We start from the raw sequence: 113,155 nt of genomic DNA on the forward strand, positions 1-113,155 counted from the left end.
ATCCCAGGGTCCCAGTCTAGCGAAGGGGTTGTTGTCCCTCCCCCTAGCCCTGTGTCACGCATGTCTCAGAACAACAGTTCACCTTCTCCTAACCCAGATACTATTGCCACGGAGATTGTGAGTCAGATGGGGGATGTGATCCAGCTGGTTGGTCAGAGGGTAGCGCAGAGTATCTTAACCCAGCTCAGCCCGTCTGCTAGTACCCCTTTACCTGCACCTACTGCCACATCTTTCCATGCTAGGTCGTCTACATCTGCTGTTGATGCTGCGCCTGTGCAGTTTGTGTCCCACAGGAAGCTTAAGGACACCACCATGCTTCAGAGGGGATGGTTCTGATCTCATTTCTGTGAGAGAGTGGGAGGATCTGATGAGAGCCTTTATAAAGCTGGGGAGTCTGAGATCTGAAGAACAAGCTGAAGAGATCCTTGTTCATTTGAGAGGCAAGGCTAAGGATGTGGTCCAGGTTGGCATTAGAAACAGTGTCGTAGATGTCACACGTGATATCTATGGAATCTATGGCTATCTATGGAATCCTGAGGAGACACTTTGACTCTGCTCAGTGCTCACCTCTTCCACTGGCAGACTTCTACACCACTCTCCCAGAGAAAGGTGAAAGTGCATTTGATTACTGGCTTAGGCTGCACCGTGCTGTTGATCTTGCTGTTGAGCGCCTGAAGGAACGAGGACAGGCATTGGGTAGCCCCAGCACTGAGGTCACCCGAATGTTCATCAAAAACTGTCCCTCTCCTGAGCTTGCCATGATCTTTAGATCAAAGACAATTGATAAATGGACGGCCCACGAGGTCCAGGAAATCCTATGTGAGTCCCAATCTGGAGGAACGTTGAATTCAAGCAGCATGACAACTGGGAGAGTTGCAATGAATGCACTGCAGATATCAGCAGCATTGCCTGCCCAGCCAACAGAGAAACACATTCAGCCACAGTCGACAGATTCAACTACTTTGGAGCGGCTCATAGGCATGCTTGAGAAGGTTCTTCTGCAAGGATCCTTTCAGCCTGGTTTGACCACGCGGCCTAATTCCAGACGTTCCAGGATTGAGGGCCTACATGATAAACCCTGCTCCGTCTGTCATGATATGTCTCACACAGCTTTTATGCACTGCCGAAATCACAAACTCTGTTTTCTGTGCCACTCACCTGACCACGCCAGGCGTGCTTGTCCTAGATCCTCGTCGTCTTCTGTCCCTCAACGGTCGGAAAACTAGTTGATCCACATTTGAGGGAGGAAGGTGTGGATCATCTGAGTGACTCTCCCATCTGCGACAGTGATGACCTGGAATCCATGTATGAATCTCTGTGTTCTGCTTCGCCACCTGGTATGACAGTTGTCTTCCAAATGACGCAAAGAATTAAGAAATCTGACAGTTTGTTTTACACAACTGTGGGAACTGTGGGTGGAGTTTCACTGAGAGCCATGATCGACAGTGGCTCTATGTTGTGCTCTATTAGTGAGGCTGCTGCTACGCGGCTTTTACAGTCCTGCCCTGATCTGAAGATCGAACCAGCTAATGACATTGTTGTTGTTGGTGCTGGGGGTCACCAGTTCCAACCAAAAGCAGTTTGTGATTTGGAAGTGACTATTTATGGTTTCAAGCTGCTCATCCCCATGCTGGTTATTCCAGGCCAAAGTGATGACATGATTATTGGCAGTAACGCTATTAAGTCGTTGATTCATGTGATGAAGAATACGGATGAGTATTGGAGGCTTCTATCTATTTCAGGTGATGTCACCAATGATGACTGTAGCCAGTTTTTATCCATGCTTTCCAATGTTGAGCGTTGGGGGAGGGGGGGGGGGGGGGGGGGGGGTGCCTGATAAAATTGGCACAGTGAAGTTGAGACAGCGTGTTACACTGGAACCTCTTCAGGAACACCTTGTGTGGGGTAAATTACCTCCCTCTTCACCTCTATCAGCAGGCTGCACTGTTATTGTTGAGCCTACACAGTCAAGATGTAGACCCAGAGACATCCTGGTTGGCCGTTCCGTCTCATCACTGTGGGGTGACAAATGGGTTCCCCTCAAGCTGATTAACCCCAGCAACAAGTGTGTGACTCTGAGGAAGAACTGTAAAATCGCTGATGTCTACCCTTGTATCGCAGTTGAAGAGCTGTCTCCTCCTGAAAAGATCATGGCTAACAGCCACTCTTTTGAACAGGGTTCTGTGCCCATAAGGTCTGTTGAACAAAGGAAGGAACTCTTGCACAGACTAGGACTACAAGACTTGGACTTAGACAGTTGTGAGGTGTCTGACAGATGGAAAGATCAGCTTCTGCAGCTTGTGGAAAAGTATGAGTCTATCTTTTCTAAGGATAAAATGGACTGTGGAGAAGCTACCGATTTTGTCCACAAAATACACCTTGTGGATGAGAGGCCTTTTCGTTTGCCTTATCGCAGAGTACCGCCGAGTCAGTATGAGAAGCTGAGAACTGCTCTGAATGAGATGGAAGAAAGGGACATAATCCGGAAGTCAAACAGTGAGTATGCATCGCCGCTGGTCTTGGTGTGGAAGAAGGATGGCAGCCTGCGCATTTGCACTGATTTCAGATGGCTCAATGCAAAGACTGCTAAAGACGCGCACCCGCTGCCACACCAAGCCGATGCCCTGGCTGCTCTCAGTGGAAATGTTTTCTTTTCAACAATGGATTTGACCTCTGGACTTTACAATGTGCCTCTCTACGAGCCTCACAAGAAATACACAGCATTCTCCTCACCCTTTGGTCTCCATGAGTACAACCGGATGCCTCAGGGCCTGTCGAACAGTCCGGCGACCTTCATGCGAATGATGATGTCGATCTTTGGTGACGAGAATTTCAGCAGCTTGCTTTGTTACTTGGACGACTTGATGGTGTTTGCGCCTGACGAGGTGACCGCCCTTCAACGTCTTGAGATGGTCTTCTCTCGGTTGAGGAGTCACAACCTTAAGCTGGCCCCTAAGAAATGCCATCTTCTTAAGAGGTCAGTTAAATTTCTTGGACATGTCATTTGTGCGGATGGTGTGAGAACTGATCCAGACAAGGTTAACACCATTACCAACATTAGGGAGGAACAGCTTATTGAGAGCGATGGTGTGACTCCCTCCCAGAAGAAGATCCGGTCCTTCTTAGGAATGATCCTTTATTACCAACATTTCATTCCTGATTGTTCTGCGAAGACCAAGCCCCTGTTCAGGTTACTTTCGGGACGACAGGCAATTCCCCATGGGAGGAAAGGAAAGAAGCCCAGGAAGCAACCCTCTGCCAAACCATCTCTGACACCAAGTGACTGGACATCAGCGTGTCGCACATCATTTCAAATGCTCAAGATGGAACTGGCTAATGTTGTCACCCTGGCTCATCCCAACTTTAATGAGCCTTTCATCCTTGCAGTTGATGCCTCCTTTGATGGCATCGGGGCAGTACTCTCACAAGTTTCTCCCGGCGAGACAGTGGCTCGACCTGTTGCCTTTGCCAGCAAGACATTGTCACGGTCTCAGATGAACTACCCAGCGCACAGACTAGAGTTCTTGGCGCTTAAATGGGCCATGTGTGACAAGTTCAGCCACTGGCTAAAAGGAAGGCACTTCACGGCTTGGACAGACAATAATCCCCTGTCCTACATCTTGACAAAGCCACGTTTAGATGCTTGCGAGCAGAGATGGGTGGCGAAGCTCGCGGCGTATGATTTTGATCTAAAGTATGTGCCAGGGGTTAAAAATACAGTGGCTGATGCTTTGAGCCGTGAGCGATTTGTCGAGTCATGTATTGGTCATCGTTTGCTGAAAGAGCCTTATGTTGCTCTACTAGATGAGGTCAATGGGGTTGTGAGAGGTACTGTGCAGGATGCTTTTCGGCTGACTAACAATTGCCACATTGTTCAGGACACAGAGCCAGACTCACCAGACTCTGTTTCTGAGTGTGACCATCAGAGCGAGAGGGGTTTGATCGATGCTGATGAGGTGTCAGCTGTGCTGAGTGCGCAGTGTGACCATGGTTTGACCAATGTCAACCCACCTTTATCACAGCTTCCTGAGGAGGACCCTGTCGTTCCTCTCCCACAAAGCCAGCTCTCAAGTCTTCAACAACATGATCAGGCAATAAACAGAGTCCTTTTCTATGTGCGAAGAAAAAGGAAGGCTACTGGGCGAGAAGCAGCTTCAGAACCAGGTGGCGTTGCTGGGCTTCTCAGGCAGTGGAAGAAGCTTAAAGTACAGAACGGCATCCTGTACAGGGTGATAAAGTATCACCGCTTGAGCAAGAAGATTTTCCAGTTTGTTGTTCCTGATAGCCTGAAGGTTCAAGTCCTCCTCAGCCTTCATGATAATGCAGGCCATCAGGGCCAGGCACGGACACTTTCCCTCGCCCGTGAGAGGTTTTTCTGGGTCGGGATGGAGAAAGACATAACCAACCATGTTCGACAGTGTGAGAGATGTGTGGTTGGAAAAACACCTGAACCTCATGCTTGTGCACCACTGGAAAACATCCAGACGTCAGAGCCGATGGAACTAGTGTGCATAGACTTTTGGAACGCTGAGCTCAGTGAAAATAAGAAGGTGGATGTTCTGGTCGTAACTGACCATTTCTCCAAATTGGCACATGCTTTCCCCTGTCGAAACCAGTCTGCAAAACATGTAGCGCGCAGGTTGTGGGATGATTTCTTTTGTGTTTATGGCTTTCCTAAGAGGATTCATTCGGATCAGGGGTCAAATTTTGAAAGCAGACTGTTGAAGGACCTCTTAGAGATGGCAGGTGTGCAGAAATCGCATACTACGCCATACCATCCTATGGGCAATGGGGTCACTGAACGGTTCAACAGGACACTTGGATATATGCTGAGGACTCTCCCTCCAACAGCCAAGGCTAGGTGGCCTCAGATGTTACGCACTCTCACGTTCTACTACAATTGCACAGTGCATGAGACGACTGGTTTGGCCCCCTTTTATGTCATGTTTGGGTGAGTTCCACGCCTTCCTGTTGACATAATGTTCCAACATGTGCTGCAAAATGATGATGTGATCAGCCACCATGAGTTTGTCTCACGGTTGCGGAAAGACCTGTTTGATGCCTCACAGATTGCCCAGAACCATGCTTTTCATGAGCAAGCGCGCCATGCCAGACTCTACAACCGTAAAGTCAAAGGCTCACCTCTGGCTGTAGGTGATAGAGTGTTGTTGGCCAATCGTGGTGAAAGGGGAAAAAGAAAGTTAGCCGACAAGTGGAATCCCGCGCCTTATGATGTTGTGTCAGTTAGGTCTGGGATCAATGTGCACAGGATAAGAGAGAGCCATACAGGCAAGGAAAAAGTTGTACACAGAAACCTCCTTCTACCTGTTAACTTCCTGGGCTTAGGTGTGGAGGGGAGCCCGGCCTCCCTTGTTGACTTGGGCAGAGGGAATCCGAATAATGGAGATGACCAAGGGTCTGTGAAGTCAACACAGATAGATCATTATGACAGGACACTGGACTGGCTACTGAAAGCGCCGGAGATACAGGGTCTCGCTGATGATGAGCCGGTGGCAGTTGAAGGTTCCCTCAACGTGAGACGCCATTCTCTCTGCGATGTGGACCCCAGGAGTGGTTCTATTACAACGGAGGACCCACCCCCTGAAGTTAACGCTGAAGTGTTTGAAAACTCCATTAGTGAGTCCCCCTTGCCTGCTCCCGTGATCAGTGATGCTGCTCTCCATCAAAGCTCTGAACCTGTTGCCGTGGCTCCTGTAGCTCCCATAGCTGATGTTGACCTAGATGTTGCTATTTGCACACAGCCTCAGAGTATTCAGGCGGGCTTGGATGGGCTAGCTACCACTAGGTATGGGAGGAGTGTTAGGCCTCCCAAGAGACTGATTTGTGAGATGGCGGCGCAGAAAGTTGAGGAAACTTCTTCTGTTTCAGGGTCAGTTTTTGCATTTCTGACTAGTATGTTTTAGATTTAAGGGAATTAACTTGGTTTCATGTATCTTTTGACCTATTTTTTTTGTGGTCCAGGATGTGATTTTGGGGTAATATTTTGTGTGCTCTTATATGTGATGTTAAGGAGGTGTAGATGGCATCTTCTCTAGTCTGTTGAAGGTATTGGGCTTGGTACCACCCAATGTGTCTTGACACTTTTATATAAAAGGATTCTGTATCGACAACAATTACTATTATTGTATTGATTTCACCCTAAAGCACCTGCTGTTCATAGTTTCTTTTGTTTCTGGCCCTTGATACTCCTTGAACTGACTTGGAGTTTAACAGAATTTAAGGAGGGTGTATGTAACGATGTAAAAGAATGAATATGGTTTTGTTGTTGTTAAATTCCTGTTAAACTTGGGATCTCAACCATGGGTTTATTTTGAAACTTTTATTTTGAAAATCCGCAGCGGAAGTCTGCTACTGGTAAACGGGTTTTATCTAAGCTTATCCGTTAGTAGCAATGAAGCTTTTGCTGTGGTAAGTTCTTCCTCAGTCCGCCCTGACTGAACATGAGTTTAAAACATATTTGAAAATCCTCTTTGAGGTTAACATGACAGTGCATTAACAGCATGAACTGCCCATACAGTAGCATCTGAGTAGATTTCAGTTTTATGATCTTGTTTTGCAATTAATGGGTTAGACGGTAGGAAAAATGGACACGCTGAGCTAGCGGCTAACAGCTAGAGGAGACTGTTGTGTCTAATAATTTGAAACTTCTCTTGATAGTTTGGGCGGAATCCTGTTGCTGGAAACCCATGGTTATTCATGCCCCATGTTATTGCAGGTATGTGTATTTTGAAACATGTATTTGATTGAGCTGCAGGCTAATTCTGTTTAAGAAATACTGCTTATTAAGTTTTGCCCAGTAGATGGCAGCATTGTTCCATTTACTATTGTACATGAAAGGAAATTTTGGCTTTGGTCTGGAAGTTTATTTATATTCACATGAATGTGCATTTAAGTGAATTAATTTCTCTTTTTTTTACCTAAACCACAATGCAGTAATATTTTTATTTTATTTTCCGTCATAAGTTTTGTGGCCATTTTATTTTTCAATCAATATTTGTTTTTTTATTTATTTTAAGAAAACTGAGAGTTCCACTAGACGATCATTAGCTTATCCGTTAGTAGCAATGAAGCTTTTGCTGTGTTTGGGCGGAATCCTGTTACTGGAAACCCATGGTTATTCATGTCCCATGCTATTGCAGAGACCCGCAAAAAGGGGAATAAACCACGCCTGAGCTCTACCCATCTCGGGTCCAGAGAGTTTTACTCATACAGCACCGGACATAGAGACTGAGGGGGGTTACAGTTGGCAACCAATGTTAAGGCGCATTACCGCCCCCTGGCTCACAGCTCAGTGGACATTTAGATGAGAAAATATATATTTGACACATTTAAGGAAAATACTAGTAAAATAAAAATAAACAAAATAAATGTTTATTAAGCAATTTTGATATGAAATTGCTTAATTTTAGAAATGTTTTTGCTCTATAAAATAGTTGTTTTCTTTTAGAATCACTCATCTTAGCAGTAGGATATACATGAAAAGAGAAACAAATTAAGTTTGAGTGAAAATGTACACTTCTTGCACTCTCTGGTCAACTGACTCAGTGAATCAAATGACTCAAAAAACCCGATTCACTTTGGTGAGTGACTCATTAAAACTTGATTCAGTAAAAAGAATCAAATTTACCATCACTAATATTAACATTACCTCTGAAGTTACAGAGGTTTTATTAGAGACACGGCTAAGCGTTTTGCATTTTGCATAATTTTAAAAAGTTCAAATTTGTTCAGAAGCCTATTGAACGGCAGAAATTAGTTTTTTTTTCAGAAGTAAGTAAAAGGAAAAAAAACAGCGGCCGACAGCGCTGTAAACAACGGTAGACTTGTGCGTAACAAGCAAGCGAATAATGCAGAAAACAGATTTTTAGATGGGAAACTGTTCTTGAAGTATACCAAAAGAGAGAGAGAGAGAGAGCTGTGCATGAAGTGTGATTTTATCGTGGTGGAAGCAAAACAGCAAAAGTAAGAGGGAATTCATGACGATATTTATGTTAAGTGTAGTATGGATCTTCTTTTGCAGCTGGTTTGGTCAATATTGTTTGGAGAGAGATAAAACTAACAGCTTTAGAATCAGCGCAAAAAGAGCGTAAACACAAAGCGCGGACCCACCGAAACATCAGAATCAGTGAGCTGCCGGCTTTCAGCCCCGACCGTGTCGGCGCCGTCAGGTGAGAGAGGCGACATCTCACTGATTCTGATCCGTCGGTGGGTCCACGCTTTGTGTTTACGTCTTTGTGCAGAATCCGTGTACCTGCTCTCATTTACTGTTTTAGCTGTTTAGTGGTTGTTGAAATTTTGAGGTTTAACCTGAGATTCTGGCGTTTTGGGCAAAATTAATTTATATTAAAAAAATCGATTCAGGATTTTAATGAATCGATATCACATTATCCAAGCCAGAATCGATTTTAATTGATAAATCGATTATCAAAACCCACCCCTAATTTTGACCAATGAATTTAATACATCAGTGTCCAATGTAGTGGTTTATGTGTAAGTACACCATCAACACTGACACTAGTGATGTGTCGGTCGCGAACGAAACAGCTCTTAGAGCCGACTCCTTGAAGTGAACGACACGAGCTGGCTCATTATTGGGAGCCGTGGGGATTTTTTTCTTTCTCTCACCCTCTCTCTCGCACTTTTTTTCCACTTCACTCTGCACGCAAGCATTGTGCTTTGCGCTGGGAAGAGGGGGGAGGGGCAGTAGTTACACTCGCAGTAGCACAGGAACAGAGCAGGAGGGAAAGAGAGAAAGAGAGCCAGGGGCAACACATTAGAAAGGTATAGTAGTCATCCACAACTATTTTTGGTTGCGGATGATAAAGGATTCAGAAAGTTTATTCATGCAGGCCCATATGACAGAGAATGTGCATCTTCTTTTTGTTTTGCATATTTTAATTTATATTTAATTGTGTTGTGGTTTGCAGTGTTTTGTGTTGTTTCACTTTAAATTTGTTTAAAAGGAAAAAGCTGAAAATTTAAATAGTTAAAAGTTTAAATGTAAATAGTTGGTTTTTGTATTATATATTTTATTTATTATATTTTATGTGGAGTGAATAAATAAAAGTATATTTACGGTGGCCCCTAGAGACAAAGCACGTACAAACTCCAAAGCACGTACAAACTCCGAAACACAACGGAAGTGCTTCAGGATGCTATGGGCAGTGTTGAGCTTTTTTTACCTAGTGGCTACACAAGCCAGGAAGTACCAACGGCCGGATTTGGTGTGTGGTAGTAACAGGTAAATGAACTTTTTTTTTAATTATTTGAATATATATGAGTGTTTGTGTATAAATACACAAATAATACACATATGCTTTCAATTGTGTAATTTAAGTGATCTAGGTAGCTCTGTTTTGGAAGTTCACTTAATGCTAGCAATGTGTTTTGGAGTTTGTACGTGCTTTGTCTCTAAGGGCCACCGTATATATTTATATATAAACATATTAAAAAAAACATGTTTTTTTATATTAGTAATTCCTTTTGTGCATAATTTTATACTGTTGTTGATAATAAATTAATTAAAGCAACAAAACAACCTGAAGAGCCGGTTGGGAGCCGAAAGACCCGGGTCCTTTTAGTGACCTGAGCCAAAAGAGCTGGTTCTCTAAAAAGAGCTGGAATTCCTATCACTATTTCCTGGGACCCGCCCTTGGGCTAGCTGCTCCCTTATCTCGGAGCTTATCGGAGCTTCCTCCTGTCCGCCTCCCCCGGAGCAGGGTGTTTCTCCCAGTCCTTTTGGTATTCATGATATTTGGTTACTGGGTCGTCTTTTTTAATGGGGGAGGTGATTGTCGCGGGCTTGATAATTGACGTCCCTTTGGGACTTGCAGTTGTTTTTTTGGCTGCTGCTCCTGAGTCTTTGCTGGTTTCTTTGCTGCTGTCCATTTTTCCTCGGAGGCGAGAGCTTAGTGGAATCCACTTTTTGACTTTCATATATAATAAAATACTATTGTATTTTCTTGTGACTATGGTTATATTATTCCCTCAGTTTGTAGTGTTATTTTTAGTTTTATTTCTCTTTTGTTCCAGAGCTTTTCGGGAATGGTGAGCTTGATTCAATTACAAGCATGTTTAGATTGATTGATTGATTGATAATACTTTATTTATTCCAAAGGAAATAAAATAAAAGGCTAGCAGACAATCCGGCACCGGATTGACACCAAGGGGGTGACTGTACGAGATGGACAGACAGTGACACTGGGCAGGACATTACCACTAGTGATCTGCGAATCATGAATGATTCGTTCAGTACTCGAGAATCACTTTACTGACTCGTGAATCATGATTCACAAGCCCAACTGACTCATTCACTGACTCATCCCTGTTGCTGTTAGCAAAGTAATTTCATTAGTAGAAATATATCTAGCTTATAATTAAAATTGTGGGGGAAAAAACAACAGCCAGTTTCTTAACAGAAACATTTCTTCTCTGAACTGGAAGAAAAAACCCTGAGCAGAAAGCTCACACCAAGACAATAGCTCCTCAGTTCACAGTACCATCACTCTGCTAACATGCTAACAGCACATTTGGTTTACTCACCTCCTCCCTTCCTGTGCGTAATCGTAGCATAAACGAATCACTCAGGACTCACTCACCCCCTCCCTTCCTGTGCTGAATCGTAGCATAAACGAATCACTCACTCACTCACCCCCTCCCTCCTGGCTCACAGCTTCTTCTTCTTAGTTGGCAACCAATGTTAAGGCGCATTACTGCCCACAGCTCAGTGGACATTTACATGAGAAAATATATATTTGACACATTTGAGGAAAATACTAATAAAATAAAATTAAAATTTTTTGCTGTATAAAAATTGTTGTTTTTCTTTTTCAATCACTCATCTTAGCAGTAGGATATACATGAAAAGAGAAACAAATTAAGTTTGAGTGAAAATTTACATTTTTTGCACTCTCTGGGCAACTGACTCAGTGACTGAAAGGACTCAAAAAACACGATTAATTTTGGTGAGTGACTCATTCAAACTCGATTCAGTAAAAAGAATCAAATTTACCATCACTAATTACCACAGCAGGAAGGTAATTTTGCAATATAATGACCAAGACTCATGCTCTTAGCATTAAGTACAGATGTGTGACCTTATAAAGTTCTGTCACTAAGAGTTACATGCCAAGATCAATAGTCTACTGTCAGCACCTGTCCAACTTAGCTGACATGTCTGAAACTAGACAAAAAATTATTCTGGAACATCCATCCGCAGAGCACTAATTTGATCTACCTTATCTGGGGTTTTATCTTTACAATTTAATGTAAATGAGATGTTATTGAGATGTTACTAAGTATCAATTCTCAACTAGGTATGAACCTAGGAAAAGGTTCAGATGAGGTGCACTGTGATTATTTGTAAGGAGTTAAAATAATCTATTTATTTAGGAATGAAAATGGCAGGGGCTCACCGAACGTCACAACCCCATATCCAGTGATGGGAAAGCCATTACTTTTTTCAGTAATTAGTAATCTAACGCAGTGGTTCCCAAACTTTTTTTGCTAGGCCCCCCTTTGTTTTACATGAAAAATCTTCGATTTCTATGATTACTCATAAACACAAAGATGTATTAACTATTTTGGTGTCTCTTTTGGAGTGACAGCAGTGTTGACTATACCCTTGTCTCTCCTCTCACAATGACCTGCTTGCTTATGTCTGCTGAATCTGCCCTTCAGAGACCAATGACTGATTTTTATGTTGCACAACACTGATTTGTCTTATCGAAAATGTAATTTAATGCATTCTTTCAGTTTCACCAATAATTACAAAGTCAAATTGTCTTCATGTATCTTTATCAGAACACTGTGGCTTACCACAAATGAAAAGATTGTTGTGGTAACAAAGTCCTGGTAAAGTGCACCGATTTGTCAACATTAAAGCTCACAAAACTGCAGGAAAATCACTTTGTTGGAGGAGTGTTTTGTGTGTGGGGGTGTTTGTTATTGCTGGCAAAAGAGGACAGAAAGTAGAGTTTGCTCTTTAAATATTAAAAATATTTACACAGCAGTGCTGTCCTTGTTTGAGTTTAAAAGGCAGTTTCAGCTGCCTTGATTGCACTCTGGTAGGAGGCATAATGGAGAGAAGTGTGGTGCAAATCACTCTCTTTGGACTGCTGCTGTCTTTGGCCTCCACACTGCCAAACAAGGTAAGATCATAATACTTAAAAAGGGCCACAGAACCACTTCAAGAATCCAAAATCTAAAAAAATGTGTGTGTGTGCGTGTTTGCATTACGGATGTTGAGGAGGCAAAAATAAAAGGTTAAAATCTTTAGCTAGCTAATATACAGTAAGATCGCATAATGTCTTGTGAATTGAAGGAATTTCGATCAATCTCTGTTTGCATATTTACTTTATTCTTGCTCTGGGTCGAAGTCAAAAGGAAATTTGAGCAAACTTTAATAGTTAAAGCTTGGTATTGATAACGGTAATGGTAAGTTCTAAGTTAAGGTTAAAAATGCCAAGTCCCATTAAGTAAATATTTATTGTCTATTCTTTTTTTAACTTAAATATTGTAATATTATTCTGACTTTGGAAACTTCTGTTTTCCAGTCGGTCTGGGAAATCAACTCTTTAGGGAAAGAATGTAATAGTTAAAACTAGAGGAAAAATAAAAAGAATGGGGTGTTACTGCAGTTAAACCAATTAGATTTCACTGATGTCATCCACCAACACATTGTTTTTCAAATACATCTGACCTTTGGTCAACCAATAAGATCACCCAAGCCAGTTTTTTAAAAATGTGCCTCCTGTGTTTGCTCAGGATGACTGGGACATCTACAGCTTTCACATCAACTCCACAGTGACCAGTCGTTATGCCACCACTGTCATCACAAGCCGTGTGGCCAATCGTATGAACGAGTCAAAGGAAATTGAATTCCATGTTCGGATTCCCAAGAATGCCTTCATCAGTAAATTTCGAATGTGTGTGAAGTTAAAATAATGTGTAACCATCCAGAGACATTTGCAAATAAAGAATTCTACAGTGAAAAACAAATTACAGGATACTCAATAGTGTGTATTTACACCAGGGCTTCTCTTGGTCCTCCAGGTTTATCGATGGCCAAGTTTATGATGGTGTTGTGAAAGCTAAGGAGCAAGCTCAGCAACAGTACTCTGAAGCTGTGTCCCGTGGTGAAAGTGCTGGACTTGTCAGGTATTTGAGTTCAGTCATAACTTGACATAAAAAACAATTCTCAGAACAAGTTTTTTGGGGGGATCCATGGGCCAAAGGGTGAAAGTCCTACAGGACCAACCGGGACAAAGCCAAAGTGCACCACAAACCTCCTGGATACCACCATCACAGGCAGGGTGTTTGAAACAAGGGTTTGGGGAGATGTCCCCTCTTCCCACTCAGTGTTGAGTTGGGTTGGTGTGTTGTGGAGTGTGAGTGTACTGGATGAATATGACCATGTGAAAACTATAGTGTTAATAAACATTGGTGTAGCTAATTACACTCATGAACAGAGGAATCATTGCGCAGAACAGCCAGCAAAGCCACATGAATGGCCTCACTCTTTGTAACCTATGCGATCCATGACCCCCTCCCTATGTATGTGAAGGACATGTTGTATGACAGAGTGGGGAAGAGTGAGGGCTGGGAGAGGTAAGACTGGGTGGTAGAGGACTACCCCCAGAAGGTTTTGGGGGTTTTTTGTTCTGTTTTTTTAATGTTCTCATTTTAGCAATAACCTGCTGTGACATTCTATTTAAGGAAATGATTATTGTTTCTGCTATAGTTCTGTAGGAAGGACTCTGGAGGAATTTAAGACCTCTGTAACTGTGGCTGCTCACAAAAAGGTCACTTTTGAACTCACATATGAGGAATTAATGAAACGAACACGTGGCAAGTACGAGCTGCAAATTCATGCTCGACCCATGCAGCCTGTCAGTGACTTCAAGGTGACTGTCTTATTGCTATCTGTTCAGTGATTGTTTAGGGGAACAATGCCGAGGTAAGCCATGACTAGATCTTATATTTACTGTACTTAATACCAGGTGGATGTGCACATTCACGAGGAAGCTGGCATCAGTTTCATCGATGTGAAAGGAGGCCTGAGCACCAAAGCCCTCGCTAATGCCATCACTAAAACACACACAGATAAAGAGGTACCGTATATTGGAATTTTCAGCTTTGTAAAGCATTAAGTGAACCTAAGTCCTGCCACAACAGACAATAAAATAGATACTATCAGGATAGGATGGTAGGTTGTAGGATGCCTTTGAAAATCAGGAAGAGGAAGCGAGGGAAGGAAGAGGCAAGGATTAAATGGTGGAAGCTACACAGAAATGTACAAATACACAAGTTATCCATGTCATGTGTACATGACAGTTTCTTATCACGTCAGTCCACATTCAATACGAAATAAGAAATTCAAATAAGAAATTAAAAAAGAAATAAGTGTTTCACAAACTTGTTGATTTTTCTTTTTCTTTTTTTTTTATTTGTGTATACAACAACAAACCATATTAGCTGACAATGGTTTTCTCAAGTGTTCCTGAGCTCATGCAGGGATTGCTACTACAAAGTCTCGTCTATTTTAGATGTGGTGCCAACTGAATGGACAATGATAAAATATTGATTCAAACATTTGGTCCTTGAGTAAAAACATATGTCTCTATATTCTGAATCTTTTAATATATCATATTATAACTGTCTAGTTTCCTAGACAGTCTTTGAGAAAGTGGTGAGACCATCTTTACTGCTGAAATTCCCCGCTTCTCTTTTTATGCCCAGTCAGACCTAAATATTTTTTAGTATAATTAGACTTGTTAGAAAACTGAATTTTAAGCTGCTGGCTTTTATTCTTTAATATGGAGTGTAAGTTGTCTGAAAGTTTTGTTTATATTAAGATCTTACACATTGTGCAGAATATTTTGAAATTGAGCTTGTACATTCTCACCTTTAAGATTAATGCAATCAAAGGTTTGGAAGGAAAGGACACAGTTTTTTTTTATCACGTAAACAGAAATTAAAATCACTGACCTCTCTGTCTCTCATGAGTCTAAAGAATTAAATTCATTCTGTTTCCAGGCGTGGGTGTATTTCTATCCAACAGTTGACCAACAGAAGATGTGTGACAGCTGTAGTGATCAGGGTATGAATGGAGATCTAGTTATTGTTTATGATGTCAACAGGGACAATGGACTAGGACACATCAAGGTAAAACCTGGTCAATTATCAATGTACACACAAAGAGAAAAAGAAATGCTGAATTAATATTATATTTTTCTGCTCCTTAAATTATCTTTTGACCAAAGAACCTTCTTCTCACTGCTCCTTAGAAATCTGACGGATACTTTGTTCATCACTTTGCTCCATCTGATCTTCCTCGAGTGCCAAAAAATGTCGTCTTTGTTATTGATCAGAGTGGCTCAATGCGTGGCAGAAAAATACTCCAGGTAAATTCTTTGAAGGGTCTATATTTGCCCTCCTCCCTGATTTTTGCATCTTTATGACACCAACATGCTTTAGATTTATTTGATTTTAGTATTAGATACTGACAACCTAAGTAAATACGAAATGCTGTTTTTAAATGATGATGAGTTTATTTATTTTGGAAAAAACATTTTCCAAAAGTTTGCAAAGAAAAGCGTCTGGACTTCTTTAAGTTACTTGAAGACGTTTCACCTCTCATCCGAGAAGCTTCTTCAGTTCTAAGGTCAAATGGTGGAGAGTCCCAGATATAAACCTAGTGGGAGTATCCGCCCACAGAGGGACAAAAGGACCCCCTGATGATCCTCTAATCGCCTGAGCCAAGGTGTGAAACTGGGTGTGGGTCCCAATCAGCCAGAGTTTCGGGTGTGTTCATTGTGAAACCTGGCCCCACCTTATCATGCGAATTCCTGAGGTCAGATGGCCCAGGATGTGAGTGGGCGTTAAGGCGTCTGGGAAGGGATCTCAAAACTGGATTATAGATGGCAGAGAATTGGTGTCGTAAACCCCCGCCTCTGTTCAAAGATGGTCGCTCACAGTGCACATAGATGGCTTCTTTCACTCCTCTTTCAAACCATCTGTCCTCTCTGTCCAAAATGTGAACATTGGCATCCTCGAAAGAGTGTCCTTTATCCTTAAGATGCAGATGGACTGCTGAGTCTTGTCCCGGGGGAGGTGGCTCTTCTGTGTTGTGCCATGCGCTTGTGAAGTGGCTGTTTGGTCTCTCCAATGTAGAGGTCTGGGCATTCCTCGCTGCACTGTACAGCATACACCACATTGTTAAGTCTGTGTTTTGGCGTTTTGTCTTTCGGGTGAACCAGTTTGTGTCTGAGCGTGTTGCTGGGTCTGAAATGCACCGGGATGTCATGCTTGGAGAAAACTCTCCTAAGTTTTTCTGATACACCGGCTACATAGGGGATGACAATGTTGTTGCGTCTGTCCTTCTTATCCTCCCTCGCTGGTGTCTGGTCTTCTTTTCTGTGCCTCTTTGCTGACTTTAAGAACGCCCATTTAGGATAGCCGCACATTTTGAGTGCTTCCTTTACATGTGTGTGTTCCTTCTTTTTTCCTTCAGGCTTAGAGGGAACATGTTCTGCCCGGTGGTGTAGGGTCCTAATTACTCCAAGTTTGTGTTCCAAAGGGTGATGGGAGTCAAAGAGGAGGTACTGGTCCGTGTGTGTGGGCTTCCGGTAAACTTCGATGTTGAGTTTGCCGTTCTCTTCAATGTGCACAGCGCAGTCCAGGAAAGGCAAACAGTTGTCCTTTGTGTCTTCCCTGGTGAACTTGATGTTTTTATCCACAGCGTTAATGTGCGCAGTGAAGGAATCCACTTCTTGTGTCTTGATTTTGACCCAGGTGTCGTCCACATATCTGTACCAGTGGCTGGGTACTCTTCCTTTGAAAGAGCCAAGAGCCTTCCTTTCCACTTCCTCCATGTAAAGGTTGGCTACAATAGGTGACACGGGGGAGCCCATGGCACAGCCATGTTTTTGTCTGTAAAAGCCTTCGTTGTATTTGAAATATGTAGTGGTGAGGCAGAGGTCTAACAGTGTGCAAATCTGATCGGGTGTGAAGTTGGTCCTGTCCTCCAAGGAGCTGTCTTCTTGTAGTCGTTTTCTGACAGTCTCCACGGCCTCCGTGGTGGGTATGCAAGTGAAGAGAGAGACTACATCAAAGGACACCATGGTTTCATCTGGATCCAGGGTAAGTTTCTGGACCTTGTCAGTGAAGTCGGTGGAGTTCTTGATGTGGTGTGGGGTGTTCCCCACAAGAGGAGCAAGGATGGTAGCAAGGTGTTTAGCAATGTTATAAGTGGCTGAGTTTATGCTACTGACTATGGGTCTGAGTGGGACAGCTTCCTTGTGGATTTTAAGAAGTCCGTAGATGCAGGGTATGGCATCCCCTGGGTAAAGGCGGTGATATGTAAGGCAGTCAATAATTTTGTCCTTTTCAAAGTCTTGAAGGCACGCTATAACTTTCTTTTTGTAGCTGCTTGTGGGGTCTCGCTTTAAGGCTTCGTAGGTATTGTTGTGACTGAGCGACCATCTTTGAACAGAGGCGGGGGTTTACGACACCAACTCTCTGCCATCTATAATCCAGTTTTGAGATCCCTTCCCAGACGCCTTAACGCCCACTCACATCCTGGGCCATCTGACCTCAGGAATTCGCATGATAAGGTGGGGCCAGGTTTCACAATGAACACACCCGAAACTCTGGCTGATTGGGACCCACACCCAGTTTCACACCTTGGCTCAGGCGATTAGAGGATCATCAGGGGGTCCTTTTGTCCCTCTGTGGGGGGATACTCCCACTAGGTTTATATCTGGGACTCTCCACCATTTGACCTTAGAACTGAAGAAGCTTCTCGGATGAGAGGTGAAACGTCTTCAAGTAACTTAAAGAAGTCCAGACGCTTTTCTTTGCAAGCTCCTTTGACTACGATGACCTGGATGACTGAGAACCTTCACAGACATTTTCCAAAAGTATCGCCTGTTAGGGTACCTGTGTCGTTGTCCCAGTGGTTTGTTTTTACTGTTTTGAGGTTGAGGTTTTTCAATCTTCTCTGAATCATTTAGTTCTTAGTTTAGTATGCTTATGCTCCTGAGTTTACTTAGTATTTCTGGTTTTGGATATCTGTGTGTGTGTGTGTGTGTGTGTTTTCCCTGTACTTCCTGTTTTACTTTGATAGTCTCCTGTTGTTGTGTGTCATGTTCTGTTTTGCTTCTCTCCCGTCTTGTCTGCTTCATTAGTTGCCAGCTGTGTTTCTCAGGTGTTTCCCCTTTGCCCTTTTTCTCTCTCGTATTTAGTGTCTGTGTTTCCCTCTGTTCAGCGTCACATTCTCCCTCCTTTCTTGCCGTGTGTTCAGCCTGCCTGCTTAGTTCATGTTTTTTTCCAGTTTGTTTTGTTATGTTAGATTCCAGCAATTAAATTGGGGTTTGACACAGCATATGAAACCGGCTCTATGTGAAAAAAAATATTTGCACTCTAAAACTAATAATTGGCCTTGGCAGCAAGAAGTACGATCAAGTCTTTGAGATAACTTGCAATGAGTCTTTAACATTGCTGTGGACCATTCTTCTTTGCAGAATTCTTTCAGCCACACTTGAGGGTTTACAACGGTCAGTTTAAGGCCATGCCAAAGCATCTAAAGGGATTTAAGTCCTGACATGAATTGTTTATTTATTTTACTCATTTATTTCTGTTTTCAGTAATTCAGAGGTGGACTTCCTTGTGTGTTTTGGATCACTGCCGTGCAGCATAATTTTAGTATGCTTGAGCTTCAACGCACAAACAGAAAATCTTTTACAGACTGATATATCTCAGTAACTTTGTTTCTCAGGTGTTCTCAAGATTCATTAGTTTAGGGCTTGATGTGTTGTTTGTTGATATTTGTTAGCTTGCTTCACTTTGTCAGACATATTCTGTTTAAGTGGCTTCTTGATTCAATATGTCAGGAAGTAACCAGGCCTGGGTGTGGAAATCACCTTTGCTTGGTTAAGCTTAGTTAATTCATGAACATTTAATTAGGAGGGTGGCAATTACTTTTACACATGGAAACAGATACATATGGTTATATATATTTTTATTTAAATCATGATCATTTAAAAACTGCATTTTGCATTTACTTGGGTCATCTATGCCTAATGTTAAAATTAAATTAATGATCTTTAACATGCAACTGTGACAAATATGGAAAAAATATGAAATCAGGAAAAGGGAAAGCACTTTTTATCAACACTTTTGTGGTGGTTTTTCACTCTATAATTCTAAAACATGCAATATGTTTAAATCACTTTAAAAATGTAACATGTTTTTGCCCAGACTAGGACCGCATTAATCCACATTTTGAATGATCTGGCAGAAGATGATCACTTTGGTCTGATCACTTTTGATGGCAACATTTTGCACTGGAAGCGAGAACTCGTTCAGGCCAACAGCAAAAACCTGGAAAGCGCCAAAAACTTTGCAAGCAATATACAAGCTAGAGGATGTGAGAAGTTGCAGTAAACATATATTTTGGAATATGAACACTTGACAGAAAAATGTCTGGACTGAAACTTTGTTTGCTTGTTGTTGAATTTCAGCCACAGATATAAATGAAGCAGTGTTGCAAGGAGCACGTATGCTGAATGATCATAGCAGAGAAGGTTCAGCATCTATTCTGATACTTCTTACAGATGGAGACCCAACCTCAGGTTATAATAAAGCACACATTTACATAAATGTGCAAGAATATTTCAAGAAATAGGGGATTAGATTAAACACTGTATTTAATTTAGTTATACGTTTTAAGCTTTTTTATCAAGTTTTTTTTTAGCATTATTGAGACTGTTATTTCTGACTCTATCTGGGTATATCTTGTATCTTTTCAGGGGTGACAAACCTGGAGAATATTCAGTCAAATGTAAGACAGGCTATTGCAGGCAAATTCCCACTGTACTGTCTTGGTTTTGGTTTTGATGTTGATTTTAAGTTCCTTGAGAAAATGTCGCTGCAAAATAATGGTGTGGCACGGCGGATATATGAAGACTCTGATGCTGATTTACAGCTGAAGGTAATTTTCCTTATACATTAAATACTCTTATGATGTGATTTAAAAATCGCAGAGGATTGAAAGAAAAAACAAGAATAGTTTGTATAATGTCCACATTGTATATCAACAGGGTTTCTATGAAGAGGTGGCCACACCTCTATTAACAGACGTGACAATGATCTATGTGGGTGGGACCAATCTAACCCAGACTAAGTTCAGCCAGTATTATAATGGTTCTGAGATTGTGGTGGCCGGTGAGATCACAGATAACAATATTGAAACCTTCACCCCTCAAGTTGTGGCCATTTCGGTAAAGATAGATTCACAGGACTCATCAGTTGTCATTTTCTTAAACTGTTTTCCCTGTATCTATACTGACATTACATTGCATTTGAATTGTTACAGAGTAATAGAAGAATAATATTCTCTAATCCAAATGAAACCGTGGAATCCACTGGAACAGTGTCTGATGACCGTATCCAGAGGGTTTGGGCGTACCTCACAGTTAAACAGCTACTAGACAAAGAGTGAGTATGATATATGCCATCTTTCCTCATTTGACTGTTCCTAACAGTTTCCGTTAAACTATTTAATGGTCAAATGTACAATAAAGTTGGGCTTTTAGAAAAGGCCAAAGTTATTTAATAATTTCCCTGAGGTAACATATTTACAGTGATTTCTTTATTTTGACAAGCTTTATACATGTTTCTAAGGAGCAAAGACCCCAGGTTTGATTCTGAGAGGAGTCACAAATCCCTTGGGGTTGTGGCAGGAAGGGCATTTGGCATAAAAAGCTGCATAAAAAGCTGGCTTTTGACTGTAGTGAGACTTAGTTTCTCTTTGAATTAAACCATTTATTAACTAACTAATTAATTATTTTCCTTTTTTCCTTCTTTTATTTGGGTTTTGTTTATACCTCATCTAATTGTATTATTTAGTTCTAATGTCAGCACTTTGTGTCACCTGTGGTTGTTTTTAAAGTGCTTTATAAATAAAGATGATGGTGATGACGATGATGATAAAAAGCTGCCCGATCATAAAATGTGGACCAGCTTGTGAATAAGGGAGTGGCTGAAAGTAGCTAATGGTAAAAGATTCCTAACCTGCTTCTCATGTTGTGTTTCTATTTCATAACACTGATAGCACCTGCCACCATAAATAACTGAGTCACAACTGTATAAGCAAGTTAGAAATCTATCATGAAAACTACCATAAACACAGTTCAGTAAACAAGTCATGACTGAAATGATTCATTACAGAAACAAAACACATTTCAAATTGCATAGCTCTGTTTGAGGCTAACCTGTCTTGAAAATTTGTTTCATATTAGCAGGCAGCCGATGACCTAAAAACCCACATTTTACATTCTATTGAATGTATCAGTAAATTTTTCCGTTGATCTGGAAATGAGGACCAGCTTTAAAAAGAAGTGTGGCACATGAACTCACTGTTGTCACCATTTGTGTGATAATATTACACACAAATTATTGTTTTATCCATTTTTATGATTAGAATCACAAAATCTAATCTAATCTTTCCATTTTCTAAAAATTCCACCTATACAGCAGTACTTTAAAAACACTCAAGATGGGCCAAGGACATGCAGAAGTTATCAAGTGCACATTTAATTCTTTCTTAATGTTCATATTTATTTAATATTTTGTGGCACAGGCTTCAGTTATCGGGACCAGAGAAAGAGAAAGTAAAGAAGGAGGCTTTGGAGCTGTCACTCAAATACAGTTTTGTGACTCCTCTCACATCTATGGTGGTCACAAAGCCTCCAGGAGAGAACACAGATGTGCTTCATAAACCAAAGGAAGGTGAAACACCACAGAGACAGCAGCTCCCTGTAGATCAGTCATTTTCAAGACTACATTTGCTTTCTAGTAGTCGCCTGGGTGGCCGTACATCTGGTGAGTAGACTAACGTCATTGTCACAGTAGCTCATCTGTTAAATCGAACCACACATGCCAGTCTTTGTTCCCCACATTTCTCAGTGATCCTAGGCCGCCCATGGCCCCATCGCTGGTTCACCACTGTTCCTTCCTTGGACCACTATTGATAGATACTAACCAGTGCAGACCGGGAACAGAGGCATCACTATGATTACAAAAATTAAGAAAAGAAACTAAAAGTTCTAAACTTCAAACATCAAAACTCACACATAATAACCACAACTGAGAATATTTATTGAAAGAGGGTTGAAAAAGGGTGAGAGACAGCCAATGTAGACAGTGCATCCGGGCCACACATACTGCAGCTGCTTTAATATGATGTAATTACTGCTTCAGGTTGTACTAACTTAATAACTATAAATACACTATATAAGTAAACCTATACTAACTAATAAACTAGGTACTGTTAGAAAACATGATATGGTGTGTGTTATGAAACGGCTGTGTGCAGGCAGGAAAGGACCCAAAGTGCAGACTCCGGAGACAAACGTAAACTACAAAAAACAGCTTTAATGCTGAACTTAAAAGGATAACAAAACTGAGAATACAAAATAAGTTTACGCAAACAGAACACACAGCAAGATGAGGGTAGATCACGACACGGACAAAGAGAAACACAGGGCTTAAATACACAGAGGTAGCAATCAGGGAATGGGAAACAGGAGGGAAACACAGCTGGGGCAAATCAGGCCTAACAAGACAAAGGCAGCAAAACCAGAGACATTAACATGAGACAAGGACTTTCAAAGTAAAACAGGAAACATAACACAGAGACGCAGACTTGACCCGGGGAGACAGCAACTATGGATAACAGACAGAAAACCAGAACACTAAAACTCTAACAAAACCCACACAGAAAACCTGAACTAAGAATAAACCTATAACCCATAATATAATGAAATAAACAAAATCAAAGAACCAAAAACACAAAACACTGGGTCGACGACCCAGGCACCCTAACAGTGTGATACAGCGGGTCCAGAGATTGTCGTTCAGAGCCATCTATATTGCACATCACACCACATTCAACACAGCTTACAACTCAGCCCCAAACCCCGATTCACTGTGTTTTAACACAGCAGGTGTGATTATGGATGCTGTGCAGGTGCGTCCAGCACCGCAGACCACGCCCCACAACACATGACTAACATAAGCTGTGTCCCAAAATGTCGGCTGCATCCTTCGGAGGACCCGGCCTTCGCGGTCTACGTGGGCCGGGTCCTTCGAAGACCGAGAAGGCCGGAAGTGCGAGGCTGTGAAATGGGACGGTCTAGCCTTCAGATTTGCATTACCGCTGTGTCGGTGGAGTTTAATAAACTCGTCTGTCTGCTCCTTGCTATCTAAAATATAACAGGACACTGGCGTAAATTCTCGACCATCTCACACTTCTGTTTAATCAGTTTTCTGTTTGACGTTTATTCAGCTGTGTGAAAATTCCGGAGGAATTAATAAAGTTAATTATTAATAAAGTTTTATTTAATCTAATAACTTTGATCTCAGCCAAACCGATTTACTCCGGAACAAATAAAACACAGAAAAAGGGTAAAAAATTACATTTTTAAGTTATCAGAGTGACTTATATATCATGTTTAACCTGAGTAGCGAAAGAGCGGGGGTCTGAAAACGATGAAGTCGGGAGTCCGCTGCTCTCGCTGGCTGGAGTGACCATTGAACCCCCCCGGCTAGCTATCGAGTGGGTGGGTAACAGACGTCTCCGAAAACGTCGGCACACTTTTGCAAATATGTGATGTCTTGATAAACCGAGCAGAAATTTGATGTTTACACAGCTACTTTCTCGCCTGAAAATATGTTAAAAGTTTATTTTGTGACCCAGAAAGATTAATAAGACTAATTTTAAAACTCAGTAGCGGCCGCCGTTGTTGGCAGCTGAAATTTGGCTGGGCCGCGCTATGAATTCTGGGATATGGTGGGCCACGAAGGACACACCCGACCCATCCTTCAAATTCGGGGAAATGAAGGACGCATTTGTCAGCCGCATTTGAAGGAGTCGACGAATTGGGACAGCCTTCGTCGCCTGGCTGTGATGTAATCGGCCTTCAAATGCGGCCTCCGAAGGATGCAGCCGACGTTTTGGGACACAGCTATAGACTGTTGTAAGTAAGCTCTATATAAATGGTTATCCAGTCTAGAGCACTAGGAATAATGGGTAAAACACAAACACTGACCTCAACATTGGAGAATACCCAACACCCACTCTAAAAAATGCACAACACAGAAGAACCACCTTGACAGGAAAAGACTTGGCTGTACAAATGGATCTATAGGTCAAAGGTCACTCTGTCGAGGATACCAATGTTCACATTTTGGAAGGAGAAGACAATAGATAATCTGAAAGAGGAATGAAAGCGGCCATTTATGTTCACTGTCAACAACTATCTTTGAACAGAAGGGGTTACTTACGACAATCCAGTTTTGAGATCCCTTTCCAGGCAATTCAACCCTCACTCACATCTTGCGTCAGGTGAGGTTAGATGCCACAATGGTTTAACCCCAAACCTCTAGGTAACATAATTAACTCACATTCCTGAACAGAAAAACAAGTTTAGTTCTTGAAATTTATGACTTCTCTGAGAAGTTCAGTTAATTCAGTCATTTTTTTAAACTAGCTTTTAACAGATTTCTCAAACTCTAGTCTCTATAAGTTCAATGTTCAAGAAACTGAACTACCTTTTAATTCAGTTGTTCTAATGATTAAAAAAGAAAATTAAAAAAATAAAAGAATAATAAAAGTAAGACAAAACCTGTGTGAATAATCTAACAATATACAGTACTGTGAAGCAACTGTTGTTGTAATTTAGCACTATATACATAAAATTGCATTGCAATGAATTGAATTAACACATTTTTACTAAAAAAAACATGTTTGAATCAACCCACATAGCAAAATTGGTATAGCCCGGATCTGGCCCACAAAATGTGCTTACACATGGCCCACATACCGCAAAGGATGACGGCCCTTTGGTGGCCCAGATCTGGTTTGCCAGATGTGGCCCAGACATAGGCCAGCACAAGGCCAGTTGCAGACACACTAGTGGTCCTGTGCTGGCCCATGTGTGGACAACCTCTGGCAAACCAAAGGGCCGTCATTCTTTGCAGTATGTGGGCCATGTGTAAGTTGTGTGCAGCCATGGGCCAGTTGTAGACACACTGCACAGAACAGTTTCAGGTCTGGCCCCAGATGTCGGCCCAATGTGTACCTTAATCAAGCCATGTAATAACGTCCTGGAACATGCAAAACAGTGCAAAAGTAACATGACAAAACTCTGAATGGACTGACTCTTATATAGCACTTTTCTAGTTTCCCAGATTACTCAAAATGCTCCATACAACAGGCCACATTCACCCAATCACACACTTTCTCTAAACTGAGTGCTTCCTCACAAACCTGTCAAACCTGCACTTGAAACATTGGCTACAACATGGCATTTGGCTGCAACATGGCATTTGGGTCTTCTAACTAAAATAGGAAAATAGGAACATGAATAGTGCCATCATTGCCAGAGGTCGCCCACATCTGGTTGACAAACACCCTACCATGACACCGGTCAGTCAGAAGTGCCAGCTTGATGCCGGATCCAGGGAAGACCTGTTTTCTATGAGCCTGGGCCACAGAACCCAAACCACAATCGATGGCATGCCATCACATAGACAGTGCCATCTCTGCCAGGCCTGGCCCATGTCTGGATGACATACGTCCTATCATGCCAGAGGTCGGCCAGCAGTGCCGGCTTGATACCAGATCCGGGCCAGACCTCCTTGCTATGTGGGAACAAGAAAAAGGGACCTTGTGTATTATTTTGGGCCATTCGGCTAGTTAAGTATTATATATAAATCGAAATAAACATGTTTCTTAATTTCATGTTATCAATTTGTGTTTTTGTTGTTTCAGGAATCTCAAGCACACGTACTCGTGGCGTACAAGGTATGATGTGACACATACTGCAGCTGCTTTAATATTATGTAATTGCTGCTTAAGGTTGTTAATGCGTAGTTTACTGGGTTTCCTAACATCTATTCTTCTGATGAAGGATTCACAGCGGTAGAGCTTTTCATTAACATTTTAACTGGAAATTACTGACTTTTTTGCTTAACCTTTCATTTTTAAGATATTATATTACAGAGTGTAAAACGTAAAAATTCAAACGTAAAAGTATCGAATTTTCTGGATCGTTTTGCACGTCCCTACCCCTCAGTCAGTGAGTGAGATGGTAGACAGCGTCGAGGAGCAGAGTGCGAAAACACATAAATATGATTGACACACATAAATAAAGCAGCAACTGGCTGCACTTTAAAGAAGAAGCAGATGACTAACTAACTAAGAGGAGACACTGCAATATCAACCTGCACTGATGAAATACTGTTCGGCTACTGAGTTTGGTTCTGTTTCTGTTATGTGAAAAAAAATTTTTGTAGTGTTTTGTTTTTGTGTTAAATTAAAATGAAAATTTTCATGAAAATATTAAACAAAAGTAAGAATACCTGCTTTTGCAACAGAACACAAAATTAGGCAATTATAAGGCTTCTCATAAAAACAATGAATGCAAAAGGGTTTATAAACACACAAAGCATCCATCTTTGCCAAGTAGGGCTAAAATATGAGGCTATAGATAATAATAAATTAAGACCCGTTTGGGAGCCGTGTCACAAGAGCCAGCTCTCTGAAAAGCTGAACTTCCCATCACTACAAACCTGACACTGAGTTTTGAGATTCAATATAATACGTGTCTTTATTTATTTAAAGCATGGGTTAGTTTCAGGGTGTGTTTATTAAATCAATATGCAACATAAGGATTTTAAATATTGGTGTATGTAATTCTTGTTGTTTAAATGTATTCAACGTCAATACATAAATTTGAATTGCACTGAATTGAATGAAAAACGTGTATGAATTGACAAGAAACAGGGACCTTGTTTATTACTTTATTTTGGCAAGTAATAAATGAACATGTTTCTTAATTTCATGTTATCAATTTGCTTTTGTTTTTGTTATTTCAGGAATCTTAAAAAGAAAAAATATTGGCCGTCAAGGTATGATGTGACAAATATTGCAGCTTTTCTATTATGATGTAACTGCTGCTTAAGTTTGTACAAAATAAATTAACTATCTTAACTATATAAATACAAAAAAATACAATATAATTAAACTTGTACTAACTATTAAACTAGTTACAGGCAGAAAACATGAGTAACATAGACTGTTGTCAGTAAGCTCTATATAAATGGCAGTCCAGTATAGAGCACTAGAAATAATGGGGAAAACACAAGGAAGGATCTGGGAACAAATTGGCAGAATAAACACTAAAGACAGCAGTGCAGCACAACAATGAACAAACATTATCCCAGACACTGAGAGCAATCATTGTAGAATGGAAACACAAGGCTAACACAGCTAAACTTAATCAGGGATAAGACAAGGGAAGTAAAGCTGAATACAAAGCATAATAGACAAAAGACTAAAAGACCAAAAGACTAATAGACAAAAGACTACAAAAATAAAATGGGAACACAAAAAGGCCTAACACAGAAACAATTCAATTCAATTCAATTCAATTCAATTTTATTTATATAGCGCCAAATCACAACAAAAGTCGCCTCAAGGCGCTTCATAGATACAGAGAAAAACCCAACAATCATATGACCCCCTATGAGCAAGCACTTTGGCGACAGTGGGAAGGAAAAACTCCCTTTTAACAGGAAGAAACCTCCGGCAGAACCAGGCTCAGGGAGGGGCGGCCATCTGCTGCGACCGGTTGGGGTGAGAGAAGGAAGACAGGATAAAAGACATGCTGTGGAAGAGAGACAGAGGTTAATAACAGATATGATTCAATGCAGAGAGGTCTATTAATACATAGTGAGTGAGAAAGGTGACTGGAAAGGAAAAACTCAATGCATCATGGGAATCCCCCGGCAGCCTACGTCTATTGCAGCATAACTAAGGGAGGATTCAGGGTCACCTGGTCCAGCCCTAACTATATGCTTTAGCAAAAAGGAAAGTTTTAAGCCTAATCTTAAAAGTAGAGATAGTTTCTGTCTCCCGAATCCAAACTGGAAGCTGGTTCCACAGAAGAGGGGCCTGAAAACTGAAGGCTCTGCCTCCCATTCTACTTTTAAATACTCTAGGAACAACAAGTAGGCCTGCAGAGCGAGAGCGAAGTGCTCTAATAGGGTGATATGGTACTACAAGGTCATTAAGATAAGATGGGGCCTGATTATTTAAGACCTTGTATGTGAGGAGCAGGATTTTGAATTCAATTCTGGATTTAACAGGAAGCCAATGAAGGGAAGCCAAAACAGGAGAAATATGCTCTCTCCTTCTAGTCCCTGTCAGTACTCTTGCTGCAGCATTTTGGATTAGCTGAAGGCTTTTCAGTGAGTTTTTTGGACATCCTGATAATAATGAATTACAGTAGTCCAGCCTGGAAGTAATAAATGCATGAACTAGTTTTTCAGCGTCACTCTGAGACAGGATATTTCTAATTTTAGAGATGTTGCGCAAATGGAAGAAAGCAGTCTTACATATTTGTTTAATATGTGCGTTGAAGGACATGTCCTGGTCAAAAATGACTCCAAGGTTCCTCACAGCGTTACTGGAGGCCAAGGTAATGCCATCCAGAGTATGAATCTGGTTAGATACCATATTTCTAAGATTTTCAGGGCCGAGTACAATAACCTCAGTTTTATCTGAATTAAGAAGCAGAAAGTTAGCGGCCATCCAGGTCTTTATGTCTTTAAGACATTCCTGCAGTTTAACTAATTGGTGTGTGTTATCTGGCTTCATGGACAGATAGAGCTGGGTGTCATCTGCATAGCAGTGAAAATGTATGCTATGTCTTCTAATGATGCTGCCTAAGGGAAGCATGTATAATGTAAACAGAATTGGTCCTAGCACTGAACCCTGTGGAACTCCATAATTAACCTCAGTGGGTGAAGAGGACTCTCCATTTACATGCACAAATTGGAGTCTATTAGATAGATATGATACAAACCACTGCAGTGCAGTACCTGTAATACCTACAGCATGTTCTAATCGCTCTAATAGGATATTATGGTCGACAGTATCGAACGCTGCACTGAGGTCTAGCAGGACAAGCACAGAGATGAGTCCACTGTCAGAGGCCATAAGAAGATCATTTGTAACCTTCACTAAAGCTGTTTCTGTGCTGTGATGAGCTCTGAAACCTGACTGAAACTCTTCAAATAAACCATTCCTCTGCAGATGATCTGTTAGCTGTTTGACAACTACTCTTTCAAGGATTTTTGATATGAAAGGAAGGTTGGAGATTGGCCTATAATTAGCTAAGACTGCTGGGTCTAGAGATGGCTTTTTGAGTAAAGGTTTAACCACAGCCAGCTTGAAGGCCTGTGGTACATAGCCGATTATTAGAGATAGGTTGATCATATTTAAGATCGAAGAATTAATCAATGGCAGGACTTCTTTGAGCAGTTTTGTAGGAATGGGGTCTAAAAGACACGTTGATGGTTTGGAGGAAGTAATTATTGAAGTTAACTCAGAAAGATCAATTGGAGAAAAAGAGTCTAACTTAACATCAATGGTACTAAGAGTAGCTGTAGATAATATTACATCTGTGGGATGATTACTGGTAATTTTTTCTCTAATGATAAAAATTTTATTTGTGAAGAAGTTCATGAAGTCATTACTAGTTAACGTTAAAGGGATGGTTGGCTCAACAGAGCTCTGACTCTTTGTCAGCCTGGCTACAGTGCTGAAGAGAAACCTGGGGTTGTTCTTATTTTCTTCAATCAGTGATGAATAGTAAGATGTTCTGGCTTTGCGGAGGGCTTTCTTATAAAGCAGCAAACTATTTCTCCAGGCTAAATGATGATCCTCTAAATTTGTGACACGCCATTTCCTCTCCAGATTACGAGTCATCTGCTTTAGGGTACGTGTTTGAGAATTATACCACGGAGTCAGGTACTTCTGATTAGAGACCTTAGTTTTCACTGGAGCTACAGTATCCAGAGTCGTACGTAGTGAGGAGGTGAAATTATTAACAAGATAATCAACCTCTGTTGGGGTAGCGTTCAGATAGCTGCTCTGCTCTGTGTTGGTACAGGGCATTGAAGATGATAACAGTGGGTGGATTATATTCTTAAACTTAGTTACAGCGCTTTCAGAAAGACATCTACTTTGATAAAGTCTCCTCTCCACCGCTGTGTAATCAATTATTGTAAATGTAAATGTTATCAGGAAATGATCAGACAGGAGAGGGTTTTCAGGAAACACTGTTAAATGTTCAGTTTCTATGCCATATGTTAAAACAAGATCTAGAGTGTGATTAAAGTGGTGGGTGGGTTCTTTTACATTTTGAGAGAAGCCAATTGAGTCTAATAACAGACTAAATGCCATGTTGAGGCTGTCATTTTTAGCATCTACATGGATGTTAAAATCACCCACAATAATTATTTTATTTGAGCTCAGAACTAGATTAGATATAAAGTCTGAGAAATCAGACAGAAACTCTGTGTAAGGCCCAGGTGGACGATAGATGATAACAAGTAAACAGACTCTTAATGAGAAACATACATTACATAAACATTACATAAAAAAAAAAAACATATCAATTCATATAATATTCTATTTTTATTGTGTTTTTACAAGAAACCATCTTGAATCTACAAGACTTTTTCTTGTAGATTCAAGATGGTTTCTTGTCCTAATTTTTAACTTTATTTTAGTCAGGATTGCTTTGGGTTTATTTATATATAAATATAAATGAATATGTTTCTTAATTTTAATTAATCAATTTGTTCATTATTTTGTTGTTTTATGAGTCATAAGCATTCATGATTTGCAACATTGAGGTATGTTGTGGCACATAATGCAGGTGCTCTATTAAGATATAATTACTACTAAAGTTTGTACTGACTTATTCATTATAAATACACAATAAATAAATGCATACTAACTAATAAACTACATACTGTGAGAAAACATGACTAATATAGAGTGCTGTACTAATGTTGTCAGCAAGTTCTATATAAATGCATGTTCATTTTTTAGACTCATTCCATCTTACATTATCAGATTTTTTATTTTTTTTTTCTGCTCAACCACATCTGATTTTCCCGAAATTGTTATGGTTTAAAATTGGTCTATCTATCTATCTATCTATCTATCTATCTATCTCTCTCTCTCTCTCTCTCTCTCTCTCTATATATATATATATATATATATATATATATATATATATGTGTGTGTGTGTGTGTGTGTGTGTGTGTGTGTTTGTTCTTCTCATGTTTGTGTGGGTTCTCTCTAGGGCTGCCACGATTAGTCGACTAGTCACGATTACGTCGACTATCAAAATCGTTGACGACTGATTTAATAGTCGACGCGTTGTTTGAAGCTTTCGTAAGATCCTAAAAGACGCAGTAGTAGGATTTAAGAGTGTAATAACGGACTGAAACAGAAGATGGCAGCACTGCATGTACAAGGATGTCAGCTGCCGTTAAACTCCGAAGAAGAAGAAGCTGTGTCCCAGAATTCATAGCGCAGCCCAGCTCAGTTTCCAACAATGGCGGCAGCTAGTTAGTTTTAATATTACTCTTATTATTCTTTCTGGGTCACAAAATAAACGTTTAACATATTTTCAGGCGAGAATGTAGCTGTGTAAACCTCAAATATCTGCTCAGTTTATCAAGACACCACATATTTTCAAAAGCGCTGCGATGTTTTCCTAGCTGGGGGCAAGGCGCACTAGAGCCCGTGAGAACACTGGACTCCCGGCAAATCGTTTTCAAACCCACCGCTGTCTTTCGCTACTCAGGTTAAACATATATAAGTCACTTAGATAACTTAAAAATGTTATTGTTTGGCCTTTCTTTTAGTATTTTATTTGTTCCTGAGTAAATCGGTTTGGCTGAGATTAAAGTTATAGTTTTTACACAGCTGAATAAACGTCAAGAAGACAACTGATTATCAGAAGTGTGAGATGCTTGAGAATATACTCCGGTGTCCTGTTATATTTTAGATAGCAAGAAGTTTATTAAACTTCACCGAAACAATCTGCAAATTTCATTAAAATTTAACAAACTATCATCTTGTCTTTATTTTTATTTAGCACATACCTTAAACACTTAAAGTTGTAAGCTAATGATAGTTATATAAGAGCAGATGCATGCTGGTGCAATAAGCTGTACGTTTTACGTCCAATGGATGTATGATCTGATTAGTCGACTAATCGCAAAAATAATCGGTGACTAGTCAACTATCAAAATAATTGTTTGTGGCAGCCCTAGTCCTCTCCAGGTTCCTCCCACAGTCCAAGGACATGCAATTGGCAGGGTTGGATTAACTGATTATTTTAAACTGTCCATAGGTGTGAATGTCAGTGTGAATGGTTGTCTGCCTCTCTGTTTCCCTTTCATAAAACAGCCACCCTTCCACTGGGGCCATTTCTGATCAGGCTTAGAACCTCTAAGGATACTTCTAAATTGAAGACCTTTCAGAATGTTTTTTTTTTTCAGTTTATTAATGGGATAATACTATCGGAGACTATGGTAAATTTTTACAACTACCTGCAAAAGGCTAATGGGGTAGGTTCTCAGTCATCCAGGTCATGGTAGTCTAAGGAGCTTGGAATCTAAGTTAATGGACTTCTTTAAGTTTCTTGAAGATGTTTCACCTCTCATCTGAGAAACATCTTCAGTTCTAGAACCAAATGAGAATTTTCACCAAGCATGACATCCCAGTCCACTTCAGACCCAGCCACACCTCTACATCACAGAATCCAAACAGCCATACTATAAACACATGACATAGAAGAGCCATCTTGACAGGACAAGACTCGGCTGTACAACTGGATCTAAAGGTCAAAGGTCACTCTGTCAAGGATGGCAATGTTCACATTTTGGAAACAGAAGACAGATAATCTGAAAGAGGAGTAAAAGAAGCTATTTATGTCTACTGTGAATGACCATCTTTGAACAGAGGGAGTTACTTACAACACCAACTGTCTGCCACTTACAAACCAGCTTTGAGATCCCTTCCCAGCTCACCCCCTACTTGCATCTAGCGTCAGGTGAAGCAAGGTCCCACAGTGGTTTAACCCAAAAACCTCTTGTGATAATGACCCATGCCTTTTTCACACTTTGGCTCATGTGATGAGTCACATGATTAATAGCCCTCTTAAGGGACCTCCACTAGGGTTTAAATGCAACCAGGAGATGCCGGACTAGAGCAGCGCAGATACTGAAGGACCCGTCCCATCCTGGCAACAAACTGTTCCAACTTCTGCAATCCGGTAGAAGTCAGATTGTCTATTCTTATTTAATTCACGTAATGTACAGAATTCACCTGCTTGCTGCATACATGCTACTACTGCACATTCACCTAATGTATATATTATATATATAATGTCCCTCCCTCCCTCCCCCTTTTTTTTTTCACCACAAGTCGAGGAGCGTGTCAGGTTACATTTCACTGTGTGTTATACTTGTATAACTATGCATGTGACAAATAAAGAACCTTGAATCCTTGAACCTTGAAATACCTGGGACTCTCCACCATTTGATTTTAGAACTGAAGAAGCTACTCAGATGAAATGTCTTCAAGAAACTTAAAGAAGTCCAGTCACTTTTCCTTCCAATTTCTTTAGATCAGCATGACCTGGATGACTGAAAGCCTACACAGACATATTGGGTAGATTGGCAACTGTACAGTACTCTAAAACAATTTTTAAAAGAAAATAACAGATATTAAATTCTTAAATGTTACTCTTTATTTCTAGTCGTGCAAGTGGTCCCCCACAAAATGGAAAAAGGATTTTCTGCTCAAGGTACAGTGCTTAACAAATGTAATAGACCATCACCTGATGCAAGGTTCATGTAACTGCTACCATAAAATTAACAGTATTGGCAACTACCAAAACAAATCTATGTTTATTGGAATAATTAATCCGCTATTTAATTAAAATCATATTGTCAATGCTAAAATATAATCATTAATATTATCCCTGAATTTTCAAATGTACTCTTATAAAAACATACAAAAGTATATAATAAAAACAGATATTTCCTTCTTATATGTTACTGTTTATTTTTAGTCATGCAACAGCACACCCCTAGAGGAGAGAGAGGACATCCTGGACCAGGTGAAGTGCTTAACAAATTTATTAGATCACCCAATGCAAGGTTTATGTAACTGCTGCTTTAGATTAACAGTATTGGTAACTAACAATTTTTTATTTTTATTTTTATTTATTTATTTATTTTTTTTGGGGGGGGGTTGGAATAATTAATCCACCAGTATGTACAAGCTATTTAATCAAAATCATATTGTTAATGCTAAAATATAATCATTAATATTATCCCTGAATTTTCAAATGTACTCTTTTACAAAAACATACAAAAAATAGTATTTCATAAAAACAGATATTTACTTCTTAAATGTTACTGTTTATTTTTAGTCTTGCAACAGCATACCCCCAGAGGAGAGAGAGGAGACCTTGCACCAGGTAAAGTGCTTAACAAATTTATTAGTCCGTCACCCAATGCAAGGTTTATGTAACTGCTGCTTTAGATTAACAGTATTGGTAATTACCCAAAAAACCTGTGTGCACAGTTTTAATGCGTAGTTTTACTGGGTTTCCTAACATCTGTTCTTCTAGTGAAGCATTCAAAGCTTTTATATGAATTTATATGTACTATCAGGTTTTGCATTTGTGGGGTAATAGAATAGAATACAATGCTATTTATTGTCACTGTACACATGCACAATGAGATACAGAGCATCTCCTTCTCAGTGCAGACATGTGGGAAAAGAAGGGGGGTCGGCACCGTTTCGCAGCACCAAATACATATGAACAGTATTCAAAAAACATCAAATGTACAAATATATAATGGGAAAAAAACAAATAGGGTTATACATTTACTGTGTGGGTTATTGCACGTTAATTAAATATTACACAGTAGTGATGGTAGTTGTGTAGTCTGGGTGTAGAGGGTAGTCCTTGGATTGGGAGGTGGTATTGTATTGTCAGTGCATGTGTGAGATCAGCGTGGTTATGGCTTTTGGGAAGAAACTATTTACGCTGCATCTGTAGTGTTTCCCTGAGTGAAGCAGGTTGAACAGGTCAAAACCAGTGTAGGAGCTGCCTTTGATAATGTTTGTCAACAACATTTCTAACAAGTTGAAGTGCAACAATTAGAATTTATGTACAAACTATGTTTACAGACTGACACTGAGTTGTGAGACTCAATATATACGTGTCTTTATTTATTTATTTAAAGCAGTGGTTAGTATCAGGATGTTTTTATAAACTCAATATGCAACATAAAGACTTAAAATATTAGTGTATGTAATTAAATGTATTTACAGTTGTTCTCCCTGATGTCCAACCTGCTGCTGTTCATCGTTCACGTGATACTACTACTCTGGAAGCCACTGATGGTATTGTATTGCCTTGATGTCATTCAGGTTGATAAAAAAAATAATAGTAATTGTTTTGGTTTGGTTTCCTTTGTTTGTTTGCTTTTTTTTGTATTGCAAGTTCCAAACAACCCATGATGTACTCAGATATGCAGCAAATTACATACTTTTTTTCTGGAAGGAAACTCCAAACATGGGCTGTTTTTCAAATCTCTTCATTAACCATAAAACAAAAAGAAAAGCAAACAAAATTGTAAGAATAACATGTTATATAAATCAGGCTCTGCATAGTATGTATGAACAAATGTGTATTTTTTGGATTCTTGGCTCAGGGGTTATAAAGCACATTTTGGGTAAAAAACCTGCGGTAAATATTTAATTTCACTAAAAATGTTCTAACACTGTGTACCTCTGTATCTCTAGTTCCTGTACTCCACAGGTTTTTGCTAAAAGCTGAGAATCAGACTGTTCCACTATGCTTTGATGTCAGTGGACCTGTCCGCCTTAAACTTCTTCACTATCCCAGCAGGGGTCAGTAGTGTTAGCTTTTTCCATCCTAATATTTTTTTCTTTTCAGTGTAATAAAAACTAATATTTTTCTTCCCCATTGTTATTTTCATATGAAAACTCCAGTTTGTGGTATAAGATGAGCATTTCTCTTTTCTTCTAGAACTGTCTGTAAATGGTGAGCTTGATTCAGTTACAAATGGAGGCTTCAGCAGAATTTTCATACACGTCAATGACAGCCAACATGTTGAAATCGACACCAACTGGGTCACTGTACGAGATGGACAGACAGTGACATATTACACTAGTCAGGATCACATTACTGCTGGAAGGTGATGTTGTATTATCATGGTCGAGACTCATGCTCTCAGCTTTAAGCACAGATGTGTGACCTTATTCACCTGTGTTACCAAGGTTTACATGAGAAGACTGTCTCTCTCAGCACCTGTCCAAGTTAGCTGACATCTCTGAGGCTGAAACCCCTAAAAAGTTTGTTTTTTATTTTGTGTTGATTATTGAGCAGATGGGATATGATTTCAGTAAGGGGAGATCATTTGAAAGCACCGGTAAGATTTATAAGTAAAGAGTATGAATTATAAGCTATTTGGTGATTAGACATAGTGTAACAGATCAGAGTCAATGTTAGGAGAGTACATGCGAATGGTGGATGAGGTAAAGCAATTGGAAGAGGTGGGTCACATGAAGGAGTCCGAAAGGCAAAATGATAAGAGGCTGTGAGATTTAAAACACACAGAACAGAGATTAGCTGGCTCAGAAAAGGAAATCGAAAGCAGGAACATGATTGTTTCTCACATGAGTGCATTTGAGTAAAGCCCAAATGCACAAGAATACAGGCAGACGAGTGCATACAGATTTTTACTTTTTATGCTGAGGTAGGCTGCAAGCCATACACTTATATTTATTTACAGACTTAAGTTTACTTATTAGAAACCAAGCCAGCACTGTGTCAGACTGAGGACCTGTCCAGGGTGTACCCCAATTCTCAGGAATAGGCTCCAGCTCCTATCATGGATAAGTGGAAGAAAATGCATTGATGGATGCAAATAATTATTTGTTCAGGCCATAAACTGAAGTACAGAATGAAAATGGCAGGGGCAGACATGAAGTAGAGTTTGTCATGAATTCACTGTCATAAATTCATTTTTACAAAAGATGCTTACATTAAAGTCCCTGTACTTTATGCACTGCACTGCTATTTAATCAGAGCAGGCTAAATTAATCCAAGTAGAATGATCTGTGCAGGTGCTTTATACAGCTTTAAAAAAAAGTTGAGTAACTCCATGTTTTTCCAGTGTGACAGTGATTGTGCGCAACAACGAAATAGACGTTGCCACCGGAGACATGCGAATGGTCATCATAGTTCATGAGAACAATGGTCCAAAATTCCTTTGGCCAGTTTTAAGACAGCGTCCCTCGGACAACAATGCTGAAGGACTTTTAGGTGAGTGAAAAGCTGTGTGTGTATGTGTCCTTGCTGCATTGGTTTTCAATGTTGCTTCACTCTCTCTTTCCAGCTGTAGAGGCTGCAGTTTATGAGGAGGTACAGCAAGCTCCTGTCAGAAAACTAAAGATTAAAAACCAGGAGGCAGACGTTACTGGGTATAATTTCTTTTCTTTTTTGTACTTATGTTTTTGTTTTGCTTTAGAATTCAGCCATTTCTACAAAGATATATGATCTCTTTATTCTTTCTTTTGTAGGGAGATGGTTGTTGACTACAGCTTTGCTTCTCCTGTCACAATGAACTGTTGGCTCACGTCTGCTGACTCTGCCCTGCAGAGACCACTGTCCCAGTTTGTCATTACACAGCTTTAACTGGCAAATATGTTGATTTATTTGAAAAATCTTTCATTTAAAAGGAAAACAAGGCAAAAACATATATTGTGGAAACTTTCTTTCCATCTGTTTCCAACATGTAGAAATATAACTGTAATTGTGCTGGATCTAGTGACAGACAGCATTACCAATTAAAAATAACATATACATAAATCAGGATTTATGATTACCACCATCTGCCATTAACATAGCGTCCAAAATGACACAAATGCAGTTGAGATGACAATAACAGGCATACTTCTACACCTTTATTTTTTAAATTCATTGAAAAATGAAAAAATTAATTTTATAAGTTTAAACTACAGTAATTATATTGTTATAGCTAAATGTTAATCAGCTTTGCTGGCTGATCTGGAAGAGAGTTGGATTATAGAAGGTTTGCTTATAAATAACATCCATCCATTCGCTTCCGCTTATCCTTTTCAGGGTCGCGGGGGGCGCTGGAGCCTATCCCAGCTGTCATTATAAATAACAATTTCAAATATTTCTGAATCCTGGTTAAGTACCAGAACATTGAGAGAGAAAACTTTTTAAAACATTTCTTCTGTTTTGTCTTTTGCCTCAAACTGCAAATGACATGTAACGAGGCTGACTTGATTCAAGGATCTCTGACAAATATAATGCTGTTATTTTTCTTGCATAATTTCATGACTTCCTCAGAACAGTTTATGGAATGGATATCAAGCGAATGAATAAAGAATCCAAACTATTCCCTAACCTTGTTTGCGAGCTCTTCTGTACAACAGCTGTAAGCCCCTCCTGCTGGGGAGGTTGATGTACAAGAAATTCAAAACACATTCGAGCCACCCTTGTTTCTTTGTATTTTCTTTTCAAGGAGAGAGCTAGACTTTCTTGTAAATTTTCAACATTAATAGCAACAGTTCACTGGGTTTTTTGAAGTTTCAAAGTTTTCCTTTGGACATTGGCTCCTTTTTCGCTCATTTATGTCCAGTATTACTTGACTATTTGCAAAGAAATGCTTTTTTTGTTATATTTTATATAGCCACTTAACACTGACCTATTCCTGCATAAGGAGGCACCTAACTCAAACAATGGACCAGTTTAGAAGTCTTAGGAAAATTAAACACAGGTTTAAATGATGAGTACTTCTAATACTGCAACTACTAAAGAAATTGTTATAATTTTTACTGTTATTATTACCTTTTGGTCATTGTTTATAGTTTCCCAAAACATATGTATATATAATGCTCAGGTTTACAGTTTAAAATAAAACTGCATATAAAGAAAACTAAAGTACTAAATGGGAAGGAGTAGTCTTTCATCTTCTTACTTTCAACATATTCTAATATGCCTTATCTTAGCTCCTCCATATTTGATGACAACAGGTTAAAGGACATTTTGCACAAATGACTGAGAGCAAGTTCAGATAAAAAATAAAAAAATTCCCAGCATGCATCTCTGCCACAACTGGTGCCGAAAGGCAGCTATTTTAATCAGTGGAGTGGAACCAAAGTGTAACAAAAAGTTAGACTTTGGTTCACAATAAAGAACCATGACATATATGTTATATAAATACAGCCTAACTCATATAATCTCATCATCATCATCATCATCGTTTATTTGTATAGCACTTTAAGAACACACCAGGCAGACCAAAGTGCTGAACAACACAGATCAAAACAACTACCAAATTAAAAATACCATAAAATCATTACATACAATAAAATAAATAAGAAGGTGTCAGTTTCCTACAGAGTTAAAAGCCAGGGAATAAAAATAGGTTTTCAATCTGGACTTAAAGACCTGCACTGATGACGCTTGTCTAATTTGGAGGGGAAGGTTATTCCAGAGCATCGGAGCCGCAATTGAAAAGGCACGGTCTCCTCTGCATTTCAGCCGCGACTTAGGGACCGACAGCAGCAGCTGCTCAGCTGAACGGAGCGAGCGAGGAGGAACATGTGGCTTCAGCAAATCAGATAAGTAGACAGGAGCCAGACCATTTAAAGATTTAAAAACCAATAAAAGGACTTTAAAACGAACCCTAAATTCAATGGGAAGCCAATGCAAGGAAGCCAGAACCGGAGTGATGTGATCGAATTTCCTACTACCGGTTAAAAATCGCGCCGCCGCATTTTGCACTAACTGCAGGCGTGACAAGGTGCCCGACCCGACCCCTATTAAAAGGGAATTACAATAGTCCAGACGTGAGGTGATAAAAGCATTAATAAGAGTTTCCAAATTGGGTTTAGAAAGGAAAGGCTTAACCTTCGACAGGCGTCTGAGGTGATAAAAAGCTGATTTTACCACCCCATTTACATGACCTTCAAAAGTAAGCGCAGAATCAAGTTTAACACCAAGATTAGTGATTGAACTTTTCAGATGAGAGGTCAAATCACCAAAATCAACATCTGGGGTATCAGTAGAACGATGCGGGCCATATAAAATTACTTCCGTTTTGCGACCATTAAAATTCAAAAAATTATTTGCCATCCATAATTTAATATCGCTAAGACAGTCAAGCAGTGGTTGACATGGGGAGGTATCCAAATGACTAAAAGGTAAGTAAAGCTGACAGTCATCGGCATACAAATGAAATGACACTCCGTGTTTACGAAAAATCGCACCAAGGGGGAGTAAATACAGCGAGAAAAATAATGGCCCAAGGATAGATCCCTGGGGCACACCCCAAAGCAGAGGGGCCACAGAGGAAGCGGCCAGTCCCAGCTTGACACAAAAAGTCCTTTCGGAAAGATATGATTTTATCCATGACAATGCCAAACCAGAAATTCCCACACAGTGGTGTAAGCGGGAGATCAGCAGGTCGTGGTCCACTGTGTCAAATGCAGCTGTCATGTCCAATAACACAAGCACAGCATATTTACCACGATCACTAGCAACAAGAATGTCATTCATAACTTTAACAAGAGCTGTCTCCGTACTGTGAAAGGGCTTAAAACCAGATTGGAAGATTTCAGACAGTTGCGAATCGTTCAAATAATCCAACAGTTGGGTATGTACAATCCTCTCCAAGATCTTGCTTAAAAAGGGAAGCTTGGAGATAGGTCTAAAATTTGACATAGTAGAACTATCAAGGCCAGGTTTCTTAAGTAAGGGGTGTATGACTGCATGTTTAAACCCACTAGGAACTTGACCGGTTAACAGACTAGTATTGATAATTTTCAGGATATAAGGTCCAATGATGGGAAATACTTTTTGGAGAAAACGGGGAGTAACAACATCATTCGGGGAGCCACAGGGCTTAGCATGTAGCACCAACTCCTCTAAGTCGCGCAGAGAAATCGGTGCAAAAGCAGGGAATAGGCTTGAGCAAGGAGGATGCATGGCCGGCTCAACAATAGGTGGAATCAGAGGCCTCAGGCTAGCAATCTTGTCCACAAAAAAGGTAATAAACTTATTGCACATAGCCTCAGAGGACGGCAAAAGGTTGTAACCCTCCAAGTTAAGTACAGAATTAATCGTATTGTATAAAACACGAGGGTTGTGAGAGTTGGCCGAAATAAGTTGAGAAAAGTAGGAGTGTTTATCGGCCTTAACTGCCCTCTGATAAGTTTTCCAACTTATCTTTAGGGCTTCCAGGGAGACATACAATCTGTCTTTTTTCCATTGTCTTTCACATTTCCTACATTGTCTTCTAATAGCTCGGGTACGATCTGTTAACCAAGGACTAGTCTTAGATTTACATTTTCTTAGTCTCAAAGGGGCAACAACATCAAGCACAGATTTACAAGCAAAGTCAAAATACAAAAGTAGGTCATCTGCAGTGGGCAACTCAGGGGCATAAGACATTAATTTGTCAAACAGTATAGAAAACCGTTCGGCAGAATCAGAGCCAAAGGCACGATAACATCGAACAGGTGCAGCCTGATTTGCAAAAGCGTTAGAAGGAGCAATATCAAATAAGATAGGCATATGATCAGAGAATACTGCATCTTCAACCCGTACATTGCAAACAGATAAACCATGAGATAAAACTAAGTCCAGTGTGTGACCACGTTCTTGAGTGGCACCACTAACAGATTGGACAAAATTAAAAGAGTTCACTAAGTCCAGAAAGTCCTTGGCCAGGGGCTTCCCCGGACAGCAAACGTGAATGTTAAAATCACCAAGCAGGAGGATCTGGTCATACCGTGATGCACAATCAGCAAGAAACTCTGAGAACTCTGATAAGAACACCTTGTTATATTTCGGCGGGCGATAAACAATCGCACATAACAACGAAGGCGAGTGGCCCAGTTTACATAAACAGAGTTCAAAACTGGTGTAGCGAGACGAAGGGAAAAGCTGCTTCAAGTCCAAGTGAGCCTTAAAAACAACAGCAAGCCCTCCTCCGCGACCAGAAGCTCTCGGAACATTAAAAAAGGTACAGTCAGCGGGTACTAGTTCAATGAAAGCGCTTAACTCACCGGGAGAAATCCAGGTTTCAGTCAGGAAGAGTAAATCCAGAACACGAGAAAGAAAAAAATCCTTCAATATGAAGGTCTTGTTGGCCACCGACCTGCTATTTATTAGACCCAGCCTGAGAGGAACTGGGTCCAAAACTTCCGAGGCATTAGCAACCAGATCCACCGGTCGAAGATTTTTCTTGTCAACTCCGCGCCAGCGCATATGTCGTAGAGGAGAGAGTTTTGCTGGACCATTTTCGAAAGACCCAACAACAGGAACCAGCCAGGAGTCCACCGGATCCAAGGCACGCAATGGCACCAATAGTCGCGGACAAAAGCGGCGGATGCAGCGGAGCTCATGGGGAAAATGAGAAATCCAGGATTTCAGCTTCACAAGACGACCTCCACGGTTACCCCGTCTCCTGCGTCGCTTCCGCAGATCCGGTGACGGTGGTAGGGAACGCCAGTACGGTGGTATTGGTTCCAGATAGGGAGGAAAAAAGCCTTGGTTGTCATATTCAGGCCGGTCAGACATCCGGATGGATAAACCTATTTCCAATAATGTCTGGCGATCATAGGAAAAAGTACAACACACATGTAACACAAAGTTAACTAAAAACAATAAAACAAAACAAATAAAGGAGAGCGATAGACGGCGTGCCGAACACACAGGCGCCATCTTGCAACATAATCTGTCAACTTTAACTTGAATACTGTGAGCATAAATATTCTGTTTAATGTGTAGAGGCTATTTTATTTGTGTTGTTATGTTATGTTGACTGGAGCCTCCATGTTTTTATAGGGGGAACTGCCCTGGCCTCTCCTCCTTAGAATGTGTGGCCTTATTTAGTTCGTTGGTCACTTATTCACACCTGTCCAAACTGGGTGATGTGTCCAAGACTGACCAAGAAATACAGTGACATATCTAACTCCTAAAGAAAAGTTTAAGCAGTCTCTTCAGTCTTTTTAAACTTTGGTTCTGTTTACTAAGGTTTTTTACTCCGAAACCTAGACTAGAGTTTTCTTTGTTATAAGCTAAGCTATAAAAGAACAATTTATATTAACTGTGAAATAAGTTAAATAACTCAAAGTAAAATGAGGAAAATGTCTTTCCTATGATGGAGTATTAGGCCACATTAAGAAGAAAAATATTATTTATCATTTTGAGAATAAAGTTGAAGTTTCAAGATTAAAGTTGTAATTCTATTTTGAGAAAAAGAAATCTGAATGTTACAGTTGTATCAAGCAAACTGTCATGGCTGCTTTACCCTCTGCAAAACGTCTTGTGTAGTTGGGTTAATGAGATCGTACTTCAGAATCAGTTTTAGTAAGAAGGAGGTTATTTCTTAGCACATAAACAGAGTGTGGAGAGGACTTTAAGGACATTAAAAAGATGGCATAGAAAGTCAGATGGAAAACTGTGGATGAAATTCCAAATGTATTCTCAAAATGATCAATAATATATATTACTAATATATTACTAATGCTCCTTCATACTTTTCTACCTGTTACCAACATTAACAGAAAAAAAGGTTTATATGAATGACTCGTATAAACTCATATTTAATGTCTTGAAAAATATATATATATATCAAGATTTGCAATAATGGTAATTACTCAGTAGAAAATGTGTGGTGCCACTTTACCTTCCAACATTACTCCTTTGCACAGAATTGACAGTAAAAAAGGTATTATTTATATACTTCTTACTGTCTTAGTGCTTTCTACCAAGCATCTTAGTCCTTTCAATGTAAAGAATGCAACAACACCAGCTTGTAGCTCTGCATGCACCTGTCTCTTCATGATACAAACCAAAGGTGAAAGTAATGTGAACACTTCTTACACTGCGCTAAAGTAACAAATACTTCACATTGGCAACCTGTTTAAATGCAATAATTTTGAAGCATTATGAATGAAAGCTAACTCCATGTTTAAGTGAAAAGAAATGAGATTAGCAAGGCTATCTGTTTTTTTAATGGTAATAGCAGAAACTGAAAAACATAAACACAGCACAAGTTTTAAAGTGTTCAAACTTGCATTGACAGGGACAAGCAGAGTTCAGTTACACGGGTAGTGATATGCCTCACTGTTCACTCACTCTTTATTAACTGGTTCTTAAACAAAGAGAAGATGTTATCTTAAACTGGAAGTTTCTGATTATTGCAGTGCATTGAAAAACAAATCGGACAAAAAATGAAATGGTAAATGCAGAAAGGCTTGAAAACTTCAGTGCCATTGTCTCACAGTGACAAAGCAAAAACACTGATATACGTTTTCTTTATTTTTTATTATTCTTTTTTTTCTTCTCAAGAGACAGACACGGTTTTGAGTTTAGTTAAGCATTATGTGGTCAAACCAGTTGAGCTGCTGTGCAAGGTGTGTGCCATTGTGTTCCTCCTTGAATAATTCTCACTCAACGGGCTGCATTAGAGTGGATGAAAGACATGCAAGTAGGTGTTAAACTTGTTTATCTAGGCACAGTTTACCAAAAACAGCAACACAAGGAATTTTTGACAAAGGCACAGAGAACACATTATCAAGTGCTGTCCAAAAAAACAGAACAAAAAACCCAAATAGGAACTGTTAACTGTTAAAGTACCACTCTGTGTACTGTTTAGGAATACTTTAGTCTTATAAAGGTTGAACCTTGTTCTGATTTAAAAAAACAACAACAAAAAAACCCAGAAAAAAACCTCCTTGTGGACTTTGAACTTTGTCGTTTGTGTTGGTTACACTGTAATCAAGAATTCGGAGCAGGAAGTTTTAGGATTATGCGCACTGCTGAGTCTCGGTTGCAGACAGGAACAGAAAGAAAGAGAGGCAGGGAGAGAGAGGGAGGGACTTGTCTTGATTCAGTACAATGACGTGCGGTGTGGTGCAATTTTCACATGACTCAAGCACTTGTGGGCTACTTTGGTAAGGTGTGGAGCTGAATACCCAGTGGAAATGCACACTTTGGAGTGGATTACAACACGAGGTTTTAAAGAAAGTAAGACTATTTCTCTATTAGATTACTAATTTTGCTGTAGTTTTATGTCATTATACTCCAGTCTTATCTAATGTCATACTACAGTGTTCTTATTTACTGTTTGAATGTGTTTTAAGGAAGGACTATTGAGTTAACAGCAAACACTGTAATGGATTTGTTAACAACACAAAGATTGCCAATGCCAGTCAAGTTGCTAGATCTAAATTGTATTGATTAAGTTATTCTGTTAAACAAAATAACTTATTTTTATCTCTTTTTGACTAGGCCATAAACAAATGTGAAACACATATTCATATATGTGGGTTTATAGTTTATCTCAGTGCCTCACTCCCTTCCTTGTACAAACAGAGTTTCTTTGTGTATAACTTCCAATCTCTAACCCAGCTGATGATCAGGAAGCAGCCAAATTACTCGCTTAACAAGGTTTGAATGTTGCCCTCAGAGAAATATGCGTAGAAGAATGCTGTAGGACTGCTGCAGATACCTAAAGAAGAATGTTGGCTCTTGGATGGTCCTTCTGGTGTATTTTACTGAGTCTACACATGCCACTTCATGGCTTGGAGATTTTTGAACATGACAGCCACGAAGTCATTTGCTCACAGGTACTATAATTTACAGTGCTTAAATACACCGACAATGGCATGCCCTGTACATAAAACACAGTTTTCATTGATAGTTTATTATATTGTCCCTGAACATTTTCATTTCCTGTTTCACCAATCAAGTTATCTGTTCTTAAACATTTAATTAAAAGCAGACAAAAGGTTATATGATCAGAGTGTTTTATGTTTTATAACATAGTCATCAGAACTGCAAATATTGCCACCCAGGCTCATTCAGTAACAAGTCAAATGTTTTTCCTCCAATTTTTTTTCTCCTTAAAGGGTCTCTCTAAATGCAAGATGAAAGATGAGATGCCTGTTAATCCCAGCAAAAACACTGTGGATGTTCAGACACTAAAACCAGATTTTAAGCTCTGCTGTACGAACAAGACAGCATGTGCATTATGTTTGGTGATAGACATAGAGTTTAACATGGATCCAGATGAAGACACGGAGGATCAAGGCTCCTCTGGCTCAGAAATGGAAGAATACAGAGAAGACAAGATCACTTCACAAGGTATTTGAAATCCACTTATCAGTTCAAACATCAGCCTTGTATTAGTACAAAAGGAAACTGTAACGTGCCTTTTTATGTGATGCAATTTTTAAACTTTTGTCTTGGTTGAAGGAAAGCCACTACAGTGAGCAATGACTCTTATTTACTTGAAAGTAAGAGTTACTTGCTGCGATATACAAGCAGATGTGTTTTGGAAGCCATCCAAGTGAGATGTAGAATGTTCTGGCATGTTGGGAATCATCACTGGAACAATGAATGAGCAAACATGGAGTTTATTTGTGAAATGGTTCGTGCGAAATGAACACGTGTTTTGCTAACAAAACAACAATTTAGCTCACAATAAAAATCAGTTACATCTGATTTGCTTTTTCATAAGTCAATCTGAAGAAGCAGAGGTTTGTTGCAACGCTGTCATAGATAACAGTGGCACAAGTGAAAACCACTAGTTTCAGTTACTAATGGTTAGTAATACAATATAAGTCAAGCGTCTTGACAGATAAAACTACTGGCTTATTGTGGAAATGAAGTTTCAATTCTTTCTTATCCACACCTTCGTTTGTTTCTGTGTTACCACAGGGTCATTGACAGTATGTTATTGCACAGAAGCGTCCATGCCAAAGTGCAAGAAGGTGGTGTTTACAGTGAATAATGAAGCTCTTACTCAACAAAACCAGCTAAAGGTATTGTAAACCCCATGTACTTTGCACTGCCATTACTGCCCCACTTCCAGCATACTTGTCTCGTTAACGCTGATCTGTATGTGACTTCTACAGATCTCAGTGGTGATTACTCAGTCAGATGGCTTTCCCTTTGAAATCTCCCTGATTGTCCGTAGCTCAAGTATAACTGAAAGGGTTGCTGCTCCTTCTTTTAATGAAGGTGTGTATTTTTAATTACGCTTGAACTATAAAGCTACAGCTTATTACGCATCTGGCAACAGTGACATATATACCTGTTTGTTCTCAGTGTGCTCCCAGGAACTGCAGGAAGCTTTACTAGAGTGTCAAGGTAAAACACACAATCAAACAATGTCCCTGTGCATTAAAGCAAAAAACAACAAAAAGAGAGAGAGAGAGAGAGAAAAAACATACCTAATAACTGATACTGATTTCCTCTTTTCAGTGCCCAAATTCACATTTGCAGTAAACTCAAAGATGAATCAAGTGGAGCTGCAGCTTGAAGACGGGAATAAGATCCCCCCCTCGATGTGCATCCAGTACGAGCAGAAAGGAAGGTGTCAGGTTAGTGATATCAGTGCCTTAATTTCATGACATTTATAGTTTGTCATTTATATTCTGTACAAAGGTTGGAAAGGGTTTGACTTTTTTTTTTTTAGTAAAAGAAGCAAAAACACCATTCCAAGTAAAACTGTAGCATTAAAATTTCACTTTATTTCAAATTATTAGAAAGCATCAGAGGAGAAGTTACTCATCATGTGGAGTTTTTCATGATGTTATATAAACACGAATAAGTATACAATCATAATATTCGATGGCTGGTGTAGGTGAAGCTAATTTTATTACTTTTAGTGTGTGTGAAGAAGGTATTTAGTTTAAGGAATAATTCAAGAATTTGAGGAGGAAATGCTTTCACTGCTTTATTAAATGCACTGCAAATAATAATAAGTAATCATTAACACTGCAAAGTAACTACCTGATAAACATAACCTGATAAATGTAATGAATATTGTCTTCCTCTGCCCACAAAAGTAGCTGGGCAATTAGGCAAATTGTACTAAAGTTGTACTACTCTTCGCTGAAGCCATTTTAAATGTTACTCTGCAGAGCACGAACAGGATGACCATACCACTGTACTCCGTAACCCGCTGCATGTGTCTCCAGGTATCATCAGCTCTTTTACATGATTTCTCCTGGCTAATATCAGCAGTCTTGTGTCCCATACAGACTTATATGACTATCATATTCACATATTCACATGTCCTATAGCTGTGGTACGAGGATGGACAAAGGTCTACACGGTCACTACAATGCCCCTTCAATAAATCTGGTGAGAAAATTTGAGCAATGTGTATTTATTTAATTGGGATGATTACCTCCTTGAAATGTAGACATCATAACTCACTATGTGTCTCCCCTAGATTCTCTAAATGAATCACAAAAGAACATATGGGAAAATATCACCGTGTCAAAGCCCCATGTACAAATGACCAGCTTTGGAGAAATGTTATCCTGGAACGTGTCTGCACCTTGCAGGCTGGATGGTAAAGTGTGGCTGCTTAAGAAACACAGTCGAAGCAGGAGTGCCTTCAGCCAACAGCTGGAAAATGGCACTGCATGGAAACAAAACATCAAGGGACTCTGGGTAAGAAGTGATACAGCCTAGTGAGGCATGCACTCCTCTTTTTCAGCCTCTTCACTATTACTATCTATCTATCTATCTATCTATCTATCTATCTATCTATCTATCTATCTATCTATCTATCTATCTATCTGTTTTCAAGACCACCTGAAAATGGTAAAAAAAAAATATCATATTTTACATGGTTGGATCTTAACAAGGTTCCATGTAGAGCTTCAACATCCAACAAGAAGAAAGACAAAACATTTTTTGGAGCACGCAATTTATTGAAAACAGTGCTGAAACAACTCAGACAATTATGGCGCCCCTTCCACTGTGGCGTGTAGAAAACATCTCAGGTGGGATCTGCTTGTCATGCCAGTAACGTTGGAATCAAGGTTACATTTTTTCTCATCAGAGAATAAAACTTTCTTCCACCTTTCAATGTCCCATGTTTGGTCCAAACGGTCAGGTATATGGATTTCAAGAGACTCTTTTTGCGACCCTGCTTATGCAGTTCAACAACCTGACGACACTCAAAAAGGGAACATTTTTTTGCTTTTGCCTTCAGAACATCGTGACAGTGTGACTACCTGACAGAATTTGACAATGAATCAATTTTTTTTTGACAGATTTGGCCTTTTGATCAGCTGTAAAACAGCCTGTTTCAGTTTCAGCGTTGTTTTCAAAAAACTACACGCTCAAAAATGTTTTGTCTCACTCCCATTTCTTCTTGTTGCATATTGAAGCGCTACTTGGAACCTTGTTAAGATCCAATCATGCAAAATATGATTTTTTTTGCCATTTTTGCAAGTGGTCTTAAACTTTTGATCGGGATTGTATGCACTATATCAGTTTATTCCAGTTCTTAATTGAAAATAAAGGACATTTGCAATGAGTGAAGTATCAATATTAGTATCAATGTATCTGTATTAGACAAAAATAAAATAAAACAGTGTCTAGCTGAACACCCTATTTTATAAACTAATAGGATTTGCAATTGTTTCATCAGGTGAACACATTTGTGTTTGAAAATGTACCCCTCCGGCCCTTGCCGTGTTTGATGGTAAAGTATTCCAAAATGTATAGACTTAGTCATACCTGATTCCTGCACAGAAGTAACTCCTTTGTTTTTATTTGTTTGTGCAGATGAGAGTAAAGGGAATGGAACATGACCTAGGTCCATTTTGTTTTGATGACAATGGTAGGTACATGTCATATTTTAAAAATTGTAAAAGAATAGCATTCTTCTATTTTCTGAAAAGGGATTTTATTTTTTCCTAGTTGCAGCTGGCAGGTGGCGCTGGAGTCTCCTAGCCACTGCTGTTATGCTGCTGGCTTTCATTACTGTGCTGTTGTTATGGTCCTTTCATAAATCTATCAAGGGTAAGTTTGAAAATTTCCTTTTCTTTTTCGAGTTATTAGTCTAACAATAACATCGCGTATTCACGGTGCAGCGAATCAGTTGTTTGTGAAGAGATAAATATCCATGTAGTGATAAATCCAGTGATTTAAATTTACCTGTTCTTACTTTTATAGGATGGGTGTGGAGCTGGCAACACGGTGGGATAGTAAAAAGTGAGTTTTTTTTTCTCTACTTTCACTAAAACACACATATACACCCACAACAATACAATTCTGACATTACTTACTTTTCTCTAAAGTTGGTAAGATGCGTCATGTTGTCCTGCTGAGCCCCCCAGACGTGGATGATGACACTTCTAAGTTGGTGTGTCAGATCGGGTCCAACCTCAGCGACAAGGGCTTCAGTGTGTCTGTCGACCAGTGGAGCAGGAGGGAGCAGTGTAATTGGGGGCCTCTGCCATGGCTGCATTCACAGCTGCTGGAGCTTAACAGCCTGGGTGGCCGAGTTCTGCTGGTTCTGACACGTAGAGCCTTGGAGAGAACCGAAGAATGGATGCACTGGAACAAAGATATTATCAACAAAAGCATGGGGAACAAAGAAAATGATCTACCAAAGCTGTGGTCACCGTATTCTGATTTGTTCACAGCCTCCCTGTCCCTCATTCAAGCTGACAAGCTCCTTGATAGAGCTGGTAAACGTTTCGTTCTGGTGAAATTTGATTCCCACCCAAGAGAGACTCACACCAGAGACAGGTATTTACCAGAGCTTCTTCAGGGGCTGCCACTGTTTAGTCTTCCCTCTCAGACTCAGTCTCTCCTAGCTGAGCTAACTGTGACAAAGACAGAAAGAGGATCATATGGAGGAAGGTGAGGTACTCCAATGGCTAAAAAGGGACCAAGACCAGCAAGAAGGCATCATCGTGTAAATCTTTTAAATCACCCAAATGTACTTTAATAAGATGTATTGCTTTTGTGTGTACATGAAGAATATGTTCATCAGAGTTGGCTGCCATGAAGATGATATGCTAATGAAGAATAAGACTCCCAACCCGACTCAGTGATAAGTGATACAAATACAGTCAACAAATTCCATACAGAGACCATAACCAATAATCTGTTGTTCTAAATCTCCACATACCTTCAAGCCTTTTTAAAAAAAAAAAAAAAAAAATCTGCGTAAGCAGAAGCAGCTGCTGTACCAGGACAGTGTATACAAACTGACAGTATAAACTAAGTCCTGACATGTCTTGAGATGATTATCTCTGTACACAAAGACAACGGCAAAAAAACCTGGATGATCTAAGATTCACTGTTCATTTTGGTCTTTTAGGGGGTTTTTTGAAAGTAAGAACGGTTATAATAATAATGGATTGGATTTATATAGCGCTTTTCAAGGCACCCGAAGCGCTTTACAACACTACTATTCATTCACTCTCGCATTCACACACTGCCCTGGGGCAGACTGACAGAAGCGAGGCTGCCATATCGCGCCATCGGCCCTCTGGCCAACACCAGTAGGCAAAGGTGTCTTGCCCAAGGACACAACGACCAGGACAGAGAGCCCGGGGATCGAACCAGCGACCTTCCGGTTACAGATGCGCTTCCCAACCCCCTGAGCCACGGTCGCCCCGTCTTATTGTCAAAGCTGCAAAACTGTAACTCCTACAGACTAAAAATAACCGTGCACGGTAAGCCTGTCCACACCTGTCTATAACTATATTTGCCTCTGTTTTTGTTTTTTTGTTTGGTTTAAAAGCTAAAACACATCGAGTTGTGATTGGTCTTTGGAAGGACAGCGGCTCTTATTGGGCCAGTGTAAGGACTTACTGAAGTACTTGTTATAAGTATTACCACATTCCGTAAGAGCGGTGTCTTGGGACGGATATGTGCTCCGCCCGCGCGGGAGGTGTGGGTTATCTCTGCAACCGAACACAATGTAGCCAACAGCCGGGTCATGTGTCAAGCGGATCTGTCTTGGATTCACTTCTTTTAAAGTTTTCTGCCCGTTTCACCCTATAGCAGCGCGAAGGTAACGAATACTCTTCATTTCAGAGTCAGTTTGTTGCTGGTCGTGTTGCCTGTTTTAGTGTCAGATTTTCTGTCGGCTGATATGTTTTTTTTTTTCAACGTGAAACATGAAGAACCAGAGACTGGCATCAAGGCTACTTTATATTTAGAAGCACGGTAACCGAGTACGTCCGGTTTCTTTTGGTTTTGTTTGTTTGTTTGTTTATGTTAATGTTCGTTTTTATATTGAACCAAACAGTGGTGGAACAAATAAATTAACTAAGAATAGTTTAGAAGTTAATATCCTTTATATGGAAAATCCTAATTAGGGTGTGTTAAGCAATGTATTCTGTTACCCCAGCCAGTACTGGAGGTTTTCATTTTTAGACTTTTCGGGAAGTAAAACAAAATTTATTAGCTTTATAGCAACTTAATAATTTCTGCTCAAGTGTGGTGCATACTTTGCTACAGCTGCAGATAATATTGAGTACAATGTAAACAATGTAACCACTCTACTGGGCAAACTAGGTGATGACATCATTTCTAAATTACCACAAGCCTCTTTTTTCGGCATTTAGTTCAATAAAAAAAAAAAAAATCAATCAATAAATAAAAAACAGAACATATAAGACAACAAATACCTTTGATATGATATATCTGTGATGTTCCAGTAACTGTTGATAATAGCAGTTAATTGATATATCATTCAGAACTGTAGTAGTATTTTTGTGTATTTTTAAGCAACCTTTGTTTATATGTAAAACTTTAATATATAAAACCTGTGTCAAAACAAAACAAAAACGTTTGTGTTATGTGTGAAATATTGTGAAGCAGTGTTGGAGACCATTAAATATAATTGTGGAAAATAACTGATATTGTCATGAAGTAAACAGATAAATCTCACTTTATCTCTACTAACACAAGCACCATTTCGTAAAGACATGGTATTTTGGAGCAAATTCATAGTTTCATCTTCTGGCCAGATGGGCATGAAGAGTCTCCACAGAAACCTGCTTCAGGGTGTTTGTCTATGGAGTCTGCTGGCTGTTCAGGTGAGCAGTTGTCCAGATAGCTGCAGTTTGTGTTCAGGGCCAGAAAATGACCAGTGTGAGGAATGCAGAGATGGATGGACACTCCATAATAAGATCTGTGTAGGTACTGTATACAGAGCTTCTTTCTGGAGTCAAGACATTATCACTTATATATTTAATTTTTTTAAAAAGGTGTTTTTACATTTTTAAATGTTGTGTTTTAGACATCGATGAGTGTGGCACACAGCTGGGTAACTGTCCTCCAAACAGTTACTGCTTTAATACAGAAGGATCCTTTGAGTGCAGAGGTCAGTGCCTTACAGTTGGTGTTAAAGAAACTATGTTGGATACTCATGCAGAAAATTGAGAATTGGACCTATTGTTCACTTGTTTGCTTATTATTTGCAGCAGCTTAAGAATGCAATGCAGGCAGTGGATTAAAAAAAGGAAATGACCCCTCTTTTCTCAGGCTGCGACGTGGCCTGTGTGGGCTGCATGGGTAGCGGACCAGCACGCTGCAGGAAATGTGCTTCTGGGTACAGACTGACAGGGTCCAAGTGTTTGGGTAAATACAAGAGAATAGTTTGTGCATGATATATGCATGAGTTCCAAAAATGCTGGAACACTGTAAAACTGGCCTGTGCCATATTGTGTTGTAATAAAATACCTGGTATGATTCTTTCTCACAATATAAAAGTGTTTTTGCAATATTGTTGCCTTAAAAATAGCACAAAATGCACAAAAATGAGACAGGCTCAGGCATGTTTGAAGAAAGAGCTTGTATGTCAGCCTCCAGTGAAAAGAGTACACTGAAAAAATATGCAAGAAAATTGTTCCCATTAGAGGTCAAAACAACAAAACTTGGGGCAAAAACACCATTGAGTGCAACCAGGCTATGAAGGAGGAGATACTAGTAGATGATTAAATGTGAACCAAAAGCAAACAAATGACTCAATAAAGCATCGCTAGTTATATGTGCTAGTTTCACTCTATATGACAGACAGAGCAAAAAGTAGGTGAAAAATAATGATGCAGGTACATGGTGGAAAAGTAGAGCTCCAAAGCTCTAGCTGCTTAAAAAGTCTGACCATTCTGTTGCTATTGTTTTGCTCAGATATAGATGAATGCAGTGACCGTGTGCTTGCCTGCCATGGTCTCGATGAGATTTGTACCAACACAGAAGGATCTTTCCGTTGTGACTGCGCTGAAGGATTCATCCGCATGGACAGTGTTTGTGTGAAAAAGCAGTTGCCTCGTGAGTGCCACCTAATGTTAACCATGGACACTTACAAATACATGAACAGAAAATTTGCTCAAAGGAAACCAAACTGAATTCTTCTTTTCTCCCACCCTTCTCCTGCAGATTTTGAGGAGAAAGGTCTATTTGAGGATATCCAGGATGATGAGGTGGAGATACTGAAGCAGATGTTTTTTGGGGTGGTCCTTTGTGCTTTGGCAACACTTGCAGCAAAGGGAGATTTGGTCTACACATCTGTGTTTATGGGAGCATTGGCAGCCATGGCGGGTTACTGGCTTTCTGATCGAGGCGACCGATTGTTAGACAGCTTTGTAAAGGGACGTTAGAGTTGCAGACTTTTGCAAAGAGAACTTTACAGGAAATGGACAAACCAATGTGCTACTGCATAGAGTGGCCATGGAGTTTTGCATTATTTTGTATTGTGTGGAATATAATATGTGCTTTTAAAAATTTCTTGTTTGTTAAAGTGTATAAACTATTACTTTAAGTTTATGCTGCTTATAACATTTTTTGATTCAGGAGGGTGACATTTAGTGTGCCTTATCTTCTGCAAGTCTGCAGATTTTTCTCAGACTCATGGATTTAAATTGTTTTTCCATAAGTCAGTGTGTGATATCATGGTCCTTATGGAGTACGGAAAAGAAAATACATTTGTGCAGTGAGATTACAAAAGGTTGATTCAGTTAAGCAGCTAAAGAGTTGAAGTGCATTTGGTGGTATCTAACATCGTCTTATTTCGTAGAATAATATTACAGATGTCTTGAATTCTACGTGCACATTGCAGTTTTAGTGAGTTTGATTACGGAGACTCAAGTAAAACCTGTTAAATCTTTAAAAGTATTGGCACAGGCACCCAGGAAAAACTGACTTTCAGGGTCTCAAGTATCTTTCTCACAAGGACATTAATGAAGCTGCAGACATCTAAATACCACGATGAATGTTGTCTCACTTTACACAAGTAAGAGCCAAAGAATCCAAACTAAAGACCTAAACAAAGGGGGGAGAAGGTATCTTAGCAGAAGGCTTAGGAAGAAAGTCATGTGTTTAGATTTTTATCTATATTAAACAAACACATTAATGTTGTGCTCCTGCAGCAGTCCAAGGTAATGACCATGGCCAGTTTTCCATATAAAATGCTGCTGTTATTTGTATGTACTGCATTAGAAATGAGCAACGATTGGGTTTTTTTTTCTCTGTATTTGGAGCAGCCAAAATACAATGAGAGGATGCTTTCACCACCCTTTTTTTTTTTAGGTACACCTGTTCAGCTGCCGTTTATGCAAATATATAGTTGGCTAATGATTTAAGTGACTTTGACTATGTCAAAGTTGTTGTTGCCAGACAGCCTGGTCTCAGTATATCTGAAACTGGTGATCTATTTAAAATTTTCCAACATAACCATTTTTATAGTTTACAGACGATGGTCCAAGGCATGTGGACCCCAGCTCAGCAGCCAGACCCTGAACTTTAACATGTAGCAAAAGCAGCGATGAGCAGTTAGGCTGCTGCCTCCATTTCTACCTGTTCATGTTTCTGAAGTCAAAGTCTCTCTGTGCTGGTTTTCATCTTTGCTTTTTGCTGTCAGAACAAACTAAAGGAAAGATTATGTGTCCTCATTAGGATCCTGATTTGTGTTGGTGTATGGAAATTTGTAGTAAAGCTGTTATGTTCAATGCTTTCCATGTGCACATTTTTCAAGGTATAAATGCTCAAATAAATACTTTACATACAGTTATTCTGAATCAGTCATCTTCAGTGAGCATTAAATCAGGTTTTAACTTAAAGAAGGTAGACAAAGTTTATGTATAAAGTAGCAACTGTTTAAGTGATTTTAGTTGAAAAATCACAAACGCAGACAGAAAGAAAGTCACCTTTATTTGATGGATATAAACAAGCTGGCCAACACTCAATAGTAATATTCTGATACAGCACATACAATAGCAAACTGGGGCACTGAGGACAGCCTCCTATAGTTTTTATAAAACAAAACATTACAGAGTATCCATGCTTTTTTTTCCCCCCAAACTTACTCAATCTTACTTTTTTTTTCATTTAGGGACTTTCTCTTTATAAAGTTGTTGTTGTTTTTGTTTAGTTTTTTTTTAAATAGTTTTATCTTGTGCATTCACACAACAACATACACGCACTCATAAACAAATAAATTGCAGTTATGCACGCACACATCCCTCTTTTCTGAATGCATTTACACCAGCAACTCCAAGAACATGCTGCACTCTCACAGAACTGCACAGGCTGTCTACTAAGTGGACACAGTAAGTGAGACACACATCACTCTCAAACACAACATCACACCGTCACAATGCACGATGCAGATGCAATTAATGTATGAGGAATGATGCTTTATGGGAGATTAGCTCACGTTCACACGAATAATCATTCAGCATGCTGGACATACATTTAGTTTGCTCCTTGGTTTTTACTGTACACCTCAAAACATTTACCTATACAAATAGTACAGTCTCAAACTGGTATGTTCAGTGCACCGAAAAAATAGAAAAAATAAAGCTAACTTAAATACAAAAAAATTAATAATAAAAAAGTAAACATAATATTTGTTCCGTTAAACAAAAGCGTTTCTGGCATTGGTCACAGTGATTTGTTTAATCCAAAGTTTTCAGTGATATGCAGTAAAACAAAAACAACCTGTTTACAAGAATACAGTGAAAATGTATGGTAGGCTTTTTTTTTTCTTTTTTCTGAAGGCTTTTGAAAATTACCGCTGACTTTTCAAGTCTTTCTACACAGCTGTTTCTAGGCACCGATGAAGCCTTGCCTTCTCAAATCTGCCACACGCAATGTCAGATTACTCTTGCGTCTAAGCTCAGGAAACCAGTCCCAGCCTCTAAGCCTTGGTGTCTCCGAAACCTTTTTTTGACACAACAGTAGAGAAATCGCTCTGCATAGAGAACAGGAGATTATCCTTACATCATCACTTTCAGTTGGCACATTATGTAAAAATCGACATGCATGGGCACAATTGAAATGTCGTCTACCATGTAAATCATATGTTACTATTTCATGGTAGGAGAACTCCCTACTTCAAGTATTCAGTAGATAAGGACCTGAAAATAGAGGATTCATACTTCATCCCCCTCTCGGTGTAGTGAGAGGATTGTTGCTCCTCTGTCTGTTTGCATTGTCTTCCCTTTTGTTTTTTTTAAACATCCAAGTCAGGATTTATCTTAACATTTGTAAACACAAACAGCAAAGTTTCACACGGTCTGTTGGTTCTTGGTCAGTGGATCAGAGCCGTAACGGTGGGAAGCAGACACATAAAAGATGATGCACAGATCACCTTGGAGTGATGAGTGAATGGAAAGACATTTATATACAACAACCAACACTTGGCCATAAAAGGGAGACACACAGGCACCATGAGGGTTAGAGAGAGGAACTGGGGATTGTAACAGTCTACTTCATTTTTCCACTATACTGTAACAATTTGTGTGCGCGTGTGTTTTTTTTTCTACTTGGTTAGCTGTCACAGTCACATACATCATCACTTCGGCTTACGAGACAACAACAACGACAAACACACGAAGGAAATGCATCCAGACAGAGTCACTCAAACCTCCGGTTGGGTGATAACTGTGATAGTCCTCTCACAAGTGCAAGCTTCTGACTGCTGAGTTCAGCAGACATAATCTCAATGCTACCTGTGTGAGCTGCAAAATTAAAAAAATAAATAAAGTCGCTGTTCAAAGTCGTCACCACAGGCAAAGTGGTCTTCAACTGAGTTGTTTTTCACATTAAGAAAGGAATGTAATAATGTCACCTTTTCTAAACTTCTAGATAGATTTGGATACACTTCTTTGTTTCCCATAAACTGTCATAAAGCTCTTAATTTTTTTCTATTTGGGCTGTCCTGTATTTTCAGACAGGGAATGTTAAATTTGCTGCTGAGGGGGGTTTTCATATACAGTACAAATCAGAGGAAAATCACACCGCTCAACGCTCTAAATAAGACATTTCTCAGACCTCCAGCCAGATAGAAAAATAACCATGAAGAAAAAAGAAACATATATATATTATATATATATATTTATATAGTATCTTGTCAGTTTGAAATGATTTTCTGACCACATATAGACACACTCTATAGATTTCTCTCTATATGTATAATATATGCATATCTATCATATGTGTACAGTTTTTACGAGGCACAGGCCACCTTGTTGAGAAGGAGAAAACAAGTCACTATGTTTGGGGAGGTCACACAGACTACTGCTGGAAGAGTACAAGGGAGAGGGGAGCAGGAGCATACTCTAGGTCAGACACTGGTGTGTCAGTGGCTCCAATAGACCTGCAGGATAAACATCTATTGGACACTGCCTTCTCTTTATAGTCTAGAATGATGCTTATAGTAGCAGTATTTGCTGAGGGACCTAGCCTCTGTGTGTGGATCACAAACCCCATTTGTCAAATCATATGTACAAAGAACTCCTTTACAGTTGTTTATGAAGCCCATTGTGGGATCAAGTCCCTTTACTGTAAAAGGACTAAAAGATGCTCTTTACCAGGTCTTCTCACACCGTTTAGTTTGAGCACCAGCAGAAGCACCATTAGTAAAAATTCCTGCAACACAGAGGAGGTGCATAGGTGCATAGTCTCAGAAATAATCTAAATAATCTGATCAATATATTCTGACCACTCCCTTGGCTGCTGTGATTGGACAGTTAAATCATTTTGACTTGATTTAAGTAAGGATGGGAATGCATTCACTCTATGTTTACATCTGCATAGTTTATTTCTTTTTTTGACTACTTTTGATTAAAATGAGGTAAGATGAAGATAAAATCCAGTGCAGCCACAGCCTTAAGGCTAAAACTAGCCAGAGAACTGGAAGGCCCTGCTTGCACAGCCACAGAGACCTCTTGATGTTGCAGGCAAGGCTCAAGCCTGTCATCAGTCAGATCAAAGCTCTTCGTTTTACCAACAAGAAATGACAAAAGAAACCCTAAAACCACTTAATCTGGATTGTGTGGAACATGCTAGTAAAGGGACACCATGTCACGTTTAGAAATGCTGAAGAAACGCATGGCAGGTAAAAAGGTTTAAAAAAGAAAAAGAAAGGAAGAAGTCACTGCGTGCCACGGAGGGAAAATATAGCTCAGCAAAACAATCTGATGATTACAACACGCCGAAGGTCATGACAGCCAGGCAGAGGGGTCAGATGTCACCAGGTGAGTCAGGAGGGCAGTGACGATTGAAAAACCATGACAAGAGTCAGGCGGAGGAGCCAACCAGAGCCAGAGGAGTCAGTCAGGCAGATGAAACAGTCAGCAAGACAACCATGATCTTGAACCAGTCAAAGGAAGAAGGAGGAAGGAAGAAATACTGGGCTGACAGACGGTCATGAGATCTCTGCTGGGTGGATCAAGAGAGCGCCGTTGGCCTGAACTTGTGACAGACAGGTGAGTTGACCTCGGTTTAACCTGTGATACAGTGCTCCCGTGTTAATCACATGTCCAAGCAACAATTAGACACACACAGAACATCTCTTTCTCCATATCGTTCTCTCTCCTTCCATTTCAGTTGTGAATATCTAATGTTGTGTGAAGTGGAGTGCGTCTTGTCCTGTTCACACCAAGAAGAGCTCCCACATCACCTTAAACAGAACATGAAGGAGACAGTGGAAGTTTCAGTTTGGAAAGATTTTTCTTTTAGTGTAATTAATATAATGTTCACTACAGCATGTCTATGCGTGTCCAGATGGGTGAAATACCTGCTCAGCTGTCAGTCTCTATGCATGACCTGCACACCTGAGTTCCCCCTCCTCTTCCTGGGAAAAAAAGGTCCCGTTGCTGGGTACTGATTGAGTGGAGGTAATAAATATTTAGTTGGGTAGTGTTACAACATCATGGCATGGCTGTGCTCCTCCAGTAGTGACTGAATCATCTGAATGTGAGAAAAAAAAAATACAAAGTCTAAATCTGACAAACATGCTGAGATTTTTACAAAACACCACAGACTCCGCTGGCAAAGAAGTAAAATTAAGAAAGTCTTAAATATTTCTCACCCCTCAAAACAACATTAGAGCTTTGGTTGTCACAGGAAGGATTATGCCCAAATGCCCTCCTCGTCATCCTGTCGTTGGCAGCGTTATGCATGAGGAGAAGAAAGCAGCAGAAGCTGTTATGTTGCTTTTATTCAAAGCAGCATTGAGAACTGGAGGGACTGAAACTGTGTCTTATTTATTGAGACCAACATCTGGTGACTGGAGGATGTCAGCGGTTAATTCTTTGTTCGCTTACTGTCACAACTATTTCTCTACAACAGAATTTTAACATTGCATCTATTGTCCAACTACTGTGCTACTGTGTATTTGACAGTCTGTCAAAGCAAACTTCTAACCATCATGGCTGAGATTATCACAGATATCTGTGTCACATGCAAGTACGGTATGTAGCTTGTGGCATTTGTTGGTCACAGTTATTAGATTAACTGAGTTTTAGGCCATTTTTACTTTTCCATATCAAAAAGACGTCAGTGCTGACCTTTGAAACATGTTGTAAATAGTATTTAATAACAGAGATAACATGTGTGATCTTACCTGGTCTGGGGAAGGGCGATGACCAGCATGCGGGGGTCCTCGGGCTGGTCCCCCGCGATGGTGGGGCGACGGGTGACGTGGATGTTGGGCATGGTGAGGGTGTTGGGGATGCTGAGGGTGCTGGGGGTGCTGGGGGTGCTGAGGGTGTGGATGTTGGGGGTGTGGCCCCTGTTGTGGAGGTCCGTGTGGGTGCTGAGGGTGAGGGTGCTGCGGAGGCAGATGCCCATGTGGGTGCTGCTGAGGATGCTGGGGGTGCTGTTGGTGAGGGTGCTGGGGCTGTGGAGGGCGTGGGTGCTGTTGGTGCTGGGGAGGTGGCTGAGGGTGCTGAGGATGTTGCTGGTGAGGAGGGTGAGGGTACTGCATCTGTGGCTGCTGTGGGTGTGGGTGTTGCTGGGATGCCTGTGGGTGCTGTGGGTGTTGCAGGTGCTGTGGGTGCTGTGGGTGTTGCGGATGTTGCGGGTGCGGGGCGTGTGGATATGGAGTCTGTTGAGGGTGGGGAGCGTGGGGATACTGGGGCTGGGGCTGAGGTGGAGCATGTGGGGGCTGAGACTGGGGGTGGTGAGGAGCATGTGGATGATATTGCTCGTCTTCATAGTTGTCGGCTATCAGCTTCATTCTGCTTTGTGTCTGTAGGAGGAGGGCAGAGGTCAGTGCATGACGCTCTGCAGTTGGCAGAAGTGAGGAGATTGCACACTTACAGTACATGGCAGCAACTTGTCAGTAACAAAGTAACTGTCGCTGTCCTAATTCATAACATAAAAATCAGGGTGTATTAAATAAGGCTTAAAACTACTGATTAAGATGAGCGACAAGTCTCACCTCCTACTGGCAGTTAGAAAGAATGTATAACTCTTAGACACATCTACAATGGCTTTAGGCCTAGAGGCTTCCTCCATTCTTTATATACCGTCTGTGGTTAAACTACAGTATGATTCCAGGTGACCATCCACTGTTCAAGGATCAGTTTATGTGCTTCCAAGGTGACATAAGACAAAAACTAGAGACAGAAAAGTGGCCAGATTGCCTCTGCCAGAATTTTACGTGTGTAAATCATACTAGAGCTGTACACTTTAAAATTTGAGTTAGCTTAAAATAAAATTAAAAATTAAAAAAACGGAATATTTGAGACTGCTGCAAAACTGAAGTCTTGGAGGCACAGACTTCTTATTCAACTCTGATGTTTACGGCCACAAATTATTTGCAAATTGAGATGATAATGACATCACTTCATTTTAATACTAGTCTGGAATTAACAAAGACTTAAGAAATAAAAGCAGAAAAATGACTCTGAACTTGCAAAGTGGTCATGCAGTGATAACCTTGTAGAAAATTGTTTAGCTGACTTGTACAGCTACATTTTTTATTTTGGCAACAAGCATCGGCAGAGAGAAATTTCCTTGGAAGTATGCTGCAGTACTAACATGTTGTTTGAGCTGGTGCATCAGTTTGTCCCGCTCCCTCTTGAGGGCTAGCACCTCCTCCTGGGTCTTCTTTTTATTCGAGGCAGACAGTTCCAGCAGTGCAATATTAGCATCTTTCTCACTAATTGCTGCCAGCAGAGCTTGTTGTCTGAAAGAAAAACAACATAAAACACTACAGTAGTATCTCCAGAAAGATTTAGCTATCAGATAGAAGGCCTCACATTTGACTCTAGAATACTTTGATATACAGAGGTACTCATGATCGACTCAGTGATTACAAGGTGCCCAGACCCTGCGACTGAAAAACAAGCCAAAATCATCACCCCACCAACACTGTGCTTTAACAGGGTATGAGGTGTTTGTACTGATATGTTGTGTTTGGTTTTTGTCAAACTTTGTGCTAATTATTATTAGCAAACATCGCCACGTTGATCTCATTTGTCCAGGACAGTTTTTTCTTAAGATGCACTTTTACGATGTGTGCTGCCATGTTCTTTTTTTGAGAGAAGAAGCTTTCTTCTGGCTCTCCCATACAAGCCATACTGTCATGAACTTCAACATTTAACAAGCTAACCAAGGCCTGTAGAGTCTGAGATTTTGTGTTTTTTTCTGCAATTTCTCTGGACATTATCTGGCCTCAGGGTGAATGTGCAGCACATATTGACTTTTGGGTAGATTTAAGGAGCTTGGAAAGAAAAATGATTGGACTATTTTAAGTTTCTTGAAGAGGTTTCACTTCAGAGAAGCTTCTTCAGTTCTAAGACCAAATGGTGGAGAGCCCCAGGTATTCCCTAGTGGGAGTTGTCCCTTTAAAAAAAACTGTGACTCTCCACCATTTGGTCTTAGAACTGAAGCTTCCTGGATGAGAAGTGAAACCTCTTCAAGAAACTTAGATTACAATGACCTGGATGACTGAGAACCTACACAGACATTTTGGGTAGATTGGCTACTGTTTTGAATATCAGTGTGACCATCGTGGTGGATTTCAGATTACTTTTTGTTCTGATAATGAAATCAAATTTCAATTTAGCAGTGCTATGTCAGCTGTCTTCTCATAAAGACGGTGGGGAAGGACAAAAACAAATGAGCTGGATTACATTTTGAGAAAAGAAATTAATCCAAGGCTTAATTACAAGAACATTTTTTAAAACAGGAGGTTGAAAATGTAGGCCGCCAATCTGATTTTTGCTAACAGCAAATCTCAGAAAACACTAACTTCATTTCAAGGATCTCCTCCAGCTGTTTCCTGCGTTCTTGTCTCATGTTGGTGAGGTGAGTGTCCCTCTCCTGTAAAGACTGCTGTGTGGAGGAGAGACGCTGCTTGGTGGCATCCAGCTCTTGCCTCGTCCTTTCTAGCGTGTTCATTAGCTCCTCCAACTGACGTTTGGGAAAACAAGGACACATATCTCATTAGGTAATTACTAAACTGTGTATCATCAGGGGTAAATATTTTTTTTATTAGGGTACATCACCTTCAAGTGGTGACCACCATCTATGGAGCTGTCCTTACGAGGGTCCTGTCCCAAGCCTTTCTTGTCACCTTGCAGCCCCAGTTTGATGTTTGAACCCTTTTTAGCTTGATCTTTACCCCCTTGTCTGCAAAACCACAAAATTTGTGCATTTCCATTAAAAAAAAAGTCAGTAGAGTTATATGAAAAATATGTAGACTTATGAAATGGGTGCATTTTATACCCAAAACCACAACAAAAATGTGAAACACAAAACAAGCAAAGCCAGTACAGCAATGGGCGATCATGTCAAGTGCATTTTGAATGTATTCAGTTTCAAAATAGTACCGCTCATGAGATCACCAGGACAACAACAAAACATGAGCATCACAGATGTAGCGATAGCTTCATGTTAATTGCATTGCTGAGATAAATCACAGGTTTAAGCACCAGTGTTAGGATGGAGTTAGGAAGAAATGGGGATGTAATGGGAGCAGGGGCATTACTTACCTGGGAGCTAGACTGCAGATGGGGAAAGGAAAAGGCAGAAGACAAGGGGTTGATGGAACGAGTGAAGTAGACATTGGAAGCAGGAAATAAGAGAACACACAGGAAAGTAAAAAAACAAACAAAACAGACACATTAGAACCAGAACATAAAGAAACAATCACAAGAAAAAACTACAGTGAACCCAGAGGAGATCACGCTGTGTTCATTGCTCATCAAACAACATGGGAAATTACAAACACGCCTGTGGCAGTCACTGCTCTGCAGCCTGACACAGCTAATGCAGGATGCACCTTCTCTGAAAACAAGGGCCCATGTGCATCTTCTGCCAAGCCTGGGAATGGCAGACATGCATTGAGTCAGGCAAAAGTTAGCCGGGCAAAAATAAGAGGAGAGGACAGGTTTGAGAGTCGAGCAAAAGGAGAGGAAGCCAATGGTGGTTTGATCAAGTGGGCAAGAAGGGAGCTAGTGGGAGAATCAGTTATGGATGCAGGGTTGTTCAGACAGAAAAGACCTGACTGAACTGACACACTTCAGGACTGAGGGCTCAGTCCAGACCCTACCTACTACAGCACCCCACACTGAGCGCGTGTAGACGTGGAGCACAGCAGCTCTATTCATGCAGGCCACTAGGGCTGATCTTTTCCTTTAGTATCTGGTAGAGCAAGCTAGGCAGGGCACGTGGGGGCAGGTTGGGATGGAAAGCAGGAAGAAGGGGGCACTGGAAAATAGGGTCTGTTAGGTGGTGTTAATGGGATATGAGGGTGCAAGGGTGGCTGGGTCACAGAGGGTGACGGGGTGAGGCGAGCAGATGGGTGGCTGGAATGAGAAGGGGAAGCGTGCTCGTGGCAACAGCAAACATTAGCTGAGGGCAGACACTTATACAATAAGCTACTACAAACAACCAACGCCACAAAAAGACACAAAAGGGTGTATATTTGTGTGTCTTAAAGTGTGTTAGCAGGAAGCTATTTCCACAAGAACACAAGGAAGTATAGCAAGTTCAAATAAAATGTAAAAAAAGTAAAGAAGTCAAAACAAGTGGGTAAATCACACCAAGTTCTATAGATAAAGGTGCTGATGCGTGCATTATTTGCAGTATTATTAGTATTAAAACATTTACAGTATATACAATGCGTTTTTAGTTAGGGTTACAAATTACAAAATATTTGCTTTTAAAACTGCAATTTTTATATTGACAGTTTGCTCCAACACCCGTGTGACTGAATTTACTGTGTGACTTTACCAAGCATCACCACGGAAACACGCCAAAACAGGAAAAAATTAGTGTAGCACGTGGTGCAAATAAATGGCAAGCAATATATGCCCATCTGGACATATATTAACAACATTATGACCTGATGATTTGAATTTATATGAAGTACAACCCTTGATCTTTAAGGTTTGAACTTCATATTTGCTTAAAATTTCACATGGCTCTTTAATTTGCTGTGATTGCTCATACAGCAAAATATTTGTGGACTTTTTTCCCACTTTACATCATCAGTGCACAGATAAATGAGTTTTAATGATGACTGCTGCCCCAAAAATAAACATGCAGCACAAACTCCTTCTCCTTTACACGTGTATACATGCACACGCGCACACACACACACACACACACACACACACAGTCACATGCATAGAAAAGCTCCTTAAATGATCAAAAAGCAGTCACGGACACAGATGCAGACTAGAAAGCAAAAACATTCTAAAGAAATAAAATCAAAATGAATCCAGGGATCTTTGTATCATGTACGCGAGTAAAATAATGGCACCACGGACTAAAAACAGACTGTGTAACTCTGATACAAAGATTTTTGAATCCTTCAAACAGCAGGCAGACCCAGGCACACAGGTGAAACCAGATGCAGTTGCGGCAGTCGCGGTCGGAGACTTTAACCACGCAGCCAAGCCTTAAGTGCCAGGGCAGAGCACTCACTTTCCCAGGAAATCCCACACCATGCCCCCTATCTGCTGGGGAGCAGTGGACACAGAAGGGAGCGGGTCAGGGGGAGCTCTGCCACCGGGACGAGGGGTGGGGCGGGGGGCGGGGGGAGGGGGGCTAATGTCAAAACAGAGAAAGATTTGCAAGGGAGATGAAGAAAAGATTTTGAAAAATCAGAATCAGATTTCAGAACAGAAGAGAAGTAGGTTGAAAGTTGATTCATGGCCAGGGGTAAAGAGAGGGGCAGGTGAGCATGGCACAGAAGAGAGAGAGGGAAATGGGACGGAGAAAAGTGGGTAAAGATGGCAAAAAAAAGGACAAGAAGACGCAATTAATCAAACACCACTAACAAAGTATCACGACATTAATCCTATAATGATCTGAGAAGGGAGTATATAAGTGTCTTTAACACTAAGCAGTGGCAGGGGAGAAGGGCTGTGTGGTCCTCATGCAGATCAACCAATCCCTATGTTAGTCTCATTCGTTTGAATCCTGTCCAGGTAAACGACGATGATCTCCTTCATTAGACAAACCAAAGTGCAAATAAACTTGCAGTACTGCTCCCAGGAGAGAACCAGAGAGGCCACCTGCTTTATTTCTGCACTCCATTAACTGGACTCAGATGACCTCTTCCGAAAGAGAAGTGACTGAGTTGAGCGTTGTTGATATTTATAAACAAAACCTGAACGTGTAAATCAAAACTGTGTGTACAGAGCGCATTATCCAATACCATCGAGTGCAGTGCAGTATGAGAACATCACAACTGAACATAACATGGAAACACTATGAAAATGTGCACAGAGCCACATGGAAATTTGCCCAGCATACACCGAACACAGAGAACTGTAAAGCTGACAAACAGATCCATCCAGATCAAGAATAGACTGCTCAGAGCTACTCAGCACAAACAGTGGCACACTGTATTGCTTATGGTAATACCATTAGAGAGTTGGGTAACCTAAATTACAAAATAACCTAATTTATCTGAAGATAAATGGGGTTTTGTTTGCGATATAGAGAGTAGCGGATTTAAAACCATCTCTTTATGCCTGGTTACTTGTTATGATGTGAAACAAGCCACAGAAAAATAAATTTTTTTGTATCATACACAACGTTTTGAGCATTTTAGCCTTGGCCATTTTTTTCTTTCTTTCTTTTTTAGTGACGTAAAGGGGGACTCTCACTTTTCACGTATAATTTTACTTCCAGCAGACCTGTTCTCTATTTGGGACGCTAATTTACAAAATTTATCTCATGTTGTATCTTATACAAGCTAAAACTAATAAAACAGACAATAAACTCATAAAGAAAATGTCATTTTCATGAGGCCCTTTTCTCATGCAATCCTTTACAATTGGATTTCTTTTTGAATTGGCCAACAGAAAGAATGGTGATTTAAGAAACACCTTTATTAGTGTCCTAAACCTGCTACATCCATCTTTTATATATACAGTCTATGATCATACATGAAATAAACACACCGTATGTATGTATTGGAAGTTTGTTTTTCCTTTTCTTTACTTGTTTTCTTCCAGTTTTTGTGTTTTTATATTCCCTATATTTATATTGTATATAAATATATTGAAGCTAAGTGGAGAGCTAAAAAATAAACAAAGAATGGATGTATCAGGCATTTTCAGGCAAACATGTTAAATTACCTAAGAGGTTTGCTAAAATTGCAGGCAGGTATGCTAATTTTATCTTCATAGATATAACAATGGTCATAGAAAACAGAGTGTAAGTTAAAAGGGAAGGATTAAAGCAGTACAGGCTAATATGCAGTCAGAATTAGTTACCTTTCCAACTCAGCAATTTTCTTGTCCTTATCATTCTTTTCGGTTTCCACCTCTCGCAGGATGTCCAGCAGTCTCTCCACCTCTGTCTGAGCCTTATTAGCTTCATCCTTGTAGTAGCTCACCTCCTTTTCCAGCAGTTTCACCCGGTCCACATACTCTGGGTTCCCTCTGGAGCCCGACTGCTGCTCCACTTCATGGGCTTTCTGCATCAACATGCCAAGAAAAGACAAATACAAACATGTACACGCCCAAAAACACACAGTTAACAAAAATAACAACCCAGTATCAACAAAAGTGTGAAGCGCAGAACGTTTTACTGTCAATGAAAGAGAGATACATACAGTACACTGTAGTCCATCAGTGACTTATATTATCTATGTCTCTTGCACTGTCCCTGTACTTTCAAATGAATAAAGCCGAGGCAAATGTTGTGGATGAGGGCATCATTACTGGTACTGGCTCATTAGTTTTAACAAAGCTATTATTTAGCTCCAATTAAATGGTCCATTGAGACTCCCGGTCACTTCATGCACATGGAGTAGAATACAGGACTTCAGGATAGTCTGTGAGAGTTTTGTATGTCTGTGACAATAATAACAAATCATTATAAGTTAAGCACTAAATTGATTCACTGGCTATCAAAATCAGAGGTCTAGTTTTTGGACAGCAAGGACATCTCTCCACTACAGTGGTACACAGCACCCTGGACAATACACAGCCACATATGTTAACACATATCGCAGAGTTACACAGAGCCATCCACCAAAACACTGCAGTGATCTTCAACCACGGCCGATACCTTCGCTAACAGCACCACACTGAGACAAAAGAGAAGCGTGGCAACACGGATACTGACAACATGCACAATGGTCGACCAAGTCATGCAAACCCAACGAAGCTGCACAGTCTTTGCAATTGTCAGTCCAAAGAATGAAGAAAGAGAAGCAAGGGCGACCAAGTAAATCTGTTCTAACTGTCATATTTTATGCATGAGGAACGATGCTAGAGTTTAGCTTAGAGGAGATATACATAATTTTATTTAAGACCCAATAATTCTAGTTGAAATTTATGAAAAATAACTACAACAGACAGTTATTGGACAACAAATTGCCCTCCATATGGCCCCTGCAAATATTGCAATGAACAGTATACTACAGAAGAGCATTTATAGGCGGCTATAGGAAGGAAGCACTTGACGATTTGAGGATTTTGCAGTTCAATTACTTTATTTATTTAAATGCATTCTGTGTTTTTATTCTGTTTTCCTTATCTATAACATTTCTTTAAGAACCTCTGAAATTGCCAAGATCCACAAAATACACGAAAGTGGATCAAGTTGGGGAGATGTCAATATTATAATTCACTGTCAAATAGTTTGATATTTTTGAGGATTTTCACAGAGATGCTAAAACACACTGAACTGAAATTCTGTGCTAAAAATGTAATATTTAGACATAATTCAATGACAAATATGTATTAAAGAAAGGTTTGTTCACTCTGTTTGCCTCTTTTAATTTTTTTCACTGGTTATAAGTGCACCAAATATGAGGAAACTTGAATGCCATGTCCTGTGACTTCAATTGCATAAAGTCTCTGAAAGTCCAATGAAAAGTTTACTATTAATTTGTCACATTCCCCACATGAGCTTCTATGACAAAACACATGTGTGCTGCATTTGAGGTCAGTGTAACCTGTACAATTCAGTGAATGTATGGGTTCCTGTTGCCACACAACTTCCCAGATGAGGCCTTAGTGACTAAAAACATTACCATTAAATTTAGCTATAGATACAAAAGTTTACAAAAATGTAAAATTTGTTACATTTAAATGTTTTTTTTGTGCTGTGGAAGAATATGACAGTTTATTAAGTATAACCACCGAAAAAACTATCTACAAAGCCAAAACTTAAAAAACAACAACTTCACACATAGTTAAAGCTAATGCAGTCTAACAGTCCTGCAATTAATCCCAGGTGTGTCCTTACATGACACAGTGCAATGAGGCTATACTAAATCATAGGAAGACTTTTACATGTAAAATGTAATTAAAACAAAGGGCAATAAACAGCTGTATAAAAGAAAATTAACCCTCATAAAGACAGAATTTATTGCAAGATTGTTGTTTTAGTTTGAGCTACATATACTTAATAAAATGGCAGAAGAATCTATATTGAGCACGTTCCAGCAGACTAAGTAAGCCTTCGGTTCTACATATATGCAGCACCAGTTTCACCACATACCACAAACAGTTACAGGATGAGCACAGTGCACAGGACTCTGACTGCAGCTCATTATATCAGTACAGTGCAATGAACAACATGCATCCTGGGTGGGTGAAAGCAGGACCTGTGCTGGGGTTTGGCACGATCACCATCTAGCATATTTCAAGGAAGTTATCAGTGTCCTCATGCTTTCAATATGTGCCTCAGAGAGCTCAGGAGAGGGACTTACAGGAGTGTTCATGTGACTGAATAGCTGCTCAGCTTGCTACATTGCAAACAGAGGGTTTGAGGAAGAAACAGGAGGGAGGCGGGGGAGTCCCGGGAGAGTAAATGTCAGGATTGAGTTTGAGCCAAAGAGAGAACAGCAGGATCAGACATGGTACAATACATGTTTGACAGATAAGTAACATAGTACACATGTTGTTATGCTAACGGCAACACAACAGAGACAAACACAGAGGAAGAGATGATATAGCGATAGTCTCAAGAAGGAGAAGAAGAAGGCAAAGAGGGATATTTAATGACTGCCTGCTACTTGCAACACCCTTAAAAAGCATGGCTGCCTGTTACAGGAGACAAAGCACGATGGCAGCCATTAGCCTAATGAAGTGTGCTTTACATAAGGTCTGTTCACATTTCTTGTTCAGGTCCAAAGAAACAGCCTAATGAAGGATAACATGTTCTCAGAAGTGAGACCTCGCTATTCTTGTTTTTATACTGCTACTTTAATTTTTAAATGGGACAGAGCTGTCTTCACTAAATAATCTGTGATCATACCTAATCTCCCCTCAATGACACAGGCCAAGATCAGACCAGCAGGAAAATATGAACAGAGAAAATACACTGCACGTTAATTTGGCCAATCATTTCTACAAAAGGAAAGTAGCCTTTTTTTCTTATGTCTGTAACTGCTTAACAGTCTCCACTGAAGTGGTCCCTGAATTCACAATGAGCTCATTCCTTTCTTCGCAGTGGACACTCAGCTCTGGCTTCTTATCTACAGTTCAGTGCAATTAAAGAGAGACATTGCTACAGTCTTCATTCAGAGTACAGAAGCTCTCTGCAATTCAGACAAAGAGACATCCATAGAAAATGTTGCCGTACTGACTGCTAAAATGGTCAGCTTTCATCCAGACATTTCTGAAATCATCAGCGGAAAGTCATCATTTATATATGACCTTCAGTAAGAGTAACATTAGGCTCATTTTTAAGTTCTTTCTTCACAGTGGAGCACTGACAGCAAAACAGTGTTAACCAGTGTTAAAGTCCAGAACATGGCTGCTGTCGAGCTGTTAAACACAGGTTTCCTTAACTTTATATAGAGATTGAATAGTACAATCAAAAGCTTAGCAGCAGCTCAAACATGAAACTTGTTGCGGTGTCGTTTTCCCAACACCTGCAAACTTGTATGAGTCTGTGTGGTGTAATGCTAGCTTTACTACACTGTTTGACCCCAATTCAGGATTTCCGACTTTTCCACCTTTACTTGATTTCCCTCTAACTGAAGCACAACAGATCTTTAAAACCAAAAAAACAGAATAATTAGGATTGGCTGCAAAAAGTAACTGTGTAAAAATGTGCATTAGATAAGCCTTCTTTTAATATAGATGGCTGTGGGAACCATAATCTGTAATTACTTCTTTCAAAACAACCTGCTGAAAAATTCTCTACAGGTTAAAAACTGTGAATTGCTCGTCTCTTAAAATCTAAATTAAAATTTTGCATTATAGTGTGCGAGGTGATTCGGTGGTGAGAGATGCACACCTACCTTCTGTAACTGTGTCTCCAACTTACTACATTCCTCTTTTTTCTGCTCAATTGCAATCTCCAGTGACTTGAGCTTTGAATCCTTCTTGAGGCCAGAGGATGCCAGGGATGATGCGTGTTCTTTCAGATCGATGAGACTGGACTGCAGGTGAGTAGTCAGGACAGACAGTTAGCAGCGCTTCAAACCAGGCAGGCCAGCAGAGTGCCAGAATGTGCAACAAAGTTACAGCACCTGAGGTGACTGCTTAAATGGCACCTAAAGCCCTACTGAAAGATAGTGTTTCAATATTTGCTGTGCATAAAAAAGGTGCATGCTCTGCAGCAAAGAGAAGGACACACTCATGTGTACACAGCCCTGTAGCCTTATAGAGAAAATCTCTTTGCTCACTGACCTCCTTTTCTGTTAGTTCTATCTGCAGGCTGTTCACCTTCTCCTTCAATTCCTTGTTCTCTTTCTTATATGATTCCACTTCTTCCAGTCGTTCTCTGTCTTCTCTCTCCCTTTGGTCCTTCAAACGCTCAATAATCCTCTCCTAACACACAGAAGCACAAAGAATTAAAACTCTTCATATGACTGAACGGTTAAGAGTCTATATAAACATTAAACTGCTGAGATGTTCATTTAAGATTGTTCCAGCTCAAATCAGAGATTTGTATCAGTTCATTCCTTTTAAAAAACAAATGTCTCTAGTTATGTGAAATTAATATCACACATGAAAAATACAGTTATTAAGAAATTAGACTAAAATTAAGCTAAAATGCTGAATCAAGCTAGATGCCGTGCCTGGAATTTTACCTCAGTGCTACTTTGTTATTTTTTCCTTGTATGTTTTTATAAATAAAGATGTAATCATCAAAATCCGGTTACCTACAAATTGAATAAAACACTAGTGCAGGAAAGAAATAATGATATCTAATGCAGCTAGAGGATTACATCAGCTATTTCCTCAATTATACATAAATCTATGAACTGTAATAGAGTTATTACTGATATTTGGTGAGGTTCCACGATTTTTAGGAGGATTAAGAAAAGTCAAACCTGATGGAGCTTTTTAAAGCACCATGATGGGCTTCACAAACAGCCTTAGTGCAGAGCAGGGCACAGTCGCCCTGCTGCGACATGTGCCTTCATCTCTCTTCTTTGATATCAACGAATGTATTAACAGAATGTAATAATAAATGTTTTGTCTGTGAAGGTTCTCAGTTTTAATATTTTATACTATTCACACTTCTTTCTGCACAAGTACAAATCTGATCTCGTCACAATTTCAGAAGTTCTATACAATCACTCCACAGCAACTACACGCAACTTGTAGTTGTTTTAAAAAAAAAAAAAGAAGAAGCAGAAAACAAGAATTTTTACTAACATGGTTCATTTAGAGGAAAGGTTTAACATATGTGGGAATTTCACCAGCTACCAGCTGACTAAGCTTAATATGAAGTCTGGAAATAAGAGGAAGCATTTCTGTTTGTGTCTCTTCAAATTTCCCTTATGAGCAACTCTAAAGTTCAAGTATCTATGACAACACCGAAGCTTACATTATTCTCTTTAAAGAGTGTAACTTTTACTAAATTAAATAAATAAATGTGTATTTCCCAACTGGTTGCAGGTTGTTGCTTGCTGTCGCTATAACAGGCCGATTCACTGGTGGTTAGGGACAGTGCAACTTTTCCCTGTTGAATCCAGAATTGGATTTAAAATCCCTTTCCTCGCATACAAGCTCTTGAATAATCAGATCCCAGTATCTGTGTCTCTTCTCTTTTTCCTCACCCCCAAACAGTCACAGCAGATAGCTGCCCGCCCTGAGCTGAGTTCTGCTGGGGGTTTGTCCTGTCCCACTGTCGACAAGCGCTTGCTTTTACGAAGTTGTCTTATTTTATTTATTTATTTATTTATTTATTTTTGGGGGGGGGGGTTCTCTCTAATATTAGCTTACAATATAAAGCACCTTGAGGTGATTGTTGTTGAATTGGCACTATATAAATAAAACTGAATTGAACTGAATTTAATTGAACTGATGGCAAACAAGCTCCTTTTCTACTCTGTGTGGCACTTGCAGTGTGTTCAAGTTTCACTAGAGCCCAGAGAGAAAATGTTGCAGACAAGTTGGAGCCACCCATACAAACGCTGGCAATGTGCCAATCTGCTAGTGACCAAAACAACCACAAGGAGGTTTTTGGTGCAGCATCCTCTTTGTGATCAGTGTCACTTAGCGACAGCCAGCAACCATTTACCAGTCGGTCAGGGAATACAAGTTTGCTTAGGACCGTGTTACTGCGACCTAACAGAGATATAAAACGTCAGGAAAAAAGTTTGCTAATCTCAATTTCTTGTCGATAATGACGCTAATGTTTGGTCCATGTGGTCTTCTTGAGAGCATACAAGAAAAAAAGAGGTCATTCACATCCAGGATTTTGAATGAATGATTGTCTGAAACAGTCACCTGGAATTCCTTCCACTATATACATCCTTTTGATAATATGATAGTAACTACAAACAGATAAAGTGTCACAGTTCAGACAGTGTTACGGGTTCTGTGGTATCAGGGTGGCGTGATCTACCTTCTCTGACAGCGCCTCTTCCAGGGTGGCCAGGGCAGTGTCTGTGTTACTGGAGTCGGTCTGCAGAGACTTGACCCTGTCCTTGAGGTTCCCCAGCTGCTTGTCTTTGTCCCGCAGCTGCTCCTGCAGGTTCTCAATCTGACTCAGAAAAATAAGAAAGAACAAGGAGCAAAACACACAATAAAAAGCACGATCTCCAAACCAGCGCAACATTTAAAGTTGGTATATCTGCCATTTTTTAAGTCTCTGAAGCTTAACACACTACATAAGCAACACTGTGTACAACGTGAGAAGAAATACATCAAAAACTATAAGACCTTTAAGTTTTGAAAAGCAGAACTTAATGTAAACCTGAATATATACCAAACTGCTATCTGAGCAGTGCAGGACTGACCTGAATTAAGGTATTTTATTTATGATAAGACAGGAAAAAACAATGATTCATAATTAATAAAAATGATGAAACAGATAAAAGTGCAAAGATGAGAGAGAGAGAGGGGGGTGTGTGATCAGACACAAGAGAAGAAAAACAAAACGGGAGAGCAGGTCTGGGTGCGATATGGAGTAACACTCTGTGAGTATTTATAGCACACACACAAATGAGAGCCAGTGAGGCAGAAATATCTTCTTGCTTGTCTTTCTATGGGCATTTTCCCCTGAGAGCATGAGACTCTCTCACACTTGATGGACAGAGTAACCTCCCAGCTTTATATTTCCACAGAGCGACTGGTTTAGTCCAGGACACGGAAATGTGACGAAACAACCCACACAGTCGCTGTTCATTTCAAATTTGTGACTAAATCTGGACTAATTAGACATGCCTCCACAATACAGTGTGTTGTAGACAAAAAATAAACAATAACTCAAAAGCAGAGTAATGTGGGCAAGCCAAAATTGTGGTTAAAGTGTATTTCCTCCCTTAATGTTTCTACATGGTGAGGTCTTCTTTCCTTCCATTCTCACCTTTTTCTGCAGGACATTAATCTTTCTTTCTTTGACCTCAAGCATGTCCTTCATGTCCCTGATTTCTCCGGCGAGAGTACCCTTCTCCTCCGTCAGGTCCTGCAGCTGCTTGGTTTTCTTGTTCAAGAAGGACTCTTTCTCCTCCAGACGTAGACGTAAAGCGTCAACCTAAAGCACATTAGTACATGTCAGAGGAAGCACACAAAGTGGACTAATTATCCCAAGTGTAGCATTATAGTTAAAAGCACTTTGATTTAATAACTTATAGTAACCCTGGTGAAAAAAAACAAACCAAAAAAAAGGTGCTGGATGAGTATTTATTAGGGAAGTATTCTAATAATTCACCACAGTTATTTATTTATTACTGCAGATCTGTGATGTTTTCTGGTCTATGAGCTGTGACAGTACACTGGGCAACAGTTTTTCATTGGTAGTGACCTAGGTTGCACTTCACTTACTACAAAGCTTTCAAAGCAAACACACTGCTGATATGATTTGCTGTAATAAGCCTCGGGCCCAGGGCGAGCCTATTGTTTGCTCAGTTTGGCTAGGAGCTTGAGAATGTTTGTGAAGTGATGTATTGTTAAGTTAATTTATTGTACGTGTACAAATAAGTTGAGCTTGTTTTATTACCTCCGTTTGCAGGATGGCAGCACGTTGCTCCTTGGCAGTGAGAGACTCTTTGAGCACCTCGATATGCTGTTTGCAGTCTGAGTTCTGGTTGTTGAGGGTCTCTAGCTTCGTCTGCAGAGCCAGCAGTTCTGACTCTTTCTTTGACAACTCCTGCTTCAACTGGTCAATCTGTACATGAGAGGAAGCAGATCATTTTGACCCAACCGTTACGTGAGCAGTGTAACGATTTCACGCTCACGAATGGGAACCGCGAGCTAGTCTGCACAGCTTTTGCACTATTTTCATCAACACGCTTCTCCCTCATTAAATATGCATTTGGGACTAACTCCCCTGCATTCATCATATATTATACATCATTTCTATTCATGATTGATGAAAAGAAGTCTAAAAATAGAAGAACAAAACTGTGGTTGGTCGCTTAATAGGGAGAGAAAACGTAAACACTCCAAAGACACGTATGTGAGCCCCAGAAAGTCACAGACACACGCACCTTGACACTATCACAGGTTGTAGGTGGCTGTGCTTGAGTGTATGACTCTAACTCTGATATGCAAACACAACTTATCATCACGGACCGGTCGGAAAACAAGCAGCGGAAGTCAGTTCAACAAAAACAAAGCTTTTATTGTGGCTTATCTTATTTTAGACTTGTGTTTCTCTTGTGGCCACAGATTAATAAAGTGATGTACTTTTTATGTGTAATTAAGGAAGAAAAGTGTTTTCAAATGTTAAAGTGTGCGTTTGCAAAGTTTGCATTTTTCCCCACTTTTGGCACGGAGCCTCTTTCAGATTTTTTGCCGACAGGGCACTTTGCTGTTCTCACTATGTGTTAAAGCAGCTCATTTATGTAACACAACATTTTTCAGTACTCTCTCTTCTGCACAGCTCTGTACCCTGAACATCATGCCTGCCATTTTATATTAAGCCATACTTTAACAGCATCAGATCTGCATGCACAGTGCAGTTAGTCTCTACCTTCGTCTTCATAAACTTAGAGTGGTTCTTGTAGACCTCCATCTGTTTGATTTCCTCTTCTCTGTCCTCTGTGTTTAGTAAGCCGTTTGCCTTCAGCATTTGAATCTCATCCTCCAGATCCCGAATGTTGCGTTCCAGAGAGGCAATTTTGGTGTCCTGCACACAAACACGCGGAGGAGACACACCTCAAAACCAGGACTGGCATGTCCAAAAGTTGCATGCTGCAAATAAATCTGAGCTAAAGAAAAGAGTCCAGGAAACAAATGGAGGGTAAAAGATTTAAAGAGAAATACAGACACAGAGACTGAAAGGGGGGAGGAACTGAAAGATATAGTGAGATAAACCAAGAATGGAAAAAGCTCTTTGGTCTGACTGAGAGCAACTGCAGTATCTGTCGGTGAAATCAGAAGCGTTCTACTCAGCTCCGTGCGGCAGCTCGGAGGATTAATCACCATTGGGAAATATTGAGCGCACATCCAGTACGGCGAGATCAACCAGGACCGGAGAGAAATGCGCAGGGGGGAAAGGAAGAAAAGTAACAAGCCGTAGCTTTTGCAGTAGATGCTTGCAGATCAATGCAGAATCCAGTCTCTAGACTGCGACTGTGAGTGCAGCTTTAGCTTCACGGCTTTTTAAATAAATAATACAACGTCTTTAAGATTAGCCATGGTCCATCTCCCTCTCCAGCAGAGCATGGAGCAACCTTGTTGTTCTCTGTCTTTCTCTTTTTTTTTGTGTCCCTCCTTCTTTCCTCTTAGTGACTCTGAACTTATGAACTTATGGCCATTAGCAGGGGCAGTGATAGCCCGCTGCAGAGGAAGGTGGGAAATGTGATGAGGAATGATGAAGTACCAGACAAGGATCTGAGGGGTTAACGTCAATGTATGAGCACTGCACATTGTACATGCACTTCGCCCTGCTGCTGCACCTCACCTCAGTCTCTGTGTTACGAGACGAACATCAATGAACTAACACTGCTGCAATCGAGACAAGACATCGTACCTTTAAAGAAGAGTGATTTTATTCCATCCACATGTAATCACTGGTACATCGACCTGGTCAGTAAATCTTGCTCTTTATTTCCCTTTCCCTGCCTCTGTATGCCTCTCTGTCTCTCTATCTCCCTGCATACTGGCCTCTCACTGTCATAAACAACCACACCTGTTTCCATGGCAGCAGCAGGCAGGCTATATACCGTGCACTGTCTCTGGTGAGTGAGGAGGAGAGGGTGGGAGGGATGTAGGGGAAGAGAGGGAGGGAGGATTATTCGTGCTTCCATCAGCATCAACACAGCAGTGGGAGAGAGGAGAGGGGGAGAGATGCAGGGTCTTCCTGCACAGCACAGGAGGAGAAAGGAGGCGGGACTTCCCCGCGCGCCGTATGAAAATTAACAGGATCCTAGAGCTTGCACATCACATGACTAGGCTGGGGCCTGCTCGGCACGGATCCAGCCGAGTGAGAGGGGCTGTGTCAGCTCAGCGATGATGTCATGATTTATTTTGAGGAAGTGATGTCAGGCCTCTGCAGTGAGGCTGGTGGTGTCTACAGTGGTTCATTGGATGAGCCTGATATCGCTAGTGTCACATCCAGCTGCTGTACAACATGCTTGTGTAAAGAGGGTGGGGTCCTTCATCCTAAAAGATTCTCCATATGGTATGTTTTGTGGAATTATTTAAAATCCAAGATGCTTTGAAGGTTCGGTTCCTCATCCAGCATGAAACAGAAAATTCTAGCTATCCTTTTATACACTTTTTTTTTTTGCTATATTTCAGCTCAGTAGTTTTTCCTCAGTTCAGAAACCTTGAATGAAAATTCTAAAACAATGCTCTGGATTTACAATACTCGCCTGCAGGAAAATGAAGCTGAAATGATAGAGCTGGAGTCTGGGATGTTTGCAAACAATCTGTCATGCAGAATAGAAAACATCTTGTCATGAAACTGGTGTGGTGTGTTACTGTCTGGGGTAGCTGGCCATCTGTCAAGCGAGCCACAACAGCTGAAATGTTAAAGAGTAATATTGACTCTTGTTTATGTTTGCACAACTGCTTTGTGAGCAGTACGTGTGTGTGTGTGTGTGTGTATGTGTGTGTTTGCTAGAGTGTGTCAGTGTGTTGATGATTGACTCAGCTGCCGACGATCATAATCACAACAATAGATTTGGCGGAACAGGTTTCCATTTAGACATGCAGTGGCAAACATGCTACAGCTGTGAACGTCAGTCAGTTAGGTAAATACAAAAATAACATCTGGCTTTAAACAGAAGCAGTGAAGCGTAGTTGATGATGGGCCCTGCTGTATGTGTTTATGCGCAGGCTGTATAGGAGTCTTACTTTCATCTCTATAATGGTCTGCAGGGCCTTAGTTTTACTTGGGTCCTGATGCAGTTGATTTCTTCTGTGCAGTTCCTTAAAAAAAAGACAACAATTTGTAGCAGCGGTACAGCAAAACCGATAGTGGTCTCCAATGAATAGCTAGATTATTAAAATTTCAAAAGCTCACCTCACAATGCATAAAAGCTTTATGCTTACACATGCAAAATATTTCATGCAACTGCTCTTCAGTTCTTTTACTTCATACATTACATAATTGTTATGATGCAGGGATAAGCAGCAGAGAAGAGAATATTGATTTTGTGACATGCTGCACTGCCATCTAGTGACAACAAAACAAAAGAACATTTTTTTTTTTTACTCTAAAGCAGTGAATGCAATGACTTAACATCATCATCTTAACCTTCGACATATACTACCTCTCGCAAATGGATGTTTTCCTTCTCCTTTTGATCCAGAATGACCTCCAGGTGTCCCAGTTGCGCCTCTGCTTCAGCAATGCGCCGGGCTCGTTCTTGCTCCTCCTCCTCGGTCGCCCTGCCCGGGCCCGGGGGCAGCCCTTTGCTCTGTAGCATCTCAAGCAACTTCTTAATTGACTCATCTCTGGCACCCAGGGTTTGTTTCTGGGTCTCAATCCTCAGTTCCATCTCCTCTAGGGTCTTTCTCAGCAGGAAGAGCTCCTTGGCCTGTCTGTCATGTTCAGCCTGCAGCCGCCGGAAGTTCTCCTCTGTCAGCTCAATGGTGGTGAAATGCTCAGACCCAGAGCGGTTACCGCTCTCCTGCTGCAGCAGGTGGTTGAGGTCTCGCTGTGTGCGCAATTCATCCTGCAGAGCTTGGATGGTCATCTGAAGATGCTACAAACACACACACATATACAAACACACACAGAGGCTCACCAATTATTGAAACTATTTTTAGGTATAGCTCATAACACAACATTACGTAATAACACTACACATGGGGATGAACAAACAATCCCACAGCAGGTCGATCATGGGGAACACATGACTTACCTTGGCACGCTTTTAGATTTTAGGTTTATTTGTGGAAAAAGTGTGAAGCACGGATCTAATTTAAGTCCTGACTGCATAGATTTACAGTTGTTGGAGAAAATATCTTTTAAAAGAATTCACAGCTTCCAAATATAAATTTATTAGTCTGTAAAGGGCTTTATTATACACAGAAACACCCTGGTGCTCTCACAGGTCTGACTTTCACTCTGAGAAAGCAGGGACCAAGTGCATGTACAATAACATGCACATTCAACTTTATGTAAACTGGTACATATAAGTGAAGAAAGTGTGTAGATGAACTAAAAAAAAAACCTGAACACCCTGAAATTTAATTTAATTCTAAATCTAAATGATCATAATCATCTGTATTCATCAAACATAAAGTGAAATATTCCAAGACTTTTTTGTTTTAAATTTGATTATTATCCCCTCCGTGAATCGCTACCTTATCGTGGTGGAGGGGTTTGTGTGTCCCAGGGATCCCAGGGGCTATGTTGTCCGGGGGCTTTTGCCCCCTGGTAAGGTCTCCCATGGAAAATTGGTCCTGAGTGAGGGACCAGACAAAGAGCGATTCAGAAGACCCTTATGAGGAAAACATCGAGGGAACAGTTTACCCTGCCCGGGATAGGGTTACCGGGGCCCCACCCTGGAGCCAGGCCTGGGGAGGGTGCCTGAGGGCGAGTGTCTGGTGTCCAGGCCTTAGTCCATTGGGCCCGGTCGGGCACAGCCCGAAAAGGGGACATGGGCCCATCCTCATGTAGGCCCACTACCCGCAGGAGGTGCCGTAGGGGTCGGGTGAATTGTGTGCCGGGCGGCGGCCAGGAGCGGAGGCCCTGGCGCACTGATCCCCGGCTACCAAGACTGGCAATTGGGACAAGGAATGTCATCTCTCTGGTGGGGAAAGAACCCGAGTTAGTGCGTGTGGCTGAGAGGTACCAGCTAGATATAGTCGGGCTCACCTCTACGCATGGCTTGGGCTCTGGAACCAGTCTCCTGGAGAGGGGCTGGACTCTGTCTCAGTCTGGAGTTGCCCCTGGTGAGAGGCGGCGGGCTGGGGTGGGTATTCTAATATCCCCTCGGCTTGCTGCCTGTACGCTGGGATTCTTCCCAGTGGATGAGAGGGTTTGTTCCCTGCGCCTTAGGGTCGGGGAACGGGTCCTGACTGTCATCTGCGCTTATGCGCTGAGTGGCAGTTCAGAGTACCCAGCCTTCTTAGAGTCCCTGGTTGGGGTGCTGGAAGGTGCTCCACCTGGATACTCTGTTGTCCTACTGGGAGACTTCAATGCTCACGTGGGTAACGACAGCGATACCTGGAGGGGCGTGATTGGGAGGGATGGCCTCCCTGATCTGACCCGAGCAGTGTTTTGTTATTGGACTTCTGTGCAAATCACAGTTTGGCCATACAAACACTTTGTTCAAACATAAGAGTGTCCATAAGTGCACGTGGCACCAGGACGCTCTTGGCCGCAGGTTGATGATCGATTTTGTAATCGTATCACCAGACCTGCGACCATATGTTCTGGACACTCGGGTAAAGAGACGGGCTGAGCTGTCAACTGATCACCACCTGGTGGTGAGTTGGATCAGGTGGCGGGGGAGGACGCTGGACAGACCCGGTGCACCTAAACGCGTAGTGAGGGTGTTCTGGTAACGCCTAGCAGAGGCCCCAGTCCGTGAGATCTTCAACGCACACCTCCGGCAGAGCTTCAACAGCATTCTGAGGGAGACTGGGGACATTGAGTCCGAATGGACCATGTTCAGCATCTCCATTGCCGAAGCTGCTGCATTGAGCTGTGGCCGCAAGGTGGTTGGTGCCTGTCGTGGTGGTAACCTCCGAACCAAATGGTGGACACCAGAGGTGAAGGGAACCACCAGGCTGAAGAAGGAGTCCTATCGGGCTTGGCTAGCCTGTGGGACTTCGGAGGCAGCTGACAGGTACCGACAGGCCAAGCGGAATGCGGCTCGGGCAGTGGCTGATGCAAAAACTCGGGTGTGGGAGGAGTTCGGAGAGGCCATGGAAAAAGACTTTCGGACTGTCTCGAAGAGATTCTGGCAAACCGTCAGGCGTCTCAGGAGGGGAAAGCGGTGCTCTACGTGCACTGTGTATAGTGCTGGTGGAGCGCTGCTGACTTCGACTGAGAAAATTGTCGGGCGGTGGAAGGAATACTTCAAGGACCTCCTTAATCCCACTGACACATCTTCTGAGGAGGAAGCAGAGTCTGGGGATGACGGGGATGACCCACCAATTTCCGGGGGCGAGGTCACTGAGGCAGTTAAGGCAGACTAACTCCAACTCCTTGGTGGCAGAGCCCCTGGTGTGGATGAGGTCTGCCCCGAGTTCCTGAAGGCTCTGGATGTTGTAGGGCTGTCCTGGCTGCCACGCCTCTATAATGTTGCGTGGAGATCAGGGGCCTGGACTGGCAGACCGGGGTGGTGGTCCCCATTTTTAAGAAGGGGGACCGGAGGGTGTGTTCCAAATACAGGGGGATCACACTCCTCAGCCTCCCTGGGAAAGTCTATGCCAGGGTGCTGGAAAGGAGAGTTCGTCAGCTAGTTGAACCTCAGATACAGGAGGAACAATACGGTTTTTGTCCTGGTCGCGGAACACTGGACCAGCTCTTTATCCTCTCAAGGATACATAAGGCCACATGGGAGTTTGCCCAACCAGTCTACATGTGTTTTGTGGACTTGGAGAAGGCATTCGACCGTGTCCCTCGGGGTGTCCTGTGGGAGGTGCTACGGGAGTATGGGGTGTCTGGCCCATTGCTACGGGCCATTTGATCCCTATACAACCGTTGCAAGAGCTTGGTTCACATTGCCGGCAATAAGTCGGACCCGTTCCCGGTGGGTGATGGGCTCCGCCAGGGCTGCCCTTTGTCACCGATTCTGTTCATAATTTTTATGGACAGGATTTCTAGGCGCAGCCAAGTGGCGGAGGGCTTTCACTTAGGTGGCCTCAGAATCTCTGCTTATCACGGATGATGTGGTTCTGTTGGCTTCATCGGGTGAGGGCCTCCAGCTCGCACTGGAACGGTCTGCAGCTGAGTGTGAACCAGCGGGAATGAGTATCAGCACCTCCAAATCTGAGGCCATGGTTCTCAGCTGGAAAAGGGTGGAGTGCCCACTCCGGGTCGGGGATGAGTTCCTGCCCCAAGTGGAGGAGTTCAAGTATCTCGGGGTCTTGTTCGCAAGTGATGGGAGAAGGGAGCCGGAGATCGACAGACGGATTGGTGCGGCAGCTGCAGTGATGCGGATGCTGCACCGGTCCGTCGTGGTGAAGAGGGAGCTGAGTGTAAAAGCAAAGCTCTCAATTTACCGGTCAATCTACGTCCCTACCCTCACCTATGGCCACGAGCTGTGGGTAGTGACCAAAAGAACGAGATCGCGGATACAAGCGGAGGAAATGAGCTTCCTCCGAAGGGTGGCTGGCCTCTCCCTTAGAGATAGGGTGAGAAGTTCAGCCATCCGGGAGGGGCTCAGAGTAGAGCCGCTGCTTCTCCACATCGAAAGGAGCCAGTTGAGGTGGTTCGGGCATCTGACAAGGATGCCTCCTGGGCGCCTCCTGGGTGAGGTGTTCCGGGCATGTCGCACCGGAAGGACCCAGGACACGCTGGAGAGATTATATCTCTCGGCTGGCCTGGGAACGCCTTGGTGTTCCCCCGGATAAGCTAGAGGAGGTCTGCTGGGGAGAGGAAGGTCTGGGCTTCTCTGCTTAGGCTGCTGCCCCGCGACCCGGCCCCGGATAAGGCAGGAGAAGATGGATGGATGGCTGGATGGATTTGATTTTTATGGTTTAAAGCTCATGAAAATCAGAAGTCCAGTAAACTATTAAAACAATCTGTAATGTAGAAATATTTAATTAATGGAATATATGTTTATATAAATACTCAGTACTTGGGAATCCTTTACCACTAATTACTGCATCAGAGCAGTATGACACGGTTGTTCCACTGCTGAGGTGTTACTGCTCGGTTCCTTTGATGGCGGCCTTCAGCTCGACTGTATTTTTGGGTCAGGTGTTTCTCATCTTCATCTTAGATTCTCTGCGGGATTCGGGTCAGGAGAGTTGGCTGGCTAATCATTTACAGTAATAACATGGTCATGGTAGCAGTTCTGGCACTGTGAGCAGGTGGTACTTTTCTGCAGATGGAAGCATAAAGTGTTATAAAATCTCCTGGTAGATGTCAGTGTTGACTTTGGACTTGATAAAAAACAGTGGACCAAAACACCAACAACATCGGCTGAGGACTTGGCACCCTGAGTCATCACAGAGTGTGCGGACTTCTTACTGGACTTCAAACATCTTCGATTTTGTGCCTTTTCCACTCTTCCCCCAGACTTCAGGACCTTTGCTTCATTTGAAAAAAAGCATTTTGCACGTCTGTGCAACAGCCCAGTAACACTGCATCTGTCCACTCCTCGAGAAGCTCTCCCAAGTTCTTGAATCAACTTTTCTCACGATTCTCTCAAGGCTGCTGTCATCCCTGCTGTTTGTGCACTATTCCTACCACATTTTTCCCTTGAAGTCAGCTATCCACGAATAAGCTTGAGCACAGCACTCTGCAACAGCCAGCCTTTTCTTCCGTGCCCTTGTGGACGATGTCAATGATCATTATCTGGAGAACTGTCAAGTCAGCAGTTGGGTTGTGTTTGCATGTACTGAACTAGACTGAGAGATAGACATTATTTATACTGTGTGAACAGTATTTCACTCAAAATGAAATCTATATTTTTCTTTATAAAGACCTGAAATATTTCACTTTATATATGATGAATGTAGAATGTATCAAAGTTCACCTTCTTTAATTTAATCACAAAAAAATGAACTTTTCACAATGCTCAAATTTTCGTAGATGCACTACATCTTCAGACCATATGAGGGACATTTTTAGAGGAAATCAGTGCAGATATGGTGAAACTGATGAGGATAATATGGGATACAAAACTTATCAACTATACAGATTTTTGTTTTAATCTAAGTGTCTAGGTGCATTTGAAGAGCACAATCTGTATGCATGGTTTCATAAATCTGCCTTTGCCTTTGTGCATACACACAGCTTTATGCATCTGCCACCAGGACACGAATACTAAAAGTTAAAAATATCAGAGGGGGCATACTGTTACAATGAAAACATATGCAAACTAAGTGTGAAATTTCCTGGTAGAGACTGGCTGGGTGGATGAAAACTAGTTAAAATATAAAATTAATGAACAGAAGTTACAGTATTGATACCCCGTAGGGACAAATCAGCCATCTGTTGAACAAAGGTGTGCATGTTTGTGAATTTGTCTGTCCGTATTACATGATATCAAAGCTATACACCATTCACATTCTTTTTATTGATTGGTTTTGGGTCTAGAGGAATACCTTTAAGGCCCAGTTTCTGTCAAAAACTGACTTCTGTTGAAATTTTCATCCAGCAGAGACAGAGAGTGGAGCACAAATTACTCTTTGTTCAGAAAATAGCTCAGTCAGGATCTGAAGGAGTGGAAAATATGTGAAATCCAGCCGACTTCACGGGGAGTCTGAGGTTTTAGGTTTTGTTGTACTAAAGGAGCACCAGACATTATTACATTAAACAGAGTAATCGCTTTGTACTCTTAAAATGAGGAAACATAAAGACCAGGGTTCATAGGACAAGAAGGGAGCCTGAAACACTGAAAATATTTAACTTCTAGGAGTTATAGGATTCATAGGAGAAAGGACTGTATGGTGCAAAGGGATTGCCAGGTGTCTGAAAATACACGCCACACTGAAGGTGACTCTATGTTGTGCACTCAGCACGTGGTGCAAACATAGGGACAAACCTTGGTTCTCCTGGCATCCAGCAGCTGCAGAGCATGGGCAGAATGAACAGAAAAACAAATGTATGGTGAAAACACAGCGTCAGAGCTTGATGCAACAGAGACGGATGAACATAAACAAGTCAGAGATTAAAATGAGAGCTGCCAGTTTATCAGTCCACAGTCAGTAGTGCAAATTCTTCTTAAAAACAGACATTTTGGCTTGTCATAGTAGGAAAAGCAATGGAAAAAATTAATCATTTTAATAGTGACAGCATTTAATTGATAAAGGATGCTTCAGAGTCCTGAGCTGTACTTCCACACTTACACATATGTGTGTTCACATTAATAGCTCTGTCTATACAGAGTGCTCAGAGGGTGTACACATAACCATCAAAAAGTTAGGGATGGAATTCTGTACACTTCTCATCTCACTGCGTGCTGAGACTTACTAGAGCTCAGCTATTTCTTTTATTTCTGCTTTTTCTCTCTACAAGAAGTCAAAAGTCTGTCCACAGAAAAATGATGACTTTATCAGAATGGCCTTTCTGGAAAGAGATGAAGAAAAGATTGGAAATGGCTTTTTAAAAAATGACTTAAGCATTCTGGTTAGCAGCAGTGATAGATGTACAATTAATAAAAGCAGTATAAATTATGTTATTAAGAATGATAATGATGAGATGAAGCATTATCGTAGAAAACTGCAGCTATAGAGCAAATACGCAAAACATTACACCAGCTTTAAAAGTAAATTTTTTCCTCTTACAATCTTGCAGCAAATATATTTTTTGATCTTTGTTAGCTTATTTTACCATTTCATCAGAACTTATTGAAATAGTAATTGCAGAGGGACGTAACATAATGAACAGATTAACCACAGAGTCACTAGTTGCAGTTTTAATTTATAATAATTACAGTGTAACTACGTTATAATATATGTAGTACAGCCACCTGTTAATATAAATACAAAATTATCATAAATGTCACAAAACCTTCTCATTTGGCTCAGTATCTGAGCACAGAACTGACATGATACTGTGTAAATATAAAACATGTACTCTTCCAGCCATCAGGGGGCGGTGTTTGTGTCAGCATTCTTGCAGGACTGCTGCCAAGCACAACTCCCTTCAGTGAGTCAGTGCTGTTGGAAATATAATATATAAAACAGAGAATGAGGCCAAACTTTAAAACCTGAACAGTCTCTTAGTGACAAACACTTTTCAACACAAAGTTTTCTCTCTCACAGAAATATTAATTTGCTATGTACATAAAAACATGTTAGAAATATATCTAATTTTTTGAACATGTAGAGGTTAAATCTCTGCAAATACTGAAACCCAACCGTTTATTTCTCCTCACATACTTTCTTTCTTATCCTCCCTCATTTCTGCTTCTTTCTCCTAAATTACCTCCCATCTTGGAACTGAACTGCAAAAGCCAGTCCAGTGAATCCATTTACATAATTGCACTGTGGGTTAAATTAACTGCATGGCCGTTCCTCCAATAATCACAGCAGAACTGTGGAAGTTTCTGTGAGTCAGTAATGACTCAGCGGATGTTCCCTTTTTGGTCACCCTCTCTCTCACGAGTAGGCTTCTGTTTCGCCGCATATCCTAAAAAATTGCTTCCAGAGGTTTCACCAGAGTCGCAGAGAGATGCTAAGCTTCCCTCTTCGACTGACACCTGGTGCAGCCGGGGGTAACTGGCTGTCAGAAATCTTGTAGTGCGGAAACAGGAAATCCATTTGAGAGAGACCATAAACAAGGAGTCCGATTCAGCCATTTTAAGGAATATATCTATAAAAAGGAAGACTTTGCTATATTGGTTAATCTAGAGAAAAAAGACTGAGATTAAGTGGAATAAGTTTCTTAAAAAATCTGCCTGCAAAATTGCATTAACCTGAACTTTAGACCTAACTCTACTCTAGCAATCCATCCATCCATTTTCCTTACCTGTTTCTCAAACTGAGGCATATCCCAGCTACCACAGGAAAAGGCAGGATCGGTAGACAGAAACTTACTACAGTTCCATCTACCTACTCATGCAAAGAGTAACCACTGTATGTGCTTACTCTTTAGCACTGTATTATGTAAGCACTGTATTGTGCACAATACCACAAGGCAGCTTACAACTACAGTAAGTATTCAATTCAGTTGTATTTATACAATGCCAAATTACAATAAAAGTTGCCTCAAGGCACTTTATATTGTAAGGTAAAGGCCCTACAATAATACAAAGAAAACAGAAAACCCCCCAACAATCATATGGCTCCCTATGAGCAAGCGCTTTGGAAAAACTCCCTTTTAACAGGAAGAAACCTCCAGCCAGGCTCAAGGAGGGGCGGCCGTCTGCCACGAATGGCTGGGGTGAGGGGAGGAAGACAGGACAAAGACACGCTGTGGAAGAGAGTCACACATTAATAATAACTAATGAGAGGTGTATGAAGGTGTATGAAGACTTTAAAACTATATTTTGTCATTTTGACATCTAAAAGTACTGTTGTTCTGTAAGAATGTGCACATGCTACATCTTAAAGAGTCAAACATGACATTAAACAGATTGAACCCAGAGTGTAAAATCTCCTGCCTACAACATGTCTTTGATGCTCTTTCTTCATAGCTAAATTATCCAACAAAGGCTCAGGAATCTCTGTGAAAATACTGGCTGATTTCTAACATCCTTGACATTTTTTAAAGAGTTCTTCTCCTTAGCAGGGGCTGACAGGCGGCATTAAATAGTTGTAGCTGTTGGGAAAATTTTAAATGTGATCCACAATCAACCACCTTTTTCCTCAACAGCAGATGTCAGAGCAGCCAGCCAACCTCCCTTTGTGCCCTGTTTAAAAGAACTAGCATTCCTGCTCCACCTCTATCACTTGTTGGTTTAACAATAAGGCATGACCTTTTCAGACTTATACTTTGCCTCCATAAATCCTGGAAGCAGAGGAAACTTCAACAGAAACTTCTACTCTGCCCCGCCTTATTATTCTAACCAGTTGCCCACAAGGATGAGTGTTTACTAGGATAGCTAAAATGTGTCTTGCAATGAGTAATAAAAACTGTTAAAGCTACTCTACCCTCAGAATTATATTCAAAGCTGGTGGCATTTAGGCGGTTTTACCAGGTGGCAAAGGAAAAAGCTGCGATATGTGTGGCATACTGTCTGTGTATGTGTTAAAGAATGTGGGTGTTTGCATCTGACAGACAGCTTTAAAGTGCTGACTCGGAGCAGCCTACTCCTCACTACATTCCTAATCTTTGTATTGTATGTCGTGACAGCTGACAATACACAATTACACCCACACGAGGCAACTGTGCATCTGCATGCAGCTACAGGAAAGTTAGGCAGCAGAGTAAAGGCACGAATCTGTGAGTCAAGGCAGTACACACAACTGTGCAGCAAGATTTTTTCTATGCAGCACTACTAAAGATTAACCCTTGGTAGGGGAATTTCATTTTGATATCTTTCAATATGGATGTTTAAAGCTGTAGGCGTGATGGCTAAACATATTAGATGTTCTCCTCATAGTCAAGAACAGCCAACTATAATACTCCAGCATGATTAAGTTTGATAAAAACCAAAGACTGAGGAGTGATCTTCTACACTTAGGCTTTGTTTAATTAACTGAGTGTCAAAGCGTCACTGTGAAGAATGATATGAAGTTCAAACACAAGATGAAATTATTCATTTTAGCAGTTAAACTGTGCTCTGATGCAGATCTGTTCACTGTTGATGTAATACGCAAAAGAAGAGCAAATAATTTATTGATTATATTTTTTTATTTATGTTTCTAAACTCATTGATAGCACACTGTTTATTAGTAGTACTATTGTTATCATTTTTGCTATATTTATTGGATAATATAATGCAAAGTTGCCATCCACATGGTTATAAAAGTTATTTATTAGCTATAACCTAATAACAAGTCAGGGCAAACCAATATACACTGGAAACAGCCAATGTTTTGTTTTTAAACCCTCTGAGCAATAAAATACAACACATGTTAACTTTTGGCTTCTTTAACCATTAATGCATTAAATAATTAGATTCATAACCAACGCCTGTAAAACTCATGTATTTGAGTGCACATGGGGGCACAAGTAAAGGTTTATGTACTTACTTCTGCTCTCTTTGAGATAACATACGGGGGTGGTGATTAGCCCAATCCATCATCATCAAATGAGAGAAGCCATAATGAGAGTGCTGCTATCTATTTTTTTTAATTAAAGTTTTTTGTAACTGTGTTTGCAGCCATTTACACACACAAACACACATACACACACACATATATACATATGGAGAGAGAGAGAGAGATATAAATATATAGCCAGGCAAATGTAATGACCCCATATTGACCCCACAGGTATGTCGCATCTTTTCTCTTTCTGCTGAAAGTAAGAAATACGTGTGTATCTTGACAGCAATGGTGAGAGAGCACTGTTGTTTTTTGTGTGTTTTTGGCAACACAGTCTGCTATCTTTATGGATAACCCCACATGCATCCATGGTGGCGTATCAGTAAATATGGGGGTGACAGGACTGACTGCAGTTCAAGAGTGCAGGAAGCCGGTAATGACAGTTGTCTCTCAAGATGCAGTACATAGATTTTCAACACAGGAGAAAATCATCAAAATAATTTCTGCACTCTTGAAGTGTGTAAGTGCGGACCATTTGTGCATTGACCAGTTGAATCACTGATTGATTCATCAACACTGCTTGCCTTTCATTAATTGTCAGCGCACGCCTCTGCTAATCATGATTTTCAGTCCTTGTTGTAGTTATGGAATGAGCTTATGTTTTCTTAAATGTTCACAAAGTCTATTTTTTGTAGAATGTTGCAATTAATTAACAATATAAATGAATACTATAGATTTATGAGGCAGGCAGCAGAAACTGTGGGATTAAATGCACCAGACATCAAAAGAAGAAATGAACCTGTGACACAGTTTGTGTGTTTCTTTACTAATTCTGTGTTGGTAGTGTAACGTTGAGTTCATGGGCTTTAGTGTATCCATTAGGCTCAGGCTTATGTGCTATGAATAACAGCAAGCTAATTTGATATTTCTTTATTTAATCGTCTTCACACTGATGCAAAATAATGATGTACAGTCCCATCAGTAATGATGGACTGAAGTGGATAATTTCACGGTCATTTTGCATGAAAAATCAGCTAGTCTGTCTTTTACTGAAACGTAAAGGCTGTGTTTAATCTACAGGAATGTTGCCAAATTAATGTGCTCATGATATGGTTTTTAATCAGGCATGAATTAGAAAAACAGAACCGCGCATGAGAAAAAAAGAACTAATGTACATTTCTTTTAAATGTCAGGTTTTTTACCTCCAATAATCTATGTTACATTAGAGGAAATAAATATTTGATCCCCTGCTGAATTTGTAAGTTTGACACTTACAAATAAATTAACAGTATCTACTTTTTATGAAGGTTTTATTTTAATGGAGTGAGGCAGAATATCAGGGCAGCACAGTGGTGCAGTGGTTAGTGGTGTTCCCACATATGAATTGCATGAGATCTCTCCAGGTACTCTGGCTTCCTCCCACAGTCCAAAGACTGTTAGTGGGGTTAGGTTAAATGGTGATTCTAAAGTGACCTTCAATGTGAATGTGAGAATAGTTGCCAGGGTTTACCCCACCTTACATAAAAGTTATAAATTCTTTTGCATGTCATTGAATGAAATAATTATTTCATCCCCTGAAACCAAGCCTTTGGGAGAATTCTTGCTCCCACAGATTGGGAGCACAATCACAGATACTCCTGCTCTAAACCATCTTTGCATAAGACCAAAGAGTTGTCAAAGGATGTAAGAGACAAGATTGTGGACCTGCACAAGGCTGGAGTGGGCTACAAGACCATCAGCAAGAATTATTGTGAAAAGGGAGAAACTGCTGATATGATTATTCACAAATGGAAGAAATATAAAAGAACTGTCAGTCACCTTCTGTCTGGAGTTTCATGAAAGATCTTGAGCAGTTGGGACCACAGTAATCAAGAACACCATCCGTAACACTCCACAATGTAATAGATCGAACTCTTGCAGCACCTGCAAGGTCCCCCTGCTCAAGAAGGCACAAGTTCTGGGCTGTCTTAAGTTTGCCAGTGAACATCTAAATCAGGGGTCCCCAATCCCAGTCCACGAGGGCCGGTGTCCCTGCAGGTTTTAGATGTGTCCTTGATCCATCACAGTTGATTTAAATGGTTAAATTACCTTCTCAACATGTCTTGAAGTTCTCCAGAGGCCTGGTAATGAGCTAATCATGTGATTCAGGTGTGTTGACCCAGGGTGAGATCTAAAACCTGCAGGGACACTGGCCTTCGTGGACTGGGATTGGGGACCCCTGATCTAAATGATTCAGAGAAGCCTTGGGGGGAAAGTGGTCAGATAAAACTAAAATCGAGCTCTACCTGTCATGTTTGGAGGAAGAAAAAATCTGAGTATGACCCCAAAAACATCCCCCCCACAGTCAAGCGTGGAGGTGGAAACATTGTGCTTTGGGGCTGTTCTGAGTTTCTTTTTACCGTACAGGACAAGGTCACTGCATTGAGGGGTCACTGGATGGGGCCATGTACTGTAAAACCTTGGATGAGAACCTCCATCCATCAGGTCATGGACGGGTCTTCCGGTATGACCTAAACCAGGGGTCGGCAACCCTGGGCATGTATGCCAGCTGTGGCATGCGAAGGGTTAACTGATCTGGTTAACGACCATAGCTGGACTGGCCATCGGGCATACCGGTGATTTTTTGTTTTCATGGGCCGATGTTTTTTTTGTTTTTGTTGTTGTCGTTTTTGTAACGGTATAAACAATGAAAGGTGGTGGATTGGCCAGATGCTGGCCAATGTGTAAAAATAACTCAGTTGTTTGATGGTGGCTATGGCGGAACTTTCACAGAGGCCAGCAGGTGGATGAGGGAAAGGGGAGGCAGGAGGAGGAGAGACCCGAGGCGGCCGCCGGTCCGAGTGTCAGGTGAACTGAACTTCAGGTAAGAAGTTATGACCTGCAGTCTATCTGGGTCAGATATAAACCAAGTTTAGGGGTAGTTTATTTTCGTTGTGCTGACTTTTTACAGTCAGTTACAATATCTCGTACGGCGTACTAGCTAGCACGACGGAGGTGCTATACAGCCAATGGCTGGGCGGGTGCTATGATGTTACTGATAGTGAACTTTATTTCATTCATAAGGTTAGTTATTAGAGTTGCCAACCGTCCGGTGAAAAACGGAATTGTCTCGTATTCAGAGAAAATATTACACGTTTCGTATTGAGGTGAAAAGGAACGCAGTTTGTCCTGTACTTCAGCTAGAATGGAAAAAGACACAAAGCTGCAGTCATTCTGTGTTTACGCTGCACAGCTGCCTCTTCTTCTCTCATTCTCTCCCTCTCCTGTTGCTACTTCAATCATGAAACTGATCAATGATCAGCTGATCGGCTTTTCTGACGCAAGTCCCATCTTTCTTTGTTTATTGCCCACTTTGCGCCAGAAAGAGGAAACCAGTGGGACTCGCGTTAAACAACAGTAGCGCTTGATCAGCTGTTGTTAGAATTTATTTTATATTAATTTCTAGTATCAGCTGATGTTTGCTGGAGCCACAGCCGTAAGCTGCTGGCCATGATATAGGTTTGGATATGTGGTGAGAGGGAAACGGAGATGTCCTTCCTGAATTATCAGAGCTGAACAGGTTATGGGGAAACAGGTTTACCTTTTAGGTGACATGAATGAATTGAAGGGAAGTTATAAACTGTTTCTGAGATATAACACCAGGATCCTTTTCTAAGTAGCTGACAGCTGGTAACTGTGCAGGGGCGGGTCTAGCAAAGTTTTGCCAGGTGGCCAGGAAAGGCATTAACAGGGAAAAGGGGGGCACAAAGAAATACTTTTCTTTCTCATTCCATCCATCCATCTTCATCCGCTTTATCCGGGGCCGGGTCGCGGGGGCAGCAGCCTAAGCAGAGATGCCCAGACCTCCCTCTCCCCAGCCACCTCCTCCAGCTTATCCGGGGGAACACCAAGGCGTTCCCAGGCCAGCCGAGAGATATAATCTCTCCAGCGTGTCCTGGGTCTGCCCCGGGGCCTCCTCCCGGTGGGACATGCCCGGAACACCTCACCCAGGAGGCGCCCAGGAGGCATCCTTGTCAGATGCCTGAACCACCTCAACTGGCTCCTTTCGATGTGGAGGAGCAGCAGCTCTACTCTGAGCCCCTCCCGGATCGCCGAACTTCTCACCCTATCTCTAAGGGAGAGGCCAGCCACCCTTCGGAGGAAGCTCATTTCTGCTGCTTGTAATCCGCGATCTCGTTCTTTTGGTCACTACCCACAGCTCGTGGCCATAGGTGAGGGAAGGGACGTAGATCGACCGGTAAATTGAGAGCTTCGCTTTTACACTCAGCTCCCTCTTCACCACGACGGACCGGTGCAGCGTCCGCATCACTGCAGCCGCAGCACCAATCCGTCTGTCGATCTCCGGCTCCCTTCTCCCATCACTCGTGAACAAGACCCCGAGATACTTGAACTCCTCCACTTGGGGCAGGAACTCATCCCTGACCCAGAGTGGGCACTCCACCCTTTTCCGGCTGAGAACCATGGCCTGAGATTTGGAGGTGCTGATCCTCATTCCCGCTGGTTCACACTCGGCTGCAAACCGTTCCAGTGCGAGCTGGAGGCCTTCACTCAATGAAGCCAACAGAACCACATCATCTGCGAAAAGCAGAGATGAGATTCTGAGGCCACCGAAGTGAAAGCCCTCCACCACTTGGCTGCACCTAGAAATTCTGTCCATAAAAATTATGAACAGAATCGGTGACAAAGGGCAGCCCTGGCGGAGCCCATCACCCACCGGGAACAAGTCCGACTTATTACTGGCAATGCGAACCAAGCTCTTGCAATGGTTTCATAGGGATCGAATGGCCCATAGCAATGGGCCAGACACCCCATACTCCCGTAGCACCTCCCACAGGACACCCCGAGGGACACGGTCGAATGCCTTCTCCAAGTCCACAAAACACATGTAGACTGGTTGGGCAAACTCCCATGCGGCCTTATGTATCCTTGAGAGGATAAAGAGCTGGTCCAGTGTTCCGCGACCAGGACAAAAACCGTATTGTTCCTCCTGTATCCGAGGTTCGACTAGCCGATGAGCTCTCCTTTCCAGCACCCTGGCATAGACTTTCCCAGGGAGGCTGAGGAGTGTGATCCCCCTGTAGTTGGAATACACCCTCCGGTCTCCCTTCTTAAAGATGGGGACCACCACCCCGGTCTGCCAGTCCAGGGGTACTGCCCCTGATCTCCACGCAACATTGTAGAGGCATGTAGAGGCGTGTAGAGGCAGTTTACCCTGCCCTATCCCGGGCAGTTTTTATCTGATGTAAAATGTATAGAAATCATACATATACCAACAAGACTGTACATCACTGTCACAACAGTGTTTGTTTTCATTCAAAGGCTTTATGGCTTTTCCTATAACACCTGGTGGGCCGGTCTCTAGTCATAATGCCCGGGCCGATTTTTTTTTTCCCAGTCCAGTCCTGGGCACGACATGCAGTGAATTAATTTGAGAAGGTGCATTAAAAAATAAATGGCCGGGCCAGCGGTTCACATCGCAAATTAGCTCGCATAGACACATTAGTTGTGCCACTTCTTAATGATGGTATCTTAGCTAACAACCCCAACTACCAGATACAACTAATAAGCTAAAAATAACTTAGCCTACCGGTGAGAGGGACGTTGCTAGCTGGCAGTTCTTTCAAGCGATGTTGAAATTTCAACATTCCGACACTTCAAACGCTTCAGGAGCTGTTCGCTCAGCGCAGCATCAACACCGCGGAAATACACGGATACATCGGTAGACTCGTGACAGAACTCACACTCTGTGGGGGTCAAAGTTTGCAGAAATACGAACGCAGCTGGTATCCTAAGCTGAGCGTGTTCATGGAGCTTGCATTTTCACCTGCTGGACATCACTACTTGACAAGTCTAACTGTCTTCAGAACATTGCAGAGGCCTTATTGACAGTATTTGGCTCTACATATCTGTGTGAGCAGATTTTCTCTCACACAAAGAGAGTCCTCAGGTAGCCGTCTGAATGCTGGACACTCGGAGACCTGTGTCTCTGAGTGAGAGACCAGAGGTCACATTAACATGTGTATCTCTGTATTAACAAACATGCCAATTGGCCCAGTTTATTTTTCTTATCATTGTTGTGAGGAGACCATAAATAGCATTTGCATTTTCTGTTGTACAGTTCATTTGCTGTTATGGAGTTCTTGTCATGGATAAAAAGTGTCTTTTTTTTGTTTCAAAATAGCTGATAACTATTTGCTGATAGCTGCCAACATCTGCGAACAAACATAATTCTATAAAGTTGTTCTATATAGTGTGTAACTGTTAGTATAGAGCGTTATTAAATTTATTGCTAATGCAATCATATGGCACATTGACTTCTGAGGAAATTTTATATGGCACTCATCATCAGAAAGGTTGCTGACCCCTGACCTAAAACATATGACCAAGGCAATAAAGAAATGGCTAAAGAAGAAACACATTAAGGTCATGGAGTGGCCTAGCTAGTCTCCAGACTTTGAAGCTTTGAGTTGCCAAGCAGCTGCCAAGAAACCTCAAGGATTCAGAGAGTGTCTGTAAAAAAGAGTGGGCCAAAAATCCCACCAGCGATGTGTGAAGACCTGCTGAGCAACTACAAGAAACATCTTATGGCTGTCTTACAACTGTGGTTGCCAACAAGGATTTAACTTTAATGTAATTTTTTTTCTGAATTTCTGGTTGATATTCTGTCTCTCTCCATTAAAATTAAACTACCATAAAAATCTGAGAAGATTAGAGTTCATTTCTTTGCAAGTGAGCAAACTCAGCAGGGGATCAGATCATTCTTCCCCCCACTGTATTTTGACATGCTTCAGTGTAATGTATTGAAATAACAAGATTCAAGTATGTTCCTAGAGAAATGCAAAACTGCAGTGTCATTAATTGTGTGATTACCTTTTATTTTCTGGCTTACATTCGTGCGTATTTTTTATTACTTTACTTGTTATGTTTCTGCACTCAAATCTCTGCTCTGAATCTAAACTGATGCGATTCTGTAGAAAAAGGAGACTGTAACATTTCACTCTCATCCTAATCTTAGCAGCCTTGCCCTATGTAAACTGCATTTTAATCTCATCTTGTCAAAATAAAATAGGGAGACGGCCTCCTCATTTCAACACCTTCCTGTCGTGTGGATGAGGCAGCAGCCATCTTATGTGCTCTGATGGAGAGTGGCAGGCACGGGAAGGATCCATGGGCACTTTAAGCAAAGTGACTATTCACATGACGCTGACTGTAACATGACTCAACGTGTCATCAATACTTTTGCTCATCATGTGTGTATGACAGCTGCAAGCTTGTTTGCTACTTAATGAAATGGGATAAATCAACAAACTGCACTAATGTACTCCGTAGTGGGTTCACCTGAGCCATGAATCATACATACAAACAATTAACTATCCCCTCCCACACAAACACACCCTGGCAATTAAACTTCTGTGCACACATTTACAAGCCAGCACAACTACAAAAGGAAGTAACCGCTAATTAAGAATGCAAACACATCCGTCCACTCACACCCACTACACACACAGATATGCGGAATACAAGCATGAATGCTTTTTCATGAGGTATTTAAAATATACTCCAACACTCTGGTGAGATTCACAAGTTCACACTTGTGCTAACACCATGTAAAGATTGGCATCTTCCAGCATAAAATAAGCAAACATTGCACCCATGCACAGACACAGAGCAGAGGGACTGGGAAGCTCAGCCTCCATTTTTGTGAAAAGCATTGATGCAGGCTGACTGGGTGGCTGAGCAGGAGTGGTCATGACTCAGTCAGATATGGTATGCTCTAGCTCACATATTTGCCTCCAGCAGCTCTTCTCCAGCTTGAGCGCAGCAAAACATTTGGTGAAATGGAGTCAAAAAAGAACAGTTTTATAACGGCCTCAGCCACACTACATTAAAAATGCACAAAACAGTCCCGGGCTAATCAGTAATCATTACCTCCAGTCATGACCATTGAACGTTTTGATAAAAGCTCTGCAGGCTACGCTTGGTATTTCACTCACAGTGAAATCTTTGCTTTACAAAACAGACAAAAGGCAAACTCTAATGCCAGAGAGCATGTCTTTAAAAAGTTTGTCTAAAAAAAGAAGCACATCCTCCCTTATTCTAGATTTCGCACGATAAATAATGCATGGCATTTGCTCAAGCTAATAGAGGCCCAAGGCACCTGATGCAACTGTAAAGAGTTCTGCAAGACAGACGTAATGATTGGCCTGAAATTACTCCATTATTAATGAAGCAATTTGCTCCTCACTCAGCCTCTGAACAAGCCTAGTGGGTGTGACCAAAGCATTCCACTGCAAGTATGCACTTATGTAAGGACGCCTTGCAGCCCAGAAATCAACTTAGAACAGACCAATTATAGTAACAAGGCACATCTGCCTTTTATTAGCTGACATACTTCATTAATGAGCCCTACCAGGAGGAACATAAATATCACTCAGTGCAGGGGATGACTATGGACTGGACAAGGCTAAATATATTTGTGGCAAGTGAAAACCTATTAAAGCCAACACTGTATAGCCTTCATCTTCTACTGGACCAATCAGCCACTGCAATGTCTGAAGCCAGGCTAAAAATGCATACAGGACTCAGTACCTAATCACACTGAATGTAAAGAACTGCTTTGGTCCTGTCACTGACACCGCTATTAAACAGGCACATTTGCATACAAAACTTGTTTCGATGTTAAATCTTTGACTTCATCCCGATGCGTGACACAGACTCTCATCAGTAATAATGAGGTAAAGTGGATAATTTCACAATCTAACCAGACAGTCTGCCTACTATTCAAATACAAAGGCTGTGCATAATGTACACAACTGTTGCCAAATTAATGTGTTGCAAATGATGATATCATTTTAATTCAGGCGTGGATTCAAAAAACAAATCAAGGAAATCGAATAAAACCACACAATTCTTTTAAATGTCAGTTGCTGTGCTCATTCACGCCCAAAACAAGTGCCCCTTTGTTTTTTTAGGAATCATAAAGAAAGACAAGAATCAAAGTACACCTGCCCCACACCCTTTATGAGGGTTGCTAGCAGGTTTAGGCATCCAGCCTGTGACGCATCTTTCAGTTTAGCCTCATGACACTGCTGTAACCACAAGAATAAAAAGTGCAGGCCCTTTTAACTCCAGTCAAATCAGGTGCGTCCAAACCGATTTGTTTTTTAAAGGGCTGTTCTTATACATAAATCCAAACCGATGTGCCGACAGACAGTCATGTGACGGTCCTGCTAACACTATCCTTCTATGACCTTGAAGGGTGGAGAGACACCGTCTGCTGCTTTGAGTAATGAATGCCCCACTGGCTGTTCGTTATTTTAAATCACATCTCAAACTGGCACAAAGACGCCAGCCGGCTGGTCATATTTAACCTTTACATCACTGAGGTATTCTTCAATTTGCTGCATCATGCCACAGCCTGCCACAAAAAGAAAAACCATACTGTACGGTTCAGTCTGGCCAGACAAGCAATACGCTGACCTACTCCACAATCTAGTGCACTGTATCATCAGCAATGACATATCCAACTGAACCGAGGGCTTTATATTCAAATGTTCTCTCCACACTATGAGTCAGCTAACTGTTTCCAATTTCTGCCACCAAGGTTTGACATAAAAATGATTAAAATCAGGGTGAGCATTTTCTCAACATGAACGCGAGCTCAGCTGGGGTTTTTTTTTATCCACCTTGTTTTCTGTAGATATTTGTGTGCTGCACACACAGGTCAGTGGAAAAGAAGAAGAAAGCTGCAGGTTAGCCTTTTACTTCATTAACTCCAAAAGTGGGTTGAAAGCTCTCTTAAAGTGAATGCAGTGAAGGCCAGATGAACAGAGGTAAACAGCGAGAGATGATCAAAGCCAGTGCGAGTAAAGGACAGACAGTGGAAAATGAGAATGACAGTTAGAGAGTAAGACAGATAGAGAGTGTTTAAGAGTCCTTGACAATTGTCTCTGGGCCTTGTGCCTACTCTTGTCAGACAGTGATTTAACTGGGCCATGACTACACCCCCACACTGAGGCAAGCAGAAAACCTTTTGACATCTCCCCCCTCTAGGGCCAATCTGCTGAACCTTTAAAAAAAATACACTAAAATTAAGCAGTGCTGCTTCTATACTGTGTGCAGGAAGTTCAGTTTACCTGTTGGCAGCGTCACTGCACTTTTAACTTAATATGCTCCGTTTTCGAGTATATTGTAAAAAACTTGATTAGGGTTTTGTATTTCCTGTGGCTGAGGTGACATTGATTCTGCAGAGGAGTACTAGGAGAGGAGAGTGTCGGCATGTTAAATATTTATGCACACAAATAACTCTTTCCAGAAAGGTTCCCACAAGTATTGAAAAACATGACTGCAATAATTCTCTGAAATCTTGGACTGAGGATGACTGTGGTCTATTGCAGAAGGAGAGCGTGGTGAAAGCACAGTCACAGCTCAAGAAGGACAGTACTTGAAAAAAAAAAAAACAGAAAGGCAAGAGACAAAAGCAGCAACTGAAATTCACTGCAGTAATGAGTGGATTATGACAGCTACGAGGGCTTGTCTCACCTGGTTCTCCTCATGAGTGACTCTCATTTGCTCTTTGAGGATTGACGTACGAGCCGCCTCTTCTTTCCTCATTATCCTCTCCTTCTTCAGTTCAGGACTCCAGAAACTCTTGATGCTGTTGGTGGAAGATCCCAACTTACTGTCCTTCAGGTCAAGCTCCCGTCGCAGCATCTCATTCTCCCTCTGCATCTCCCTGAGCTGGGCCTGCATCTCCAGCAGCTCCCCACCACTGCCCCGCACTGCCTGCCTCAGCAGAGCAGAGGGCACCCCCTGGTGGTGGTGGGGGTGCAGCATGGAGAGGGAGCCCAGGTCACTGTAAGACAGAAGGTCAGCATGAGGCAGCCCCACAGAAGCAATATTGGGACTGCTGCCCATGGCTGTGACACGGCCCCCATACATGGCCCGACTGGTGGCGCGACCCAGAGTCATAGTGCCTTTTGGGTAGGTGGCAGTGGAGCCCACGCCCTCGTGGTCACTCAGGTACATGGGCCCCGAAGTAGCATAGGCAGCGTTGAGGGACTGGATGTTCTCCATGGAGAGCGTCTTGCCCCCCGCACTGCCCCCGCTCCCACTGTGTGCCCTTCGATGGCCCAGTCTGGGGGACCTTGGTAGGCGCGGGGACCGTACGGGGCTGCTCTCTACATGGCCTACAGCTCTGGCACTGCCGTACATGTCCTGTGATTCGGCGGTGTAGCCACCAGAGGGGTCCTTAACAGGGGCGAGTTATAATGAGACTGCTCTGACTCTTAGAACTGCACATGGATGACTTATTTCATGTCTGAAAAGGTGGAGTAGATCAAAGTCAGATCTGAGGAAACAGGAGAGAAGCTTCTGTTAGATAAATAACCACTATTTGTACGTGTCACATGAAAGGCACAGCGAAACAAAACATTTACTATTACAAAAAAAACCCCCACTGCATTCAGAAAAGAATACCAAAACAGACCTGGCCTGCAAAATATTACTATGGATTGAAAAATAACTAGTTTTATCATTTATTAGTTTTATTAGCAGCAAATTGACACAATTTATGTGACTTACAGGAATCTCCCAGCATCCCACTGGATTCATACACTGTCCAGCAATGATGTACAGTAAATCCCATTAATGATCCCAAATAAATAACGGACTAATTCAAACACAGGAATAATATATCACATGCCCATTCACTGATGCTTGCTTACTGTGCAGTAGAGTGAACAATGATATCCATGGAAAATTTACTGAGATACTAAAGAAAAATCTTTTAAAACATCTAAAGTCATTTTTTTAAGGTTTTTCACATTCTAATGATATTGCTTTAATTAAAACTAATAGGGGCTATTAGTTGTTTTGTTTTATTATATTAAGATGTAATGATAAAGTACAGACCCAATTAGCAGTGTTGATTCCTAATTAGCTCCTCGTGCGAGGAGAAAAATGTGTTGTTTGGAAAGTGGTTTTAATGAGCAGTTAGCCCATAACATGTCCCACATACACAGAAGCATGACCGAGCATGCTTGTAACAGTATGAAGAGCATCACAGCACATGAACACAGAGTATCACAGTGCATCCAACAGTGCAGTCAATGCAATATCTAAAGAAATTGAAAAAGACAGCTAACAGATTCCATGGCAAACAGAACAGAGTAAAGCCCTGCAGTATTTTATTGTCTCATAAACGGATAATTTAACTCACACAGTAATATTCACAATAAGACTGTAAAGAGTTTGGGATTGAACGTGTCTTTGGGATCAGCACAATGCTGCAGCCGTTATCTCTTAACTGCATGTTTTTATGTGCAAACAGTAAAGTGTGGATGGTTGTCTGACTCTCTGCGTTTTCCTGTGTTAGACTGGTGACCTGTCCATCCAGTGTGTACGCCGCCTCTTTGCCCAGTGTCATCTGGCATAGACTCCAGACTGCAACGAAGAAAATAAATGGATATTTTTGACTGGGTTTCATTTTTTGAACATGTGAAGGGATTAGTATTAACTATAACAGTAATGCCATAGTATGGGGCCTAGTTTGTTTTTTGTTTTATTTTTTCAGAAATTAAAAGACTGTAAAACAAAGCAGACATTACTGGCTAAATGGGAGAAAATGATGTGGGAGAGTTAATTTTTAATGGGTGTAATAATGGATGTGTCATTTTGTGCCATCTTTAGTTTAAATATATCACAAGATGTATCGTGCTTATAATTTATTTAAACCTGATGTCCTTATTACACCGTAGCTGATATTTGGGGTCAAATACCTTATACAACCCTATATAACCCTGTATAACCCTATATAAGACAAACGTTAACTGAGCTTATAGGCATTCAGTGTAAGTTAAAAAGAACCAGACTCTTCCATCAAAGTGTCTCCTTTGGTGACACTTGTTATGCAGATCCAGTTGCCATGGTGACTATGCCAGGGCTAACAAAGATAAAGCACCTCAGTCGTCTGACGTAACGGTTGAACACGTTTCAAAAAGGTCTGGTTAAAAAAAAAATTAAAAAACATGTTTAATTGTATATGCAGCACAAAAATTACTTAAGGGTATATTCTGCAAATAATTCCATTTTTATCATCATGTACATTCTTTTATTTTACTTTGAAGGGCAGTTAAAATGACAATTAATGGCACGGTAGAGCATATCGACAGGTTGGGCAGTTTGTGAAATTCAATGCGATTTTGGATGATGGGGACCCTCAGCTGCTTTCACCGAAGCTTCATCTGTAAATCAGCGCCTGCCCAGCAGCGATCACTGCAGCCAGGCTGAGGAAGTGGAACGAGACAGTGTCTTCTCTGCTAGCTGTATTAAGTAACAGGTGTCTGGAAACAGAACGAGGCTGGACAGATATATGTATATATTTAAAAAGGGCAAAAGCAAATCAAATGGAATCTGTCTAAAGGCTCGGACAGAGCATGCCTTCAGATATTTCATCCATATCCTTTAGCTGCAAAAAAAACCTCTTTTTTAACTTTACATGCTCAAAGGGACACGAGCAAATTAAATGCAAATTTCAAATATGCTGACATGTGCAACAACAAAGCCTGCTGCTGTTATCTTCAGCGGTCAGCTTGCTACAGCAGCTCTATGAAGTCTGGTTGGTAAATTTATGGGGAAAAACCCCCCCAACATATCCAGCAAAAGACTGCAGAGAAGCATCTTTTAACAAATTAGCACTGTCCTGCTAATGAGCCTCATAATCATTATTTTTTTGCTGATAGATGACACTGCTCAGAGTTGAGGCATTAATGTGTCAGAAAATGTCCAGTGAATCAGAGTTTGTTAGGATATATAAATGTGGGTCCCTACAGAATTAGGATTATTGTTTTAGTTTGACTTGTGTCACAAATGATGAGCCAACCATTCAGGCAGTCACTCCAGCATGTTTCTCACTCTGTAAGTTGACCTAAAATGTGTCTTCTTGCCCAACGCTGAAGCTTTTTAGGCTATCCAACTTCCACTCCGAGTTAGGCATATAAACTCTGAAATTACAGGAAAACCACACATGCAGAACAATGCTGGGAAATGTTTTAAAAAAACAACAACAACATACAAACACAGATTTTTTGAAGGCACAATAGACTGCCACCGTATAAGTGAACACACCAAAAGTGTGTCTTTCTCTGTCCTAACAGAAATCAGCTGCTAGTGATAAGGCTTTTACATTGCACAGTATTCCCTGTCCACCATATGGCACATCCCAAGCACATCATTGTGCCACAGTCATGTGTTTCACTCCTTGCACTTGCAGTGGTGGAATAGTTGGATGGAAATCTGTAAATTGTGGTTTGGTCATAGGAATTGCAGTGTAAGATTGCAGATAGTGAAAAAATTCACACTAAATCATCCATTTAGTCCATTTAGTCATTGTTGTTTGTTTCATTTTAGAAGCTGGACTCAAGCAATAGTTTGTATTTCTGTTGGTACACTGGTACAGTGAGTATCTGTGACGAATACCATAACGTGCTATGTTCTACCTTTTATACTGTGTTATAAAAGACTGTGGGGGCTCGTTTATTGTTGTTATAACCCTTTTCTAAAGGAAACTTGAATCACCTGCATCTGAAGCACACTGCTGAGAAAGCCAGAATGACAAAACTGTCAAAAAATGGAAAAAAGAGAGTATCGTATTTTTGCAGAAACAGTGATAATATAAAAGAACCTCAAGAGATGCCAGCTGATGATAAGACCAACTGCAATTATCTACCTTATATGGATAACAAAAGGTTCCATGACAAATCAGAAGGGAAATCAGAGCTTACTTCCATTATGACACCAAACTTGTTTACAGACTTTATTATCCAGGCTTTCTGTTGTGGGCTTATTATTGCGATCGTAAATATCAAACACGCGTGTTTTTGGAGGGTTTGAAACATAGATTATGCCGCTGAGGTGACAAACCTAAGAGCAAATTACAGTATAACACAGTAAAGAAACGATCAGAGAGAAATGGTGCGGAAACAGCAGAGAGGGTACAGATGTCCCGAAACAAAGATTTCACCACAGGGGATGCTTTGGCTACCTCTGGGGTCAGGGGGAGTGTTTCCTAACAGGCAATCGTGACATTTTATGAAAGGCTGCACGGGGGTATTTTGTTCTTACCCTGATAAAACCGATGAAACGACCAGCCTACTAAACTATATGGAGCGGCTGTAGTAATGTGAGGTCAGAGCGCATGCCAATGGCGGACAAAGAAGGACATTTTCTATAAATAGACTGTCATATGGGCCGATAATAGTTAGTAATTCATGTGAAGGCGGCCAAGCACGCCAACCGGTTCCTTACGCGAGCAAGTGCAACACATGCAGCCTCCTCATCATGTATTCTACTACAGAGCCTTGACGCCCCCGAATGCCTCCCACGGACTTCAACGCTTGGATGATTAGATGAGAAAATGTAGATGTCCACTTATCCACCAAATTCCAGTATTTAAGGATGGTCCAGCTTATGCTTCAGGCTCCTAATGGAAGATGTCATGGGCGGGGGGAGGGAAATGTCAAACACCCCGATATCACGGTAGCCTTCATTAAGTCATAAACGACTATTTGGAGCTGAGGTGTTTCTCCTTATGTCGCCTTATTGACACTGGGTGATAAGGGCTACATTTAATGCAGCACAGTAATACGGGAAGGCACGACCGAGCAATTGACAGCTCACTGGGCCTACATTTTCGATAGCTCCAGCGTGGTGTGCATCTGAATACACCAATGAAATATTAGTCTAACCCGCCGTGGAGAAAGCGATTGAAACCTTTATTTTGAAAGACTTCGCTGCGCTATCGCGTCAACACGGCTTAAAAATGCAAATTCGTACGTATCAAGTGAGCTATGCAATCAGCCACCACGGAATTAGGAGGATTTCTTTCTTCTTCTTCTTTTTTTTTTTTTAAACGCACACAGCCTGTGCCTTTTTCCCCCGGCAAGTCGTTCATGAAATCCTCAAGAAGGCAGGGGGAAAAAAACCTTCGCGCATGTCAGGCGTTCATTCTTCTGTAATGAAAATCACAGATCTGATGTGAGGTAAAATAAACGCACGGGCTTTACCTTTATCGATGTTAATTCCTCTTCTTCGCCGCTCTAGACGGCATCTTGTCGCCTCCATTCACCCGAGCAGCCTCTCTCAGCATCCTGCGCTGTCATTGGGCAGCGGGCACGCTCTCTCTCCTCCTCTACACGCCAGGGAGCAGCATCACCACTACTGCAAGTGGCAGCTGGCGGGAGGGGATGGGCGAGAAGGATGCAGAGAGCGGCCTGCGCTGAATCTCACATCTTGGTGCTGAATGGGAATCACTGACCATTCCCACCCACATTAGTAGAAGATATTTGGATCTTGTTTTATTTTATTTTGTTTGCACGTCTCTCTGTGGCAATAATAGCGCATCAAACCTGCGTGCACAGGGCCCTGGAAGCACTTTGATGCCTGCCTTGTACCTTCAGATTAGTAGCTAGTCGGCATGCCTAAGCATCCGCGTAACTTTGTGCTGAACATTGGGGGGGAGGGGGGGGGGTCATAACCCCCCTGGAAATTACACCCCTGTGCCTAAGTGTCCTTGTGTAAGAGATCGAACCCCAAATTGCTCTCCGATGCGTTCATCAGAGTATGAATGTGTGTGTCTGTTAGATAGACAGCACTTAAGTGTAGAAAAATAGTGCTTGTATGAGTGGGTAAATGAAGCATGTTGTGTAAAGCGCTTGGAGCACTCAAGTGGAGTAGAAAAGTGCGATATAAGAAACAGTCCATTTATAAAGATATGTTAAGTAGCCCAAAAAGGCTGGATTGGTTATAATGTAAGTACAATAACACAGAGTCATAAAGATACTTGAATCAGGCCATCAGGTCACAGTCTGTTTACCAAAGCAAACAAAGATATCTTGCTTTAAAAAACACAAAAATCCCCACTAGAAATCCTTTTTTTTTTTTTATTGGTAGTCAATCACTTTTTGGCACACCACAGGCAGTCCACCTTTACATGCTTTACAACACCCCAAATACAAGTGTGGTGGTTAGTTGTCAGCTCCTGCACTTAGTCTGCTGCTTTAATTAGTAAAATTGTGTATTTAATATTAGATAAAAGTACAAATTACAATCAAATTATTATGTGATTGTATTGAACTGATTATATATGATTATATTGCACTGACCTTTGTTTAAGTACAAATCAGTTTGGATCATTGACAAAATATACCTGAATACATTTTTTATTCAACAAGTAGTAGAAAGTACCTCAGTACATTTACTGAAGTATTTTAGGGTTACTTATGTATAACAGGACTCAACAGCAAAGCCCGTATGTTTCTGTGACCTATCTGTAGAATGATAGGTCACAGAATCAGGACCACTCTTGCACATCTGATCTAGTTCATTCTTTCTCATCAAGCAGAAGAAACAATCTGCTTGCATGAAAGTGGATAAAGTGCATTTTATTACATATTAATGTCTGTTAGAGTGATTAAAGCCAGTCTAGGTTTGGTATACATAAGCTACGGGACTTAATCAGAAAATCCATAATAAAAAGTTGTAAATCAGTCCGATGAAAGGAAACAAACCAGAAAACATGCAGACCACCCTTGAAAACATGGTAAAGCTTAGCAATTAGCTTAGCCTTGCACGAAGCTCAGAAACAACAGGAAACTGCTACCATTGCTGTATCATAAGACATAAAAATCTACTGCATTGATCAGCAACTCAAGGCCTCATTAATTAAATTGGTCTTGTTTAATGTAGTGAAAGCTTTAAGCTTTAGGCGGTTTCTGCCTCTGTATTCAGTCAGAGGCAGAAAGTGTTTCATCTGGTTTACTGGTAATCTTACAGCAACAACAAAACTTCATGCAGTAACGTTTTACCATACAGACAAGAGAGTGATATTAATCTTCTCTAACTCTCCACAAACACAATAGGCATGCCCCCACACCCAAAAACTGCCTCTTTAAAATATGAAAGCAGTCCTGAACTAGGACAGATAATCTTTGTTTTTAAATCAAACCACTGGAAGAATCATAGAGCCAGAAAAGCACTGACACATTGTGTGCTCTTTTATAAAACAGTATCCAGCCTGCCAGCATTATAAATCAAATTTGCCTGAGGGTAACCACGAATCTGTTGAGCTGCTCTGACAGAGGAACCTACGCTGCAGCGGAAATCAATCTAAACCCATGACATCATGCACTGTGATTTTACCATGAGGTGAGTGCGTCCTTCACATGTGTTTGAACACACAGCCCCGAGGGCTTTTCCAATTCCGAACAATTTCCCCCTGGCTCCTGTCTTCCTCCTGTTCTCACCAGCCTTCAGGCCTCCTGGAATTACAGGGACTTTCTCCAATTTTACATTGTAAACACTGACGCTAAGTGTGCTTGACAGGGCCCAAAGGAGAAGCATCAGCATTTCTGTGTCCTGAACACACAAACACGCCAGCTCACATGGTCTCTCTGTTTCTGAAGCTCTTTATTTCATGCGCACACGCCAGTATCCAGAAACAATAATGAGGGGAAAAGAGGAAGCAGTAAAACACCCTTTGGGCATGTTGACTGAATAATCTTTTCTTCTATCTTCCTCTGATGTTTACATTATCATATCTCATAACCAGCAGGACCTCTTTTTTGTTGTGAGTGCTAGCCATAAGGTTTACTTGCCTCATGTGTGACATCAGTGCCACGGTCAGTTTGCTCAGTATTTAAGTGTTTTAGACTTTCAAGTTTTGTTTTTTTAAATATCTGATGTGATTGTTGGCTTACTTAGAATTTAGACTGTTTCATGTATTTCCCCACTTTCCCCCCAAATAGTGTATTTAGTGCTGTTCTCGATCCTTTAGAGTTTAATTCCTCCTTCAGTGTGCCATCCTCTCTTGTCAAGTCTCCTATATTAAGTTTATTCCTTTGTCTGTTTTCCAAGTTGACTCACTTCCTGCTTTATTTTGATAGTCCATTGTTCCTTGTGCTTTGCTTTTAGTTTTTCTTCCCTTCTCCCATCTTCTGTGATTTAGTTCAGGTGTTGCCTCGTTCTCTCCATCTGTTTCCACTTCACTGATTGCCCTTCTCTCTGTCTGTGTGTATGCGGTGCCATGTGTCCTATTAGTCTTTGTTAGAGTGTCTGCTCTCCTGGCAGTTCCCATTCCCTGTGTGTGTTTTCTTGTAGCTCATCATTTCCAGTGTTTCCCTTATTTTTTCTTGTTAACACTCTATTAAATCATTTGCTTTAAGATCACCTCTGCCTGCCCGAGAGTCTGCATTCAGGCCATCCTCACAACACTGAAAGCAGTTTGTAACATCCACAGACCCATGACAATCAGAGGCAATCTCTCTTCTTAACCTTTGAATTCAATTAGGTGAGTTTAAGGCCATGATCCCAAAGAATTTGCATGCACAGGTACTGGTACACACTCCTACATATCTTAAGTATCTCACGCTGCCCAAAATATAACCAGCGCTGCATTACAAACACTAATGCCAAGTGCCACAAATCTAACCCCAAAAGCTCCATCACTCCATCACAATGTGGAAAGTTCACAAGAAACCACTAAGTTGTCAAATAATAACAACAACTGTATTAAAAATTATTCTGAAATGTGTTACGGATTGTAAATCTGTAACAAAGAGAAATCTTATTTTAAAAACATGAGAAAGGAATAAAATAAAACAAAATACCAATAGTGAACCACTGAAAAAGAAAACCGCCTGTGTGAGACACACACACAGGAAACGCACATGCTGCAAGGGTAATGAAATGAAGGTGAAACAAATAAGGGAAGAGCAGGTAGTCACACAGACAGGAAACCCTCATGGGCAAGAAGGGAAGTTTCTTAAATGAAAAGAGAGCTAAAAATAAAATAGGAAGCAGTAATAAAACTGCGAGGAAACAAAACAACATTCATTAATGCATATGGTATATTGATGTGTAAGCTTTGTGGGGGGGTTTTTGTTTATTTTATCTGACATTGTGTTTTTAGAGGCAGTGGGGTTTTATGTGGCTTGTTCTGATAACTCTGTATCCAAACAATGGAAACAGTGAGACAACTGAATCAAAACTTAAATCTTGGTTTTATTAAAATTGGTTTATCTCACGCTACAAAAAACCCCAGACCCCGAGAGCCAAGTGCTCACGAACATTATAAAGTTTGTGTGAGCAGTTTCATTATTACCCAGAAGCACATCCAGAAAGGGGCCAGTGTTCAGCTGAACAATCAACTGATTAGTTGTTCAAAACATTGCTGTTGATATTGTGAGTTATCTTAACTGCTTACATTTTTTTAAATAAACAATCCTAAATGAAACTTTGTGCTGATGCTCAGACAAAACAATGCATTCAAATATGATGGATTTCAGGGAACATTGGTGGGAATTTGTTCCCTCTTCTTTATCCTTACTTTGCTGGAGAAACCTGGAGTTTCGCTGAACGCTGATGGGTCGGTGAAACACGGCTGTCAGTCAGAGTAGCACTATGACATAAAAAAATATCAGAAATGTCCTTTTTGAAAAGTTTTTAAAATCAGTATTTGCACTGATAGGAATATAAATAACTGTACAAAATGTCACCATAATAAAACTGAGTCTTAACAATTTCTTAAAAAATTTCAAAATCGAATCGTTGGAATTCTTTTTTTTTTACATATGCTATTCAAGCAATATGTTTTTCTCATATTTAGTTTTTCTTGATAGAGTCGTATTGTCTTACATCAAGGCATCCAGCACCGTAACAATAATAATTTGAGTTTACTTTTAAGTCATCAATTTCAGTTCTTAAATTAAAATTAATAAAACTTTGCCAATCAATGGCGAAATAAAGTCATCAGTCCATAAAGGCGCACAGAGAGCGGTTGTTTCATTATTTAAAGATTATGTAATGATGATGCCATGCATAGGACTGCGAGCGGGTAGGTTGAGACGGTGACGGAGGAAACCCTGTTTATTTCATTTCAATAGCCTGATTAATGTTGGCATATTTAGGACTGATAGGGTTATGGATCTGTTTTTTGATGGTTTCAAACACATCAAAGTCCTGTTAAGCATCTCCTCAGACTGTAAAAGTCGCTTTTAGTTTTTCTGTACACTTTTCATCGTACACTCATCTGGTTTGTTATGTGTTTAAAAGATTTAGAAACAGGGAGTGCTGCACTCACAGGAGATTTCTCAGAAATGAGTAGCATGGTGAATCAGTTTAAATTTAAAGCCTCGATTCCTGTAATCTTTGAGCCCATTGAGTGATCGTAACGGTGACTAAATTGTAGAATGAGTGGCCCTCACTTCTGGTCACCCTCTGCTTCTACCTCCATCACTTGAGGATGAGTCATAAACTGCTTCTCTCAGGTCATGGCTGATGTTAATAACTGCTTAATCCTTGGAGCCAAAGTCTGTCGTCATGGCTTTCAGGAAATGAATGAATGTGAGCGTACCAATTATAGTTTAATCATTTATCACGTATGCCCTTAATATGAGGACATCCAGGTTAAGTGACCTACAGTATAACTGGGTTCAGCAATAACAGGCAATTAATCAGCCTGATGTATACAGTCGTTCATCTGTTCTGCACTGAGACACTGGATAGAGCTGGCTCAAAAAGCCTCAAAGACCACCTCTGTGAGAGAAGAAATATGTCCATAAGTTACTATAGAGCCCAGCAGTGTCATTTATGATGTTATGATGTTAAATGTGTCTCATTAGAACTCCTTAAAGTTAAAAAAAGGCTGGACACCCGTGATGTAGAGCTGGCTGCTGGACTTGGCAATAAATCTTTGTTAGGAAAAAGATTTAGGAGTTAAAGCTTTGCGGCGCTCTCACTGATGGGTGATATCAGCTAACAGTGATTCTTTTAGTCTCGTTTTAACCTTTGTGGCCCTATGGCTTCGGTAAGGTCCTCGGTAATGCTGATTAACAGGACCAATGGATCCCTCACTGCTGAGACTTCCGTTTTGTTTCTAGCTGGACTTCACATTTATAAAAGAAGAATATGTCTTTTATATCCCAGAAAACATGTCTCTTCTTTAACATGCTGCCCATATCTTAAACTTTGGAGGAAATGTGATGGTGTGTGTGTGTTTTGTGATCAAAAGATCTTTCATTGTTGCATTTGCAGGTCAGCACAGAAACTGACCTCATTAAACAAATCATTGACCTTTTTGGCTGTAAAGTTGGGTGCAAATTCAGTTTAATCCTTTCACATCCCAGTGTAGTCTTTGACTATGCAGTCCAGCACAGTTATAATTGACTACCTCTGAGTCAGGATTAGCATCAAGGGCGTAGCACTGAAGGATGAGTTTAAGGTTTCATCCTGTTTTGCATTTAGAGGGTTCCAGTTGGTTATATTATTATTTTTTTAAGCTATTCTCTTGCTTTTCTATTCAGAAAAAAACCCTGAAGTGTGATGATTAAACACTTCGAATGCACGAAGACATTATTTCTATCTGCCTCTCCAAACTCTAAGTTATAAAGTATACTGCTCAAAAAAATAAAGTGAACACTTGATTATCAACAAAGTCGGTTAGACTTCAGGGATATCAATCTGTTCAGCCGGGCAGCAGAAGCTGATGTGAATCAATTTTCTCCTTCTGGCCAAACTGTCAGAAAGAGAAGGTGCCATGAGGGCTCGCTGTCCTTTACTGGGACCTGTGCTCACAGCCAGGCACGGTAAAGCTCAATTGGTATTCATCCAAGAGCATTAGAGCTGGCAGGTGCACCACTGGTGTCCCGTTCTCTTCACACATGATGTTGCAGGCAGCATAACATTTGCCACGTCATGTCCACACTCCGTAACGCCTGTCACACATGCTCAGTGTGAACCTGCTCTCATCTGAACAAGGCACCAATGGCAGACCTGTCAGTTCTGGTGTACTCTGGCGTATGCCAGTCGAGCTGCGTGATGCTGGGCTGTGAGCACAGGTCTCATCACGATTTTTTTTCAGTAATCATGTGGAAC

The 113,155-nt window shown here is 41.0% G+C and overlaps 4 protein-coding genes across 14 annotated transcripts; 3 read left to right on the forward strand and 1 right to left on the reverse strand.

Annotated features, from left to right (window-relative positions):
* The first annotated feature begins 12,035 nt into the window (after nucleotides 1–12,035).
* LOC146387176 (inter-alpha-trypsin inhibitor heavy chain H3-like) lies at nucleotides 12,036–38,435 on the forward strand. Of its 2 annotated transcripts, XM_084928572.1 has the most exons (24): nucleotides 12,036–12,170; nucleotides 12,787–12,947; nucleotides 13,075–13,179; nucleotides 13,763–13,925; nucleotides 14,022–14,132; nucleotides 15,058–15,186; nucleotides 15,309–15,425; nucleotides 19,282–19,450; nucleotides 19,545–19,655; nucleotides 19,833–20,014; nucleotides 20,124–20,303; nucleotides 20,399–20,520; nucleotides 21,665–21,906; nucleotides 25,859–25,891; nucleotides 26,965–26,997; nucleotides 33,717–33,764; nucleotides 34,032–34,079; nucleotides 34,395–34,442; nucleotides 35,306–35,377; nucleotides 35,780–35,887; nucleotides 36,027–36,195; nucleotides 37,177–37,325; nucleotides 37,399–37,483; nucleotides 37,583–38,435. In XM_084928572.1, the coding sequence occupies exons 1-24, from the start codon at nucleotides 12,099–12,101 to the stop codon at nucleotides 37,695–37,697; spliced, it is 2,772 nt and encodes a 923-aa protein (XP_084784698.1). In that variant the 5' UTR covers nucleotides 12,036–12,098; the 3' UTR covers nucleotides 37,698–38,435. The 2 variants fall into 2 exon arrangements, with proteins under 2 accessions (XP_084784698.1, XP_084784699.1); XM_084928573.1 differs by lacking the exon at nucleotides 26,965–26,997.
* A 6,484-nt stretch (nucleotides 38,436–44,919) lies between these two features.
* LOC146387177 (uncharacterized) lies at nucleotides 44,920–50,724 on the forward strand. The gene is made up of 15 exons (XM_084928582.1): nucleotides 44,920–45,071; nucleotides 45,514–45,673; nucleotides 45,956–46,190; nucleotides 46,767–46,870; nucleotides 46,964–47,069; nucleotides 47,157–47,198; nucleotides 47,313–47,431; nucleotides 47,975–48,031; nucleotides 48,137–48,197; nucleotides 48,289–48,512; nucleotides 49,501–49,554; nucleotides 49,638–49,692; nucleotides 49,773–49,874; nucleotides 50,028–50,066; nucleotides 50,153–50,724. Exons 2-15 carry the CDS (start codon nucleotides 45,566–45,568, stop codon nucleotides 50,722–50,724), a joined length of 1,878 nt encoding a protein of 625 aa, XP_084784708.1. The 5' UTR covers nucleotides 44,920–45,071; nucleotides 45,514–45,565.
* A 726-nt stretch (nucleotides 50,725–51,450) lies between these two features.
* Nucleotides 51,451–55,880, forward strand: creld1a (CRELD disulfide isomerase 1a). 4 transcript variants are annotated; one of them, XM_084928586.1, is made up of 6 exons: nucleotides 51,451–51,541; nucleotides 52,844–53,015; nucleotides 53,116–53,199; nucleotides 53,361–53,456; nucleotides 54,006–54,146; nucleotides 54,255–55,880. In XM_084928586.1, the coding sequence occupies exons 2-6, from the start codon at nucleotides 52,844–52,846 to the stop codon at nucleotides 54,473–54,475; spliced, it is 714 nt and encodes a 237-aa protein (XP_084784712.1). In that variant the 5' UTR covers nucleotides 51,451–51,541; the 3' UTR covers nucleotides 54,476–55,880. The 4 variants fall into 4 exon arrangements, with proteins under 4 accessions (XP_084784712.1, XP_084784711.1, XP_084784710.1 ...); XM_084928585.1 differs by lacking the exon at nucleotides 51,451–51,541 and adding an exon at nucleotides 51,793–51,882; XM_084928584.1 differs by lacking the exon at nucleotides 51,451–51,541 and adding an exon at nucleotides 51,935–52,045.
* A 127-nt stretch (nucleotides 55,881–56,007) lies between these two features.
* Nucleotides 56,008–106,442, reverse strand: erc2 (ELKS/RAB6-interacting/CAST family member 2). Of its 7 annotated transcripts, none has more exons than XM_084928581.1 (21): nucleotides 106,291–106,442; nucleotides 100,769–101,576; nucleotides 86,116–86,139; nucleotides 79,714–80,148; nucleotides 79,295–79,369; nucleotides 76,965–77,120; nucleotides 75,990–76,157; nucleotides 75,357–75,524; nucleotides 74,394–74,531; nucleotides 72,224–72,364; nucleotides 71,833–71,973; nucleotides 70,294–70,329; nucleotides 67,844–68,046; nucleotides 66,042–66,164; nucleotides 63,617–63,740; nucleotides 63,361–63,521; nucleotides 62,145–62,292; nucleotides 60,724–61,350; nucleotides 60,190–60,257; nucleotides 59,896–60,068; nucleotides 56,008–59,778 (listed from the first exon to the last, which is right to left on the reverse strand). In XM_084928581.1, the coding sequence occupies exons 2-19, from the start codon at nucleotides 101,438–101,440 to the stop codon at nucleotides 60,231–60,233; spliced, it is 3,567 nt and encodes a 1,188-aa protein (XP_084784707.1). In that variant the 5' UTR covers nucleotides 101,441–101,576; nucleotides 106,291–106,442; the 3' UTR covers nucleotides 56,008–59,778; nucleotides 59,896–60,068; nucleotides 60,190–60,230. The 7 variants fall into 7 exon arrangements, with proteins under 7 accessions (XP_084784707.1, XP_084784700.1, XP_084784706.1 ...); XM_084928574.1 differs by lacking the exon at nucleotides 66,042–66,164 and adding an exon at nucleotides 64,103–64,114 and having other exon boundaries at nucleotides 106,291–106,441; XM_084928580.1 differs by lacking the exon at nucleotides 66,042–66,164 and adding an exon at nucleotides 64,103–64,114 and having other exon boundaries at nucleotides 100,769–101,081; nucleotides 106,291–106,439.
* Nucleotides 106,443–113,155: the final 6,713 nt, after the last annotated feature.

The sequence above is a fragment of the Perissodus microlepis genome, chromosome 5 (genome assembly GCF_051167445.1).
Source record: "Perissodus microlepis isolate ML-2025 ecotype Zambia chromosome 5, ASM5116744v1, whole genome shotgun sequence".
Classification (NCBI taxonomy): Eukaryota; Metazoa; Chordata; class Actinopteri; order Cichliformes; family Cichlidae; genus Perissodus; species Perissodus microlepis.

Bases quoted from the DNA above. Each gene is read 5' to 3' on its own strand.
- LOC146387176 (XM_084928572.1), top strand. From the start codon at position 12,099: ATGGAGAGAAGTGTGGTGCAAATCACTCTCTTTGGACTGCTGCTGTCT. The intron at 19,656-19,832 runs GTTATAATAAAG...GTATCTTTTCAG, and splicing joins AGATGGAGACCCAACCTCAG to GGGTGACAAACCTGGAGAAT. The intron at 26,998-33,716 runs GTATGATGTGAC...CTTTATTTCTAG, and splicing joins AAAAAATATTGGCCGTCAAG to TCGTGCAAGTGGTCCCCCAC.
- LOC146387177 (XM_084928582.1), top strand. From the start codon at position 45,566: ATGTTGGCTCTTGGATGGTCCTTCTGGTGTATTTTACTGAGTCTACAC. The intron at 47,432-47,974 runs GTTAGTGATATC...GTTACTCTGCAG, and splicing joins AGCAGAAAGGAAGGTGTCAG to AGCACGAACAGGATGACCAT. The intron at 50,067-50,152 runs GTGAGTTTTTTT...TTTTCTCTAAAG, and splicing joins ACACGGTGGGATAGTAAAAA to TTGGTAAGATGCGTCATGTT.
- creld1a (XM_084928583.1), top strand. From the start codon at position 52,802: ATGGTATTTTGGAGCAAATTCATAGTTTCATCTTCTGGCCAGATGGGC. The intron at 53,200-53,360 runs GTCAGTGCCTTA...CTCTTTTCTCAG, and splicing joins AGGATCCTTTGAGTGCAGAG to GCTGCGACGTGGCCTGTGTG. The intron at 53,457-54,005 runs GTAAATACAAGA...TGTTTTGCTCAG, and splicing joins GACAGGGTCCAAGTGTTTGG to ATATAGATGAATGCAGTGAC.
- erc2 (XM_084928581.1), bottom strand. From the start codon at position 101,440: ATGTACGGCAGTGCCAGAGCTGTAGGCCATGTAGAGAGCAGCCCCGTA. The intron at 79,370-79,713 runs GTAGTATATGTC...CTTTTTTTTAAG, and splicing joins AAAACATCCATTTGCGAGAG to GAACTGCACAGAAGAAATCA. The intron at 71,974-72,223 runs GTCAGTGAGCAA...ACTCACCTGCAG, and splicing joins TAGAACTAACAGAAAAGGAG to TCCAGTCTCATCGATCTGAA.